Source organism: Chionomys nivalis, chromosome 2, assembly GCF_950005125.1.
Source record: "Chionomys nivalis chromosome 2, mChiNiv1.1, whole genome shotgun sequence".
Classification (NCBI taxonomy): domain Eukaryota; kingdom Metazoa; phylum Chordata; class Mammalia; order Rodentia; family Cricetidae; genus Chionomys; species Chionomys nivalis.
Window position 1 is genome coordinate 68,277,075 of NC_080087.1, and position 116,173 is coordinate 68,393,247.

The 116,173-nt window shown below is 47.7% G+C and overlaps 4 protein-coding genes and 1 pseudogene across 7 annotated transcripts; 4 read left to right on the top strand and 1 right to left on the bottom strand.

Moving 5' to 3' along the window:
* The first annotated feature begins 31 nt into the window (after window positions 1-31).
* Window positions 32-366, top strand: LOC130870316 (COP9 signalosome complex subunit 9-like). The gene has a single exon (XM_057762986.1). The coding sequence runs from the start codon at window positions 35-37 to the stop codon at window positions 206-208; it is 174 nt and encodes a 57-aa protein (XP_057618969.1). The 5' UTR covers window positions 32-34; the 3' UTR covers window positions 209-366.
* Window positions 367-3,195: 2,829 nt separating this feature from the next.
* On the bottom strand, window positions 3,196-3,295 carry LOC130870565 (U6 spliceosomal RNA; annotated as a pseudogene).
* Window positions 3,296-23,846: 20,551 nt separating this feature from the next.
* On the top strand, window positions 23,847-35,178 carry Myadm (myeloid associated differentiation marker). 3 transcript variants are annotated; one of them, XM_057763355.1, is made up of 4 exons: window positions 23,847-23,865; window positions 23,980-24,197; window positions 28,134-28,221; window positions 32,660-35,178. In XM_057763355.1, the coding sequence occupies exon 4, from the start codon at window positions 32,662-32,664 to the stop codon at window positions 33,613-33,615; it is 954 nt and encodes a 317-aa protein (XP_057619338.1). In that variant the 5' UTR covers window positions 23,847-23,865; window positions 23,980-24,197; window positions 28,134-28,221; window positions 32,660-32,661; the 3' UTR covers window positions 33,616-35,178. The 3 variants fall into 3 exon arrangements, with proteins under 3 accessions (XP_057619338.1, XP_057619339.1, XP_057619341.1); XM_057763356.1 differs by lacking the exons at window positions 23,847-23,865; window positions 23,980-24,197 and adding an exon at window positions 25,405-25,542; XM_057763358.1 differs by lacking the exons at window positions 23,847-23,865; window positions 23,980-24,197 and adding an exon at window positions 27,839-28,019.
* Window positions 35,179-39,328: 4,150 nt separating this feature from the next.
* Prkcg (protein kinase C gamma) lies at window positions 39,329-64,928 on the top strand. The gene is made up of 18 exons (XM_057762372.1): window positions 39,329-39,770; window positions 40,129-40,160; window positions 41,115-41,197; window positions 46,372-46,483; window positions 46,644-46,775; window positions 48,128-48,284; window positions 49,417-49,551; window positions 49,864-49,951; window positions 50,246-50,275; window positions 53,988-54,140; window positions 54,857-55,045; window positions 58,534-58,625; window positions 58,712-58,774; window positions 59,747-59,885; window positions 61,894-61,974; window positions 62,833-62,940; window positions 63,688-63,828; window positions 63,994-64,928. Exons 1-18 carry the CDS (start codon window positions 39,601-39,603, stop codon window positions 64,180-64,182), a joined length of 2,094 nt encoding a protein of 697 aa, XP_057618355.1. The 5' UTR covers window positions 39,329-39,600; the 3' UTR covers window positions 64,183-64,928.
* Window positions 64,929-66,607: 1,679 nt separating this feature from the next.
* On the top strand, window positions 66,608-98,147 carry Cacng7 (calcium voltage-gated channel auxiliary subunit gamma 7). Of its 2 annotated transcripts, none has more exons than XM_057756388.1 (6): window positions 66,608-66,767; window positions 70,090-70,314; window positions 71,819-71,905; window positions 72,266-72,406; window positions 96,028-96,173; window positions 96,925-98,147. In XM_057756388.1, the coding sequence occupies exons 2-6, from the start codon at window positions 70,119-70,121 to the stop codon at window positions 97,180-97,182; spliced, it is 828 nt and encodes a 275-aa protein (XP_057612371.1). In that variant the 5' UTR covers window positions 66,608-66,767; window positions 70,090-70,118; the 3' UTR covers window positions 97,183-98,147. The 2 variants fall into 2 exon arrangements, with proteins under 2 accessions (XP_057612371.1, XP_057612378.1); XM_057756395.1 differs by lacking the exons at window positions 96,028-96,173; window positions 96,925-98,147 and adding exons at window positions 90,205-90,299; window positions 90,726-91,102.
* Window positions 98,148-116,173: the final 18,026 nt, after the last annotated feature.

Genomic DNA, 116,173 nt, shown 5'->3' on the forward strand with positions numbered 1-116,173 from the left:
ACTCTATAAAAAAGTTAATTTTTAGAGCACGGAGATGAAGCCAGCCGTGAATGAGATGTTTCCAGAGGGCGCGGGGCCCTACGTGGACCTGGACGAGGCTGGAGGGAGCCCCGGGCTCTTGATGGACTTGGCAGCCAATGAAAAGGTAGTTCATGCGGACTTTTTAAATGATTTTGAAGACCTCTTTGATGATGATGATGTCCAGTGAGGCTGTCCAGTTGTATTTGCTCCACATCTGTGACGTGTCTTGAATTTCTCCGGACAGGATCAGATGGTTAAGGAGACCTTGCAGAGATCACTAGAAGTCAGGACTTGGTCAGTCACAGGAGGGGGACTGTCTGAACCAACTGGGCGCTGTGGTCTCTGAGAATACTAGCCCCTTGTCCTTTTTTAAATTAAAAACAGCAACATTACATGCAGGGTAGCTTTAATTCCTGTGCTTTTGGATGAATATTGCAATCCCTCCTCCCCTTGTGCAAACACAGGAATAAACCGTGTCTATTCCCATAGCAAATAATAATAATAATAATAAAATAAAAAAGTTAATTTTTAAAGATTTGGGTTTTTTTTGCTTTTTTTGGTATTTTTGTTGCTGCTTTCTTTTTCTTTTTCTTTTTTTTTTTTTGTTTGTTTTCTTGAGACAGGGTTTCTCTGTATAGCCCTGGCTATCATAGAACTCACTCTGTGGACCAGGATGGACTCAAACCTGGGGATTAAAGGTGTGCACCACCACTGCCCAGCTTAAAACATTGTTTTTATTGTTTTAAGTTACATGGAGGTGTCTGTGTGTGCATGTGCATGTGTGCATGTGTGCACACAAGTGCAGGTTAGGGCAGGGCTCAGATTTCCTGGAACTAGAGTTACCTTATGACGTAGGTGCTAGGTTCCATTCCTGGTCCTCTGGAAGAGCAGCCAGTGCTCTTAACCACTGAGCCATCGCTCCAGCCCTGCCTCCAATTTCTTTTTGAGACAGGATCTCTCTTGGCCTGAAATTCACGAAGGAGGCAAGGCTGGCTGGCCAATGAGCCCCAGGAATATGCCTGTCTCTGCTTCCCAGGACTGGGATTACAAGTGGCTACCTAGAACCACACCTGGCTTTTGACAAGAGCTCTGGGGATTGATTGCAGGTCCTTGGACAAGCACTATACCTGCGGTCTCAAATAAGCTTCATATTCAGATTCAGAGCCTAGTAAAGAAAGGTATTCAACTGGCATTTCCAAGGTTAGTAATAATCGAAAGTGAACTAATTTCTTTTCTTTGATTATTTATTTTATGTGCACTGATGTTTTGTCTGCATGTATATCTGTGTGAGGCTGTCAGATCTCCTGGAACTGCAGTTACAGACAGTTGTGAGCTGCAAATGTGGGTGTTTGGATTTGGACCCAGGTCCTCTGGAAGAGCAGCCAGTGCTCAATCACTGAGTGGTCTCCCCAATCCATTAACTATGTTTTCTTCCTTCTTCCTTCCTTCCTTTCCTCCCTCCTTCCTTCTTTTCCATCTTTTTCCCCTTTCTCTTTCTTTCTTTCTTTCTTTCTTTCTTTCTTTCTTTCTTTCTTTCTTTCTTCCTTTCTTCCTTCCTTCCTGTCTTTCTTTCTTTCTTTCTTTCTTCCTTTCTTCCTTCCTTCCTTCCTTCCTGTCTTTCTTTCTTTCTTTCTTTCTTTCTTTCTTTCTTTCTTTCTTTCTTTCTTTCTTTCTTTCTTTCTTTCTTTCTTTCTTTCTTTCTTTCTTTTTTGGTTTTTCAAGACAGAGTTTCTCAGTAGCTATGGAGCCAGTCCTGAAATTCGCTCTGCAGACCAGGCTGGCCTTGAACTCACAGAGATCCACCTGCCTCTGCCTCTGCCTCCTGAATGCTGGGATTAAAGGTGTGCATCACCACAGCCTAGCGTGAACTGTTTTTTTAGGGGATGTAGAAGTGCACTCCTTTCTGAGTCCTTATTTGCAATTCTGCATAATTTCTGAGATGCTGGGATCAAACCCTGGCTTCAGCCACACTCTGCTAAGGGAGCCACATCCCAGGCCTCTTTCTGGACTTTTTAGACGTCCTCTGGCCTCTCTGGAGGGCCAAATGTAGTGGGCCTCAGACTTGCAGAGGACGTTTGGAGCGCAGTAGGGGGCGATGGAGCGGAGCAAGTGTAAACAGAGAACAAGCCTTGAAAGAGTCTTAAAGCATCCCATAAACCACGACGTGACTCACTCATTCCTGGGCGCAGTTAGTTAAGTAAGATAATAGAAATCGTAAGGAGCAAAAGCTTTAGCTGCAGAGGTGTGTGAAGACCTTAGCAAGAGGAGTGTGGAGACCTTAATAAAACATGGTCAAGTGCAAATTCAAGGTCATTGCTTTGTGAGGGGGAAAAAGGGGTCTTAATTACCTCAAGTCAGGCGTCAGTTGCGGAGAGTAAACCCGGTTCACAAGGTCAGTCAGCAGCTGAGGAGACTAACAGCTCATGCATTAGTACTTAGAAACGTAAATTCATAAGGGCTCACGCAACGATCCTTTGCCACACAGACGGATAAAGAAACACCAGCTCTATGGGAGCTGGGGCCAAAGGTCACTCTGGGCCACACGGGGAGACCCCATTTTTTTTTTCAAGAAAAGAAACAACAACAACAAAACTTTTTAAAACCACAACCTAATAAATTCTACTGACTGTTTACTTAGAAAATATTTGTGAGGTCGTTGCACCATGGACCCAAACATCTGAGATATCCAATGCTGCCAGAGGATACAGGAACTTACAGACATTCAACGTTTTTAGTTAAGGAGAGAGGGAAGGATAGGAAAGATTGAGAGGAGGAGAGGAGAAAGGAGGGCATGCAAGGATTGAACTCAGATCGTCAAATTTGGCTGCAAATATTTTCACCCACCTGGTCATTTTATTGAGCCCTGTTTTTTGGTTTTACATTTTTTCTTTTATTAAAAAATGACATTGACTGTTTTATATAGACATTTCCTTCGTTCTTGATGTTTCTGAAGATCCAGCCTGCTTTCATCTTTAAAAAAAAAAAAAAAAAGATTTATTACGTAGACAGTGTTCTGCCTGCATCTATGCTTGCATGCCAGTAAGAGGGCACCAGATGGCTGTGAGCCACCATGTGGTTGCTGGAAACTGAACTCAGGACCTCTGCAAGAGCAGTCTCTCCAGCTTCTTCTTCTTCTTCTTTTTTTTAAATAACTTTTTTTTTCATTTATTTTACATAAAAATGGAATGCTTCATGAATTTGCATGTTGTCCTTGTGCAGGGGCGATGCTAATCTCTGTATCATTTTAATTTTAGTATATGTGCTGCCAAAGCAAGAACAACCTCTTAAAAAAAACATTCATTTGTTTATATTTTTTTTAGATTTATTTTGCTCATTAGAGTGTTTTGCCTACACTTATGTCTGTGCACCACGTTGCATGCCTGAGGGAGTGGTGAGCCTCCACGTGCATGCTGGGAATCGAACCTGAGTTCCTCACAAGAACAGCAAGTTCTCTTAACCACCGAGCCAGTTCTCCAGCCGCTGCTTATTTATAGTTTTTTAAGTTCGTATGTGTATGGGAGGAGCTGCTCCAGAGGCCAGAAGAGGGCATTGGATCCATCCCCTGTTCCCAGAAGCTGTGAGCCGCCACCATATGTGGATCCTGGGTGTTAAACTCAGTCGTCTAGAAGATCAGCACTCACAGTCCTCATGACTGAGCTATCTATTTACGCAACTCTTTTTAGATGGGGTCTCCTGTCTTCAGGACTGGCCTCAAACTCATCACAGCCAAGGAAGACCTTGAACTTCCTGCCCCACCTCCCTCATGCTGGGATTCTGGAGAGAAACCAGCACAGTCCGTTCACCTGGTGTTGGAAACGCTCTGCTCTAATCCGTCTGGGAGGAGGAGCGATTGAGTCAGCGGTTACACGGGCTGGAGACTGTCTCCAAGGCAGGGCCTGAGTGCATCCAGCTGGTGATTTCACCGTGGCTCAAACAAGAAGCTGAAGGAAAGTCTACTGAATTAGGAAACTATGCAATAAATCGGCTGGGGAAAATTAATGCTGTCAGTTTTGTTCTTGGCATGTTGACCCAGCCTGGGCGATTCTTGGTTGTTAGAGCTGGCTGGATGTTTAGTGAGATCATCTGGACCTCTTCTTAGAAACTATCAGTACTGTTCCCTGACCCCAACCAAAACTGTCTGCAGCCACTGCAGTTGTTCCCCAGAGGCAATGCGACATATTAAGCTTTTTTCCTCCTCCTCCTCTTTCTCTTCCTCCTCCTTCCTGAAACAGCCCAGGCTGTCCTGGAACTCACTCTCTAGATTAGGCTGGCTTCGAACTCAGAGATCTTCTTGCCTCTGCTTCTTAAGTGCTGACTACCACCCAGCAGCTTTTCTTTTTTTTCATTATTTTTTTTTTGATTTTTGTAGATGTCACAAGATAACTTTATTCAGAACGAGCAACAGTGAAGATTTTAGAGGGCCGCATGGCTCAGGGTGACAGCTGGCCAAAGCGAAAATATCCCACGACATAGTCTTTTTCTTTCTTTCTTTTTTGGAAAGGTTTATTTATTATGTATTTGGCATTCTGCATGTACGCCTGCAGGCCAGAAGAGGGCACCAGATATCATTACAGATGGTTGTGAGCCACCATGTGGTTGCTGAAGTTGAACTCAGGACCTCTGAGAGAGCAGTCAGTAATCTTACTGGCCAAGCCAGCCATCTCTCCAGCCCCAAGAACCCACTCTTGGTACTTGTTTGTTTGAGACAGGGTTTATTTGTGCAGCCCTGACTGTCCTGGCATTTGTTCTTGTAGACCAGGCTAGCTCAAACTAAGAGAACCACCTCCTGAGTAATGGGATTAAAGGCTTGCACCACCACCGCCTGGCTTATTCTTGTTTTAAATAATTATTATTGTTTTGTCTATGTAGCCTAGACTAGCCTTAATTTCACTATTCTCCTGTTTTGGTCCCCTGAGTGCTGGGATTACAGGATTGTACCAGTTCCCCTGGCTTGTTCTGATTCTCAGCTCATCCATCTTCTTCAGTTCAGGGAATTTAACCTAAAGCATTCAAAATGCTAGGCAAGAGATTTACCATTGAGCTGTAGGGAAAAATGCAGAACTGAGTTAGTTAGATGGCTCAATGGGTAAGGCACCTGCTGCCAAGCCTGAGGACCCAAGAAATCCATAGGCTTTGGACTTCTGATCTTCCTACCACCTTCTCCCAAACTGGCTCATCACTTTTTCCCCGGGGTGGGGGAGAGGGGAGTGAAGTTTGAGACAGGGTTTCTCTGTTATGTGGTTCTGTCTGTCCTGGAACTCACTGTGTAGATAACATTGGCCTCAAACTCACAGAGATCTGCCTGCCCCTGCTTCCCGAGTGCTGGGATTAAAGCTATGCACCACCACGCCTGGCCTGACTCTTTACTGCTGTATTTTTGACACTTGAGGTTCTTGCCTCTGCCCCTCCCAGAGCTAAGAAATTTCTATGTGTGGCAAACAGTTTGGCCTATAAACCCAGTGATACCGGCTCTACCAGGCTCTCTTGCCCAGGTTTGCTGTGACCCCAGGGCAGGTCCCAGGAAAACCACTATGCTCCGGGGCTCTCTGAAGTAATTCAAACCAGCTGATCCTCTTGCCTCCACCTCACAACGTTCCCTCTGCCTCTTTTTTTAATTTCTTGTGCATCGGTGTATTGCCTGAATGTTTAACCGTGTGAGGATGTTGGATCCCCTGGGATTGGAGTTACAGATACTTGTGGAAGAGTAGCCAGTATTCTTAACTGCAGAGCCATCTCTCCACCCCCTCCCTTTGCTTAACTCTAACTTAGTCTGGGTTACTATTGCTATGATGAAACACCACTACCAACAGGATGTTGAGGAGGAAAGGGTTTATTTGCCTCGAGCTTCTGCATCATAGTGCATCACTGAAGGAAGTCAGGACAGGAACTGAAACAGAGCAGGGATCTGGAGCAGGAGCAGAGGCAGAGGTCATGGAGAGGTGCTGCTTACTGGATTTGCTCTCTGTGGTTTGCTCAGCCTGCTTTTTGTAGAACCTAGGAAAATCAGCCCAAGGAGGGCTCCTCTCCCATCAGCCACTAATTAAAAAAAAAAATGCTTGAAGGCTTGCCTACAGCTTTACGTTATAGAGATTTTTTTATTGAAAAAAAAAATTTCCGCCTCCTCCCCGCCTCCCATTTCCCTCCCCTCCTCCCGCCCCTCTCCCCCTCCCCCTACTCCTCTTCTCCTCCCTCTCCAGTCCCAAGAGCAGTCAGGGTTCCCTGCCCTGTGGAAAGTCCAAGGTCCTCCCCCCTCCATCCAGGTCTAGAGACATTTTCTTAATTGGGATCCCCTCCTCTCAGATGACTCTAGCCTATGTCAAGCAGACATAAAATTAGTCAGTGTGAGCACACCTTCCCCCACAGAAAGGAAGGAAGCTGCCAGGCATGATGGTATATGCCTTTAATCCCAGTCCTGGGGAGGCACAGGCACGTGGATCTCTGTGAATCTGAGGCTAACCTGGCCTACATAGTAAGTTCCTGGAGAGCCAGGGCTATATGGAAAATCCTATCTCAAATAAATAAACAAATATATACATAAATAAAGATGATGGTGGTGGTGATGATGACAATGATAATAATAATAATACATAGAAAAGTGGAAGCTTGCTTCTCTAGAGGCAGGCAAGCTTGTGCATACTTGTAACCTCACCTCGAGGGACATGAGTTCCAGACCCTCAGAACAGCTTGGGCGGCACCGTCAGATAGCAGGAAGATCTCTTCTTCCTGCCTCTTCTCTTCCTCTTTTCTTTGAAACATGGTCTTATTACATTGTTCAGATTGTTCTCACACTCACTATGTAGCTAGGTATGGTGGTGCACACCAGCGCTCTGCGCTGTGTGGAGCCAGATGTGGTGGTGCACACCAATGCTCTGCACTGTGTGGGGCCAGATGTGGTGGTGCACACCAATGCTCTGCACTGTGTGGGGCCAGATGTGGTGGTGCACACCAATGCTCTGCACTGTGTGGGGCCAGATGTGGTGGTGCACACCAATGCTCTGCGCTGTGTGGGGCCAGATGTGGTGGTGTACACCAATGCTCTGCGCTGTGTGGGGCCAGGCGTGGTGGTGCACATCAATGCTCTGGGCTGTGTGGGGCCAGATGTGGTGGTGCACACCAAATGCTCTGCACTGTGTAAGGCCAGGCATGGTGGTGCACACCAATGCTCTGGGCTGTGTGGGGCCAGATGTGGTGGTGCACACCAATGCTCTGGGCTGTGTGGGGCCAGGCATGATGGTGCACAGCAATGCTCTGAGCTGTGTGGGGCCAGGTGTGGTGGTGCACACCAAATGCTCTGCACTGTGTAAGGCCAGATGTGGTAGTGCACTCATTTAATCCAAGCACTTAGGAAGCAGAGGCAGGTGATCTCTGATTTCCAGTCCAGCCCATTCTACATAGCAGTTTCCAGGCTAGCCACTGGTGGGGGTTCAGGGAGATGTATTATTTACTTGTGGGGCTTAAACTCCTCATGATCCTGCTACTACAGCCTCCAGAGTGCTTTGATTACAGGCATGAACAATGCCCAACTTCGTTATTCACTAAAACGTGGATTTGTTTCTGTTTCATATGTATGAGTGTTTTGCCTGCAGGTATGTCTGTGTACCACATGTGTGCAATGCCCCGGGAGTGCAGAAGAGGGCAAAAGATCCACTGGAACTGGAGTTAAAGGTTGTTAGGAACCCTCCAGTGTGGGTGCTGGGAATGGAACCCCCAGTTCTCTGCAGGAGCAGCCAGTGCTCCTAAGGCTGAGCCATCTCACCAGTCCTTATTACACTTTCTTATTTCCCCAGATTTAATGAGTCTTGAGGCAGAGCTCTGGCACGAGTCTAGCCTTGCCTGGCAGGTCGGGCTAATGGTTTATATGCTTTATCTTCATTAAATCCTTCAGTCACTGAACAGACCCATAACGTGTACTTATATGATAAATCACAATGAAAAACAATAGAGGGAGTGAGACAAAACAAGGTTTCATTTCATCCATGGCCTCCCCACATTACATCCATTCCCATCTTTGTAGCCAATCCCATTTTGTCTTCACATCCGATTTCACACGTGGGGAACACATGGGAGGAGGATGTGGCCAGCTTCCATAACACACAGAGACTAAATTCCACAAGAATTCTCACAGTCTGTCAGTCTGTATGAGGAAGAATAATACCACACCTCTCTCTCTCTCTCTCTCTCTCTCTCTCTCTCTCTCTCTCTCGTTTGTGTGTGTGTGCGCAGGCCCTTCCCTGATGGATGCTAGGCAAGAGGATCTACCCCCGAGCCATGCCTTTGGCCCCACTATGGTGGATTATAGTCAAGAGATCTACCACTAAGCTACATTCTCAGTCCTTTGCTGGTGATATTAGGTCAGCAATAGAACACTGAGCCATGCCCCAGCCCCTCTGGTGGATTTTAGGACAGTTGCTATGCTGAGCCATGTCTTCAGCCCCTCACTTGTGGATTGCGAGCAAGTGAGTCATGCCCACAGATCCTCACTGGTGAATTCTAGGCAGATCCTTTACCTCAACACATCCACCTGCCTCTGCCTCCCCAGTGCTGGGGTTAAAGGTGCACACATCTCTACCCCTGCTCCTACTGGTGGGTTTTAAGCTAATTGCTCTACTTCTGAGCCACACCCACAGCTGCCCACTGAGGGATTCTAGGCAGGGAGTCCACCACTGAACCCTTTTTTAACTTCTTTACTTTGAGACAGGACTCACTCTGTCATCCAGGCTTGCCTGGAACTCAAGATTCTTCTTCCTCAACCTCCTAATGTTGGTATTAGAGATGTGCACTGCCATGCCTGGTTCTCTGCTTGTAACTTATTTTCTGTCCCCAACTAGTAAGTTAAACCTCCGATTTTCTAAAAAGAGCTTCTCATAGAATTGTTTCTCAGAGCTGGTGCTTTGTGTAGCATGAAAACTACATGGTCAAGACAGACAGAGTTGTGTATGCCTGTAATTGCAGCACTTGGAAGTCTAAGGCAGGATTATCCTCTAGGCTTGTGAGTACTCAACCAGAAAAGGCTACATCCTGTCTCAAAGACAAACAAACAAACAAACAAATAACTAAGAAAAAAAAACTGAGAGAGATGGGCTGGCAAGATGGCAAATGGGTAAAGGAGCCTGTCATCAGGACAGGTGATGATGTGAGTTTCGGATGTCCCCGGAACCCACATGGTAGGAGAAGAGAACCAACCCCTCTAAAGCTGTCCTTTGACCTCTACATGTGTGCATGCATGCCCACACGACACACACACACACACACACCAATAATGTCATTTTTCAAACTTAGAGAAAATCAAACAACAAGGGTTGGGCCTGTAGTTCGGTTGGTAGGTGTTTGTCCAGCATGCAGGAGGCTCTCACTGCCACCCTCGACACTGCATAAGCCTGGCCTGGTGGCAAGCTAGCACTCAGCTAGCGGAAGCGGGAGAATGAGAAGTGCAAGCCGGGCGATGGTGGCGCACGCCTTTAATCCCAGCACTCGGGAGGCAGAGGCAGGCGGATCTCTGTGAGTTCGAGACCAGCCTGGTCTACAAGAGCTAGTTCCAGGACAGGCTCCAAAGCCACAGAGAAACCCTGTCTCGAAAAACCAAAAAAAAAAAAAAAAAAAAAAAAAAGAAGAAGGCAATAAGGAGGGAGGGGGAGGGGAGGAGGGAGAGGGAGGGGGAGGGAAGGAGGGAGAGGGAGGGGGGAGGGGAGGAGGGAGAGGGAGGGGGGAGGAGGAAAAGGCTTAGCCTCATAGCACTGAGCCATCTGTCTTCCATTGTGTCCTCCAGGACAGGGACTTCGTTTTCTTCATCGCTTCATCAGTGCTTACAATGAGGCAGACATCCCTATATAAATACTTGTAGATAAAAAAAATCTCCTTACAGCTTACAGAGCCAGGCTGCCCATGGGATGCCTCCAGCAATGGTCCCAAGTATCCCAGCATATCAGTTCTCCTCCCTTCCATCTTTCAACTCACTTTTTGCTACAGCAAGATTCATTCAATTGAGTAGTGATGGTGCACACCTTTAATCTCAACACTTGGGCTGGGTGGTGGTGGCACATGCCTCTAATCCTAGCATTCAGGAGGCAGAGGCAGGTGGATCTCTGTGAGTTCGAGGCCAACCTGGTCTACAGAGAGAGTTTCAGGACAGGCTCCAAAGCTACACAGAGAAACCCTGTCTCAAAAAACAAAAACAAACAAACACAAATCAACACTTAGGTGGCAGAGGCAGGTGGATCACTGTGAGTTCGAGGCCAGTCTGGTCTACAGAGAGAGTTCCAGGACAGTCAGAGCTACACAGAGAAATCCTGTTTCAAAAAACCTTAAAAAGAAAAGAAAAAAAAAATCCAACCCAGGTTCTTTCAAAACCAGAAATGGAATTGTGTCATTTCCTGCCTCTGGTTGCTTCCCTTTATATTTGAACAAAAGCTAGATGCTTTATCATGTCCTGGCCTGCTTTCTATTCAGCTTCCCCATCTCATCATAGCTCCCTGTCAACTTTCTGTTACACTGACCCCTGGGCTACTGGGCTCTTCATTCTGGATTCCACGCTCTGGACCCTTAGGTCTACTCTGCCCTTAGTTTGGAATGCCCCGCCTTTCCTGAGATCTTCCAAATAAATGGCTTTTCTTTATCTTTCAGTTCTTGACTTAAATGTTATCATTTCAGAATCCTTAAGAAATTAAAAATAGAACCTCCATCTGATGAGGCAATCCAGCTTCTGGGTATACATCCAAAGGAAATGAAACCAGTGTAGGAAGAGATATCTGCATCCTGTGCTTGTGTGGACCGTCATCTCAGCAGCCAAGGGAAGCAGCCTGTTAGCCATCACTAGATGAATGGATAACAGCAATGAGATATATAATGGACTATTATTCAGCCTTAAAAAAAGTTGGGCTGGGGATATATTCCAGCGGTTAGAGTACTTGGTTAGAGTGTGTGAGGTTTTGGTGACCATCCTCAGTACAGAGAGAAAGAAATAAAACAAGGAAAGAAGGGTCAAAGGAAGGAAGAGGAGGATTCCTCTCCTGTTTTTAGGGGTTTGTTTGTTGTTTGCTTGTTTGAGACAGGGACTCTTCATGTAGCCCTGACTGGTCCTGCGGCTCAGTATGTAGATCAAGTTGGCCTTACATTCAGAGATTCTCCTGCTTCTTTCTCACAAAGGCTGGGCTTAAAGGCATGATCCACTGCATCTGGCTACGGGTTCCTGCCCTTTGTCACAAGATGAATGAACCGAACCTGCAAGACTTTACGGTAACTAAAATAAATCTGACATAGAACAAACCACTCACATGTGGAGAAGAAAAACAGTTCAACTCACGAAAGCTAGGAGTGAAAGAACCGCACCAGGGTCAGCAGCGGGGAGGGCTGAAACACTGTTGTTTAAAGGACACAAAGTTTCAGCGAGACAGATGAGAAGAAAAAGGCCACGGGAGTAACAGAGTAAAACTGAAGCTAATAGCAATGATTCGGTGTTGTTGAAATTCGCTAAGTAGTGTGGTGGATGCCTTTGCTCCCTGATGTGGGATTCCCCTCTGTATGCTGTGATTACCATTGGTTAATAAAGAATCTGTTTGGGGCCTGGCAGGGCAAAAGAGAGGTAGGTGGGGAAAACCAAAATGAATGCTGGGAGAAAGAAGGCAGAGTCAGGAGAAGCCATGTAGCCCTGTCAGAGACAGATGCCGGATGGAAACTTGCCGGTAAGCCACAGCCAAGTGGTGATACACAGATTGATAGAAATGGGTTAAATTAAGATGTAAGAGCTAGCCAATAAGAAGCTAGAACTAATAGGCCAAACAATAATTTAATTAATATAGTTTCTGTGTGGTTATTTTGGGGTTGAGCAGCCAGGAACAAACAAGCAGCCTCCTATAACAGATCTCAGCACTTAGAAGGCAGAGGCAGGAGGTTCTCTGAGTTCAAGGCCAGCCTGGTCTATGAAGCAAGTTCTGGGACAGCCAGGGTCACATAGAAAAACCCTGTCTCAAAAAACGAACAACATGGGGCTGGAGAGATGGCTCAGTGGTTAAGAGCACTGACTGCTTTTCCAGAGGACCCAGGTTCAATTCCCAGCACTCACTTGACAGTTCACAACTGTCTGAAGATCCAGTTGCAGGGGATCTGACACCTTCATACCAATGCACATAAAATAAAGTTAAATAAACCATAAAAAATATTTTTTAAAAAAGAACAGCAACAACCAAAAAAAAAAAAAAAAGGAAAAGGAAAGAAAGAAAAAGAAAAGGAACTCACTACATAGACTAAGTTGGAGCTTTTCTTTGGTTGCGATCAATCTCCCTGTATGCCCCAGGCTGATCTGCCACTGTCCACCCTCCTCCTGTTTCAGCTTTCCCAGTGCTGGGACTGCAGGCCTGCACTGCCATGCCCACTGGCTAAGAAGATTGTAAGTGTTCTGATCACATGGAAAAAATAATAATACCTGCCAGGTGTGTGCCTTTAATCCCAGCATGTGGGAGGCAGAGGCCGGCAAGTCTGTGTGACTTTGAGGCCAGACTGGTTTACATACAGAGTTCCATGCCAGCCAGAATTGCATAGTGAGACCCTGTCTCCAATGATATGTGAGGTTATGTATACATGAGGTAGCTTATCATTCCCCAGGATATATGTACGTCGAAACATGTTGTGTACTATGGATTTATACAATCCAGGGCTAAGTATCAAGACTCTGTCTCAAATTTTTAAAAAGTCAAACTTTGGGGCTGGCAAATGACTTAGCAAGTAAAAGTGCTTGCTGCCACTACAAGTGGTAAGAAGGTTTTAAAATGTCGAACTTTGAACTCAACAAGGATAAATAATAGCCGTAATTCCAGGTCTCAGGATTCTGAGTCAGTTGAATCACTGAGAGCTCAAGGCCTGCTTGGTCTTTACAGCAAGCTCCAGGCCAGCCAGGATCACATGGTCAGACCCTATCTCCACCTCCCCCAACAATAAGTTTGTGTGTTAAAGTGCAGAACGGAACTTTTAGGACTTGGGGTTTTTTGTTTTGAGTGTGACTTTTTCTACTAGACTTTCTTTCTTTCTCTCTCTCTCCCTCCCCCCTCCCTCCCTCCCCACCCTCTATTATTTTTCTTTCAGGTTTTAGAAAAGTTCTGTCTAGAAGACAGGATTCCCTGGCTGTCCTGAAACTCCCTTTGTAGACCAGACTGGCCTCTGACTCATAGAGACCCACCGGCCTCTGCCTCCTGAGTGCCTCAGTTAAAGGTGTGTGTTCTATCACGCTTGGCTAGCTTCCAGATTCTTGGGTTTTTACTTTCAATTTTTGTTTTGTTTTTGGGACAGGGTCTCATGTGGCTCAGACTGACCTTCACTGTCTTCAAAGGTAAGACTGACGGTGAACGACTGATCCTACTGCCTGAGTCTCCTGAGCACCGGAATTACAGAGCTGCGCTACCATGGTCCTTCTGGTCACACAGCAGTCCTCTCAGGGGAACTGAGCAGAGGCCCACAAGAACTACATTAATGGTTTCTGAAGACAGCGTCCCAGGTGACTGATCTCTTAAAAGTCCAGCACCTCTCAACTCTGCCACACTCAGGCCTAACACACCTCATTTAGTGCACGACTCCGGGAGGGACACACTCAAACTGCAATCCAAACCTCACCAGTTAGAGAAGAAAGATACAAAGAAGTCTGGTGCAGGGTGTAGTGGTGCACGCCTTTAATCTCAGCACTCAGAGGCAAAAGCAGGTAGATTTTTGTGAGTTTGTAGCCAGCCTGGTCTACAGAGTGAGTTCCAGGACAGCCAAGGCTACACTGAGAAACTCTGTCTCAAAAACAAAACAAAAAAGAAACAAACAAAAGAAGTCTGGAAAGGTTGGCGAGCCGCAGCCGGGTGAATGTATGATCAGTCAGTGTCACGGGGCGTGGTGAACAGTTAGCTGCTCCTGAGCGGCAACCTCACAAGCCAGCTCTGGGTGCAACGTGACTTAGAAAGCATTTCTCAGGCTGTCTACACTCGGCTTTCTGACAAATTCCTGGGCCTGCTTCTCGTCTTCCCGTGGCGTCCCATAATTTACTCAGCATCCTCAGAAACAATTCTCCTTTCCTGGTTTGCAAATTCCTAATTTGCAAAGAGCCAGGATGGGCACAAGTTCCGGTGGCTGTTTTGCCCCATGAGACCCTGGGAAATTCCTCCGTGGTGGAGTGGGAGAGGGGCTTTCACATGGTGAAGTGAATTTCTTTTCTTCCTGATGCAGATTGGATTAACAGATGGCAGCTTTGTCATCCTTAGACCGAAGAGGATGAAGTCGTCTGTTTTGAAGGCGTGGGCTGCATTGGGGGACAGGGCAGGAAGGAAATCTACTTGATTTCTAAAGTTGCTAAATGCATTTATCACGTTGGAAATGAGTCAAGCCTCCATGTTAAGTGAACTGGGTTCACAATGAAAAGTTAGATAATGTAACTGGCTGTTGAGACAGCTCAGCGAGCAAAGGTCTTTGCAGCCAAATCTGGATATCTCAGAATCTAAATGGTGAAAGAGAATTAACATTCCCACAAAAGGCCCTATGACCAGCAAGTACAACCACACACACACACTTAAAAATGTGAGCCCTTGAGATGGTTCATTGGATAAAGGTGCTTGCTGCCAAGTTGACTGCCTGAGTTAAATTCCCAAGATCCAAACAGATGAAGAGAGAACTGACTCCCACAGATTTTCCTCTGACTTCCAAACACTTGTGTCCTCCACCCTGAACACAAATAAACGTAATAAAATATTTTTCTTTCTTTTATTTTTTTTTCTCTCTGTAGCCCTAGCTGTCCTAGAACTCTCTCTATAGACCAGGCTGGTCTAACACACAGAGATCTGGCTGCTTCTACCTCCTTAGTGCTGGGATTAAAGAAATGCGCCACCACCTCCTGGTTTGTAGTAAAATATTTTTAATGTAATAAAAATTATTAAGGGTGGTGAGATGGCGCAGGGATTAAGAGCACTGGCTGCTCTGCAGAAGATCCAGGTTCAGTTTCCAGCACCCACATGGTAACTTACAACCTGATGGAAGAGGGTCATCTTTCTATCTGTTGCTTTCATTGATTAATTAATAAAAAAAAACTGCTTGGCCTCTGATAGGGTAAAATTAAGATAAGCGGAGTAAACAGAACAGAATGCTGGGAGAAAGAAGCCGAGTCAGTGAGTCGCCATGATTCTCCCCACTGGACACAGACGCAGGTTAAGATCCTCCCTGGTAAGCCACCAGCTCGTGGTGCTACACAAAATATTAGAAATGGGTTAGATCAATATGTAAGAGCTAGCCAATAAGAGGCTGGAACTAATGGGTCAAGCAGTGTTTAAAAGAATACAATTTGTGTGTTGTTATTTCGGGTAAAGCTAGCCGTGTGGGAGCTGGGTGGCGGGAAGCGGCCAGCGGCTCCTATTACTACAGCAACCACACAGTTCCATGGTATCTGATGCTCTCTTGAGGCCTCTAGGGTACTAGGTACATTCATGGTGTACCTACATACATGTAGGCAAACAGTCATACACACACAAAAATTAAGATAAATAAATATTTTAAAGTTTTTAAAGGGGGTGGTGGCAAACGTCTTTAATACAGCACTGAGGAGGCAGAGGCAGGTGGGTCTGTGAGTTCGAGGCCAGCCTGATCTACAGAGTGAGTTCCAGGACAGGCAGAACTTCAGAAAGAAATCCAGTCTCAAAAAAAAAAAAAAAAGTTAAGATAATGGAATAATGTACACATCTTATTTTTCTTTCTTTCTCTGGTACACAGTGATGACCAGAACCTCAAAAGCATAAGAATCCTGCTGCAGCCGCCTGAGTGCTGAGAGTGTGGGCGTGACTGCGCACCGCAACACCAGGCAATGCGCATGGCTTAAAAATAGAATCGGGAGCCGGGCGGTGGTGGCGCATGCCTTTAATCCCAGCACTTGGGAGGCAGAGGCAAGCGGATCTCTGTGATTTCGAGACCAATCTGGTCTACAAGAGCTAGTTCCAGGACAGGCTCTAAAACTACAGAGAAACCCTGTCTCGAAAAACCAAAAAAAAAAAAAAAAAAAAAAAAAAAAAAATAGAATCAGGAAATTATGTTTACATAAATGAAAAAATTTCAGTACAGAGTCTTGAGTTAAAAAGTCCTGGTGTAGAATGGGGTATGAAGACACAATTATTACCTGTGAGAAAACTGAGAATGTTTGGGCCATTGAGGGAACACAGCTGGTAAAGGCGATGGATGCCAAGAAAGACAGCCTGAGGGTGATCCTCAGGGCCCTGAGGAATCGGAGGAAGAATAGAAACAACTCTGATAAGTTATCCTCTGATCTCCACAGATGTGCTGTTTGTATACCTCTCCCCAACAATGTGAGCAAAGAAATGTCGTTTAAAAAAGAATTTATTTACTTATTTTATGTGTATGGGTTTGCCTGGATATATCTGTGCGTATACACATAGTGCCCTTGTAGGCCAGATGGGAAGCTGGATTTCCTGGAACTGGACAACAGATGGTTGTGAGTGCCGGAAATTGAACCTGGAGCCTCTGCAAAAGTAAGTGCTCTTAAACGAGCAAGCCAGTAAGCAGCACTTTTCCATGGCCTCTGCATCAGTTCCTCCCTCCAGGTTCTTTCTCTGCCCTCACTGGTTGTGGTGATGAACTGTTACATTTAAGTGTGAATGAAATAAAAACTCTATTTCTTGCCCTGCCGTGGTGGCACACGCCTTTAATCCCAGCACTTGAGAGGCAGAGACAGGCGGGTCTCTGTGAGTTCAAGGCCAGCCTGGTTTATAAGAGGTGGTTCCAGGACAGGTTCCAAGGTACAGAGAAACCCTGCCTCAAAAAAACAAAAACAGAAAAACCCAAAAAACCCAAAACTTTCTTTTCCAAATTGCATTTGGTCACAGTGGCTCATGATAGCAATAGTAACCCTAACTACATTTCCTAATCCTTCCCAAACAGCTCTACCCACTTGGAACAAACACTGCAAATGCCTGACATCATGAGAGACATTTCTCAATCAAGCTGTCACAGATATTCAACAGTATCTTACCTCAGGATATTCTGACATGGGCACCTACACTCCCTGAATACATGTGGATAGATATTTCTGGAAACACAAATAATGGATATTATGCAATGGATATTTCTGGAAAGTTAGAAAATAGACCAGTAAAGACAAAAAGGGAGAGGCACTGGGCATTTGGAAAGGTATTTCCTTAAATAGATTACCTCTGCTTACCTCTGCCTCCGGAGTGCTGGCTGGGGTTAAAGACATGCTCCACCACATCCAGCTCTTGCCTTTTGTTTTTGTTTGAGACAGAGTCTGACGATTTAGCTTGACTCTCCTGGGATTCCTTATTAGACCAGATTGGCCTTGAACTCACTCTGGGTTCACTTGAGATCTCACACTCACTGGAAATCTGTTTGCCTCTGTCTCCTGAGTGTTGGGACTAAAGGCGAATACCAACATGACTGGCCCTGCATGTCACACATTGTAAGTATGAAACCAGAGTATAATTTGAAGGAGCCATTTTGGTTCTCTTCTTCCTCCATGTGGGTCCCACTAGCCTTGGAGGCAAGCATCTTTATCCGATGAGCTGTCTCATATACCTCTACTTTTGGTTTGTTGTGGAATAATCTTTTAGTACACTTTAGACTGAGGCTGCTACACCACTGCAGGTCCAGTTGATACACTGTCACCATTCCCACTGCACCGCTGTCTCATTCCAAAAGGTTTGTGCACCGAGCCGCCAGCCACACATGCCCTCACTCCCATGGCTCACTGAAAGCTGGCCAGCACCCAGGAGAGCATGCTTTGCTCCACCCTGCCTCTTATTCGGGTAGTTAGGTCACAAAGCCTCCAATAAAACTCCACCCCTTGGGCCCAACTGCTTCTTACAATTGGCTAATCGAACTGATGGCAGAATTCTTGCAACATTGGCTGTCCTGGAACTCGCCCTATAGACCAGGCTGGCCTCAAATTCACAGAGATCTGCCTGCTTCTGACTCCTGAGTATAAGTCCCAAGTCCTGGTCCATCTTTGGAGGCCCCGTTTATGTGCCCGCCAAGTCTTGGCCCCTCCCTGGAGGAGGATCAAGACAGCCTGCCAAAATCTTGACCACTCCACCAGTCTATTTAAACAGCTTCCTGGAAAGTTCTGGTGTGTTCCGTGTCCCGCCCTCCATCTCCCGCCATTGTCATCGTTGTACCCCCCCATCACATTTGCAGCTTCCCAGTTCCCCCTCAGGCCCACCCGAGAGTGCAGGAATCCCATTAAACCTGGATATATTTTAATTTGGCTTGATTGGGATTTTTGCATTGGCAGAGAGCTCACATTAAGAAAATTCCTGACACTGAGCTCATACATCCCCACTTTTGAGACAGAGCTTCATGTTGTTGACAGAGGTTTCTGTCCAACCAGGTTCTACAGCCGTTTAGTACCAAATAAACACACAGAGGTCTACATTAATCATAAACGGATTGGCCTATTAGCTCAGGCTTCTTATTAACTCTTATAACTTATATTACCCCATAATTCTTATCTGTGTTAGCTACATGGCTTGGTACTTTTCCATCATCTGGGTGCTGGCTGCAGACTGAAACTTCCCTCTTCCCACAATTCTAGTGCCCTGCCTCTACTTCCTGCCTGACTACTGGCCAATCAGTGTTTTATTAAAATACTATCGACAGGGTACAGACCATTGTCCCACAGCATCATGTGGCATGGCAGGCCTTGAACTCACTATGTAGCCATGTATGAATTTGAACTGTTGGTTCTTCTTTCTCCACTACCTTTCAAATGCTGGGATTACAGGTATGCACCAGAATACCTGGTTTATTTAGTGTTAGGAATTAACTCTAGGATGCTACATTCCCAGTACACTTGAGCTGTCTTGGTGATCAGACAGATCACCATGGTATCACAGCACTGTGTTCAAGCAAACTTTATTTTTTTAACAGTGGTCCCAAACCACAAGAGTAGTGCTGTTGGCTCTGTTTGTTACTTTGTGCTCCCATGGTCACTATTCCTGAAAGAACATGAAGAAAGGTTTGTTTTGGTTCATGCTTTCAGGGGGTTCCATCCACTGCAGCAGAGAAGGCATGCTGAGGCTGTTTGTGTCAAGGTGATGAGGAAATGGAAAGAGACGAGGGGCCTGGATACTTGATATAATCTCCAAAGATGGTCCTCACTGACCTATTTCCTCCAGCTCTTCCCGCCTCCCAAAGTTTCCAGAGAATCTCCAAAATAGTGCCAGAAGGGTATCAAGCCTTCTATACATGTAACTTTGTGGGACATTTAAGATCTATACCATAGAACTGGGCACAGTGGCCCAAACCTCTAATCCCAACACTTGAGAAATAGAGGTAAGAAATGGCTGTGAGTTCCTAGGCTATGTTCCTTCCTAGTTTCTGTCTAGATTGGTCTTCAGAGTAAGATCCTGTCTCAAAACACCAAAAACATCCAGGGAGAGTGAAACTCACAATTCCAGCACTCAGGATGTGGAAACAAGAGGATCAGGAATTGAAGACCAACTTAGACAATGTAGGGATTTCATGACTAGCCTGGGCTACATGAAAACCTACCTCAAAAGCACCAACTGGGCCATGGAGATGGTTTGTCTAGTAAGGACATTTACCTGCAAGTCTCGTGACTTGATTGTGAACCATCAAATATGGATGCTAGGAACTGAACCCAGGTCTTCCACAAGTAGTAAGTGCTATTAACCACAGAATGGTCTCCAGCCCCATGGAAGCTTCTTCCCTCCTTAAATAAGATCTCAGTGGTGATCGTGTGCACCTCTAAACCCAGCACTTAGGAGGCAGAGGAAGGTGGATTTCTGAGAGTTCAAGGCCAGCCTGATCTACAGAATGAGTTCCAGGACAGTTAACACAGAGAAACCCTGTCTGGAGGGGGCGGTATCTCACTATGTTTCTGTCTAACTTTTAAATTTTGTTATGTGTGTGTGTGCGTGTGTGTACACATATGTGTGCATGTGCATGTCTAGATGTGAGCATGGAGGTCAGAAGACAATTCTTTTCTTCCACCATGGATTCCAGAGATTGAATTTACATGTGTTGAGCAAGCACTTTTGCTCACTGAGCCACCTTACCCAGGAAGACAGCTGTTTGCTGTTGTATTCAGTGTTGTCATTAGTCTTGGATTTGATGCTCAGAACACCACAAACTGGTCTAGGTGATACACACTTGTAATATCAACTCTAGGGAGTTAGAAACAGGTGGATAAAGAGTTCAAGGTCACCCTTGTCTACCCAGCAAGTTCAAGGCCATCATGGGAATAACAAAATCTTTGCTCTTCCAGATAATCCGAGTTAAGGTCCTAGTACCTACACAGTGGCTCACAACCATCCATTAACACGAAGGGTATCTAACTACCTTTTCTGGCCTCTGAGGGATGCTTGTGGTGCACATAAATTCACGTAAGCACACATACATTAGAATAAAAAAATTCTCTTAATTGAATTGTAAGATAGAAAAAGATTTGATAAAACTTATATAATAGCTGAAAAGTTTCTGCACCTTAATAAGCCTCTCTGCCAATGCAGCAATCCAAACTAGACCAAATCAAACAGATTAAAAAAAAACCAGGTTTAGGGCTGGGCAGTGGTGGCATATGCCTTTAACCCCAGCACTCAGGAGGCAAGGGCAGGAGGAGCTCTATGAGTTCGAGGCCAGCCTGGTCTACAGAGTGAGTTCCAAGACAGTCAAAGATACACAGAGAAACCCTGTCTTGAAAAACAAAAACAAAACAAAACAAAAGGCTGGGTAATGGTGGGAGGCAGAGGCAGAGGCAGGCGGATCTCTGTGAGTTCGAGGCCAGTCTGGTTTATAATGCGAGTTCCAGGACAGGCTCCAAAGCTACACAGGTAAATCCTGTCTTAAGAAAAACAAACAAACAAACAAACAAAACAAAAATTAAAAAGCCCAGGTTTAATGGATAAAAGGTTTTCAGACGACTTTCTAGCACCCCCCACCCCTCACCCTCACCCATAGGAGACAGGAAAGGAAGACAAGAAAACCACACTTCTGTTTTCTGGGGGGCAGTTTAAGTACACTGTGGGAGTGGTCTTGAGCATCTCTGGGGAGGGGTCATTGTTTGGTGGACCCTCTGAGATGAAGCAGGGTTTGGAGAGTGCTAGGAGAGGCGGCTTTGGGTGGAGCTTCAGGCTGAACATTCCAGGCTCTTTGGGTTTATGAATGCCAGGGCCTTGGGGTGAAGCTTCCAGGAGAACAGTAGATGTAGAAGTTGTGAGAATGAAAACTACCTCATAGTTTCTATCTCATGAACTCTCCCATAACCACCTCTACTGGAGGGAATTTTATTATGTCACGTGGTAGACCAGATGGTTGCTTGGTGTCTCTTGGTCAGCTCTTGTAGGGCCCATGGGTCTACCCCTCCTCTTGGGGTTCATCTTGAGGACAGTTTCTGGCTAGACATCTTGTTGGTCTTTCTGGCTAAACATCCTGTTTGTTTCTGTGCTCCCTCTGCGGCCCATCCCCACCTCCCCAATCCCCCCTCCCCCGTGGTGGTTAGCTATGGCCATTTTGGGCTTGGTAATTTCCCACCTGCCTGGGGGGAATTCCACTGTGCAGCAGTTAGGTATATAAGGGATTTCCTAAGCTTGAATAAGTGGCATTTAGCATTATCTCCTCATGAATGACCCATGTCTCTTGTGTGTTCTTTTAATCTCCAGGCCCTTGCCCGGCTCGTGAATGGTACAGTAGCGTGAACTGTACCGTAGAAAGTAACACAGGCATTGTTACAAGCTCTTCTCTGGATATTTCAGCTCCTAAGCAAAAATGGCCATGGAAGACAATAATAGATTCAACTCACCAACCTTAGCCTGTCACATCATCAACAGCAACACTTGCTGAGCCCCCAAGGAAGCACAGTGTACTATGGAGGCCAGGCAAATACCCAGTCTTCTGAGGACTACATTGGGCCTCTCCTATTATGGGTTGGGCAATATGTTTTTTCTCCATGGAATAAGGAACTCTGTTCTTGTTATTTGCTTTTCTTGCCCTTTTCACTTCTGCCAAAAGCGCCTGTGTGTGCACGATGAATGGCCCTATTCACCATTCCCCATCGTGTAAAGCACACAGCACTGCTTCTGATCAAGGGACTGTTTATTTAGAAGTTGGTTTGAGTTTGGAGCGGGGTTGTTCGTGTACAACAACACTCCCAAAGCAGTCAGCCTCCTAGAACACAGGCACAGCCTACTGGAAAGGAGGTAAGAGTGACAGACTGGGGACATTTGGGTGGGGGTTCTGGCTTAAAAGATGGGGGACAGACACTGAACCAGCAGCACATACCTGATCCCGGTACACAGGCCTGGGAACCCCAGAGTAACATTTCTCCAAAATCACACCCTGTGACTCACTCTTCAAATGTTTGCAAACTGGGTTGGGGAAAGGTCTCAGGGGTACAGAACTCACCTAGCATGTTTGAGGCTGGGGGTTCAATCTTCAGCATCACACATATGTGCACCCCAGATTGTTCTTGTATCTTGTTCATGTTATCCTGAACACTGAGATGTTTTGTTTGTTGTTTGTTTTACATCTGTGTGTGTGTGTGTATGCATGTGTTGGAATGCACGCCATAGTGGACATGTGTCAGCCAGAAGAAAACTTTTGGGAATCAGTTCTCTCCTTCTACCACATGGGTTCTGGAATTCAGGTCATTAGGCTTGACATGACCCACTGAATCATTGTAGGGCCCATGGGTCTACCCCTGCTTCCGGGGGCGGGGGGTTCATTTTGAGGGCAGTCTCTGACCAGCCAGCATTAGCATTTCCTGTTTGTTCCTGTGCTCCCTCTACCCCAGCTGGTGATTAGCTATAGGGCTTTGTTGACTCCACCTTGGGCCTGGTCATTTCCCACCTGTCTGAGGGGTATTCCAATTGTGCAGCAGCTAGGTATTTAAGGTTTTCCCAAAGTTTGAATAAACGGCATTCAGCTGATCTTTCGAATGACTCAGGTCTCTTGTGTGTTCTTTCAATCTTCAGGTCCTTGCCAGCTCCGGTATGGTGCAGTGGCGTGCAAACTGTACTGAGAGGGTAACATAGACGCAGGTGTTACAAACCATCTCTGTACAGGAAATAGTTCACAGGATATGGCATGGTAGGTTGTGTAAACCAAGACCTCTGTAGACCACTTGAGATGCCTCCAACTTCGTGGTTGTGTGACTTACTTAGTAGAAGGGGGAGAGAGATGTTACTAAGCCTGAACCCCAGTGCTAATGAGGCTTGTAAATAGAATCTATGGAAAACCCAACCCGTTATTTATAGACTATATAGGTTTATGCTCCGAGCATGTGTGTGTGTGAGAGAGCACACGCGTGTGTGCGTACACACGCAAGTGTGCAAATGTCTGATGCTGGACCTATTAAAAACCCTGGCTCAGCAGTTAAGAGCACTTATCTTGTAGAAAGAAGAGGGTTCAATCACACGCAAAGGTGGCTCACAACCATGTTACTTCAGTTCTAGGAGATCTGATTCCCTCTTCTGACCTCTGAAGAGACCAGGTTTGCACGTGGTGCACATACATACATGAAGGCAAAACACTCAGACACATTAAAAACGAATAAATCTAAAAAAAAAAAAAGCAAACAAAAAACAAAATCCTGTCTTCCACAGACCAACAAGATACCTCAAGTGGATAGAGGCGCTTGTTAATCAGACTGATGACCTGAGCTGGATCCTCAGATCCTACATGGCGGAAGGAGAAAACTGGCCTCACAAGTTGTCCTCCGACTTCCATATTTGCACTCTAACACATAAAATAAGTAAACGTGTGTGTGTTTAAACTAAACTAAAACCCTCCCTTATGCAGGCCAGAGGATGACGAAGAGGGTCTGTTTGTGTCTCTTCGCGGGAATGCAAAGTGAGTATGCAGCTCTTCACCTACCCATTCCCTATACCTCGGTCCCCACCCCCACTTCAGCAAATCCCCAAGCAAGCGCCCAGGTCCCCCCTACAGCTCCTCCCTCCTCCGTAGGGCACGTTGCTGCGGTTCTGAGCTCCTGGACCCCTTCCGACCCTTCCCTTCGCAAACGTTCCTGGCTCCCACTATAGGGCTGCGCCTCTAAACCTCCTTAGACCTCCTGGAAGACGACCAGAAGCAGCCGGCGGGTAGAGCCTAGCGTCTGCAGCCGCCACTAGGCCCCGCCCAGCAGCAGCGGAGCAGGGCCGCGCCCGGGACCGCTGCAGAGCGGGGTGAGTGAGAGCGACTAGGAGGGAGGGAGCCAGGTATCCCGGGTCCCCGCCCTGCCCAAGGGGCCGGCGTCGCGACCTTCAGCTCCCTCGGCAGCACGACCTTCATCTCCCTTTCCCATTTGGCTCAGTCCAGTCCTTTCAGGTCCTCAAATCCGACCGAGAAAAAAAAAAAAAAAAAAAAAAACCCAATCCTAAAGCCCTTCCCTGTTTTGCCCCCCCCTTCTCGGGGCACCACGGGGTCCACCGTATCCCTCCTATATGGTAGAACCCAGAATCCAGAACTCCAGGCTCCAGGCCCATCCTCGTAAAGATTCTGAGTCCCTCCCTGTTTCCTGAAGGCAGGAATGCTAGCCAAAAATAGCTCGCCCTTCTAGACTCAGGAGGCTCAGAGACAACTAGCCACATATATTCTGAAAACCGTCTGATCGCTCAGACACCCCCTCCCGCAGATTTCCAGTAATTTAGCTACTGTTCATTCACCCCTTCGCCTCTCTTGACTGTGATCTTCTGAGGCGTGGCCCAGTCCTCTTGCCGCAGTTACAGTGCATGGCCACTCCGGCCCACTCCCGTCTAGGAAGACCCCCCCCCCCCAACACAGAAATATAGTCTTTGTTTTTGGGGGGTGGAGCCTCGCTACTCAAGGTTGCTTGCTCAGAACTCCTAAAAGCTCTAGTCCTGGCACCCTAAATTCCTTTCTTTTTCAGGTAGACAAGACCCTAGCCCATAGATTCCGTTAGACTGTGAGATCTGGCCCTAAATACGCTGAGACCTGGATATGGTTTTTTTCTTTTCTTTTCTTCAGTCAGCGTTGGGGATCAGATAGACAAGGAGAGGAGCAGAGAGAGGGAGAATTGAATGAGGGGTAAGACTAGGCGTGGGTACCCAAGCTGAGGGGGAGCGCGGGGAAGGGGACTCCATCTAAAAACAAACCGTAAACATGCAGGTTTCTACGGCAACGGCATTCTCGGGCCTACCCTGGAGAGTTCATTCTAGAGCTATGTCAAGGAGGATAGCCCCTGGGAGCCCCCGCGCCGCCAGCTGCTGTGTCTTCCTGTTTTGTCTCCACGGCAACGGTGACCTCAGCCCTCCCTGGTTGGGCTAGAAATAGGCGATGTTCTAGTCTTTAGAGGGGGCGTGGTGTGACATTAGCCCCGCCTTGGGGGCCGACCAGGGATAGCTCAAGCGGAGGGAAAGTACCCCCTTCACCGCCCAAATCAGGTCCAAACCCCGCCCTCAGCCCCGCCCTCGCACGCTTCTCAGATGGTCAACTCCACCCAGCCCAAGACCCTTCTGGTCTGCAGCTGTTGTTGCTCTGTTTCTGCTGCAGACGCCACTGACTGGAGAGGTGAGGCTGCAGAGACCCCGAAGGGAAGGAGTGGGAGCCCAAGATCCTGGGTCTAGAGAGAGAAGTGAGTAGGGATTCAGATGTCTGGGTCCCTAGAAACACTCCATTTGAGCCAGAACCCTGAGCTCATTCAGGTCTAACATGGTAACGAGAAGGGATTAGAGAGTGGGCGCCTGGGTCTGAGGTAGGACGGTGGGGGTTGAGCCCTTGAGGCTGACAGAGGTGAGATGGGGTCTGGAATACTAGGTAAGACCGAACAGGCCTGGGATCCGGATTTAGATGGGTCTTGGGGCACGGAGGGCTGGATTTTGGGCTTAATCCGGAGGAGGGCGGGGGGGGGGGGTCTGAATTTGATCTGAGGGAGGAAGGACTGGGCTCTGAACTTGGACTGAAGGAGGCGGGTGCGACTGGGATCCGGACTCTAGGGTTTGAGGACCTGGAGAGATGGAGTATAGATCCCTGAATCTCAGGGGAGATGGGACTCTTGGATATGAGGTTTGCATCTGGTGTCCAGAGGTGCTCAGGATGGGGAGAATTCCGTGGTCTGAACCTCCTTTCAGAGGCCCTGTATGGGCAGTTGGAGTGTGGGGGGAGTTGTGGGATTAAGGCTGTGCCCATTGATGGTGTGGGGCGTGGCCGGGAGTCTGATCAGGGCTGTGCCCAAGTCTATGGAGTGATGGATGACCTCAGGAGTGTAGCTGGGGGGATGGTAGCAGGGGTGCTGGGTGTGGCCCAGGAGAGTGGAACTAGATCTAGGAGGAAGCTCAAGGGGCGTTTCCTTGCCCTGCTTAGGTCTTTGAGCATTCCTGAGCTCTGATTTCAAACAGTACTGGAGGCCCTGTTGAGGGAGAAGGGCGTGTCACTCTTGCGTCTCACGTCTCCCTTTCTCTTCTTCCTCCTTTCCTAAACAACCTTCCTCCAGACCAAAGGATTTTTGTTCTTCCCTCCTCCAATGTTTATGGCGGGACAGTAGCCTACTTTTTTTTTTTTTGAAAGACAGGGTCTCTCCATGTATAACCTTGGTTGTCCTGGACCTTGCTCTGTAGACCTTGTTGGCCCTGAGCTTGCAGAGATCCGCCTGTCTCTGCCTCCTGGGATTAAAGGCGATCAGTAGCCCACTTTTTACAGTGCTGGGTATGGGACTAATCCTGGCTTCCCATTGGCCGTTCCAGGCGGAACTGAGGTTCTCCCTTCCTGTGGCATCTACCAGGTGAACTAGCACTGACCTGGGAACCTACATTTATCGTGTGTACCTAATTCTAATTTAGCGTTAGTTTTACAGCCTGGACCTGGGAAAGCGATGCGTCCTCTAGTTTAGCAAGGCGAATTCGGAGCATTTTAAAGGAGTTCAGGTCTGGTGGGTACTCAAGAGTTTTATTTCCCTAACCACATCCCCACTGGTTGTTGGGGGTTGAACCCAGTACCTCCACCTACTTCACCACTACCAATATCCCTCTCCCCCCCCCTTTTTTTTTGTTTTTTGTTTTGTGTTTTGGTTTGTCTTGAAGTCTACGGCTACCGGAAGGCCTTGAATTTTCAATTTGGCCTTTGCCAGGGTTCTGGGAATACAGTCCCGCGCTACCAGGTCAGACTCATCTCCAATCCATTCTTGGAGGGAAAAAAAAAAAAAAAAAAAAAAAAAAAAAAAAAAAAAAAAAAAAAAAACAAGATAAAATAAAAATTCCCAGTACTTGGGAGACAGAGGCATACGTATCTCTGTGAGCTCCAGGCCAGCACATAGTAAGCGCCAGGCGAGCGAGGGTTACAGAGCAAGAGCTTGTCTCAAAATAGATTTTTAAAATGTACTTGCTTTGCATGGGATTGGGGACGCACGTACCACAAGGCATGTGTGGAGGTCATAGGACTTGTGGGAGTCAGTCTGTCTGGCTCCCAACTCACTTGTCAAGGAACCACACACCCTCCCGCCTCCTCCTAGAACCCAGGATTCTTCCCCATCCCCCTACCCCCCCACACAGTCAGTTCTGCCTGGTTCTCCCTACTCACTTTTCAAGGAACCACAAATCAGACCCTCCTGCTTCTTTGGAAACGCGCGCGCGTGCACACACACACACACACACACACACACTCTACACACACGTACACATACAACCAGTATCTAGCTAGGGTGTCCTGGAGGGGTGGGCAGCCTCCGAGTGGGTCTCCTGGATTTTGGCACCACCTCCTGGTCCCTGCCACATAGCCCAGACTGAGGCGACTTAAAGCCCTTATAAGGCGCGGAGACGCTGGGCGAGGCTGGGCTTCCCACTCCCAGAACCTCCGCCCGGGGATCTCACTCCAGCCGACTGCAAGGCTGGGCTAAACGGTTAACAGCACTCACGCCCCTAGCGGTCCCGAGGGCCGGCCCTTTGTCCACTTTTGCTTCCACCTCGCCCACGCGACTAATCCTAGGGGAGGATCGAGAGGGCGGTGCTTCCTCCGGTTACCCTCTGAGACCTCACCCCGGGGCAGGCCGCCAAGTATGCGTCCCCACCGGAAGATTTGTCCCTGCTGTAGCTTCTAGGGCTCGGGGTCAGGGTGCTTGCAAGGGAGGACCGTCTGAGTACCGTCCTGACTGCCTTTCTCCTTCGCAGGGCTTCTGTTCAGCCTTTTCCAGGTGCTCAACCGTTTCCGCCTTCGCAGCGTGATCTTCCTCCTTCCAGTCTCCAGTTAAGACAGCAGGTGAGTGTGGTAGTGGCTCCATTTCCTAGTTCTTGAGAGTGGAACAGTTGTGGTCTGGACTGTAATTACAGTTCTTGAAGGTGAAGGGCAGAGGTAGGAAGAGCTCCGAGTTTAAAGGAAAAGGCTGAGGGGTTCTGGATCTAAGAGAGGTGTATCTAGGGTGCTTTTCTTTTGAGTCTTTGGAGGAGGGCCTGGAGCCTGGACCCCTGAGCCTAAGAGCGAAGTGCTTGGAACCTGAACTTCTGAGTCTATGATAGGAGGGCTGGTGATTTCCTGGGTCTTACTAAGGGAAGTTGACCAGGAATACTGAACTGGATCTGCAGGATCTAGGGCCCCATTTCTGGGCATCTCTGGGTATGAGGGAGGAGGGGAATGGTGCCTCAATTCCTAGATTCCCCGATAGAGGAGGAGCCTGGTAAGGTTCCAGATGATATAATCAGAGTTATCCATGTGCCTAAGAAGTTGTATCCAGGAGCTGGCTCCTGTGTACTTTTGGGAGCTCTTCTGGGACGGTGTGAGCTTCCAGAGGTTAAAGCCTGCCCTTTTGTCTTTCCACGGGCCTGACCTTAGCATGACTTTTCCTGAGGGAAAGTTAGGAATAGCTTATGCTTGTCTCAGAGCATAAGATGATGTACCGCTGGGGGGTGGTGGGAAACACTTTTAATTCCAGCACAAGGGAGGCAAGGACAGGCGGAAGTCTGTGAGTTCGAGGCCAGCCTGGTCTACAGAGTGAGTTCCAGGACATCCAGGGCTACACAGAGAAACCCTGTCTCAAAAACAAAAAAGGATGATGGACCAAAAAAGAATGATAATCTGTTAAGCCAGGTACAGCCTGTTGAGCCAGTGAGTTGATTGGGATACTTACAGGGAGGGGCATGGGCATCACTGAAAAACCCACCCCAGCATGGGTGGTGAAAGATACATTCCTGGGTCACAGGTTGGTGGGTCTCGTACCTTTTACGCATGCGCAGCCATAGATCCCTAATTTAGGTCAAAAATGCGTTCAGAGTCACGTGTAAAAGCGACCCCGGACAGGAATAAGGGTGAGGTGTCTGGCCTGGACCATCCCAGCAACCCAGGAGTTGGTGTGGGTGTTTGTATGAAACTTCAAATTGAAATATATTTTCAGTATATGGCTCATGTAACCCAGGTTGGCTTTGAACTCCCTGAGTAGCTGAGGATAGTCTTGAACTTCTGATCCTCCAGTCTCTCTCCACCTTCTGTGTGCTTACAGTCATGTACCACCACACCTGGTCCATCCTGTGTTGAGGATCAAACCCTCTACCAACAGAGCTGTAAAGTCATACCTTCCTCGGTTTGTTTTTAAAACGCAGCCACGTTGAAATACCTCATTCAGGGTAACTTGAATGAATTCCTGTTCATGACCTGTTTGACTCAGAATAAACTATCATGCCTTTTTTAAAAGAAAAAAAAAGAAAGAAAGAAAGAAAGAAAGAAAGAAAGAAAGAAAGAAAGAAAGAAACATTTCTGGAGCATACTTGTATGTAGCTGGGCAGAAGGTTTTTTGAGACAGGGTTTCTCTGTGTAGATCTGCCCATCTGCAACTCTTGTAGACCATGCTGGCCTAATACTCAGAGATCCACCAGCCTTTGCCTCCCAAGGACTGGGGATTAAAGACATTCACCACCACTGCCCAACTAAATAAAATATCCACCCCCCACACTCCCCCCAATCCAATGAAATATCCACCACCCACCTGCATCCCATCTTAATTGCTCAATGCTTCCCTCCGACACACAGGATTTCTCTGTAGCTTGGAGCATGTCCTGGAACTCGTTCTGTAGATCAGGCTGGCCTCGAACTCTGCCTCGTGAGTGCTGGGATTGAAGGCATGTGCCACCATTGCCTGGCTGATGCTCATATATTCTTGTGGTGGGGCTTCAGTTTTGGTAAGGGACCTCATACCGTAACCTTGCAACTTTCTAAGTGTGTTTCCTGAACATTGAAAGTTCCTATGATCATTTTTCTTTCTAACATGTAATTATTTCGTGTGTGTGTGTGTGTATTTTCTTTTGTGGTTTTTTTCTTTGTTTGTTTTGTTTTTGTTTTCCGAGACAGGATTTCACTGTAGTTTTAGAGCCTGTCCTGGAACTAACTCTTGTAGGCCAGGCTGGCCTTGAACTCACAGAGATCCGCCTGCCTCTGCCTCCCGAGTGCTGGGATTAAAGGTGTGTGCATACCTGCATATATGGAGGTCAGAGGACAATTTGCAGAATTCAGTTCTATGTACCACGTGGGTCTTGCGAGTTTAATTCAGGACTGCCATGCTCTGTTGCAAGTTCCTTTACCTGCTGAGCATCTAATTTGACCCGGGTCTTCTTAGCTTTTGAGTCATTTGAGCCTCTCCCCTCCCTCCAGCAGCTGATGTTAGGTCAGAGGAAATAACTGTAGAATGATACTAGCAATAAGGAAGTTTTATTTTCCAGGGTCTGGGAACCACCTCCCCAGCATCAGCTGAGAGGTCAGACAGTCATGCTGAGGAGGGCTCTGGCATCTGGTCCCTGTTCTGAGTCTCCAGGACAAGGAAATAGAAGCTGTGGTTTGTCACTGGAAAAAAAGATGGTAGTCCTTCTACCCCCATCCTATGTCTGGGTCACTTGGGACGTCAGAAGAGTGAGAGGCCTGTCCTGAGGTCCAACCCTGCAGGACTGATCCTGAAAAGTAGAAATTTCAGTGGATGTAACTGGGCCACTAAACCGTGGGAGTGGAGGGAGTTGAATTTTCTTGAAGTTGAGGAACCTGTTGACTGAGTCCCTATAGGAAGTGATAGGCTTACTGATAGGAAAGAGGAAACTGAGCTGTCTTTTTGACATGTTTCCACGTCTGAAGTAGGATTAGGGGGAGGACGGGTGAAACTTAGGGGAGAAAGAAAACTTGATGTTCTGGATCAGAGGTCTCTGGGAGGGCAGTGAGAAGGATGGAGGTCCAGCGCTCTGGTTAGATGTGGGAGCTGGAACTGAAGTTGGAATATTGGATGTGTAGGGGCTGCTAATGTCTAGGTTGCTTTTACATAAAAGAAATCTTTTTGCGGGGCAGTGGTGGCACATGCCCTTTAATCCTAGCATTCAGGAGGCAGAGACAGGTAAATCTCAGTGAGTTCCAGGCCAACCTGTGGTCTACAAAGAGAGTTTCAGGACAGCTGGGGCATTTTATACAGAGAAACCCTATATCATACTGAAAAAAGAAAAAAAAGTCTACTCACAGGGCCTAAAGTATGAGGAAGTTTGAGTCTTGGCTGTGGAGAAACTACAGATGCGGGGTCAAAGGAGGAACTCTGTTCATAGGGCCTGGGGTATAAAGCCCCAGGTCATGTAGAGGAGGAAATGACACAGGCAGGATCTTAGACCGTAATGCTTTTTTTTTTTTTTTTTTTTTTTTTTTTGCTGGTGAACCTCACTGAAGGTTGAATGATATATGATATATATATTTAAAGGTAGAATCTTTCATTTTGTAGCCCAAGCAGGCCTAGATTAACTCAGGCTGGCTTCTATCTCACGGTAACCCTACCTCAACCTCTGAAATGCTAGGTTCACAGTCTGCACTTCTGTACTTGGTCTATGCAGTGCAGGGGTTGGAGCCAGGCCTTCCTGAATGGTAGGCAAGCATGTTATCAACTGAGCCACATCCTCAAGACCACATCTTAGGTGCGCGTTTGCGGTGGGTTCTGTGTGTGCACATGTGGAGATCAGTGGCAACTCGGGGGAGTTGGTGCTCTCCTTCTGTCCACCAGGTGTCTCCCAGGGATCCAGTTCGGTTTGTCCAGTATGGCAACAAGTTCCTTTGTCCACTGTCTCCCTGGCCCACAATACTTCAGCAGTCGAGGGGTTCCTGAGTCCCTGGGGAAGGAGAGCAAGAAGTGCTGCTTTGGGTTTCTGGATTCTGATTTCTCTCACAGGTAGATTTGGGATGAGCCTAGAACCTAGATGACCAATTCATTTTTTTTTTGTTTGTTTGTTTTTTTGTTTTTAAAGACAGGGTTTCTCTATGTAGCTTTGAAGCCTGTTCTGGAACTCACTGTGTAGACCAGGCTGGCCTCAAACTCACAGAGATCCATTTGCTTCTGCCTCCTGAGTGCTGGGATTAAAGGCGTGTGCCACCACCACCCGGCTGACCAATTAATTCATTCTTATAGTTAATCAACAAGTTCCATTTCCCCCCCTTCATTTGACAGGGATTCTCTGTGTGGCCTTGGCTGTCCTGGAACTTGCTCTGAAGACCAGGCTGGCCTCGAACTCACTGAGTTCCTTCTGAATGCTGATGTTAAAGGTGTTCACCACCACTTCCTGAGTAACAAGCTCCATATTTTGAGACATACCCTTTTCAGAGTTCAGAGTAATTGTTCCAAGACAGATGAGGGGCTGGGTGCCTGGATTCCTTGGTATGAGACCTTATCCAAATGCTTTTGTTTTTTTCTCAGCCATGCCGGTAACAGTAACCCGCACCACCATCACGACTACGACGACATCATCCTCCACTATTGTGGGGTCCCCTCGGGCACTGACGCAGCCCCTGGGCCTCCTCCGTCTCCTGCAGCTAATATCCACTTGTGTGGCTTTCTCGCTGGTAGCCAGTGTGGCTGCTTGGACTGGGCCCATGGGTAACTGGGCCATGTTCACCTGGTGTTTCTGCTTTGCTGTGACCCTCATCATCCTGATCGTGGAATTAGGCGGACTCCAGACCCGCTTCCCCCTGTCATGGCGAAACTTCCCCATCACCTACGCCTGCTATGCAGCTCTCTTCTGCCTGTCATCTTCCATCATCTATCCCACCACTTATGTGCAGTTCCTGGCTCACGGACGTACCCGGGACCACGCCATCGCCGCCACCACCTTCTCCTGTGTCGCCTGTTTGGCCTATGCCACTGAAGTGGCTTGGACTCGTGCGAGGCCTGGTGAGATCACTGGCTACATGGCTACAGTGCCAGGGCTGCTCAAAGTCTTTGAGACCTTTGTAGCCTGTATCATCTTTGCCTTCATCAGCGAACCGTTTCTGTACCAGCAAAAGCCGGCCCTGGAGTGGTGTGTGGCAGTCTATGCGATCTGCTTCATACTAGCTGGGGTGACCATCCTTCTCAACCTGGGGGATTGTACTAACATGTTGCCCATCCCCTTTCCCACCTTCCTGTCAGGCCTGGCCTTACTGTCTGTCCTCTTGTATGCCACTGCCATTGTCCTTTGGCCCCTCTACCAATTTGATCAGAGGTATAATGGCTACCCCCGGCGTTCCTTGGATACCAGCTGCACTTCTACACACCCGTACTCGGTGTGTTACTGGGACCGCCGACTGGCGGTGGCCATCCTGACGGGTATCAACCTGCTGGCATATGTGTCTGATCTGGTATACTCCACTCGTCTGGTGTTTGTCAAGGTCTAAGGTTAACCAAGGGCTCCCCTCCCCATCCCTTCTTGCGGCCTCTTCATCTGATTACCCAAGCTTTTGGTATCATGCTGTTTCCTCTTCCTACTTCCCTCCCCTTTGCTCGTCCTCCTATGTATTCTTCCTGACTTACTGTTCACTTTCCTTGTTTCTTTTTCTTCCCTTTCCTCTACCTGTTTGCTTGCCCATATCCTGTTTTGCCCCTGAGCTGTCTCCACAGCGAACTCTGCCTTACCTCTTTCGTATTCTTGTTTCTCTTGTTTTTTGGTTGGTTTTGTCACCTGCCTGTTTTCCTGGGAGCCCTCAGAATTCTTGCTTTCTCTCCCTCACCCCTCAAAGGTGCTGGCCCCACACATCCCATACTCCTTTGCAGTTCTTCACCCATGGGCCTCTTTCAGGGCCTCATTGCCAAAGCATGTCTGCCTGCCTGCCTGTCTGCCTTAGCTGTGCCTTAGTATGTGTGTGTGTTTAAGTGGTTAAGCTCAAAACCCTGGAGGTCAGTGATTCACGGTAGCCAGGAGTCATTAAGCAGAGTCTATCTCTACCTGTCACTCAGTTTTCTTTAAATTGGCTCTTGAATTTTTACCAGATTTCCTGAAAACCTGTCTATCCTAGATGAATCAAAGGATGGATACCTTTTGCTGACTTATTCTCTGTGCTATTCCAAAAAACAAGCATAAAAAGCAACAAACAGAAATCCACCAAAATAGCCACGTGGTTTTCAAGATAACTCTGAAACATTTCTGAGGGGCAGTCACGGTACCCTCCTATCTCAGTGTTAAAAATACCATGACCCGCTTTAGCATGGAGGAGAAAAGCGGCCTCTGCCGGCCTTAAAGGCACTATTAGCCTCTTTGATTTTTTTTTTTCCTGAATATGAAGGCAAAAACAAAACATCTAAGAAGCTCTTTTGGGTTTTGTTTTTGGTTTTTGTTTTTTTGAGACAGGATTTCTCTGTAGCCTTGGAGCCTGTCCTGGAACTAGCTCTTGTAGACCAGGCTGGCCTCGAACTCGGAGATCCACCTGCCTCTGCCGAGTGCTGGGATTAAAGGCGTGCACCATCACCCACCGCCCGGCTTTTTGTTTATTTTTTTTAAAGGTTTTTGAGACAGGGTCTCATATAGCTCAGGCTGGTTTCAAAGCTGTGTAGCTGAGGCTGCCCTTGAATCCTTGGACTTCCCATCTCCACCTCCCGGTGCTGAGATTACAGGTTTACTACCACACCCCAATTGTGTAGCCTCATTCAGGAGAGAAGTTCTCTAACTCTTAACAATCTTTTCTTTGGGGGGCGGGGGGGGGCGTCAGGGTTGGAATGCCTTGTGTGTGCTGCACACACACCCAGGTCTGTGTGTGTTAGTTGCTTCTTGCTGCTGCTTTTCTGCTTCTCTGGGACTCACATGCATTACTTGGTATACATATATATATATAAAATAAGTGTATAAATATATATTTTATTTTTTTTTAATTTTCTGGAGCTTTGGGTTCCTCTAGCTCCTACTGTCAGTCATCCCTTCCCACCCCCCACATCCATAATGTTCTTTTTTAGAATCTCAATATAAAGATAACAGAAGACTCATGCTTTATTTATCACGGCTGGGGGGAGTCTGGGAAGGTGGGTGGGGAAGGCTCGAAGAGAGGGTTGAGACCCAGATTCTTCAGTTTGATGGCAGAGGGGTGTTGTGACTAAGAACCTTGGGCTTCATCAGAAAACAGTGGCAGTGTCTGGAATTTTTTTCCCTTAAGACCATTTCATGTAGCCTAGGCTGATCTCAAAATCACTATGTAGCCGAGGATGAACTCAAGGCCTGCCTCCGCCTCCAGTGCTGGGATTGCAGGCATCAGCCACCACACCCCGTTTATGTAGGGCTAAGGACTAAACCCAGAGCTCGGCACTTCACCAACTGAGCTATGTACCATAGCCTCTTTGTTTTCCAAATTATTCTGTAAAACCATGAGAGCTCGGAGCTTCAGCATCTGACTTTGAATCCCGGTACCCATGGAAAAAGCTGAGCATCCCTCAAAGGCATGCAACACTCCTGCCATGGATGGGGGAGGGTGGACAGACAGGAGAATCACTGGGGCTTGCTGGCTTCCTGCCTCAGAGTGCAGGAAAGTGACGTGCAGGAAAGTGACTAGATAACTCTTTTCTGGCCTCTGTGCCCACATTCACACAGACAGACACAGACATTTATTATCTCTTGTGGGCTAAGAACAGCATGAACATGATTTCTTCCCCAAAGAGTCGCATGAGTACGTAAGAAATACAAAGCACCATGACTTGGCAAGTGGCTCGCTTAGCATGTACAAGGCCCTGGCAGTCCTCTCCCTAAGACCATACACAGAGATTCAGGAGGAAAATCTCAGAAATGCAGTGTCCTGGGGCTAGAGGGGGTGACCTTGCAGTTAAAAATGTTTGACTTCAGCCCATAGCACCCACATCAGCAGCTCACAACAGTTTCAGGAGACTGATAGCTCAGAGATTAAAACTGCTGACACCCTCTGGTCTCCACCACTTACACAGACTTATACAGATAAGCCTTAAAAAAAAAAAAAAAATCCAGCGTCCAAACTGAGCATGGTTGCCCCTTGCCTTTAATGTTAGCACTCGGGAGGGAGAGGCAGGCAGATCTCTGGGTTCAGGGCTAGCCTGGTCTACAGAGCTAGCTGCAGAACAGCCACTTAGACCCAGGGAGCCCTGCCTCAAAAAAAAATAAATAAATAAAAATAAAAAACAAACATATATATTCCAATTTGAGTGCAAAAGCTTTCTCCAAAATGCACTCCTTCCCCATGTTTCTCAGCATAGACTCTTGGTTCATGGACACCATTCTTTCTCCTGAGTTCCACTCAGATCTGCCTCCTCCTTGACTACCCTCTGTCCAACTTACCCTTTCCCCAGAGGGGCCCACTCCATCCAGTTCTGATCCTGCCCGTCCCTGCTGAAATACACCTGAATAAGGTATCACATACGGAAAACACACACATAGAACACGTAGAGATTCCAGGATCGGGTTGGAGAGATGGCTCAGGGTTTAAAAGCACTGGCTTCTCTTCCAGGGGACCCGAGTTCAACTCCCAGCACCCACATGGTAGCTCACAACGGCTTATAACTCCAGTTCCAGGTGTCTGGCACCTTCACAAGCAAAACACCAATGCATATAAAAATAAATCATTGAAAAAAAATCCAGGATTAGCTGGGCGGTGGAGTATGCCTTTAATCCCAGCATTTGGCAGCCTGGTCAATAAAGCGAGCTCTACTGTTACACGGGGAAACCCTGTCTCGAAAAACCAAAAAGAAAAATTTCAGGATCACAGGATCCTTTTTTTTTCCCCACCTGTAACTTGGAAAACGAAGGACATGACTGCTCTTAGATATGGTGGAGGAGGTTTATTGTATAGAAAAGGGAGAGCATGGCCAGAGAAAGACATCTGGGAGAGTCCAGAGTGAACAGGATCGAGCTGGGCCCCGTGAGGGGAGCGGGGAGAGCATAGCCAGAGAAGGACATCTGGGAGAGTCCAGAGTACACAGAAGAACTGTGTAACCAAGCTAGCTATGCTCTACACGGAAGGACAACTGGGGGAAGGGCAGCTCAACCTCGGCTGGAGAAATTCAGGTAGGGATTGGGGTATACTAGCCATACTCTACTAACAGGTAGGGACTGAGGCATGCAGGGAGAACCTGGCTGCCAGGTCTGCTTTGATATGTTAAATAGGAACGTCAGCCTTTTGACCCGGGCTTAAGATTCAACAGGAAGTACGTAGGAGAAGGGCCAGTTAGGACACGCACTCAAGGCAAAAGAAAAGTCTTTTATTTTTTTATTTTTCAGTGGTTACCAAGACCTATGTGCTTGAATCCCTCTTTTTAGGAGGGCATCACACCCACTCCTTCCCCTACCCGGTTCAGAATACCTTCTAGAAGATACCAGAAAGAACAGCTAGAGGGTTGTCTTGATGGATCAGTCGGTACAAGGTCCTCGGTTTAATCCTCAGCACCTGAGCACTCAGGCTGTGATAAGCCACGTACACCTAGAGGTGGCTTGCAGGGTGGGCAGGGAAGTCTGCGTTCAGCGAAGGGTGCTTAAGGGTTGACTCGAATTCCTCCACCTCCCCTACACCTTCTGGAATCCAGACGCCACCGCGAGCTAAGCAAAACCGCAAAGAAGGCGTGGTGCTATACAGACAACCGCGCCAATGCAGGCGTCCAGCCCGACGAGCAGGGCACGCTGGGAGGAGTAGTTCTCTTTTTCTTCCCAAGAATTGCCCGTACTAAGTCCCAACTATAAGTCCCAGAGTGCACTGAGCTTCACAGTCTGGCGGGCCAGGGTTCCCCAAGACCTATGAGCCGCTTCCTGCCAGAATGGACAGGTTGGAATGCCAGAACTACGGGAAAGGCGCACCATGGGGCGTGGCTTGGGGGAAGAACGCAGGGGAGTAAACCTGGGTGGGGGTGCCTGGGAAATCCCAGGGAGACACAGAGTCGGGAGAAGCCCCCATCCAGATAGTCACAGGGAGACACGAGAGACCCCCGAGACAGAGTCATAGAGAGATCCACAAAACCCTCACAACCAGATATAGTCATAGGGAGACACCGAGGAGGCAGGCCCTCAGAGATGGAGAGTACAGGGAGACACGGAGTGGGGAGGAACCTCCAGAGACGGAGAGCTGTAAGGAGAGACACAGTGGGGAGAAGCCTATGAGACTCACGGGGAGATAGAGGAGGGAGAAACTCCAGAGAGGGAGCGGTCACAGGGAGACACCGAGGAGGGTGGGACTCCCAGAGACAGGGGAATGCGGAGGGCGAAGAGACCACTAGAGACAGAGTCACAAGGAGTGGGGAGGGATCACCAAAGACAAAGAGGGTCACAGAGCCTAAAAGAAAAATCCTGAATGGGTCCGAGAGAAGGGGACAGAAGGAAAGAGGCATAGGAAAGGAGGGACAGGCAAATATTCAGGGAGAGCATCCCCTAGCGACAGAAGGGGAGAAATACAAAAGCAGGGAGTGACGGACATCGGAAAACGCTGAATTTAACGGGCGGAGAGGTGAAGCAGGGAACATACTTTAGTGGAGAAAAGACCGGGAAAGGCAGGAAGGTGGAGATGAAAACACTTCCAGTGCACCATGTGGGGCATGAGGAGAGATGTGAGCAAGAAAAGGAAAGAGGCAGATTGGGGAAATGGAGAGAAAACACAGAGGAGAGAAGAAAGGGAAGAAGAGACAAGAAACGGGAGAGAAAGGAGGGACACACCCAGAGGGAGGCGAAGCTGTAAATTCAGAGACCAGAGAGCAATAAAGAGCCTACAGCATCATGGGGAGTGAGACGCTAGCTTCTCGGTTCATTCGGAAGTCCTCAGCACTGAACACAAAAGTTTCTTGATCAAGGATTAATATGACCAGAGACCCACAGATCTAGCCCAGATTCACGAGCCTGACAGACCGACCCATGCAACTGAGTAGGGAGGAAAGTGGAGTGTGGGGGACCAGGATGACAGAATGGGTTGGATTTGGGGGAAGGGGATGGACAAGTCTAAGAGGACGTACCCTACCTGCATACAGCCTGAGGAATGGGTGTGTGCACGTGGAGAGGAGGGAGGGACATCTGTCCGGGATCCTGAGTGGGGGGGGGGGGTCTCGTTGCTCCTTTAAGCTGAAACCCCGCCCCTTGGTCGTCATGGCAACGCCTCTCCCACCCCCCCACCCCCCACCCCCAGCTTCTGCATTTCAGCAGGTGCCGGGAGTCGGAGCTCCCGCCGCCGCCCGTGCCTGCGGCTCTTCGGTGCCCCTGCCTTCTGCTCTGACCCCACCCTCCTGCTCCCCCTTCGGTGCAGCCGGTGCCGGGGTGCTGCTTCCTACCCTGCTCCGTTCACCGTTAGGTGCCTCGCCCCTGTCCTTCCCATCTCTGAGTCTGCGGAGTCCCCCTTTCCCGTCCACCTGTTTCCTCAGAAAAAAGGGCCAGATCGTGATCCCTGCTGCGTTCTTGGGCCATGGCGGGTCTGGGCCCCGGCGGAGGCGACTCAGAAGGGGGACCCCGGCCCCTGTTTTGCAGAAAGGGGGCGCTGAGGCAGAAGGTGGTCCACGAGGTGAAGAGCCACAAGTTCACCGCTCGTTTCTTCAAGCAGCCAACCTTCTGCAGTCACTGTACCGACTTCATCTGGTGAGGGAAGCGGACTAGCGGAGAGGGCTGGAGAAAGAGGGGACTTGAGGGTCGGTCATGTCACACCGGTCCCCAAGCGATTGAGCAGAAAGGGACTGTAGCACCCATTTTTGGGCTCAAGGGTGGGGGTGGGGGCGAAGCCTAGGTTCCTGGGTCTGAGGGAGGAGAGGCTGGAAGCTGGATTCCAGGGTCCAAGGGAAAAGGAGCTGGGACTAGAATTTCTTGGTTCTAGTAGAAAGAGATTGAGACTCACACAGACACCTGGGTGAGGATGGGAAGCCGCAAACCTATGTCTTGCAAAGGTGGGAGGGCCCTGGTACCCTTCTTTGCACTGACCTTAGGTCCTTGATTCTTCCAGGGGCATTGGAAAGCAGGGCCTGCAATGTCAAGGTAAGAGCTGAGACCTGGACTCCTGGGACCCCCGAGGGTGGAGGCTGGGGCCTCACAGCTGAGGCGGCTGACACACGTGTTCTGTGGTCCCCAGAGAGGCGCGGGGGAGCCCTGGGCGGGGGGTGTGGCAGAAACACAGCCTGTGGTGGGGAGGAAACTCTAATGGCAGGGCCATGGCGGAGGTGGTGCTGGGGGCCCCTCCCTCGGCCGGCTCCAGGTGGGGACAGATATTTGGAGAATCTGTTTCCATGGGAACAGAGAGATTTGGAAAAGGGGAGATGAAGAGGGGGAAGGGGCTCGGAGATGCAAAGTCAGACCCCCCCCCAGACTACCGTTGTCATGACAACACCATCCATCCCTAAAGCAGGGGCAGACCGGGTGGGGTCACTAATGGGCGGGTGGGGGCCGGGCGAGGGGGGCGAGTCCTAAAACACCAGCTGCCACTTGGCTGAGAACAGAGTGACTCAAGGTGGGGGGCGGGCCGAAGCAGCGCCCCCAGACTCACTTCTGTTCAAGTTGCTGCTCTCTGCTATGTCTAAGGATTTCTGTTGTTTCTCTTCAAAACCCGTCTCTCTCTTTCCTTGCTTTCTTCTCTCTCTCTCTCTCTCTCTCTCTCTCTCTCTCTCTCTCTCTCTCTCTCTCTCTCTCTCTGTGTGTGTGTGTGTTTGTGTGTATGTGCACGTGTGCGCATGGGAGTTGTGTCACTGTGTTTCTCTGTCTCTTTTTGCCTTCCTTCAAGTCTATCTCTTGGGGTTCTGCGTCCTGCTTTCTGTGTCTGTGTCTGTCTGTCTCCATGTGGTCCTTGGTCTGAGTCTCTCCTGATTTTTCTCTCTATTGGACTCTATGTGGGAATTCCTCTTTTTGTGGTCTTCTGTGGGCTGGAATGCCTGGCTCTAAATTTGTGTCTATGGGGGTCTCTCCCTGCCTCTGTCTCTCTTGCATTCCCATCTCCAGTCTGCAGCTTTGTGGTTCACCGCCGATGCCACGAATTTGTGACCTTCGAGTGTCCAGGAGCTGGAAAGGGCCCCCAGACGGACGTGAGTGCCCAGACACCTGGTTCCTCCTCCTCAGGCCATGTCCCCGCCCTCACCCCCTCGGCGTCCGTCCCAATTTCTCTTTCTATTTTTAAGGCTGTGAGGGGAGGGGGGCTGGAGAGATAGGGGGAGCTAGTCTGGCCCAGATTCCTTGCCCTTGGCCTGAAAAGGGGGACTGAGAAGGGGGCCTGGAAGAGGCTGGGGACACAGGTGAGGGCATAAAAAGGAAGCAGGGCTTGAAGGGACCAAAAGTCATTGAAAGGATGAAGTTGCGATGGGCACACGTGCACACAGACACACACACACACACACAGAGAGAGAGAGAGAGAGAGAGAGAGAGAGTTATTAATGCCAAAACCGAAATAGTAAAATAGGCAGAGAGAATCTCAGAAGATGGACAGAGATGCAGGAAAAGAGAAATTTGAAGTCGGGTGTCATGGCACAAGCCAGGTATCCTGGCACTTAAGAGGTGGAGGCAGAAGGATATGGAATTGAAGGCCAACTTTGTCTCCTTAGTAAATTCCAGGCAAGCCTGAGCTACATAGGACTTTTCTAAAGGGTGTGTGTGAAATAGGAAGTGGTAGAGACGTTTAGATGTTTAGGGAGACTCAGAAAGACCCCACAGTGCACAGAAACCTTGCAGATCCACAACCATCTCGCCCTGTTCCTCTGCACAGCAGGGTTGATAAGCACAGTCAACTCTGGGCACTGATTTCTTTCCTCTTCTTCACTTTCTCATCAAGCCAATAGTTCTTCCCCTGTTAAATGGAGCTGTGACCTAGCAGTGACCAGTGCAGCTGCCTGTGGTAATGGAGATGTTTTCTTTCTATGCTTGCCATCAGCAGCATGCAGCTGGCATGAAACAGGGATGCTGTGAGGAAAAGAAACCTAAACTCCGTTTTGCTCAGATCGATTTAAATTTGAACAGCTACATGGTTGAACGGGGTAGCGTCAATCTAGACATTTCCAATCTTATGTTAGCGGTTCAACAGAGGTTGTTTCTTCCCAGAGTTTGGTACAAGGCAAGAGATAGTCATATGATTCATAGACAAGGAAGATTGCAATTGGGAAATTGAGGCAGGAGGATCATGTGTTCGAGGGCAGACTGCACTAAATAGCAAGACAAAGACAGGGAGGAAAGATCCACGGAGGCTCACGAGGTGCCTGCCTGCTTGTCAAGAAAACAAATTTGCATAAAGAATGTGACTACATAGAGCACGTATTGAGCACCACTGTGTACCAAAGCCAGGGCGTGTTGTTGCCTGCCTGTGCACCTGCTTGCCTCCAACGCTAGCTGTGTCTTATGAGGTCCTGATTACATACATACTCATAACTATTTTACACCCAGTGTAGGCTTGAATCCGTATAATTGCTCATAAGATTAGATTAGTTGCTTCTTCATCTGTTCCCATCTGAGCAGAGACTCTTGAACTAGAACACATGATCTGAATGCCAGTCCCTCTATGAATGAGGAATTATCTCTTACAGCCTTTCTTAAAAAAAATTTAAATACATTTTAAAGTCTTTTCTGTTTCTTTGGGGGAGACCAAAAGTCCTTTTTGCTTCTTTTGGAGGTCTTGTTTTTGTTGTTTTGTTTGAAACAGCATCTCACTATATAGCCCTAGATGGCCAGGAACTTGCTGTGTAGACCAGGCTGACCACATAAGATCCATCTGCCTCTGCTGCTTGAGTGCTGGGGATAAAAGTATGCACCACCATGTCCCAAGTTTTTCTCTGTTTTTTTGTTTTGTTTTGTTTTGGTTTGGTTTTAGATAGGATCTCTCTATGTAGTCCAGGCTGCCTTTAAAACCCTAGTTTACTGAGGACTCAGCTCCCCAAATGCTGAGATGACAGGTGTGTGTTGAAACAGCTGGCTTAATTACTTACAGTACATCTTAAGTTCCTGGGCTATAAAGTGAGGTGAGAATTGGGTCTAATTACGGGGTCATTTCCCAGTATCAATTGAGTTAAACAGAGTAAGAAAAATATCGGATCATCAAGATGGCTCAGCTGCCAAGGCTGGCAACCTGAATTTCATCCCTAGGACCCACACAGTAGAAGATGAGGATGGAATTCCTGCAAGTTGTCCTCTGAACCCCACACGTGTGCCTACACATGCACGCACACACACACATGTACATGCACACTCACATGTGTGCGCACAAGTTCAAAACAGAAAACTAGGGACTGGAGAGGTGACTCAGTGGTTAAGAGCAATTGTTGCTCTTGTAAAGGACACAGGTTCAATTCCATGCGTCCAATGGTGGCTCACAACCATCTAGTTCCAGGGGATCAAATGCCCTCTTCTGATATCTGTGGACACCAGGCACATACATGTGCAGCATATATACATACATGCATGTATGCATACATACAGGTAAATCACTCATTCACATAAAATCATAAACCTAAAAGGTAAAGATAGCAATCTCACTAAAATAAATGAAAGCCTGAGAATATCTTCACTTTCCTCCCTTTAGGATAATCTTTCCAATGCTTGCTCAGAGAAAGGTAAACCTGAGGCTGGGGCTGTAGCTCAGAAGCCAGAGCTCCCGCCTAGAAGCCCTGGGTTCCATCCCTGACACTGTGTAAACTGTTCATGGCAAGGGATGCCTGCATCACAGTGGTAGAGGCGGGAGGATCAGGACTGCAAAACATCCTGAGCTACACAATAAGTTCCAAACAAGCCTGTAAAAAGGATGGAAAGGAAAATCAGAGAGAGGGATGGTGAAAGGGAAGGAGGTGGGAAGAAAGAAGGAAGGGTGGAAGGGAGCAGGGAAAAGTGAAATAATTTTCTAAGAACCAGACATTACCCTGAGGGTGGAATGTGGGTGGGGAAGGTAGTGGCTGATGTCCTAAATTCCTGAATAATTGGACCCTGGGCATTTAATGTCTCTTTAAGATTAGAAAGAATGTTTATTTATATTTGACAGAGAAGGATGCTGGGACTCACAACTGGGAAATGAATTTGCTCTCTCTCCCTTCCAAAAAATCATTCATCTGGGAAGTGACCTAGCTGTTATTTGAACTCAGAGCTCTTCAGGGCCAGCAATAAAACCACTCCTAATAACCACAGCACCACAATAACTGCTGTCAGACTAGCAGCAGTGGGCATGTCCACATACTAAGTTCTGCTGTGAGTCTCCCATTAATCTAGTCAGGCCCTCTGGTGCCTGCTGTAACTGATTCTTGTATCACATGGTGCCCGGTGAAGGCAGCCTGGAGGGAGGCAGCAAGCAGAGGACCTGGGGCTAAGGGTGGCTCACTCGTCCTCGGAGAGCAAGTTGGGGGAGAGGTGGACTCTGGGAGCTCTCATGCCACTTTGTGGATAAGACCTTCCCTGAACACTCCTTTTTGAGTCTCCAACGTCAGATTTTGCATCTCCTTATCTTCCTCCTTTTCTTTTTCCCCCCTTTTCTTCCTCCCACTCTTCTCTCTCCTTCCTTTTTTTCTTCATCCTGTTCCTTGGTTCTCTCCTCCTCTTCTTCTTTCTCATTTTCCTTCTTTCCTTCCTCTCCCTTCTCTATCTCTTTCTCTCCCTCCTCCTCATTCTTACCCCCCTCCTCATTCTCACCCTCCTGGTCCTCCTTCTCTTTCCTCCTCCTCTCTTTCCTCCTCATTCTCACCCTCCTTTTTCTCTTTCCTTCTCCTCTCTGTCCTCCTCCTCTTCCTCCTCTTCATTCTCGCCCTCCTCCTTTTCCTCCTCTTTCCTCCTCCCTCCTCCCCACTCTCACCCTCCTCCTCTGCCTCCTCCTCATTCTCACCCTCCTCCTCTTCCTCTTTCTCTTTCCTCCTCCTCTTTCCTCCTCCTCTCCCTCCTCCTCACTCTCACCCTCCTCCTCTGCCTCCTCATTCTCACGCTCCTCCTCCTCTTTCCTCCTCCTCTCCCTCCTCCTCATTCTCACTCTCTTCATCTCCTTCTTCCCATCCTCCTTCTCTCCCTCCTCCTCCCCTGCTGTCTCTTTCTTTCCAGCGCCCTCCCCCCCACCGCTTCTTTTTAAAATACTGGGATCAAACCCAGAGTCTCATGTATACCAGACAAGTGCTGTATCACCGGGCAACACTCCCAGCCCCTTTAAAATGTTAGACAGGGTATCACTAAATTACCCAAGCTGGCTTTGAATTCTCTGTGTAGCTCAGACTAGCCTTGAATTTCTGATCCACTTGTCTCACTTCGAGAATAGCTGGGATGACAGGCTTGTGCCACCAGGTCCCTACCGCTGCTTCATTTTCCTCCAAAATAGCCATGGACATTTGTCTTACAGTATTATTTATTTATTTATTATTTACTGCGCTTACTATTCCATCGCCCTCTATTAGAAGGAAAAATGTCAGGTGACAAGTGTATTCATTGTGCTTTTTTTTTTTTTTTTTTTTTTTTTTTTTTTTTTTTTTGGATAGGGTTTTGAAGCTGCTCTGCAGCTAAAGGATGATACCTTAAATTCTTGACCCTCTGGCATGAGCCACCACACCCAGTTTATGGGGTGCTGGGGAGCAGAGGATTCCATGAAGGCCAGACAGGCATTTCATAGCACTAAATCTCCAGTCCCTCCACGTGACAGATTTCTAATTGCATATATTCAGTGCTGGGCTTGATACACAGCAGGATCTCGGTGAATTCGTGTAGACTGAAAGGAGAGACGTGGAGCAGAAAGCTGACGGATAGCGAGGCCAAAGGAAGAAAACCGAGAGGATGTTTTTCTGACTGGGGACACTTCTTTGTTGGTAGTTCTATCCAAGCATGGTGGTCCATGCCTACTACTATCTCAGTTGGAGACTGGAGGATCAGGGGCTCAAGGTCAACCTCCACTACATCTTGTTTAGGGCTGGCCTGGACTACATGAAACCCCATCTCATGATCTAAAAATAAAAACAAGAAGTTCCAAGGCTGGAGAGATGGCAAAGCAGTTTAGAACACTTGCTGCTCTTGCCAAAGCATCTGAGTTCCGTTCCCATACTCACATTGGGAAGTTCACGCTTCATGTAACATCAGCTCCGGGGCATCTGACGCCCTCTTCTTGCCTCCACCTGCACTTGCATTCACGTGCAGACGTGTAGGCAAACATAATAAACTGTGTTTTTTTTTTTTTGTTTGTTTGTTTTTAAATCACCTCTCTTAAGATTTTAGGACCCTTCCCCAACCCTATTTCCCTAAATGGCTCTTCTCTGACCCCCAGGATCCTCGCAACAAGCACAAGTTCCGCCTGCACAGCTACAGCAGCCCCACCTTCTGCGACCACTGTGGTTCCCTCCTCTACGGGCTGGTGCACCAGGGCATGAAATGTTCCTGTGAGTGTGCCAACCAGGATGTCTGTTGCCATAGCCCAGATCGGGGACTAGAGGGCGCTCCTTCTTCAGCCACAATGCAATGTCTGGGTGGAGGGGAGATTTAAGGGGGAAACGGTGAGCGCCTGTGCCTGAAATACCAACTCCAGTTTTGTCCCTCCAGGTTGCGAGATGAACGTGCACCGACGCTGTGTGCGCAGCGTCCCCTCCCTGTGCGGCGTGGACCACACCGAGCGCCGTGGACGTCTGCAACTGGAAATCCGGGCTCCCACGTCAGATGAGATCCACATCACTGGTGAGGACTTGCTTCCTCAGTAGTCACGCCCTCAACCTAGAGAGAGCTGAGGCTGGCTGAACTCACCTGGGGAGTTCTCTGTGGGGAACCAGCATATCACACCCCCCACAGACACCGCCCACATCTCTGACACCATCCCCACTGGGCTCCATCTATCCAGTCCCTTTCTAGCAGAAGACCTGTCTTCAGCCTTAGTCTTACCGCTGTGATCTCATGCAGCCTAGGCTCATGTCTGTTTGAGAACTAGATATGTAGCAGATATACAGGAGAGGCAGGTCTCTAACCTGTGGCCTACATGGCTCTACTTCCCTAATGCTAGGTTTACAGATATGCAATACCATGCCAGGCTGTGTGTGTGTGTGTGTGTGTGTGCGCTAGTACTGGGGATTGAATCTAGGAATTCATCGTGCTTATCAAGCACTCTGTCATTAAGCTATATGCCCCACTCTCATCCCAGATTTCCAATTAGTGGCCATTGAGAAGGTGAGATGAGAGGCAAGATCTGACTTATCAAGCAGAGTCCGACTCCAGACTCCTGAGTTCTAGTGGAAGAAATACGCTGATTTCTGGGCACATGCTCCAGACAACAGGCCTTACGTCCTGGATATAGGTGGTAGAAAGATAAGTCCTAGAGAAAGGAAACTGACCTTAAATTCTGTTTTTAAGAATATTGTTTACAGATGTATTTATTTTCGGTGTGTGAGTGTTTTGCCAGAAGGTATGTATGAGCACCATGTGAGTACCTGGTGTCCATAGAGGCCAAAAGAGGGTGTCAGATCCCCTGGAACTGGAGCTATAGTGGCCGACCACCATGTAGGTGCTGGGAACCAAACTCAGGTGTTCTGCAAAGCAAGTACTTTTAATGACTGAGCCATTTCTCCAGACTCTATTACTTTATTCTTTATTTTTTGAAGATTTATTTATTATGTATACAATATTCTGCTGTCATGTATGTTACAGAAGAAGGCACCAGATCTCATTACAGATGGCTGTGAGTCACCATGTGGGTGCTGGGAATTGAACTCAGGACCTCTGGAAGAGCAGTCAGTGCTCTTAACCTCTGAGAAGAAATCTCTCCAGCTCTCTCTTTTAAACATTCATTTATATATCAGGTATATGTGTACATGTATGCATTGTGTGTTACAGCGAATGTATGCAGGTCAGAAGACAATGGGAGGACGTCATTCTTTTCTGCCATGTCAGATGATCAGGATTGGTGGCCGGCACCTTTACCATTTAGCCAGCTTGCTGGATGTGATCCTGCATTCCTAATCACTGGCTGTGGGAGGGCTGGGAGCTATTTCTTGGATCTCTAACTCAAGAAGTCATCCTTCCTTGCCTTCTTCCTTCAGTTGGCGAGGCCCGGAACCTCATTCCTATGGACCCCAATGGTCTGTCTGATCCCTATGTGAAACTGAAGCTCATCCCAGACCCTCGGAACCTGACAAAACAGAAGACAAGGACTGTGAAAGCCACGCTGAATCCTGTGTGGAACGAGACCTTCGTGTTGTGAGCTCTGGGGCTGTGATGACAGAGGAGGATCTGAGAGTCCCAGTAACCCACACAACCCAGAGCCTTGGGGGCAGGGTTTTAGGGTAGAGGAAGTCTCTAATAAGAGACAGGAGAAGGTGGGAGACAGGAATGGAATGATCAAGGAAGACAGGGATTGAGGAGCTGAGAGACAGGTCTCTGGATATTTACTCCCCCTCAGTGCCCTACATGGCAGAGTGAGGAGGACAGGACTCTCAGAGAGGTGGCTCAGTAGTGAAGTGTGAGTACTACTCTTGGTGAGGAACTGGGACCTCAGCACCTGCATGGCACAGCCACTTGCAATTCCAGTTCCAAGGGACCTGGTGGTATCTTCTGGCCTGTACAGACACCAGACACACACGTGGTGTATAGGCACATGCAGACAAAATGTTCATGCACATTCAAAATATTTAAATTGTTAAGGAAGCAGAGAGAATGAGCAGACAGGATGATGGATACACAAGTGCTCAGACAGGTGGTCAGAATATGTGAGAACAGAAAGAGAGAGAGAGAGAGAGAGAGAGAGAGAGAGAGAGAGAGAGGGGTCCAGAGAAGAGTTCAGAAGTAGGGTGGCACAGGAAGAGAAGGACAGAGGGACAGACAGACAGAAACAACTAGGAAGGTCAAGAGTCAAGAGGCTGGGCATAGTTGTGCATGCCTGTAATGTAACTCAACTTGGGAGTTGAGGCAAGTTCAAAGCTAGCTAGAATGACATAGAGAGGCTTGTTTCAAACAAATAAACAAAAAAAAAAAGAAAAAGAAAAAAGAAAAAAGAAAAAGAAAAGGAGTGAGGGAGAGAGGAAGGAAAGAAACAAAGAGGAGAGGAGGAGGGAGTAATAAGGACAGAAAGGGAAGCCAGGACATGAGGACAGAGACCCTGTGAGGTGGAGCACAGAGAGTCAGAGTAAAGAGAGAAAAGACCAGAGAACTGATGGGAAGGGACCAAGAATTGGAGAGGAATGGAGAGAGCTTGTGATAGCTATGTTTATAAACGGTGACAGTGGGGGGGGCTCTCTGAGGGTCAGAGTTGGGGAAACCTCCAGTGTCTGGGGTAAAAGGAAGTGGGGAGCCATGGCTTTGGCTCCTCACTCTGCTTCCACCCTTCCCACAGCAACCTGAAGCCAGGGGATGTAGAACGCCGGCTCAGTGTGGAGGTGTGGGATTGGGATAGAACATCCCGAAATGATTTCATGGGTGCAATGTCCTTTGGCGTCTCAGAGCTCCTCAAGGCCCCTGTGGATGGATGGTGAGGAGCAGGGCTGGGCTGGTGGTGGACCTGGGTGTCACCTTCTCTTTCCATATGTGGTCTCTCTTTTAGGCCACCATCTTTTCCCCCTTTATCTTCCAACATAGCTCCTCCACTTTCTTCTCTTCCTCTTCCTCTTCTTCTTCTCTCCCCTCCTGCCTCTCCCCTCTCTCCGTATCTCACTCTTTCTCTCTCTCCATCTCTGTGTCCGTCTTTCTGTGTCACTTACCTCCCTTTGGATGTCTTTGCCTCTCCCATGGGTGCCCTGCTTCCCCCATCCCTGCCCGGCCCTGGTCTCCGTCTGTATGTCAGGTACAAGTTACTGAACCAGGAGGAGGGCGAGTATTACAATGTACCGGTGGCCGATGCTGACAACTGCAGCCTCCTCCAGAAGTTTGAGGTACCCTGACCGACTGACTGGCTTCCCCCAGGGGAGCCCAGCCCAACCTCCCCATCTTCAGAGCTGACTTTGCCCTCTATCCCTGGTAGATCACTGGGACTGGGACTACAATTCCCAGAAGACTCCAGAGCTCCTTCCTTAACTTTTCTTAGGGGTCTAGGCCACAGGGTCTCATGGGAATTGTAGTTCTCCATCCCCATGGCTTTGGGGTATTAGGTGCCTCTGTGGGCCTTTGCTCTAGGGCAATTACCTATCTCTCAAGGGGTTCTGACTGTGACTTTTCTTCTTCTCCAGGCCTGTAATTACCCCTTGGAATTGTATGAGGTGAGTATCACTCATTATCTTCCTGATTCCTGTCTTCAATTCTGCACACATAAGTTGAGCACCTACTTTGTGTTTGTTGAATAATGTCAGTGACTACAAGAGGTAGGGCCACCATCATAGGTATTTGAGTTCAATTACAGGTCCTGAAGTCTTAGTCTACCCCAAACAGTGAGCGGTCAGTGAGGCTTCTCCTTGAATTGGCCCTTGAGTTTGTGTCTCTGTAGTGAGGACACTGTTATTTTCATTCACTCATTTGGTCATTGAACACTATTTCCTGAAGCATGGTGCCAGCAAAGAATCAGGCCATTCCCTAGGGCTCCTCTCTAACGAAGGAGGCAGCCTGAGACATCAGATCGAGGATGTGTTTGATGGTGGAAATAGCTTCAGGCACCAGGGAACTGGCATAGTCTGAGAGTCAGGACAACTTCCTGGAGAGTGCTGATGGATGGGAGGAGGGAAGAGCATAGGGAAGGAGGCAGTGTGACTCTTCCCCTCCTTTGCTCTTTCAAACAAACAAACAAACAAACAAAGCACATTTCTGCATACAAGGCAAGGGTCTAGTCCCTGGGGATCCGTAGGCAGCCAACAAAACAGTCCTTCCTTCCTCCATCCAACTCACCCATGATGTAAGACATGATTCTGGCCTGGTGGTGCCCGCCAGCCATCTCAGCTACTTCAAAGGCTGAGGCAGGAAGATCACAAGTTCATGGCTTGCCATCTACAGAATGAGTAGACAGCCTGAGCTATGGAGTGAGTTCAAAGACAGCAGGGCAAATTAGTGAGGCCCTGTCTCAAAATGGAAAGTAAAAAAAAAAGGGGGGGGGGATGAAATTATAGCTTAGCAATTGAATTCTTTTCTGGAATCCACCAATGAGGGACTGAGGTGTGACTCAGTGGTAGAGCCCCTGCCTAGAATCCCCCAGTGAGGGACTGGGGTGTGACTCAGTGGTAGAGCCCCTGCCTAGAATCCCCCAGTGAGGGGCTGGAGGTGTGGCTCAGTGGTAGAGCCCCTGCCTAGAATCCCCCAGTGAGGGCTGGGGTGTGGCTCAGTGGTAGAGCCCCTGCCTAGAACCCGTAAAACTCCAGAGTCAGTTCTCTTACTATTAAAAGCTAAAAGTGCATGACAGTATGTTAGGAAGTCATAAGCAATAAGGAGCACAATGAGCACTGAGCAGCATTGGGAATTCTGTTGGTAATACTGCAATCTTCTTCGAGAAGCACTGGGAATTCTGCTGATAATAATGTGAGCTTGCAGTAAGAAGATTGCCTGAGAAAGGGACTGTTGGGCAAAGATCTAAATGAAGCAAGACAAAGAGTGAGGATCCCCAGAGAAGGGCCTTGCAACAGAGGGAGGGGCATGTGTGAGCCCCTGAGGTAGGAGCCAGGTAGGAGGGCTGGGAGCAACAAGGACAGTGAAGTTTGGTCAAAGGGTGTGGGGGAAGGAAAGGAGATGGCATCAGAGAGAATGCTGTGTCATCCCTCACGAGGATGTCTGATTTTAAGCCAAGCAAGGATGGAGGTTTCTGGGAGGAACTGTGTTGTATCCTGAGATAATTTAAATATTAAACTGGGCGTGGTGGCACATGCCTTTAATCCCATCATCCTGGAGACAGACAGAGATAGGTAGATTTTTGTGAATTTGAGGACTGCCTGGTCTACACAGAAAGTTCCACACCAGCCAAGGCTACACAGTGAGACTATCTGAAGAAAAGGTGGTGGATGGGCAAGAGGACTCAGATAACCCAAGATAGCCTCAAAGTCACTATGGAGCTAAGACTGTTCTTAAATCTCTGATCTTTCTGCCTCCCTCTCCCTACTGCTGGGGTCACAGGCATGTGTCACCATACCCAGTGTGGACTAACGCTTAGTCCATGAGTACCAATGATTAGGTGTGACTGTGTGGTGTTTTCCACAGCTGTCTCCACAGCCAGTAAGCGCACATTAGTGTCACCAGTGCAGACCTACTATGTGACAGACCAGGGCTGCACAAAGAAACTCTGTCTCGAAAAACAAAAAAAGTCCCCGAGAGGCCTGGAGATAGAGGTCATTGCCTAGCTTGCTCAGGCCCAGTGCTGGGTAAAAAGGGGCATGCTGAGTACTGTTCTAAGTGATTTGCAGATGTTAATCACCAACTCTTGTTAACTCTATTGGAAATTACACCTATTACACTCACATTATAGATAAGGTTATGAAGCGATGCCCTTGGTGATTGGGCCCCAAATTCAGAAGTTCAGACTGCACCTCTGACTAAGAACACATCCTGTAGGAACTGCTTCTTGAAGCCAGGTTAGATGACTTGTATCTGTAATCTTAGCACTTGGGAAGCAGAAGCAGGCAAACCGAAGACCTCAAGGTGCATGGCAAGTTTGAGGCTGGTCTGGGCTACATGAGATCTTGTCACACAAAAATGCAAATACTCCTACTTTCTGTCTCTTTCTGTCTTTGTCCGTCCGTCCGTCCATCCATCCGTCTCTATATCTCATATGTGTGTCTGTACATGTACAGACACATGTACAGTTTTTCTTGAACCTGGCTCTGTTCCAGGCTCTGTGTCTTGGAGAACAGACTGGCCTGTAGGATCTCCCAGGGAGTAAGGCGACAGTCGTACTGATGGGGAGATGTTAATTACTCCGAGCCACGCAGGAGCTGTCCATGGTAGTCAGGGGCCTCAAGAGAGGTGTCTGACCCTGCTAAAGCCATCAGGAGACACCTGCGAAGGAGACACTTGATTCTGGTCAAAAGGAGGAGCGGATTGCAGGAGATGGGACAGGACAGCCTTTAAGAAGACTCGGTGCCACCTCCTGAGGCCTTGAGGGGAGATAGAGGACTAGGCGAATGAGGCCAGGGTTTATATCATGGAAAGAAAGGGAGGGGCAGAGAGAAGAAGGACACTCAGGACCGATCAGAGCCTGGTTTTGAAGCTGCAGGGAATAAAATCTTAATACACGGAAGCCGTTAGAGGCTTAGAAGGCAAAGGGAAGAAATGACCTGATTTATTTATTTTTAAATTGGTCCTTCTGCCTGCAGAGCAGAGAACGTATCAGAAAGGATGGCAGTGAATATAGAGGGACCCATGTGGCAGCTGTTGTAGCTCAGTCATGGGACCCCCAACTCTGCTCCCCCCTCGAGAGGTGGAGGCACGAAAGGATGAGAACATTCCATCATCAAAAGTCAGTGTTGTCCTCAGACCAATGTCCTCAGGCTGTGTCCCCTTGGATCTTGTTTCAAGTCCAAGTTCTCAGGCCCTATTTCCAGAAAACCTGGAAATGAGACTCAGGAGTTCTGGTTTAGAGGCTAACAGGTGCAAATCTATAAATGTGAATTCTTTGAATCTGACTAGGTGTTAGTTAAATAATATGTCTACCAGCTATGGAGAATCCTGCCTTCTCTCGCTCCCTCACTCCCTCCTTCCCTTCCTTTCTCTCCTTCCCTCCCCTCTACCCCCTCTCTCTTCTCTCTCTTATCTTCTGAGACAAGATCTTGTGGCATCCCGGACTGGTCTTATGCTCTCCATTCTCCTTCCTCGGGTTCTCTAGTGCTGGGATTACAGGCGAGCATAGCCAGAGAACGTTCTTAACCTAACACAGAATGAGGACAATACCGTTTTCTCTCCATTCTGTCTCTCTTGGTCCTTTTCATTTGGGGGTGCTGTGTCCCTTGGGGACTTCTCTAGGTTCTGACTGTCTCTGAATCTCTCTCTTCTTTCTCACAGAGAGTGCGGATGGGCCCTTCTTCCTCCCCCATTCCTTCCCCATCCCCCAGTCCCACGGACTCCAAGCGATGTTTCTTCAGTGCCAGCCCAGGACGCCTGCATATCTCTGACTTCAGCTTCCTCATGGTTCTAGGGAAAGGCAGTTTTGGGAAGGTTAGATTCCTGGGATTCTGGAGGGAGGGGAGGAGGCCTGCAGACAGGTTGGATTTCTATTCTTTAGGGAGGAAGTTTGGGTCGGGGAGGGGGGGGACGTACTAGGCTCCTGAGTCCCTAAATGGAGTTAGGTTAAGGTTAGATATCTAGGGCCTGGAGAGATGGCTCAGTGGTTAAGAGCACTGGCTGCTCTTCCATAGGACCCGGGTTCAATACCCAGTACTCACACGGTACTGGCTCACAGCTCTCTATAACTCTATTTCCAGGGGATCCAAGACCCTCACAAGGACATGCAGGCAAACCACCAATGCATATTTAAAAAAAGAAAGATTGGCTATCTGAATATTTCTGCTACATACTGGGCTGTTAAGATGGCTCAGCAGGTGAGGGCATTTGCCACCAAAATAGCAAGGCAGATAAAGGCGCTGGCCACCAAGCCAGACTACCTGAGTGCAATTCTCAGGATCCATTTGGCAGGATAGAGCTGACTCCCCCAAGTTGTCCCTGACTTCCACACACTCACTGACACTCACGTCCCTCCCCATAGCAAACGTGCCAGCACTCTTCTGAAGGGGAGTAGACGCAACTGCAGAATATCTGGTCCTCTGGGAGAGTAGGAAGGGGCTCTCATCCTGTCTTCTGTATGAAGAGTGGTGCATGGCCCTGTAGCCTTGAGTTTCTCAAATGGACTGGTCCTTTCGGACATCTGTTTGTAGGTGATGCTAGCAGAACGCAGAGGTTCTGATGAACTCTATGCCATCAAGATCCTGAAAAAGGATGTCATAGTCCAGGATGATGACGTGGACTGCACCCTAGTGGAGAAGCGTGTGCTGGCACTGGGAGGCCGAGGTCCCGGAGGCCGGCCTCACTTTCTCACGCAGCTTCATTCTACCTTTCAGACACCGGTGAGGAAGGAGGGATGGGGGTCATGGTTCAGAAGGCTGAGTTCAGGGAAAGGCAAAAAGAACCTTGTGTTCTGAGAGGATGTTGTCAGTGCTGAGAGATGGCTCGCTGGGTAGAGCGCTGGCTTCATGAGTGTGAGGGCCAAGTTTGAATCCTAGTCCTCACTTAAGAGGTCAGATATGGCTGCGCAGTGGTGGTGCACACCTTTAATCCTAGCACTTGGGAGGCAGAGACGGGTGGATCTCTGTGAGTTCGAGGCCAGCCTGATCTACAGAGAGAATTCCAGGACAGGCTTCAACGCTACATGGAGTAACCTTGCTTTGAAAACAAAACAAAACAATCAACCAATAACAACAACAACAACAAAAATGAGGATACAGCTGTGTATTCTGTGGCCTCAGCATTGCGCGGGGGGGGGGGCATGCGGGATGGGGGGTGATCAGAGACAATAGGTCCCAAGATAGCCAGGCTTGTCACTTTGGTGAGCTTCCAGTTCAGAAAATGACCCTGTCTCAAAGCAATAAGAGAGCTAAGAGACACCATTACTGCCACATGGGACACATGGGTTCACATGCCCTCACACTCACATGCATGTAACCACACTTATATATCACATATAACTACGAATAAATCGTTAAAATGAACGAATAAGTCTGGAGGTGATGGTGCATGTCTTAAATCCCAGCACTCAGGAGGCAGAGGCAGGTGGCTTTCTGAGTTGGAGGCCAACCTGGTCTTCAGAGCGAGTTTCAGGACAGCCAGAGTTGCAATGTGAGACACCATCTCAATAAAATAAAATAAAAATAAAGAAATGAGTGAGTGATCTGGAAGGATGGCCCAGCAGTGAAGGGGATGGGTTGCTCTTGCAGAGCTCCTAAGTTTGGTTCCCATGTGTACCAGGTGCACAGTGGCTCATAACCGCTTGTAGCTCCAGCTCCAGGGGTGCTGATGCTTCTGGTCTCTGGGGACCCCTGTGCTCATATGCACATACCTTCTCCAATACCTAATTTAAAATCATTTTAAAAATTAATTTTATTTATTTTTAATAAAAAAATTTTTTTTGATGTTTTTGAGACAAGGTTACTCTGTGTGGGTGGCACTGTCTGTTCTGGAGCTCCCTCTGTAGACCAGGCTGGCCTGGAACTCCCTCTGTAGACCAGGCTGGCCTGGAACTCCCTCTGTAGACCAGGCTGGCCTGGAATTCAGAGATCCATCTGCCTCTGCCTCCTGAGTGCTGGGATTAAAGGCGTGTGCCACCGCCTCCCATAAAAATCAATTTTAAAAATGAATGAATGTGGTCCTACAAGAGGGATCCAGTGGGGTGGGGTTGCTGATGCCATGCAGGGCATGGTCAGAGGACGGAATCTGAGTGGGTGTGGTCCAAAGCTCTGTGGTTCCTGAGAACTCAATTTCCAATGCTTGTAGCCAGTGTTCTATGGCTTTGAGCCAAGAATAAGTTAGATGGGAATTTTTTTTCCCTTGAGATAGGGTCTCTTGTATTCTAGGTTTGTCTTGAACTTGCTATTTATAGAGGATGAGCCTGTTTATGCCATGCTGGGGATCAAACCAGGGCTTTGTGAATGCTAGGCAAGCATTCTACCAAACGAATGGTATCCCCAGTCCCTAGTGATGTCTTCTCATTGGACATGCCCAGAATAGTTGGGCTTCCAGGGTGAGCTCATTACTTTTGGATTCTGACTGAAGTATGAGTCATAAAGGGAGTTTCCCTGAGACTGAGGGATTGAACAAGAAGTTAGAATCCTCAGGGCTTGGGGAGGGTATGACTTCACTTTCCCTGGTCTCTGACCAAGCGAAAATTAATTGCAGGCAACTGAGTGTAGTGGCCTGCATTTGTCATCCTGGCCCTTGGGAGGCTGAGGCAGGAGGATTGCCATGAGCTTGAACTTAACCTGGGCCTCAGAGTGGAGATCCTATAAATAATAATAGGGGCTATGGCCGGGCAGTGATGGCATATACCTTTAATACCGATACTTGGGAGGCAGAGGCAGGGTCTCTGTGAGTTCAAGGCCAGCCTGATCTACAGAGTGAGTTCCAGGATAGGTTCCAAAACTACATAGAGAAACCCTGTCTCGAAAAGAAAACAAGCAAACAAAAACAATAGGAGGTAGAGAGATGGCTTAGTGGGTAGGAACGCCTGCTGTGCACACGTGCGAACCTAAGTTTGAGTTCCCATCACCCATGTAAAAAGCCAGCTGTGGCTTCATGAGTACTGTACCAGTACTGTGGGGGTGGGGATGGAAACAGTGTCACAGGGTCTTTACTGGGCGCCACCTTAGCTCTGGGTTCACTAACAGACCCTGTCTCAGGGAATAAGGCAGAGAGTGATTGAGGTGGGCATCCTATTTTTTCTGACCACATACATGCACACATACACATATGTGCACACACATCTACAGTTTCCCCCTAGAGAAATAAAAACTGAGAGCTGCAGAGAAAGCTGGCCACCTTTGGTCCCAGACAGCCAGAGCTACACATGCGTGTGGCTGAAGCATGAGATTCAGTGCTCCTGGATTTCAGTCCAGTCCTGTGGGTCTCTTAGAAAATCAAGTAATCAGAGACAGGGCTGCGGAGATTCTGAGGTGGCAGGGTTAGAATCTCGGAGCTTGCCTCTGTGTTTGTCCAGTTCCTCTGGATTACTGGCGGAGTGAATTTGGAGGTCCCCATGTCTGTCCCAGGTGGGCAGGAGGAAAGAGCTGTTCTTAGTCGGCTGTGTTAGATCCCTGTATTCCCAGCACTTGGAAATCAGAGGCAGAAGGATTATGAGTTCAGGATTATCCTCAGTTACACAGTGAGTTCAAGGCCAGCTTGGGCTACAGGAGACCATCCTTGTCTTTTTATTTGTATGTTTGTGATACCGGATTTCTTTGTTTTAGCCCTAGTCATCCTGAGACTTGCTCTGTAGACCAGGCTGATTTCAAACTTAGAGATTTGTCTGACTCTGCCTCCCAAGTTCTAGGATCAAAAGCAGGCACTACCACTGACCTTGTCTTTAAACAAACAAACAAACAAACAAAAAATAGTTTGGAGCTAGGGAGATGACTCAGCAGTTAGAGACACCGCTCTTGCAGAGGACCCAGGTTCAGTTCCCAGCATCCACATGGTGGAATCTCCAGGTCCTTGGCATCGACTGATTGTCCTCTTCTGACACTCAAAGATACCAGGTACAAATGTGGAAACATATATACATGTAGGCAAAACACTCAAAAAAAATAAAAACAAAACAAAACAAACAAACAAACAAAAAACGGTTGTGGTCCAGCCCTTTAATCCCAACTCTTGGGAGGCAGAGGCCGGCAGATCTCTGTGACTTTGGGGCCAGCCTGGTCTACATAGAAAGTTCCTGGACAGCCAGAGCTACACAGAAAAACCCTGTCTCAAAAATCCAAAACCAAACCAAATCAAAACAATAAAACTTTTCTGTCCAGGTGTGGTGTGTCCCTGACACTAAGCCACACCTACTGTTCCTTAGGACCGCCTGTATTTCGTGATGGAGTACGTCACAGGAGGTGATTTAATGTACCACATTCAACAACTGGGCAAGTTTAAGGAGCCCCATGCAGCGTAAGTCTCAGCAACAGTGAAGGGAATGGGAGATGGGAGGGGGTGGTCTTGTCACTGACCTTCCCACTTCCCATGTGCTCCTCCAGATTCTATGCTGCGGAAATTGCAATAGGCCTCTTCTTCCTTCACAACCAGGGCATCATCTACAGGTCAGTAGCCCCAGCACTTTCCTTGGAGCGAAAATATGGATGCCATTCCAACACATAGCTCTGGATTGCTGAATGCTAGTTGCTTTGGGTTTTGCATCCCATTGCTGTTCTAAATTGCACCACAAGGGGGTTGGAAAGATTGTTCAGCAGAAGACAGAAGTCAACTGCCTGTAACTCCAGCTCCAGGAGATATGACATCATCTTTTTGTTTGTTTGTTTGTTTTATTTTTCAAGACAGAGTTTCTCTGTGTAGCCATGGCTGTTCTGGAACTCACTTTGTAGACCAGGCTGGTCTTGAACTCACAGAGTTCCACCCACCTCTGCTTCCTGGTACTGGGATTAAAGGCGTGCGGTACCACCACTCGGCCATGACATCCTCTTTTGCATACTTCCCCAGGCACCTGGACACACACACACACACACACACACACAATTTTTGAACCTCACAAAAGCAACCTAGGGACACTGGGCAGGAGTAATGCACACCTTTAATCCACCACTCGGGAGGAAGAGGCAGATGGATCTCTGTGAGTTTGAGGCCAGCCTGGTCTACAGAGTGAGTTGCAGGACTGGCTCCAAAGCTACACAGAGAAACCTTGTCTCAAAAAACCAAAACAAAAACCAAAACAAAACCAAAAACAAGGAGGGGAAAAGTTTGGTTTGGCTCACAGTTTCCATCATTGAGGAAAAGTCAAGGCTATTCACACCCACAGGTAAAAGTAGAGAGCAATGAATTAATTCACGAAGCTAGTGTCCTGCCTAGAGTGGTTCCACTCACAGTAGACTAGGTCTGCCCGTCTAAATTAAAGTAACCAAGGAAGTCTTCGCAAATATGTCCACTGGCCAACCGGCTCTAGACAATTCCCTCACTGAGAGTCTCTTTCTGGAGATAGTGCATTGTATCAAGTTGACACGGAACACTGCCCATCACACTACTCTTTTGCAATTCTCCCTTGCACTCTCACCTTCCAGGGACCTCAAGTTGGATAATGTGATGCTGGATGCTGAAGGACACATCAAGATCACAGACTTTGGCATGTGTAAAGAGAATGTCTTCCCTGGGTCCACAACCCGAACCTTCTGTGGGACCCCAGACTACATAGCACCTGAGGTAACCCTGAGCCTGCTGCTCTGTGAACATCTCTCAGTGGGTGCAATTGTCTAGTAGTCATAGGAGACAAGGCTTGTTCTTGTTTGTAGGCATCTTACCAGTCCCCATCTATGGTCGTCTCCACCACTGCCTTGAGTGGAGAGACACATATGCCGAGCACTTTAAGTCACGGAGCTGGTCACTTTCATGCTAAGAGCAGAAAGCAATGTGTTCACACATGTGCTCAGTGCTCAGCCCATACAACTAGTACCATTCCTACACTTCAGGCTTTCCTGCCGAGGGAATGGTACCACTCACAGTGGTCTAGCTCTCCCTTCTTCAAGCAGGTAAAGCCAGCGGAACTAGAGGATGAGTAGTGTACAGGAGTAGGATCGGCTTGTAGGAGCGTGAGTAGAACATGCACTATTTCCAAGTGGAGAAGGTGGAGACTATTTCTAGTATATTCTGAGTGCAAAGGCCTGAGAACACTATGCCTGCTGTGAGGCTTTGTCTCTTCTGGGTGCTGGCTGGGTGGGGCTTACCCTTTGGTACAGAATTGAATGGCAGCTCATTGATAGTACATGTAGCTTTGCCATTGAATTTTAAGGAAGTCTTTCCATTTTTCTAGTGTGTGTTTGTATAGTGACATGTATATGCATGTTTGCATGTGTGTGGGTGCCATTTCTGCAGGCATGCAGAGGCCCAGGGTTATATTAGGAACCCTCTACCACTCTTCTGTTTTATTCATTGAAGCAAATTTTCTCAGTCAAACCCAGAGTTTTCTGATATAGCTAGTCTCCCTAGCCAGCTTGTACTAAGGGTCCTTTGCCTCCACCTTCCAAAGCTGGAGTCACAGATGGGTCACTACACTCACCTGGCATCTATGTGGGTTCTGGGGATTCAAACTCTTGTCCTCACACTGATGTGGCAAGCAGTTTTAACCACTGAGTCATCCCTACAGCTCACTACCTTTGTTTTTTGCTTCCTCCTTCCTTCTTTCCTTTCTTCTTTTTTTTTTTTTGAGACAAACTTTTTCTGTGGTTTTGTTGTTGTTGTTTTTTTTTTTTTTTTTTTTTTTTTTTTTTTTTTTTGGTTTTTCGAGACAGGGTTTCTCTGTGGCTTTGGAGCCTGTCCTGGAACTAGCTCTTGTAGACCAGGCTGGTCTCGAACTCACAGAGATCCGCCTACCTCTGCCTCCCAAGTGCTGGGATTAAAGGCGTGCGCCACCACCGCCCGGCTTGTTTTGTTGTTTTTTCAAGACAGGGTTTCTCTGTGTAGTCCTGGCTGTTCTGGTTCTTGCTTTGTAAATCAGGTTGGCCTCGAACTCCCATAGATCTGCCTGCTTCTGGCTCCCAAGTTCTAGGACTAAAGGTGTATGCCACTGTGACTGGCCTTTAAAATATTAAGTTTATTATTACTTTGGGTATGCATGGGTATACATGTCACAGCATGTTTGTGGGGGTTATAAGAAAACTTTACAGGGCCTGTTCTCACCACTTAAAAAAAGTATTGCATTTACGAGTGTGTGTGTGTGTGATAGGTAACATATGGAGGTCAAAGAACAACTTCAGGGACCTAATTTTCTCATCCGACTGTGTGAGTTCTGGGGATCCAATTCTACCCATCAGGCTTTGTGTGGCAAGGGCCTTTTTTTTCTGCTGTTATCTTGCCAGCCCATAGGTAGCCTTTATATCTGACCGCAAAGGAACCTTGCAAGTATATAAACATCATTTCCTGGATTTTCCAAAGGGTGGAGCTCTTGCTAAAATATTCAGAGTGGAAAATATTTGTGTCAAAAACACTTGAAATAGGTCAGGATCCAGAGAGAGAGAGGCCAGAGGAGTTCTGCACATCTTAAAGTAGCCACAGCCAGGCACAGTGCCACATATCTGAATTCCTAACACGCAGGAGGTGGAGGCAGGAGAATAAAGAGTTTAAGATCACCCTTCAATACATAGTTAATTCAAAACTAGCCTGAACTGCGGGAGACCCTGTCTCAAAAAATGTCACTCTTTACTTTCTCTTTTAGATCATTGCCTATCAGCCGTATGGGAAGTCTGTGGACTGGTGGTCCTTTGGGGTCCTGCTGTATGAGATGTTGGCAGGACAGGTAAGAGGAAGTGCGGATGTGTTGACTTGATTACATTGAGTGGATGTTCCTTTTTGTACGGCATTGTTCTTGAAGGAAGCAGAGTCCAGTCTAAGAAAACTTGCTAGTAGTGCTAAACCGCAGGAAGCGGGCAGGACAGCGCTGTCCACGGTCCTGAAACATTGGCTTAGCCCTGTCAGTTTGGCTTTTGTTTCATCTTTTTCCTGTGGACCTCTTTAGTGGTCTGATGAACCATATCACCACTCCCCAGAACAAAGTGATATCCGTGGTATGAACATGGGAAGGATGTCTTTAAATTCAAAAGATTACTGTGTGTGTTATGATATGCCTATAACTTCAACACTTGGGAGGTGGACATAAGGGGATTAGGAGTTCAGAGTCATCGTTAGCTACCTAGCCTGGCTAAATGAGACCCTGTCTCAAGACAAACAGATAAACAAGCAAACCTTTACTTCATATTGTGTTTCCTAACCATGGAAGACTGAACACTTTCAGTGAGGGTAATTGTTTCCAGTCTTCCCTGCAGCCTCTCCTTCTGTGACTCTCTGTCCCTCTCTGTGTGTATCTTTCTCCTTCCCTACCTCTCTCATTAGATGACATATTTTCTAACTAACACTCCATTGATTTGCATAGCAGAAAAATACAGGCATACAGTAGAGAGATACACAGAATTGGAGCATGTGTGAGAGGCGATTGGAGATGAAGGTGGGATGGTTTTCTAGGTTTTTCCCAGGGCAGTTGCCCACAGGGGTGGAGGTGCATTATCAGAATGCTTTTGTTTGAAGTGAATAATAAAGAGATGCAGCCTCGGGAAAGGCAGACTGTCAAGCCCTGACATTATTCTCCCTACTTTTGTAGCCGCCCTTTGATGGGGAAGATGAGGAGGAGCTGTTTCAAGCCATCATGGAACAAACTGTCACCTATCCCAAGTCACTTTCCCGGGAAGCGGTGGCCATCTGCAAGGGGGTGAGAGACCCAGCTCCCAGCTTCTTCAGATCCACAACCCATACACCCCAGTTGCCAACTCTTTTAGGAAAAGGTTCCTATCACTCAAACCTCTTTACGGCCATCTGCTGCAAAAGTTGGCCGAACAGTAGTTTGCCACCTTGCTGTCATTCCAGACCAACGTTGGCTTCTACTTCATCATCCTTTGTAGTACACACTTCCTGACACTCTATGGAGAATGCCGAAAGGGAAAGACCTGTCTTTCCAGAGCTGGATGGGTCAGATTACCTCCAATTCCTGTGACTTTTATTTTTTAGGGATCTTGATGAGTCGCCCAAACTGTGAGCCCGAAGCCCCAGTTTCTTCTTCCTTAGTTGGCACAGAAGATCCAGAGGAGATCTTCTATTTCCAGCTCTCTCTCTCTCTCTCTCTCTCTCTCTCTCTCTCTCTCTCTCTCTTTCCCTCCCTCCCTCCCTCCCTCTTCCTTTGGGAATTTTCTTATTTCTCTTTTGTTTTCTTTGATCCTTAGACCACCACACTTGATTTTTAAGGCATTTTAAATTGCATTTTTAATCTGTTGATTGTGTGTGTGTGAACACACACACGCATACCATAGCACATATGTGGAGTTCAGAGAACAATTTTAGGGAGTCATTTCTCCCTTCCATCATGCGAGTCCTAGGGATTGAACTCAGTCATCTATCAGGCTTGTGACAAATCTTTACTCAATGAGCTATCTGGCAGGCCCTCTCTGTGTGTCTTTCTCAGTTCTTGACCAAGCACCCGGGAAAGCGCCTGGGCTCAGGGCCAGATGGTGAACCTACCATCCGGGCACACGGCTTTTTCCGCTGGATCGACTGGGAGAGGTTGGAGAGACTGGAGATTGCACCTCCATTCAGACCACGTCCGGTCAGTTGCCCTCCCAACTTCGATCCCTGGGGGTTGGAGTTCCCGACCTTCAATACCTGTGTGTGGAGTTGTGGCAGAGATGCTCCCAAAGGGAGTATCAGAGACTACGGGGGTGTGCCTAGGTTCTGATTATCAGACCTTAATTTCCATCCGTTCATATCACAGTGTGGGCGCAGTGGCGAAAACTTTGACAAGTTCTTCACACGGGCGGCGCCAGCATTGACTCCGCCAGACCGCCTGGTCCTAGCCAGCATCGACCAATCGGATTTCCAGGGCTTTACCTATGTAAACCCGGACTTCGTGCACCCAGATGCCCGTAGCCCCACAAGCCCAGTGCCCGTGCCTGTCATGTAATCTCACCTGACACCACTAGGTGTCCCCAGTGCTCCCCCCCGCCACGCCGGCTGCAGCCCCTCCCTGCCTCTAGTCCAGATTCTAGGTCCCGCACCCCAGCCTCTGGCCTCTTTCCCGCACCCCAACGGGTTCTAGATGCTGTTCCCAAGCATTGCTGGCATTTTAAACGCCATACAGTCTCTAGAGCCTTTCTGTGCTCTAGATTCCGTTGTGCTGAGCCTTGTTTCCCCACCCCACCCCCAACATCTGGATGCTGTTCCCACTGTTCCCAGAAACCCCACTCCGTGAGGGGTTCTAGACTCCATCTTGGTAGTTTTATGCCTTCTCCCCCCTACGACACCCTGGGAGAAGTAGTCTCATGAGATTGCCTGCTCCAGACTAAGATTCCAGATCAGTCCGCCCGCATCCTTCAAGGCCCCTCCTACCTCCACTTCAGTTGTAGAGTTAAGTGGGAGGCTGGGCTCCCTGCTCCAGGCCACCTCCCTTCCACGCTCTGGGGATTCCTGGCATGCACGGAGGATTCTTTCCCGACTGTTGTCAGTCAGCTTTTGTTCTAGACTTGTTCCAGAACCCATCACCACTCACCTGCCCCGGTGCATGGCTCCAGCCTTGGTCGGAAGCACACCTCCCCATCCATGTCCTCGGCAGTGCCTGCCACTCTCTGGGACTTTTCTCTCCCCCACCCCGTTCCTTTAGCCTCTCCCACCCAGACACAGCTGCTGGAGAATAAATTTGGGATGCTGATGCTAAAATGTTTGGATGTTTTCTTGTAAGCTTGGGGAATGAAGGGGGTGCGGAGGTGGGCCGGCTGTACATAGAAACAAACATAGGGGGTGTGGAGAGAGATGGGGGAGAGACTGCACAGACCCGTAAAATAGAAGCGAAGACACCTTCTGCATGTGAGCGACATACAGAGACTGCTTTAAAGAAGTAGTCAAATACTTGATGAGAAAGAACACCACACACACACACACACGGATCCAGAGAAGTCCATGGGAAGGGAGATGAAAGGCTGGCCTCCTATGGAGAGACAGACATGATCAGAAGGATGGACCCCATGTTACAGAAGGCGAGACAATCAGAACCTGGGGGCTTAGAAACCAGTTAGCAAGGCAGAAAACAGGCAGAAGCGTTCTCCCGGCCTCTTTCTCTCTTGACCCACTTGCAAGTGTGTGTGGAGGGGAGCGATGAGTGTGTGGAGTGGAGCAATCAATTCAGACTACGTTTCCCAGAAGACACCGGAGAAGACCCTGACCCCCGCTCCAGGTGCTGGCCTCTGGCCGCCAGGGCTGATGGGGAATGTAGTCACTGGATCGGGCAGGCCAGCAGAATGGTGTGCCTGTCAGTGTGTTTGGAGGGGACAGAGCCTCAAAAGCTTAGCAGGTTCCTTTGAGGACCTGGCATCTCCCCTGGGTTTCCGAGTCCCACTTCAACTGGATGCTAAAACTATCCCTTTCTCCGGCACCACCAATCCTGTACCCCTATCCCCGCTCCTGAAGGCCCCAGCCCAAATTCCGACCCTCCGCAGGCGGCCTGCCCCTTTAAGAGTGGCCCCGCTGACATCACGGCGGGGGGGGGGGGGGGCTGGCCCCGCTCCCGGCTCCGCGGCGGCTGCAGGACCCGGCTCTGCTCTGCGCCTGCCCGCCTGCTGCTCTAGGGACCCTGGCCCGGGACGCCCCTTCCCGCCTTCTCCAGCTGCCCAGACCCCAGGCTCCGCCCCTTGCCTGACTACAGCCCCAGTCCTCACCAGGGGACCTCCCACTCCGGCTTGCCCCTGCTGTCTCTCCTCAGAGAGTATCTATCTGTCTGTCTATCTATCTATCTATCTATCTATCTATCTATCTATCTATCTATCATCAATCTCTATTTCTCTTTCTCCCCCACTCCATCTCCAAGCTCAAGATCCCTGGATTTCAGTTTTCCTTGACCCAAGGCCTCTGAGCTTTCTCCTGTCTGAATTCTGGGGCTCTCTGACCTCTCCACTTCCAGGGCCTTAGACTCTCTGAGCCTCTGTAGTGGTGGGGGTGGGGACACCTGAAACTATTCCGTCTCTCTCCTCTCTCTCCTTTTCTGTCTGTCTCCTCCAGACTCAGGACTCGTGAGTTCCAGTCTCTCTCTCTCTCTCTCTCTCTCTCTCTCTCTCTCTCTCTCTCTCTCTCTCTCTCTCTCTCTCTCTCTCTCTCTCTCTCTCTCTCTCTCTCTCTCTCTCTCTCCTCTCCCCCCTCAGGCTCTCTGCCTCTGTTTCTTTTCTCTCTCCCTCCCTGCCTCCCCCCACCATCCAGAAGGCTCATCTCATTCCGTCTCTGCATCCTTCCCCCTCCCTTCCCGCCCCTCCCCTCCTCCGCAGTAGCCAATGAGCGGCCGCCGGTCCCTGCTCCCGGCTGCGTCCGCCGAGTGAGGCCGCGGGCGCGGGGGGTGGGGGGTGGGAGGCCGGGAGGGGGCCGGGACGCCGGGCTCGGGGGCGGGGGCGGGGGGCGCGGGCACCGGAGACCCCGGTGGCGGCGGCAGCGGCCGGGGGAAACCGCGGGGCCGGTCATGCGGCTGCGGAGCCCGCGGCCCGGAGCGTCCGCCCAGCCCTGAGAGAGGTAAGTGAGGGGAGGGTCCGGCAAGGCGGGGGTCTCCACGCTAGACCACTCTCAGCGGGAGTTGGGGCTCAGGGAGGTTAGAGAGGGCTCCAAGAATGGGATACTGGGGGTTCCAGTGTCGGATTTGGGAAGGTTTGGGTGGATGGAGGAACATTTGGGCCTGGTGGATCCCAGAGGACCGGGATCCAAGGGTCCGGGAGTAAGAAAACAAACTCTGTGGTGTTTGAGTTCAGAGATCGTCGCCACTGGGCAGGGTCTAGGCAGGGTCTTTGAAAAAGGTGGTAACGGATAAAGGCGGAGGGGCCCAGTTTGGTAGAGCAAGCTGTTAGTCTGGGAAAGGGTCCCCAGAAAAGCGAAGAGTTACGGTCTGGGAGATGGAGTTTGGACTTGGGCTTTGAGGAATGGAACTTCAGCCATTCAATATCCAAATCGCGGAAACGCTGGGGTAAAAGACCAGAAGGAGATTTCAGGCCTGGTAGTGATGGCGGTGGGGGTGTCCCAGAGGAGGAATGGCTGCAGATAAAGAGCTCTGAGTGGGTCAGGTAGAAAGAAGATGAACTGGACGGGAGAAGGAGTGGAATTAGTATGAGAAGTGACGGGAGCTGGAAAGGTCCAGCTTCCCCAGTGTGGGTCCAGTCGGAGGAGCAGACCCGGAGGCTGAGGTCAGCTACCTGGACCGAGACAGTCCAGTGACTGGGTGACTGGGTGGATGATGCTTGTTTGAGCCGAGGACTGGAAGCTGAGCAGGCAGCTGGCGGTCAAGCTCCAGAGCCACTTGGAGGGGGATGGGAGGAAAATCTAGCCAGAGTTCTGACAGAATCTAGATCTTTGGGTCCTCCACGGGGCTGAGGTTGGAAGTCAGGAGGTCTGGAGGCTCAGAGTGCCGGGATGTCGGGGGTGACTCTGATTCTAGGGTCTTATTGGGAAGTAGATTCCCAATACTCACAGAATTATGAGGAAATGTGGAAAGTGGGGTCTCGGGTCGTCTTAACTGCTCTGTTGGGAAAATGTTTGGGGGAGGTGTCTCAAACTTTATAATGAAAAAGGTCAAGGGTGGGAGCTGGAGAGATGGTGGCACAGAGGTTAAGAACACTTGCTGCTCTTCCATAAGTCTGGAGTTTGGTCCCAGCACCCATATTAGATGATTCACAATTGTCTGTTACTCCGGTTCTGGAGTGTCCATCACCTCTGGCCTCTTTTCCAGGGGTCTATCAATTCTGGCCTCATTCTCCTGAACATACCCACATGCAGACTCACACACCTACAAATAATTTTTTAAAAGGGGAATGTGTGTCTTTGCTCATAGAGGACTCTGGATGAGGTAAATTGGGGACACCAAGATGAGTCCTGTGTGCACATGATGGCATTTTGTGGCAAGGTGGGATTTCTTGTGTGGTGAGTGGGGGTGTAAGTGTAGATAAAGAATTTGAGGACTGTTGAGATGGCTCAGATGGTAAAGGTCCTAGTGTCTGGCTTGTCTAGCTGATGACCTCAGCTGAATCCCTTAGACTCACATAGTGAGAAGAAAGAACCAGTTCTCGAAAGTTGTCCACTGACTTCTACATGAGTGCCATGATCACACACACACACACACACACACACAATGAATACATTACATAAAAAAGATTTGGAAGCCTTCAGGACACCCCCCCCATTAGCACTTCTGAGCTCCTAATTGGAATTTGGGAGGTCGAAGATGGTATTTCTTGCTTGAAGAGTGCAGGACTGAGACACTACTGAATGGAAAGTTCTAGTATGAAAAATTCAGGCCCGGAGTCTGGCAGAATTGAGGGAATGGGATGGAGTGTACTGGAATTCCTGATTGGACAGTCAGTTCAGAGTGCTGGTTTCTTGTTTGCAGGATGAAGGGCATTGGTTTTTACTGGAGATCTCTGGGAATGCTGGCTTGGAGGGCCCAGCTCAAGCTCTTGTTATTCTAGAGTCTCTAATCCAGCTGATGCTTCAGAGCTCTGGGTCCTAATGTCCTGGAACAAAGTCCAGCATCCCAGGTTTGGAGACATGCCTGGATTTGGAAAAGTAGGGTTAGGGTTGGAACTGATATTGTACAAATGATTTGACCCAAGCTAGGGAAATGACTCAAAGGGGGAAAGCATTAGCCACAGAAGTGTGAAGACCTGAGTTCAGAGTCCTAGAACCACGTAATGGTCATGGCAGCATGTGTCTGTGATGAAAGCATCCCTAGGATGAGATAGGAGACACAGACAGACGAGTCCCTGGTTCAGCTTTGTATGGCAGTTAGCTTGGCATATGCAGGGGCAAACAACTCAAACATGGTGTAAGGTGACAGACACCTGAGGTTGTCGTCTGACACCACACTTGTCTGCCAATGCACATACACATGAACACACACACACACACACATACATACACGCAGTGGGGGTGTGTGTGTTAAAAATTACAACTGAGTGTTGGGGTAAGGATAGGCATCCAAGAGTGTCAACTCAGGAGCAGGGCTGTGCTCAAAGTCTTAGATAGGCCTGAAGGCAAGTGTGGGTGTCCAGGGTATGGGGTTAGGGAACCCTGAGTGGTGACCTACTTTGAGGATTATCAAATGTGCTTCAGAGACAGGTTCTACAGAGAATATTCCAATATACAGGTCAGAGCATAGAGTTAAAGCTGGGCATCATGGGATAGAATTTCTGAATAAACCAAGTTGTCCGTAATTCAGTGTCTAAACCTAGTACCCCAGTTCTTAAAATGTGCTAGCTGGTCCTTTGTGGGGGCGTGTCTATTATGCAGAGTTGAGGGTTAATTAGGGCACACAGTCAAGAGTTGAGGTACCAGGTTCAAATTTGAAACTGTTGAATTAGGCTTGTTTCTGAGTCACTGGCTTACTTCAAAGGTTAAGGACTCTGCTAAGGTCTGGATTCTAAAATTGAGCTTGCAAGCCAACACAGGAAGTTGGATCTGTGGGACTCTGTCATGAGTTGAGAATTTGGAGTCTAGTCAGAATCCTGACTGATACTTTGGACCTCTGGTCTAGACATGGCTCAAGTCAAGACATGGCTCATCTCCCGGTCGAATTTAAAGACAGTGGCTGCAAGTCTTATCTCAAGTTGAGGATCTGCATTCCTAAGAACAGAGCACAATGAAGGGTCAGGGAAGTCCAGTGTGGAGGTTTGGAGTCAACAGCTGGTATCTCTATTCAGAGTTCAGGGCTGGGATGGTGGTTCACTGTACAGAAATCAAACCTAGAAGTTTGGTTTTGGGTTTCTGTGTCTCTGACCGGAGCTCATGTCCTAAATGGCTGCATGGGACTGGGAACTCTGGGCACTCTCTGTTATAGTTTCTGGTCCCTCAGGCCCCGCAGGGCGCCCCCCGCCGCTCAGGATGAGTCACTGCAGCAGCCGTGCCCTGACCCTGCTGAGCAGCGTGTTTGGTGCCTGCGGCCTGCTCCTCGTGGGCATCGCGGTCAGCACGGACTACTGGCTGTACATGGAGGAGGGGACCGTTTTGCCGCAGAACCAGACCACCGAGGTCAAGATGGCGCTGCACGCTGGCCTCTGGAGAGTCTGCTTCTTTGCAGGTGCCCCCCTGACCTGCCCTCTCTCACCCCAAAATCTTTATCTGTAGTCACATATTGTAGACTCCAAGAATCCAGAAGTTGATTTTATTTCTCTCCGGAAGTTAATTTCAGCACAGAATCCTCGTGCCTCCCCCTTTATCCCCTAGATAGTGAAGCTAAGATACTCAAAATCCATGTCTCAAACCTTCTCCTGGCTTTAACTCTTAGAAGTCAGCAGCCTAGGGCCAGGGAGGTGCTTCAGTGGACAGGGTGCTAAGCAGCATTTTGATGACATGAGTTTCATGCCCAGACCCACACACATGCTGGAAGGAGAGCGTCTATTACTGAATGTTGTTCTCTGACTTCCACACTTACACGCTGGCACACCCTGCACACTGGCACACTCACACCAGTCTCCCCCAAAATGAGTAATATACTTTTTAAAGTGACAAAAATAAGTCAGAATTCTAGGTCTAGAGCTATAGGTAGTACAATTGGGCGAATGGTCGTTTCGCACACAATAAGTCCTGGGACTGACCCCTGGAACTTCAAGAACTATGTGTAAGAGTACTTGTCTGTAATCACGGCCTGGGCTATCAGAGGCAAGAAGATCAAGGGTCAGCATCAGCTATGGAGGGAGTTCAAAGCCAGCCTGGAATACGTGAGTCTGTCTCAAAAACGAAAAGAAAGCCGGGTGGTGATGACACACGCCTTAAATCCCAGTACTTGGGTGGCAGAAACAGGTGGATCTTTGTGAGTTTGAGGCCAGCCAGAGTGAGTTCCAGGACAGCTAGGACTGTTACACAGAGAAACCCTGTCGGGAAAAACCAAAATAATAATAATGACGACGACAACAACAACAAAGAAACAAAACCTATCGACAGTTTAGATTCAGAACTTACTCCTTGAACAGTTTTCATGTTTCATGGGTAATGGGGAAGATTCCCTGCCTTCTAGCTGAACATTAAGATTATTTCCTTTCAGACACCCCAGCTCCCTGGACCTTAGGAACCCAGGAGTCCTTGTCCACAGAGCCCTCCTCATTTCGAATGTTAAAATCCAGCCCTGCCCTCTACCTCCTTCCAATATTCAGAGCAACTAAGATCTTCCAACACTCTAATGGCCCGCCATTCTATGAATTTCTTCATTTTTCAGTACTTGGGAAGGAACCCAAGGCCTCATGCATCCTTGGCAAGTGCTATATCCCTAGCTTTTTCTTTACTTCCTATTTTGAGACAGGGCTTTATTAAATTGCCCAGGCTGGATTTAATCTCATTTATGTAGCCCAGCTGGCCTTGAACTTACAGTCCTCCTGCTTCGGACTCCCCAGTAGATATGGTTGCACTCCTGTACCCCCAGGCTCAGCTGGCTCAACCCTTTCTCTCCAGCCCCAAGAGTAGTGCAGATTATAAATGTTGGGTGAAATTTCCCGTCTCCATCCTGGGTCCTGTTCTGCCCCTGACAGCCTCCCTTGAACCCCAGAGCCTCTCCTCCACCCATGCTTTCTTATCTTCCTCCCCACCAGGTCGGGAGAAGGGGCGTTGTGTGGCTTCCGAGTACTTTCTTGAACCAGAGATCAACTTGGTGACGGAAAACACGGAGAATATTTTGAGTGAGGGGGATCAGGGAAGGGGCACAGGCAACAAGAGGGTTTTGGGAGAAAGGGCAGGATTAGGTAGGGAAGGGGTGGGTTCACACAGAGGGCAGGGGGTTGAAAGAAGAAAGAGTAGTGGGGGAGAAGAAGTCAAATAGAAATGTCTTGGCTGGGATGGGGAGGTATCTGCAGGAGATGGGTGGGGTCGATCCAAGGGTGTGCTTTGGTTGAGAGTGGAGTCAGCAGAGGTCAAAGCTCACAGAAGGATGGAGTAGGTGAGAAGGGGGAAGCTAAAGGGAAGAATAGTGAAGGGCATGGGGAAGTAGCTCACTGGAGACTTGGTCCTCACCCCTGCTTCTTCTTGTCCACCTCCCCCAGAGACGGTACGCACGGCTACTCCCTTCCCTATGGTTAGTCTCTTCCTTGTGTTCACCGCCTTTGTCATCAGCAACATCGGCCACATCCGACCTCAGAGGACCATTCTGGCCTTCGTGTCTGGCATCTTCTTCATTTTATCTGGTGAGTCCAAGGAATTGTGAGTGGGCTGGGGCAGGTGTGAGGAGGGTAAGAGACTTTCAACTTCGGAGCTAGAAAGGGACCTTCTTTCACTGAGAGGTTTCTTTGCTGTGTGGCCTGGGAGGCATGTAGAATCTCTGTGTGAAGTAGAGATGGCGTAGTGTCCATGCACTGTGCTGTTTAGTGGGCTAAACCACAGCTATGTTCTTGATCAGGTGTCAGACTCTGCTCTGATAGAAGCCCATGAGGTGAGGACTATAAATAGCCCCCATTTTATAGACATGGAAGGAGCCACTCAAAGGGAGGAAGTCAATTGCTTGGGGCCGAAAGAGAGTGAGGGGTAGAGCTGGGAATCAAACTCACGTCACTCGCCTCCAGAAGTTGTATTTTTAACCAGCACTGTTATTTTAGAAATTAACAGTTTATAGAGCTCTTTATTTTGGGTGCAATGTTTTATTATTTTAATTTTTTCCACAAACAAACAGACAAGAGTTTCATAGTGAGCCACACGGGCCCATCGATTCCAGTCAGTCGATGACCTGTTCCTGGGTTTACATTTCCTTTTATCATTTCCTGTCTCTGTTTTCCTTCCTTCTCATCGTATCTCCTTCCATTTTCTTCCCTTGTCTCTCCTCTTTTCTCTGTCTCTTCCCTTTCCTTATTTTTCCTTTTTCTTCCTTTTCTGTTCTTGGAATCAAGGTCTCAAATAGCTCAGGCTACCTTCCAGTTCACTACGTAGCTAAGGTTGACCTTGAACTTCTGAGCCACCTGCCTCCACCTTCGGAGTACTGGACATACAGGCACAGTTTATATGGTGCTGGGAATCAAACCCAGACTCTCATGTGCCTAGGCATGCCGTGTACCATCTGAGCTATAGCCAACCCTTTATCTAAGCTTCTAACTATCTATCATTTATCTCAGTTTTTGATTTTTTTTAAGCATTTCAAGGTGTATTTCTGGTGTCCTTCACCACCACCACTTCACAGTGCATGTCATTAGCTAGAGTGCAGATTTCATCGTCTTCTGAGGTGTGAGGCTCTTTATCTTTAGCATGTGTGAGCTCGCACTCCATCCTCTAAGAACTCTGTGGGGAGCTGTTAGCCGTCACCTGATGAAGTAAGGGCTCTAAGATCCACACACACAAGGCACCAGCACAGACCACTTCCAGATGATGCCAGCGTCCAGAGATCCAAACGCCGCTCTCTGGGGTGTCTTACCTTTCCAGCTTTGTCCAATCCAGTTCTATTCAGATCAGCTTACTGATGGGATGAAATATATTTCACCCCCTCAATCCTGTCCAACTAATCCCGATTCATTCTGACTTATTTCTCCAATTCAATCCAAATTAGTTTACCATTACATAACTTAACTCAAACCAGGTCCTTCCAATTGATTGCTATTTTAATATGTGTGCAGTGTGTGTGGTGTGATGTACATGTGAGGTACATGAATCCTTGCACCTGTGCATGTACATGCAGAGACCAGAGCGGGATGCTGGGTGTCCTTTGGTCGGTCACCCTCTGCCTATGGCCTTGGTAAAGGGTGTGCTCCTGCCTGGGAAGCTCACCTTTTCAGTCAGACTGGCTCCAGTGAGGTCAGAGGATCTGCTTGTCTCTGCCCCCACTCCCCAATGCTAGGGTTACAGACATGGTAACCATGTCCCTTTTTGTACATGGGTGCTGGAAATTCGAACTTAGGTACACATGCTTGAACACTCTTCTACACTGAGCCATCTCTCTAGCCCCTTGAGCCGATACTTTCTATATACATACATATGATATATTATATTAACCTATCGTGTGTTTGCTCTTCATTCTGCCTAAGTGTGGGTCCATCTTTACAGCTCACTGTGTTACAGAAGGATATCCCTGCTCCTCCCCCAGCTCTCTTGAGGCCAAATCTTCCCTAAGCCTTCACCCTAACCCGAGGAGACCTTTTCCAGGGAAAGCAGGGTGCAGCCTCCGTGCAGACTCAAATCTCAGCATTCGAGCCAGACACCGAGCTAAAATAAGACATGTTGGATATCACGATCCCAGAGTGTCAGAGCAGAAAGGGCTCATCATTTTTGAGATGGAAAAATAGTAGCCTAGAGAGAGAAAGTGGGGCAAGAGTGGATCCCATGGGGACTTTTATTCAGTCTTCCCAGTATGTTGGATATAAAGTCCCACTGTTTGCAGATCACAGGAATGGAACCGGTCGATTCAGCCAGTCAATGGCAGAGCTGGGCTTTGAACCAAGAGTATTCTGCGTCCAAAAGCCACCCTTCAAGCTCTGAACCAGTAACTGTCTGCTGGGCCAAGGTCAAACTGCAGATTAATGATGCCTTTGGGGCTGGAAGTCTGACGGGTGTGTGTGTGTGTGTGTGTGTGTGTGTCTGTGTGTGTGTCTCTGTGTGTGTCTGTGTGTGTGGGGGGTGTGTGTGTGTGTGGGGTGGTGTGTGTGTGTGTCTGTGTGTGTGTGTGGGGTGTATGTGTGTGTGTCTGTGTGTGTGGTGTGTGTGTGGTGTGTGTGTATGTGTGTGTGTGGTGTGTGTGTGGTGTGTGTGTATGTGTGTGTCTGTGTGTGTGTGGTGTTCTACTTTGATTTCTCTCACTGTGATAAAACACCCAGGTGAAATATCCAGGGCATACATAGGGAGGGGCTTAGGTAAACTTTCCATATATAGATCTGATTAGCCTAAAACTCATGACAATCTACCCTACCTCATGTTCCCTAGTGCTGGGGTGATAGGTGTATACCACCATGTCTTGACTGAATCTCTTTCTTGAATTCATGTAATAGATTTTGATCTGTTTACCCTATTCCAGGGTATTTGCTCGTGTGTTTTCAAGTTTGCGGGTTGCAGTAGCTGAGCCACATGTTGTAAACCTAGAGAGATGTGGGTTCAGACCCCTTACTGCCTGAATGAGCTCACTCCAAGAGACGAGAGAAGAGTTTCCAGGATGAAAATATTGCTTTAGATCATGGTTTCACAGATTTCATTTTGTGGGTTGTCTGGCTCCGTTGATGTGAGCCTGTGGTGAGGCAGAATGTCATAGAAGTAAAAGTGTGTGGTTTGGGCTAAAGGGATGGCTCATTGGTAAAGTGCCTACCTTGCAAGAGTGAGGACCTCAATTTGGATCCATAACACCATGTTAAAAACAAAAACAGCAACAACAAAAAGGCAGTATGGCAATGCACACCTCAAACCCTATCACTGGGAAGGTGGACACAGGCGGCCCCTCGAGCTTATTGACTTAGTTGAATAATGCGCTTCAGGTTCAGTGAGAGACTCTGCCTCAAGGGATAGGGTGGAAAGTCTTGGGGAATTATGCCAGAGCTCCCACCCCCACCTTGTTCTCGCTCAGTCCTTTTAAATTTTATTTTATTTTTCTGTATATATGTGTGTCGGTGTGTGGGTATGGGAACTCATGTACTCGTGGAGCTGGAGTTACAGGTGCTTGTGAGCTGCCTGATATGGGTGTTGGGACTGAACCTGTGTCCTCTGCAAGAGTAGTACACAGTGCTAACTGAGCCATCTCTCCATCCCCTCTGTGTACCTCAGACCACACACATCCTCGCCACCATCATAAACAAGTGTTGAGTTGAACAAAGTTGCTAGAGAGCAGAGACAGTGAGTAAGGACCAGGCAAGGACAAAATCTATATCCAAATCATCTTTTAGCTAAGTCTCACTTCCTAAAGAACCTTCTAAAATTACAGCCCCAGCTGGGGAACAAGCTTTCCACATATGAGCCTGTTGGGGTACATTTCGTATTCAAATCATAAAGTGTCGTGGAATATTTCTCTCTCTCTCTCTCTCTCTCTCTCTTTCTTTTTGTTTTGCTTTTCTATCAGGAAGTTAAAAATGTAAAGCCCATCATTAGCTTGCAAACCAAACAAAACCAGGCACAAACCAGCTGGTGGTGGCACACACCTTTAATCCCCAAGCACTCTGGTGGCAGATCTCTGTGAGTTGGAGGTCAGCCTGGTCTATAGAGTTAGTTCTAGGACAGCCAAGGCTGCACAAAGAAATCCTGCCAAAAAAAAACAAACAAAGAAACAAGCAAATGCCATGCAGAAGAAGAATTGCAATTGTCTGAACCCTGATCTCAGTGGTGGACATCATGTTTTTGGACTGTAACAATACACAATATATGTTCAACTGTATGTAGAAAATATGTAGAAAAGACAAATAAGCAGAGGCTGTAGTAGTAGCTCATTGGTAGAGTGTTTGTCTAGCATGCACAAAGCCCTGGGCTCCGTCCTCAGCATCACATGAACAAAGTGTGGTGGTCCATGCCTACAATACCAGCCCCTAGAAGGTGGAGGCAGGAGGATCACGAGTTTAAGGCCATTTATATCTACAAAATGAATTAAAGGCAAGCTTGGGCTACATGAATCCCTGTCAAAAAAAAAAAAAAAAAAGAAAGAAAGAAAGAGAACAAAGCAGAAAAGATTGATAAATAAATAAATGTGCAGGTGTTGGTGGTGTCCCTGCTGGCTTGGTGGCGTGTTTGGGTCTGGGCAGCTCTGTTTTATGTGAATTTCATTATTTCATTTCCTTGACTATTAATAGCTCCATTAAAAATTTATTATTGCCATTATCATCATTATTACTGTGTGTGTGTGTGTGCATGCACACATGCGCACACATATGTCCATGATGTCTCTGTGGTTGTGAGTGCAAAGGTGGACATGTGGTGGTCAGAGGGAAGCCTTGGGAAGTCAGTTCTTGCCTTCCACCTTGGTGTGGGTTTTAGTAATCGAAATCCTGCTTGCTCAACAGGTGCCTTTACCCTGGGCCACCGCGCCAGTCCCAATATCTTCGTTTACCCCTGTGAAAGCAGAAGCAGTAGGAGGTGAAGTTGTTCAAAATGAGACCAGGGTTCCAGACCAGACACTTTCAACACAGCCCTGCACCACCCACTAAAATCACAGCTTCTAAAACTCTACGAGGCATGTGTCTGTAAGCTCAGCTCTCAGGAGGCCGAGGCAGGGAGACTGAGAGTTTGAGAACAATCTGGCCTACATGGCAAGACCATTTAAAAGGAACAATAATAACACTGGGCATGGCGGTATGCGACTTTAATCTCAGCACTCAGGAGGCAAAGACAGGCAGATCTCTACAAGTCTGAGGCCGGGGACTCATCTATGTAGAGAGCTCCAGTCAGCCAGGGCTGTAGTGAGATCTTTTCTTATGCCAACCATACACACTGGGTGTGGTGGTACACACAGGTTATCCCAGTACTCAGGAGGTGGTGGAAGCAGGAAGATCAGATATTCAGAGTCATCCTAGACTATATAGTGAGTTCAAGACCAGCCTAGGCTACATGAGACCTTTTCTCAAAACCAAACCAAACAGGAACTCCATGTGTAACATCAATTCCTTAGACCTTAGACTAGAATCATATGGTCTAACTTCCTGTTCCCAGTGAAGACTTGAAGGCTCGGAGACAGGAGTCACTTCTGAGTTTATCACTGCTACATCAGCACTCAAAACTGGAGAAAGTGATACTGGAGGTTGGTGCAGAAGAAAGGAAGGGATGCATCTGGTTGTCAAACATCCCCCAAGGACCTGTTGGGAAAGAGCTGGGGGGCAAGAGACTTGACTGGTTAATTTTTTTCTTTTTCATTGTTGAGACAAAAGACCTAAAAGAACCAACTCAAGGATGTAAGAGGTTATTAAAACTCATGGTTCAAGGGTGCAGTCCCCCCTGCTGGGAGGAGCAGGAGGCAACCAGTCACATTCATCAGCAGTCAGAAACAGAGAGCCATAAATGCTGACCTCAAATGACCACCCCTGTTTAGGGTGAGTCTTCCCACCCCAGTTAGCTCCATCTAGAAATTTCCTTACATGTATGCCTGAAAGTTTGTCGCTTAGATAATTGTAGACTTGGTCAAGTTGACATTCAATTTTATCCATCACAAGACTGAGAATGGACAGTGTCTGCAGTGGTTCAGGCAGCAGCAGATGATGTCTATGCTGGGTATCACACGGCTGTGAGAGAGAGGGCTGTTGACAGGAGAATCAATAGACCCTATGACTGACTGCAGAGGGGAGCTGGGAGAAAGCCAAGGTGCCATAGATTGCCTTTTCTTTCTTTTGTATTTTTTTTTTTTTGGCAGGACTTCTCTGTCTAGCCCTGGCTGTTATGGAACTTGCTCTGTAGACCAGGCTGACCTCGAACCGAGAAATCTATCTGCCTGCCTGTGCCTCCTCCTTAGTGCTCAGATTAAAGACACGCACCACCATGGCCCAGTTTGCATAGATTTTCTTGTAGATCATGACAGACATCCATACACCCCATACTCATTCCAGCTCTCAAGCTCAGTCTGTACATTTAATCCAAGCAAACAAACAAACACGTACCCTAGAACGGCCTTGAGCACGTGGTGTAGCTGAGAATGACCTTGACATTCTGATCTTCCTGCCTTTCCCCTTCCTGCCTCCCCCAGCACAGGGACCACAGCCCACGGCATCACAGCTGCTGAATGCACTACTGAGGACTGAATCTAGGCTCGTGCACACTAGGCAAGCATGCCACCAACCAAGCAACATCTCCAGCCCCTCATCTGCCTTAACATTCATCCATCAGCTATCCAGTGGAGCAGGTCTCACGTGGCTAAATCTAGGCGAATGTCCCACCCAACAGATGCAGGAGAGCCTCATTTCCATGTTATTCCTAGCTAGTCACAGTTTCCTGGATCTCTCCTGTGCATTTTTAATGCGTCAAAAGGCATTCAGGTTGTTCACTCAGCCAACATGGTCTTTTAGGGTCTAGCTGGTGTCCAGGTCCGCGACCTCATCTCTGACCCACTAACGCTCCACAACACCTCTGACTTTAGGCTGTCCCAGCCTCATTCATTCAATTGCTGGAGCATGCAGATCCCAGCCTCCCTGCAGGACCTCTGCACTTCATTATTCCTCTCTGCAGGGGTCTCTTCCTGACCCTCAGGGCCTCTTCAAAAATTGCCTCTTCTGGCTGGGTTTGCTGGTCTAAGCCTGAAATCCCAGCAATTAGGAAGTAGAAGAATTGTTTTGAGTTTGAGACCAGCCTGGGTTATGCAGTCAGTTTAAGGGCAGCGGGATACATGGTGAAACCCTGTCACACACACACACACACACAAAAAGTCTCCGAGGTGGCTTAGTGGGTAAAAGTGCTTGTCACAAGACTGAAAGCCTGCGTTCTAGTCTCAGGATCCACATGGTAAAACGAAAGAACCAATAAATCTAGATGCTGTCCTCTGACCTCTGCACGAGCACATTACATGAATAAGTTAAACAAAGAGACAGTGAAGAAGTCAGGCAGGCAGGCAACAAAGGGAATCCCCTAGAATGGAAACTATTTCTAATGTCGTAATACATCATATCTCCCCCCCAACGTGTGTGTGCTACATTCACATGTGGGTGCACACATGTAGAGGCCAGAGCAGAATGTGGAGTGGCTTTCATTGTTACTTTCTGTGTTTTTATCTTTTTTATTAAAAAAAAAGTTTTATTTTTTGATTTTCTTTCTTGACAGCATTTTTCTATGTAACCTTAGCTGTCCTGGAACTCTCTGTAGACCAGGCTGGACACAAACTCGGAATATGCCTACTTCTGTCTTCTGAGTGATGGGACTAGAGTCCTGCACCACCACGCTCAGCTCTGTGCTGTTATCTTGAGGCAGGCTCTCTGACTGACCTAGAGATTTGTCTTTTGGGTGTCACTGGATGGCCAGTGTGCTCGCAGGATGGAGACTTTTTGTATAGATTCAGGGGATTTGAACTTAGGTCTTCATGTTTGCAGGGCAGGTCCTCTTATCCATTGAGCCATGTCTCCAACCTCCCCGTTTTCTAGCCCAGACTGACCTAGAATTTACTATGTAACCAAAGATGATATTGAATTCCTGACTCTTATGCCTCAGCATCCTCAGTGCTGGATCACAGCCATGGGCCATCATGTCTGCTCTATACGGCACTAGGAATCGAACCAGGACTTTGTCCCTTGAGTTCAGCAGTCTACCAACTGAGCCACGCCCCCTGCCATACATAGTTTTCATATCCCTTATCCTTAGACTCATTATTTCTTTTTCTTTTTTCTCTTTCTTCCTTTCTTTCTCCTTTCTTTCCTTCTTCCTTCCTTCCTTCCTTCCTTCCTTCCTTCCTTCCTTTCTTTCTTTCTTTCTTTCTTTCTTTCTTTCTTTCTTTCTTTCTTTCTTTCTTTCTTTCTTTTGAGATAAGGTTTCCTGTGTAGCCCTGGAACTAGCTTTGTAGACCAGACTGACCTTGAACTCACAGAGATCCACCCACCTCTGCCCTTGGGATTAAAGGTGTGCACCATCACTACCAGGCTTATTTTATTATTTTTCTACCTGCTTTCAAAATATAAACTCTAAAACACGTGCACCTTTTCTTTAATCCTCCCCCTTTCCTCTTCTATGTGTCTGTGTGTATGTGTGTGTGTGCCTGTGGCTGAGGTGAATGTTCATGTGTGTTCATGCATGTTGAGTCCCTGAGCTGAGGTTGGGAATAATTCTCTCTATGATTTTCATTGAAGCGGGGTCTCTTAGTCAAATTCAGAGGTCACTGATGTGGCTCATGTCACTAGAGAGCTTATTCTGGGATCTGTTCCACTTCAGTGGCTGGAATCACAGGCAGACCCCCACATCCACCAGGCATTTTCTTGAGTTCTGGGCTTCTAAACTCCAGTCCCCCCATTTGCATGGCAAGCAGTTTAACTGCAGAGCCACCCTCCTAGCCCAACAGGGAACTTTTCAAATGTACCCTCATTTGTGTGTCTGAAGAGTCCATATGAATTTCCGGTAGAGAGGAGGTATTTGGAGAGTGGTGTGAGTGACAGATCTGGTATTCCCAGAAAGGAGAATATGCGTTGACCTGGCACAGTGTGATGTGGGGAGCAACAGGATGGCTTCCATAGGCGGCCCATTAAAGTGGACTGCACAGAGGGAGAGATAGACAAAGCAAGACAGGTGCCTTGAAATGAATTAAAATGTACAGCACTGGCCGGAGGCCATCAGACCAGAGCTGCTACGACTGCAGTTGTCCATGGTCCTGAAGAATCTCTGCTAATGTCAGGGTGATTGTGTTCGCTGGGGATGTGATGTCTACCGTTAGCTTAGATTTGTGCACAGATGAACTTGAGGGGACACAGAGAAAATGAGAGAGAGATGCACTGAAGATGTAGAAATAGAGAGAGAGAGAGAGAGAGAGAGAGAGAGAGAGAGAGAGAGAGAGAGAGAGAGAGAGAGAGCAAGCCATTTTCAGAGGTGCTGCCAAATGGCCAGGAAGGGAAAGGTCTTATTGTGCAGGCCTGTCTTTTCAGCTACTGGGGCAGCTCAGGTCAAAGATGGCCTGGGCTACAGAGTAAGTTTAAAGGAGACTTTATCAATTTAGCAAGACTGCCTCAAAACAAACCAAAAAGTAAGAGGATTGAGAGGGTGGGAGAGGGGCAAGAGACCATGTTGCTCTCCCAGAGGACCAGAGTTTGATTCCAAACACCCATGTCTGATGGCTCACAGTAGCCTGTAACTCTATCTCCAGGGGGTCTGATGACCTCTTCTGGCTCGTAACCACATGCACATGTGTGCACATACATTCACACAGACACATACACAGAAATAATAAAGGACATTTTAAAATAATTTTTAAAATTTATGTGCATTGGTGTTTTGCCTACACATAGGTCTGTGTGAGGGTGCTGGATCTTCTGGAACCAGAGTTATAGACAGTTGTGAGCTGCCATTTGGCTGCTGGGAATTGAACCCAGGTCCTTTGAAGAGAAGCCAATGCTCTTAACCTCAGCTATCTCGCTAACCCTTGTACATACAAATATAACATACATATATAACTATGTATATATATAGTTAAGGCTAGGGATATAGCTCAGCTGTAGAGTGCTTTTTTTTTTTTGGTTTTTTTTTTTTTTTGGTTTTTTTTTTTCGAGACAGGGTTTCTCTGTGGCTTTGGAACCTGTCCTGGAACTAGCTCTGTAGACCAGGCTGGTCTCGAACTCACAGAGATCCGCCTGCCTCTGCCTCCCGAGTGCTGGGATTAAAGGCGTTGTAGAGTGCTTCTTGTCTAGAACATCCCGGCGAAGGATCAGAGGCATGACTTAGTAGTAGAGCACATCCTAGATTCCCCTAATGAGAGATGGGGATGGGGGTTAGTGATAGGCCACCTACCTAGAACTCACCATTGAGGAGCTGGAGGCATAGCTAAATTGTAGAGCACCTGCCTAGAATTCCCCAGTGAGGGGCTGGGAGTGTGGCTCAGTGGTAGGGCGGAGCCCCATAGATTCAATCTCCATCACTACTGGGTACTGGGGAGGCTAGTTTAGTTAATGAAATTCTCCAGAAGTTCCATTCTACTTGCCTTAGTTAGGCTTACTTTTGCTACGACAAAACACAATGATCAAAAAGCAAGTTGAGGAGGAAAGGGTTTATTTGATTTACACTTCAACATTGCCATTCATCACTGAAAGAAGTCAGGAGAAGAACTCCAACAGGGCAGGATCCTGGAGGCATGAGCAATGCAGGGTCCATGCAGGGGTACAGCTTACTGGCTTGCTTCATGTGTGTGCCTTGCTCAGCCTGCTTTTTTATAGAACCCAGGACCAACAGCCCAAATATGGCCCCACCCACCATGGACTGGGGCTGGGCCCTCCCTCATTGATCACTAATTGAGAAAATAAATGCCTTACAGTTAGACCTCATGGAGGTGTTTCTGCAACTGATGCTCCTTGGTCTCTGATGACTCTAGCTTGTGTCAAGTTGACACGCAAAACCAGCCAGGACACGACTGTCTTACATGTTCTGAATGCTGTGTTGGAGCCTTTAGAAATGCAGTAGAAAAGACAATGGACTCATTCCCAGCACCATGGAGCTTATAGAACTTTCTAATGAGGTGGGGACAATGTACAACAAAACAGCAACAGAGGATACAGTTTAGGTAGTGATGGGTGCTACAGTGAAGACAATCCAGGGGCCAGTAAGATGAAGTGAGGATGCTTGCTGCCAGCCTGCCAGCCTGGGCTCTATCTTTGGGACACACATGGTGGAAGGAGAACCAACTCCTTCACGTTCTTCCCTGACCCTCACATACTCCATGGTGTGCCTCCACCCCCTCCTCACAAAATTAACGAATAAATAAGATAGGCTGGGGGAAAATGAGAGATAAGGAATGATTTTATCCACCTATCCAAACCATCCAGATATTTCTCCATTCTCTCCTTCCTCTTTCTCTTTTCCCTTATTCTTCCTCCTTATGCGCCTGCGCATATGCACATAAGGGTGCAGTGCCAACAGAGACCAGAAGAGGGCGTAAAATCCCTTGAAGCTGGAGTTACAGGTGGCCTCGAGCTGGCTGACATAGGTATTGGGAACTGAACTTGAGTCCTCTGGAAGAGCAGCAAGTGTCCTCCACCACTGAGCCATCTCTCCAGCTTCCCTCCTTCCCTTCCACACAAAATGTACCTTCTGCCCCTCAAAACACTGGGGAGTGAACCAGGATCTCCCACGTGCCAAGCAAATGCTCTACCACTGGGCTACATCTTGGTCGTTTTATATTTATTGTTGTGATGGGGTCCTTGCATGAACTCTCTCTGTAGCTCAGGCAAACCTTACATTTGGCATCCTCCTGCCTCTGTCTGCTGAGTAGCTGTGATTACCAATTACATTTTTTCGTTACCATATGAAGATAAGTTTTAGAGCCAGGTATAGTAGGTAGTACACATCTGTAATATTAGCATTCGAGAGTTTGAGGTAGAGTTGGCATTGTGGTGCATACTTGGGAGGTAGAGGCAAGTGGATCTCTGTGAGTTCAAGTCCAGCCTGGTCTACAGAGTGAGTTCCAGTACACCCAGGGGTATATACAGAAACTTTTTCCCCTCCACTCCTAAAAAAGAAAGACTAAGACAACGAAGATTGCAAATTCATGGCTATCTTGGGGTATAGACTGGGGCTGTCTCAAAAAAGCAGGGGACGGTGGTTGCAGAGAGAGGGAGAGAGAGAGAAAGTAAATTGTAGATACTGTGTCATTTTCCTGCTTTTAAGTTAGGGGACTGGGGAGATGACTCAGTGGGTGAAGTGTTTGCCACCCAAGCACGCACACCCGAGTTTAATCCCCAGCACCCACATAAAAGTTTCATTTGGGGCACACATCTGACATCTGAACCCCTAGAGCTGGGGGAGGGGAGACAGGAGGATCTAGTCTAATTAGTGATCTCTAATTTCAGTGAGAAGCCCTGTCTTGAAAAACACAAAAACAAACAAGCAAAAAAAAACTAATGTGGAGCTGGGCGGTGGTGGGGCACGGCTTTAATTCCAGCACTCAGGAGGCAGAGGCAGGAGGATCTCTGTGAGTGCGAGGTCAGCCTGGTCTACAGAGCGAGTTCCAGGACAGTCAGGACTACACAGAGAAACCCTGTCTCAAAATAACCAAAGCAAACCAAATCAAACAACAGATTGCGGAAGATGTTTGGTGTTGACCTCTGGTACTTGCATGCGCGCGCGCGCGCGCGCGCGCACACACACACACACACACATGTCTGAGCATAGAGAAACATGAACATGTACACATACTTATCACACAGTTTTAATGATTTTACAACACATTCTTTGCATGAATACAGTGCCAATATATATCACACCTAAAATTTGACAACATGTGTCTAATGTAATTTAATTTATTTTCTTTTGTTTTTTAAAAAAATTGCATATATTTATACAATATGTGCATGCACATGTGCGCATGCATGCACATGTGTGACTTGGCACATGCATGAATGTCAGAGGGTAACTTCTGGGAGTCCGTTTTTCCCTTCCACGCTGTGGGACTCAGGGATCAAACTCAGGTTTTCAGGCTTAGCAACAAACACTTTTATCCACTGAGCCATCTTACTGGCCCAATTTAATCCATTTTTGTACCGTCCCGTTTGTTTCAAAAATATCTTTTCTGGGGTTGGTGGGGTAGTTCAGGGATTGTGAGCATGCGTACTTGAGGCTCTGGGTTCAACAGCATTGAAAAAAAAAGAAAAAAAATACTTTTTTTCAGGTTTCTCTTCAGAACCAGGACTCCATCTAGCCTCTTGCATTTTATTTTGTTAATAAGTCTTTTTTGGTATATACTGGCTCTGCCACTCTTTTTGTGCCCCACCCCCAACAGTGAGTTTTAAAATATGGAAAAAAATAGTATAAGGAAATCCCATGCACCCTTCATTCAGTTCCAACAATTGCCAGCATATGGCGGATCTTTTTTTAGTCAACCACTGCCATGTCCCCCTCCGTGCTTTGCTGCCTTATTTTAAAGCTAGCCTCAGACACCAGCAACTCATTTTGTCCTCACGTATTTTAGTATGTCTCCGAGTAAGAAGTACTCTTTTATTTACGCCAGCCACACTAGCCACGGTACCGCGACAGAGCCTGAACAAAACAAACCAAAGAGAGTAAGTTAATGCCATCTCATACCTCCTTACTGTTCATTTCCCACACACTGGTCTCGGAAATGCCTTTTAACTGTGAGCGGGTGGCAAATCAGCATGTAAATTACAACGGGCATTTAACTGATGGCTCTCTGATGCCTCCTTTAAGCTCAGACAGTCTCTCTTTTTCCTTGTAAAAAATAAACATTTATTTATCTGTGGCTGTGGATGTGCACATGCGTAGGGGATCAGGGGACAGCCCGTGGGAGTCAGTTCTCTCCTCCCATGTGTGTCCTAGGGATTGAACTCAGGCCATCCAGTTTGGTAGAAGGGACATGGCAGTTTGTGGTATAGAAACCTCACGTTCTGTGTTCTTTTTTTGCTTTAATTTTTTTTTTCTTTTTTTTTTTTTTCTTTTTTGAGACAGGGTTTCTCTGTAGCTTTGGAGGTCTGTTCTGGAACTTGTTTCATAGACCAGGCTGACCTCGAACTCACAGAGTCCCACCTATTTCTGCCTACTGAGTGCTGGGATTAAAGGTGTGGGCTACCGCCACCAGACTTTGTGTTCTTCTAAAGGCTTTCCATGCTGTGGTTGAATGCATGCATCCGTCTTTGTAAACTAGGATTTTGAAGAAGCTTGGGAAAGCCTGGTTTAATTTCTTATTGTTTTGTCAAGAGCACTTCCTAAAGTTGAGAATGCTGGGCACACATCTGTAATCCTACCATTGAGCAGATAAAGACAGGAGGATCGGGAACTCAGGGTTGTCCTTGGCTTCAAAGACAGTTGAAGGTCAGGCTGGATTATAAAATAGATGGGGCTATTAAAGTTCTATTAGGAAATGCAATGTTCTCTCTCTCCTCCCCCCCTCCCCCTCTCTCTCCCCTCCTCCTCCCTCTCTCCCTCCCCCCCTCTGCTGCAAGGATCATCCCTGATCCATTCACCACCCTTAGAATGCTGCAGGGCAGGGTTTCTGTAGAATATCCTCCCTTGCAGTTTTTGGTTTTTATGTTTGGTTTTAAATAATTAATTCATTTACTTTTATTTCATTTGCATTTGTATTTTGCCTCCATGTATGTGTGTGTGAAGGTGTCAGATCTTGACATTAGAGACAGTTGTGAACTGCCATGTGAGTGCTGGGAATTGAACCCAAGTCCTCTGGAAGAGCAGTCAGGGCCTTTAACCGCTGAGCTATCTCTCCAGTTCCACTGTTTTGTGTTTTTTGAAATAAGATTTTTCTGTGTAATCCTGGCTGTCCAGGCAGTTACTTTATAGACCAGGATGGCCTTGAACTCACAGAGATCCACCTGCCTCTGCCTCCTGAGTGCTGGGATCAAAGGCACGTGCCATCACCGGCCGGATCTCACTCTGTTTCCTTGCTTAGCTTATTTCTCTTTCCTGTCTGTGCTGTAATCTGAAAGCTATGCCTGGATTTGAGGCTCAAATTGCATTTGGGTTAAACATAATTGGCAAAAAGAAAACAAAGTGCTGTTATGAGCTTTGCGATCTTCTCTTCGGGTACCAGTTGCATCTCTCCCCATAACGTTTGCACTCACTTCTCCTGGGCAGATGGTAAACCAATGTTTATTCTCTCAAAGTAGGGCACCAGTGAAGGACCAGAGTAACGCACCAAATTCTAGCTTGGTGAACTTGTGCGTTTACTGGGCTTACTTACGGGAGGATGGGTGACGGGTTACAGGAGTTACCTATAAAAATATGGGTGGCTGTGCAGTGGTGGTGACGCCTTTAATCCCAGCATTTGGGAGGCAGAAGCAGGTGATCTCAGTGAGTTTGAGGCCAGCCTGGTCTACAGAATGAGTGCCAGGACAGCCAGGACTGTTACACGGAGAAACCCTGTCTCGAAAAACCAAAACAAACAAAGCAGCTGTACTGAAAAGCCTCACCCTGGCATGGATGACAACCTCCCCATAGCTGCACAAATGAAGCTTCAGCCAGCTTCTCACCTCTGTAATCTGCCTACCATCATCTTCTAAAACCATATACAACTGGAGCAGAATTACATACAGCTCTCAGGGAGGGAGGGAGCGGCCTAAACCTCGAGGAGGTTAGAGGACAGCTTGCTCGAGTCTGTCTTTTGCTTCCACTATGCGAGTTCTGAGGATCGAACTCAAGTCATCAGGCTGGGCTACAGTCCTGCTGAGCCATCTCAGCAACCCACCGTTAATTTTATTTTGAAGTTTTTAGAGTTTTAAGAGTCTCATTTTGTTGCCCAAGATGGCATCCAAGTCACAGCATTGCTCCTGCTTCAGCCTTCCAAGTGCTGGGGTTAGAGGCGTGAGTTACCATGACCTGGTTCTTCTCCTGTTTGTTGCTCTTTCTTGTATCAGACCAGCCCACAGCTTGCCATGGACAACGTTCTTCCCATACTTTGCCTTTAGCTCAGCAGCCTTCATGTGTAGCTGCCAATCATTTACAGCATGCCTGATCCATGGCTTTCCTGGTCACTTTGCAACACCACTGTGGCCAGGCTCAGCTGTTCTTGGGATTGAGGGCAAAACTCAGAACAGAAAAGAAGGTCAAGGGAGACCTCTTGGATGAATATGGATCCTTAATTTTGAACATTTTTTTGTTTGTCTTTGAATCAGGATGTCCCGTCACCTAGGCTGACCTCACACTCATTATACAGCCAAGGATAACATCGAACTTCTGATCTGCCAGTCACGTTTTTTGTTTTGTTTTTGTTTTTCTTAGATATTAGACACAGGGTTTCTCTGTGGAAACAGTCCTGGCTGTTCTGAACTTGCTCTGTAGATCAGGCTCCACCTGCCTCTGCCTGCTGAGTGCTGGGATTAAAGGTGTGTGCCTCTACCGCCTGGCCACTACCCCAGTTTTATGCAGGACTGGACACTGAACCCAGGGCATCATGCAATCATGCATGCTAGGCTAGCTAAGCTGCATCCCCAGATAAACGTTAATCAACTTTCTCCTCTTCTTCCTCCTCGTCTTCTTTCCTTAGGAGGAGGGATCCAGTTTTGTTGTTGTGTATGCATGTATACACATACATACATACAGGACATGTGTGCCTAGTGCCTGTGGGGTTTAAAAGTGGGCAACGAAGCCAGGCAGTGGTGGTGCATGACTTTAATCTTAGCACTCAGGAGGCAGAGGCAGGAGGATCTCTGCCTTTGAAGCCAGGCTGGACAACAGAGTGAGTTCCAGGACAGGTAGGATTATACAGAGAAAAGCAAACAACAACAAAAATAGGCAACGAATCCCCTGGAACTGGACTCTGCTGGGAGTGGAATCAGGGTCCCCTTCCGGAGTGACAAGTACTCTAAACTGCTGAGCCATCTCTCCAGCCCTGAGGTTTCTTCTTTTATCCACATGTATCACTTACACATAGTAATGAGTTTCATTATCACTTTTTTCTTTCTGGCTGCCCTGGACCTCACCGAGCTACACTTGCCTCTGCCTCCTGAGTGCTGGGATTAAAGGTGTGCGCTGCCCCACCAGCCCGTTGTCGCACTTTCACGCATGTGTATTATGCATTTTGATCACAGTCCCTCCCATTACCACCTCTTGTTTCCTTCTCCTGCCTTCTGATATCTTTCTTACTAGCTAAATACCTTTCTATTTTCATGTTTACTTTTATTCTTCATTTTTTATAAAAACTGGACATGGTGGTACATATTTTTAATTTCAGCATTCAGGAAGCAGAGGCTTTCTATTTTTATGTTTAACTCCTTTTTTTTTTCAATAGCATGGTGCCAAGGCACATACATGGAGGTCAGAGGACAACTCCCAGCAGCCAGTTCTTTCCTTCAGTTTTGTGGGACCTAGGACTCAAACTCCAATTTGAGCTTGATGGCAAAGCTCTTCACTGTGAGCCGTCCTGCCGGTCCATGTTTTCTTGTTTTATTCTATCTGTCCATCTTTCTTTCTTTCTTTTTCTTTCTTTCTTTCTTTCTTTCTTTCTTTCTTTCTTTCTTTCTTTCTTTCTTTCTTTCTTTCTTTCTTTCCTTCCTTCCTTCCTTCCTTCCTTCCTTCCTTCCTTCCCTCCCTCCCTCCCTCCCTCCCTCCCTCCCTCCCTCTCTCTCTCTCTCTCTCTCTCTCTCTCTCTCTCTCTCTCTCTCTCTCTCTTTCTCTCTTTCTTTCTGTGGTGACCCAATGTATTTTATCAGGGTTTCTTACAATATTGTTCTTGAAGGATTATTTATTGGGGAGTGAGCTCTCTACCAGTGATTATATCACTGAAGAAAATGTCTGTCTGTCTGTTTATCCCTGTCCTAGCAACTCTTATTTGCCTGTGAGTCCTCAGGGTGGACAGGTTCTCACATCCATCATGGCAGGCCCCTATTTCCGTTTTTCTCTCCTAACCAGACTGCCCACATATGCTGTGCCTTCAGACCTTCTCTTTAGCAGAGCAGCCTTGTCTTTACAGGACCATTGTTTAGAAACACGGAGCAGACCAAAGGATCTGAGCACCTCCTGCGCCCCCGGGAAACCTGCTCAAAGAATGCACATGCGGACACGCTGGTCTGATTCTTTTTCTTTTTTTGTGTTTTCGTGCAGCATAAATGTTTATGGGGGTGGGCACATCAGTCCTTGGCCGTAGCCTTCCTCATGGTTGCCAACACGTTGCTTAGCTCCCCCTGCTTCTTCTTGGCACGAACGTATGTGCCCACCTTTTCTTGATGAACTTGTGTGAGCTCTTGTCCTTGAACACCATGAGATGCTCCATGGCCCTCCGCTTGTAGGGCGCACACTCCCACATCAAGTACCGCCGGACCTGATGTGCTTGGTGAGGTGCCCACGGCTTGCTGGGGGCGGGAGAGCTAGCGCACATCATGGCTGCTGTTCTCCCTTAGCGGCCGCCGCGACAGGAAAAATAGCACCACGCAGAACCTGGGATATCCTGCCTCTGATTCTTAGAGCCTGATTCGCTGTTTCATAATCTTCCAGAGTGCCCCAGCGCCCGGCATACCCCGACTGCATCTCTGTGGAGCTCTGAGTACTCCAGTGGCGTTCTCTTTATCCTTTATAAAGTTCTGTCACTTTCCTTTACTCTTTCATGTTGACATTTTTATTGCAAAGGGCAGCCCCACGGTGTTCTTCTCAATGGATTCAGGTCGCACAGCTTCAACGGGTACAGCATAGGAAGGAAGGAATAACTTACAGACTGGGGCTGGAGAGACGGCTCAGAGGTTAAGAGACCTGACTGCTGTTCCAGAGGTCTTGAGTTCAATTCCCAGCAACCACATGATGGCTCACACCCATCTATAATGAGATCTGGTGCCCAGAACACTATTACATAATAAATAAATTTAAAAAAAAAATAACTTACAGACTTTGTAACACTTGGTGTTTGGAGTATGTCTGCCCTTTATCAGTGATACTAGCTTGCTCAACGTGATACCTGCTGGGTCAAGAAATCACAATAAATGATACTTTTTTTTTCTTGGCTTGTTTTGAGACAGGGTCTAATGTATTAGCCTAGGCTGGGCTCAAATTCACTATGTAGTTAAGGATGATCTTGAACGCCTGATCCTCCTGCCTCTACCTCCCTCATGCTAGGCTGACAGACTTGCACCACCATGCCTGGTTAATATGGTGCTGGGGGAAGAATCAAAGGTTTTGTGTACGCCAGCAAGCACTGTACCAGCTGAACTACATCCCGAGCTGAGAAAGATGCTTTTAATCCCTTGGTAACGAGCCGGTATTCAATGAGGAGATTCTGCTACCCTTTGATTTAGTATCTGTTGATGATTTATTTTTAATCACGTGGATCTCTGAGTGCACAGGAATGTAAGTGACCTCAGAAGCTACAGGTGTTAGAACCCCTTAAATCTGCAGTTACCGATGTGAGCTGCCATAGGGGTGCTGGGAATCAAGCTAGGGTCCTCTGAAAGAACAACCAGTGCCCTTGCTCCAATCCTTTGAGCAATCTCTCCAGCCCCTGTTGGTGATTCCTGCTTGGTGACTGCTGTTATAACTGACATTGTTAAGTGTGTGTTGTCTTGTGACTACCATTCCATGTACACATGTAGATGGGTATGCTACCATAACAAACCTTTTGGCGTATTCATTTATTAACTTCATTTATTCATTGTCCTCATTCTTATTATTGGGTGTGTGTTTGCATGCATGCATGCATGCATGATTGTGCCACTGTTTGTGGAGGTCAGAGAATGACTTTCAGAAGTCAGGCCTCTCTCTGCCTCATAGGTTCTGGGGATTAGGCTCAGGCCATTAGACTTGTGTGACCCTTTGAACCATTTTATTTGCCCAGTTTAAAAAAAAAATGAAATGAAAAGGAAAAAGGAGAAAAAAGAAAAAGAAAGCAAAACCCATAGCTGACAATGTGGCTTAGTTTGTAGAGTGCTTGCCTAGCATGAATGAGTTTTGGTTTCTCTCCCCAGCAATGCAAAAGCCAGGCATGGTGGTACAGACTTGGCACCTCAGGACTCAGGATGTGGAAGCAGGAGGATCAGGGAGTTTACGATCATATTTAGCTACATAGCAAGTTTCACCAAGTCCTGGCAAGATAAGACCATGTTTCCAATAAGAAAAAAAAATATGTATAGAATTTGGGTTACATGAGGAGATCATATGTCAAACAAGCAATCATTGTATATTATAAATGCACTCACACACAGACACACACACAAATTTGGGATCAAACTCACAGCCACACATATACTAGACAAGCCCTCGGCCAACATGAGCCGTATCTCCAGCTCACTTCATCTCTCTCTATCTCAGTGGATTATAAACCTTCAGTTTAATGACTCATTTTGTTGCTCAAATTGTCTTCAGTTTGACTCAGGAAACTCTTTAAGCTAGTTGCCGTGCCCCCTTTTGACCTGCTCCCATCATTTTTGAGCATGTTCTTTTTAAAGGCATCTTTATTTTAACTTTGTGTGTATGAGAGTTTGTCAGCATGCATGTGTCTGTGTGCAGTGTCCACAGACGCCGGAAGAGGGTGTTAGATCTCCTCAAGCAGAAGTTACAGATGGTTGTGAGCTGCCATGTGGGTCCTGAGAACTAAACGCTAGTCCTCTGGAAGAGCAGGCAGTGCTCTTAACTGCTGAGCTCTCTCTCAAACCCCTTGAGCTCTTTCTTATTGCAGGGCAAAGCTACACTTTTACTTGGACTCTCCTTGACTTTCGAGATGTTTCTTCAGGGAGTCCTGTTTCCTTTCAATGGGGGATGGGTTCAAAAGCAAAGAGCTGGCATGCCTATAAGATCTAACAGTTTTAAGCCAGTCTGGGCTGCATAGCAAGAGAGGTTCTACCCTTTAAAAAGATAGATGGGGTGGAGAGGGAAGGAGGGAGGAGGGAGAAAGGAATGCTAGAGAATGAAGTTACTGGTACCGTTCTCCACTCTTTTATTTTTATTTATTTTTTGGTTGTTGTTTGCCTTGCTTTTGAGACAGAGTTTTGTTGTGTAGCTCAGACTAGTCTCCAACTCTGTCCCTCTCTCTTCAGCAAGCTGCCATCACACCTGGCTTTGATTTTATCCCTTGAATGTATAAAATATTAACATAACTCTGAAGATCAAAATCATGCAGAATTGTGTGCTTTTCCTCATCTCCTTGTGCTACCTACTCCGTGATGCAATCAGCCTCACTTGTTGTCAGTTCTCCTTATGCTTATTTGTGCAAAAATAAGCAGATGCGCATGTATTCTCTCTCTCATTTCAACACCGAGGATTGAATTTAGGGCCTCATACGTGCTGGACAAGGCTCCTCTCCTTCCACATTCCCAGCCTGGGGATTCTAGACTGGTGCTTATCACTGAGCCATGCCCTCCAGCCCCTCATAGTGCAGGGGAGGATTCTAGGCAGAGGCTCTACCACTGAACCACATTCCCAGCCCCTCACTGGAAGGTTCTAGGGCAGAGGCTCTACCTCTGAGTCATTTCTCCAATCCCTTTCTGTAGGATTCTAGGTCAATGTTCTAGGTCAATGTTCTAGCACTGAGCCATATTCTCACACCTCTCTTTTTTTTTTTTTTTTTTTTGTCTTCATTATTTTGACATGGTCTCACTAGGTTGCTCAGGCTGGCTTTGAACTCACAATGATCCAGGCTAGCTATGAACTTTCAGATGTGGGTCCTCTGAAAGAGCACCAAGTACTCTTAAATTCTGAGTCATCTCTTGAGTCCTCCTATTGTACTTTTTTTTAAAAGTATTTTTATATGTATGTGTGTGCATGGTGCCCACAGAAGCCAGAAGAGATGTCAGATCCCTAGGAGTATAATTATAGACACTGTGGGTTGCCATTGTGGTACAGAGAATTGAACCCAGGTCCTCTGGAAGAGCAGCCAGTGCTCTTAACTGTTAAGCCATCTCTCCAGTCCTTGTAGTCTGTTCTTGAGGCAATCTGGATTTGATCCCTAGAAAGCACATAGAAGTGGAAGGAAAGAATAGACTGCACATAGCTGTTTTTTGAATTCCATGTGTGTGCTGTGTTAGGTACAGCTCCCCTCTCCAAACACACTGTCCACTCACATACAGTAACAAATACCTCTTAAAATGATCCCTTCTCTTATGCTTAAGGGTACATTCTAAGCCAGGCATGGTGGTGAACCCCTGTAATCCCAGCACTTGAGAGGCAGATGCAGGAAGATCTCTGTAAGTCTAAGGCGATCCTGGTCTACATAATAGCTCTCCGTCCTTGGAGAGACTGGGTATTGTCGGAACTGGGTTAAAAGATGAAACCACTTGTAGTTTTTATTTTGTTTTTTAAGAGTATGAGTGTTGGTCTGCATGTATGTCTGTGCACCATGTGTGTGCAGTATCCGCTGAGGTCAGAAGAGGGCATCGGATACCTTGAAACTGGAGTTACAGTTATGAGCCACTGTATGGATGCTGGGAATTGAACTTGGGTTCTCTGCAAGAGCAACAAGTGATCTTAATGGATACGTTATCTTTCTAGATTCTAATGAGCGTATTAAGTATTTTTTCATTTGTTAATTACTGAGGGGTACTTGCAAGTGCCATCGGGCTCATTTAGAGTTCAGAGGACAACTCATCTTTCCACCATGTCTATCTTGTGGATTGAACTCAGGTCTTCAGTGTTGTCAGCAAGCACCTTTACCCACTGAGTCATCTCATAGGTATGAAAGTCATAAGCTTTAAACATTTGAGGTATAACTCACATAAGACATAACTCATATATAACTTTTAGTAGAGCCAAAACTGCATAGTTATCCCCTTAGCTGGTTTTAACAGATCTCTAGGACTGGGTATAGAGAGTTGTGAGCTGCCATTATGATGCCCAGAATTGATCCCAGGTCCTCTGGAAGAGCAGCCAGTGTTTTTAACCACTGAGCCACCTCTCCAGGCCTCCTAAGATACTTACACTTGTGTGAGTGTGAGTTTGTGCACATGCACATGCACACACAGGCTGGAGGCTGACACATGGTATTACTTTTCATCTTATTTTGGTTTTAACCTTTCCTGGATCTCATCCTCTAGGATGTGAAGAAAGACGTATTTCTTTGATCCCTTTGGTCTTATCACAGATGGATTTGTGCCTAATGTGGACTCCATGCTACTCAGTGAGACAAGCTTTGTAGCACACGTTACCCTGCACAGAATGGGTGCCCACTATCCGGTCTTTCACCTCTTTCAGTTGCACTGAGGTCTCAGATGTGGGGTGGGGTGAGGGCAACTGGTGGATTCATCTCTGGGTTCTCTGTACCCAACGGAGGCCAGGAACAGGTGGTCCTTCAAAACACAGAAGTGAAGTCCAACCTGGAGACACACACAGGCTTGTCATGACAGCTACTTGGAAGGCTGAGACAGGAGGATCAAAAGTTCAAGCCTGTCACGGCAAGTTTCTGAGATTCTTTCTCAAAAAGTAAAAAGAAGGGGAGAGAGCTCCGTGATAGAGCTACAGCCTAGAATATGAGAATTAGCTGTGGAGTACCTGCCTAGATAGAATTCAGCAGGGAGGGGCAGAGGTTATGGCCCAGTGATAGAACTTACGTAGATTCCCCGGTGTGGAAGCATGGCTCAGCAGTAGAGTGCTTGCCTAGAACCTCCATTGTGAGGCTGGTGGTATGGCTTATAGAGCAGGAGCACCTGCCTAGAGTCCCCTAGTTGTATGGGGGGCCATTGCTCAGAAGTAAAGACTTGCATAGCATGCTGGGAATATTGCATAAGGTTAGTTGTAGATACCGGACAGAGCTGGAAGGGGAACAGTGATCTGGAGTTGGTGGTGCTCCCTTCTCATGTTCCTGGCACCCTTCTCCCCTTAGGTCTCTCCTTGGTGGTGGGCTTGGTTCTGTACATCTCCAGCATCAATGATGAGGTCATGAACAGGCCCAGCAGCTCTGAGCAGTACTTTCATTATCGATACGGGTGGTCGTTTGCCTTCGCTGCTTCCTCTTTCCTTCTCAAAGAGGTGATGTGTTGGGCCCAGTTTGAAGAAGGAGGTGGGAGTTTCAGGGTGTTCTGGCTCCTGGGGGTCTGGATGCCTTCTGGGTATGGGGCGGGGAGAGAGAGAGAGAGAGAGAGAGAGAGAGAGAGAGAGAGAGAGAGAGAGAGAGAGAGAGAAACCCTGAGGTTTGACGACCTTCTGAGGCCTTATAGGTGGGAGTCCTGGGTTCTCGGGGAGGAGCAGCCCAGGGATGGGACTCCCTGAACAGCCCAGGAGGAAAAGAATTCTGTGGGTTATGAGGAAGGTGGATGGACTGTGGATCTAATCTATGGGTCCCAGAGAGGAAAAAGTCTAGAGATTCTAGCTCCTGGGGGTCTTGGGAAGGCAGAAGCTGAAGGAAAGCCTGTGGGTTGGACCCTTGAAACTTTGGAGGAGGATGAGGAAGTCCTTGGTCCTGGGAAAGAACAGAGCTGGGGGACCAATCTCTCTACTTTGCAGTGGGAGGGTCTAGCAGTCTGATTACAGGAGGAAGAAGAGGCTGGGGGTGTGCCTGTATTATGAGGGAGGTGGGTTAGAGTGGATCCAACCCCTAGTTCCTGGAGAGGAAGTGGTCTGGGTGTTCCAATTCTTGGAGTCCTGGAGGAGATGAAAGGTGAGACCTCTTGGGTTTTGCAGAAGGAAGTCTTGGGGGGTGATATGCAGCGGTGACTCCCGGGTTTTGGGAGAGGAAGCAGCAGGAGGGTGCCTCTGGGATTCTGACGGTGCCTTGCCACAGGGGGCCGGAGTCATGTCCGTGTACTTATTCACCAAGCGCTATGCGGAGGAGGAGATGTATCGCCCGCACCCGGCCTTCTACCGCCCGCGTCTCAGCGACTGCTCTGACTACTCTGGCCAGTTTCTGCAGCCCGAGGCATGGCGTCGAGGTCGCAGTCCTTCCGACATCTCCAGCGACGTCTCCATCCAGATGACGCAAAATTACCCTCCAGCCATCAAGTACCCCGACCACCTCCACATCTCCACTTCACCGTGCTGAGGCTGGGCTCCCTCCCTCCCTCTCCTCTTCCTCCTCCCTCCCCTCCCCTGCCCCTCCCCCACGCGGCCCCAATCTCTTAAGGGACTCTTGGCTGGGGGATGCTGTGCCACCTCCTGGCCCCAACCCATCATCCTCATTTCGATGGCTCCCTCTTTCCAACCTCTCCTCATTAGTCCATTATACTTCCAAATGATTCCCTCCCTTCACCTGCCTAACCCCGGGTAAACCCGTCCCCTCTCCTGGTCCCTCTCCAACTCGGTTAACTATCCTCTGGTGGTATCTTGCACCTAGCTCCCCCAAATCCTTCAGGCTCCCGCTTCCCTACAGGGGTGCTGGGCTGGAGAGTGGGTGTGACAGCCACTGGGAATGCCCTTGAACTCCCTTCTTTCCTAGCACAACACCACGTGCACTGCAGGTCCCTGGTGACGGCGGGTGGGAAGAAGCTTGCTCTGTCCACATCTGCTGGTTGGGTCAGGGGCTGCAGGGTTACGACTGTGGCTTACCTTGACTTTTCCTTTTCTGTCGCCTCTGGGAGACACTATTTCCTCTCTTTCTGTTGTCCTCTGGAAGGTGACCTTCCTTCCAATAGATCCTTCTTCTTTCTTCTTCCTTCTCCTCCTCCTCCACCCCCCTCTTCTCACTTCTCTCTTTTTCTTCTTCCACCTGCTCATCCGAAGTCCCTAGGTGCATCTGGTCTCTCACGCCAAACAAGGATGGGACCCCAGGGTGGAGGGAGGTTCCCTCATGCTATCTCCACGCCTGTGCCCGCCTCTCCCCCCTCGAGGTCCCGTCGGGGGAGGGAGGGGCAGTAGCGGGGGTTAACGCCCCCCAAAACCTCTGTCTTCCATTTTCTGGTACTCCCTCTCATCCATGTCCCTCTTCCCATCTCAGTTTCCCTAACTCCGACCTTTTTCAAGGGCCCGTCCGCCCCCTTGGACAGTTTGGCGGGGGGGGGGGGGGGGGGAGGTTGCCAGAAAACCGCCCATTCCACTCCCTTTATTAGGGGAGGAGGGGCGAGGTAGCACAGTGTTAACACACGGAACCAGAACGGCCCCGGGGTGGGGGGAGGGGACGGGAGGGGGGACCAGGGGCTTTTAGTTTGCATCTTAGGTGGGAGGGGGGAGGGAGAACCGCAGCAGTTATAACCTGTCTTTACGCAGCGATTTTTAATGAGGCTGGGGGAGGGGGGAGGGAAGCAATAAGGGTGGGGAAACGGTGGGGTGGGGGGCCTGGTTCTGTTATTTACCGTGTATCATATGTAAATACTGACAGAAACTTCAATAAACTTTATTTCAAACACGTCTCTGCCTAACCAAAGGGAAGGGGTTGAAAACAACAGGCCTATATACTTGTATTGGTTTCTCCTGAGGGTAAAGCACTATTATACTGACTAGATATTGCCAGGTGTGGTGGCGCACACCTTCTGTCCTAGCACTCAGGAGGCAGAGGCAGACAGATCTCTGTGAGTTCCAGGACAGCCAGGACTACACAGCGATACTTTGTCTTCAAAAATAGAACACCACAAGACCAGGTTTGTAATTCTGGACTTGGGAGACAAGAGACAGGAGGACTGCTGCAAGTTCTAGGCAAACTTTCAAGGCTTTCTCAAAAAATAAAACAAATGCCACCAAGATGGCTCAACTGGTTATCTGAGCTTGGCGCCTAGAGCCCATTCTTGCAAGTTGTCATCTGACCATACACATGAACACACACACACACACACACACACAGAGTGGCATGGAGTGCTTGAGGCCCCTTCCTCCCCACATTAATAATAAAATTAAAAATAAGTCAGGCAGTGGTGGCACATGCCTCTAATCCCAGCACTTAGAAGGCAGAGGCAGGCGGATCTCTGAGTTTGAGGCCAGCCTGGTTTACAGAGTGAGTTCCAGGACAGCCAGGACTATAAAACAAACAAATAAACAAACAAAAAACCAAGTAAGCTAAGGAAGGACTTGGGATGTAGCTCAGCTTGTAGAGTGATTGCCTAGCACATCTGAGGCCTGAGTCTCATTCTCTGCTAGGCATGATGGCACTCAGGAAACGGAAGCAGGAGGAACAGGAGTTCAAGGTCATCGCTGGCTGTGAAGAAAGTTTCAGGGCTCAGAGGGGGGGGGGGAGAGGAGAGAGAGAGGAGAGAAGAGAGAAAGTGTTGAAAAATTAAGTTATTTAGGTTATTTAATTTAAGCATCACCTCATAATTCAGTTCTTGTATGAGGACAATAAATGACGACAGGGTTAAGGTCAATACAAAATCAAAAGCAAAACCAAGAAAATGCCCATCTCTTGCTGCCTACTGCACTGTCCCCGCCGCTCACACTGCTCTATGTGACTTTCTTCTGAGGCCCCTGTTGAATTTCCTGGCCTCTTTGTGCTGGTTCAGCCGACAAGGCCAATGACTCCGGTGAGAGCACTCCTACAAACTGACAGCCTTTGACTGGCACCAAGTCAGTCTGGCTCCCAGAGCCAAGCTTCCTTCCCGGGTACAGGCGACAGTGGGCTTCCCGTGCGGGCCCTTTTGCTAGGCTGAGAAGCAACTGCAGCTATTTATCGTACATCCACCATGAGGCAGGTGCTTCCCATCTGAGCACAATCCCATTAGCCATTCGCAGCAGTGGGTGTGTAGGAATTCCCACTGTTTGTATAGGTGAGGGAGCGAGGCTCAAAATTGGATTCTAAGAGCTGTGCTTCCCCTAGACTGAGAGACTGAGAACAGCCAAAATATAAAATATCTGATAAATTTATAGCTGAGATTCACCCCCTCCACGACTGAATCCTGGAAACCAAGCTAGAATTTTGTCACTGAGCCACACCCCCGTCCCTCTATGGGGGTCTGGACAGGTGCTCTACTGCTGGCAAAAGCTCCCCTCCCCCACCCCGTGGTCCCAATAAACTCAATCTTGAAAGCTATTGGAAAGAAGTATGATGTCTGCCTCGGGTTCTGTCTCATCTGTGCAGTGATGATGGCCTTGCAGCCATGACACGTGATCACAACCACGGCCGTCATTGGTTTTCTCCACCGTCCTGTGAACTCAGCATTAGTCTCACCGTACAAGTGAGGGAACTGAGGCTCAGGGAGATGAGGTCACTCAGCTATTAACGTGTGCGCTAGTCCTGTGTCCAGGCTTTCCTTGGTTCACAGTTAATTAATTCTTACATTAAAAGAAAATACGGGAGGAGGTGACTGAGGGGCGTGGTGCGCACGTGGAGGTCAGAGGACACTTTCAGGAGTCCGTTCTTTCCATCTACCACGTGGGAACTCGGTGTCGGCCGGGCAGCAAGCTCCTGTCCCCTGCTGAGCCCACTTGCCACCTCCAGCTGCCACATTTTACCCCAGAGATTTTATGCAAACTCATGCTGTGACCTTGAGGGAGCCTTTTTAATTTCCGAGGCTTTGCTTTCCTTTTCTATCTAAAAAGAAAAACGAGGGGGATGGTTTAGAATGATCCCAAATCCCTCTGGACCAGGGAGGATGATTTGGGGAGGTTCTCAGGAAAGAACTCAGATCCTGCAGGGTCACACTCCCGGAGGGAAATACATTCTGAGTCATTTCCCATGATTCCAGGAATTTCTGAAGGTCAGGCTTGAGATTCGCAATGGCAAACACAGTTCAGCTTCTTTGCTGAGACTAATTGATTCCTAGCGGTGACTTGGAACACAGTATTAGAAGAATTCTGAACATGGATTTGCTCAGGAGGAGAGAATGTCCCCATCTACTGGTGCTGTCTGCCATGCTGATAGATTGATGCTGTCTGTCGTGCCGGTAGCAGGGGCGGCGATGGTACAAGTGCTAGCGATTGCTATTTGTACAGAACGTAGCAACCTCAAATCCGGAAGCTGATGCCCTCTTTTAAAAATCAGAAGCCACAGGAGACCGCTCGGTGGGCAGGCGCCTTTGCTATCTAGGGTATGAGGACTTGAATTTAAATTTCAGTCACTCATAGAAAAAAAGCTGGGCGTGGCCACACGGGCGTGTAACTCCAGCGCTGTGAGGGGCAGAGAGGAGGGTTGCTAGCTTTGGCTTCTGGCTTAGTGAGGGACTGAGAGGGTCCGTTTCAAAAGGAATATGGCAGAAACACCTGCGAACTCCTCTGGCCTCTCCTTGTGCACACGCGGTTTCCTTCGTAGACCTGGATGCCCTGGAACCCTGGAACTTACTCTGTAGACCAGGCTGGTCTTGAACTCACAGAGGTCCACTTTCCTTTGCCTCCTGAGTGCTGGGATAAAAGCCCTGCGCCACTACCGCCCAACAGGTTTCTGCCCTCTTACTGAGTCAAAATGATTGGTTCTTCCTAAAGTTTCTTTTTGTCAGGTGTTTGTTCACAACCAGAGGAACAATAACATTCATCTTGCTTTATTTTTTGCTACATTTTGAAGATGGAAAGGAATTCCAGAGTGGAATTTTTTGGTTTTATTTTGTATTTTTTTGTTTGTTTGTTTGTTTGCTTTTGTGTTTTTGAGACAGAGTTTCTCTGTGTAGTTCTGGCTGTCCTGGAACTCACTCTGTAGACCAGGCTGGCCTCGCACCCACAGAGATCTGCTTGCCTCTGCCTCTCTAGTGCTGGGATTAAAGGTATGCACCACCACTTCCTAGCAAAAAATTTGAATGAAAAAAAAATATTTCTTTAGTATATGTGTGTGCATATGGAGGTCAGAGAACAATGCTGTCCTGGACCTGGGGAGAATCGAACTCAGTTCATCAGGCTACACAGCAAACCAACAAGGTATCTCCCTCACTGTCTTAGTCAGGGTTACTATTGCTGTGATGAAACACCGTTGACCAAAGCAACTTGGGGAGGAAAGGGCAGTTCACCATCAAAAAGCAGCGAGGGCAGGAACCTGGAGCAGGAGCTGATGCAGAGGCCATGGAAGGATGCTGCTTACTGGCTTGCTCAGCCTGCTTTCTTATAGAACCCAGGACCAACAGCCCAGGGATGCCACCACCCACAATAGACTGGGCCCTCCTGCATCAAACACCAATTAAGAAAATTCCCTATAGGCCTACCTACAGTCAGATCTTACGGGAACATTTTCTTAGTTGGGGTTCCCTCCTCTTAGATGACTCTGGCTTTTGTCAAACATAAAAACAGCCACCGTCAGCAAGAACCTTTGCCAAGGTACTCTCACAGTTCTGTTTGTTGATGGGTGGGTTGTTTTTTGTTTGTTTGTATTTTGTTTTTTGCTTTTTTTTTTTTTTTACAGTCTCATGTATTCTAGGCTAGCCTCTAACTCATTAAGTAGGCAAGGCTGTCCCATGTACCATCATCTCTGCCTTTTATGATGTTGGGTGATTGAAATCAGGTTTGTGTGTGCTGTGTATGCACTCTACAAACCGAGTTGTCTCTCCAGCAGGTAACGTGACCTTTGAGCCAATCTCTTGAGAAACACTCTGTGAGTTTGCTTGTACAGGTGTCTGTTTAAATGCACACACAGGTGGGCAGGAAGCACGTATGTGTGCATTTTACATAACAGTCATCACAGAAGGCTCAGAGTTCTCCACCTTCCAACTACACATGTGGAATGGAGCCAATTTCATATCAGTTATATAACCCTTCTTGACTATTTTCCAAGGCCACTTAATAACAATAGTTTGCATAAATCAGTTGCATAATTTAGCAAGTGCTTCCTGTTACTGGCCACTTTGCTTTAAGTCGTTTACATCCGGTAACCCGTGGAGGTTTGACAGTTATTATCATCTCATTTTCTAAATGAGATCCTAGGGCATGGAGAGGTTAATTAACTTTCTGCTCATCACACGGCTTGAAAATCACCAAGCTAAAATTGAATCCTGGGAGTCCCGGAGCCTGTACTACTCACCCATGAAAGGGTATGCCTTTATGTACGGGGAAGCCACACTCCTCTCAGTGACCGGTTTTCACAGTGTCCTGCGTCTTATGTTATTTACAGAAAAGTGTCACACATTAGTGGAGCTCAAATTGTGACCCAGAAGCCCTGGGGATCCCTGGGATGTATTTAAAAAGCTAGAAGATTCAGAATCTGGAAATAGGATTTATGAATCCGAAGTTCTACCATGGAGCTAGGTGTAGCACACACCCATAACGCCAGCACTCAGGAGGTAGACTCGGGAGGGTCAGGAGCCCAAGGCAGAGCTATACATGGAGTTTGAGGATAGTTTGAGATGGAGATTCTGTCCAAACAAACCACACACACACACACATTAAAAATTTTTAAAAATATTTAAGGAAGCAAGAAATAAATAAAACGGGATCTAAATAAACTTCTTTTACCCTTATATTATTATTTCCTTATGAAATATAGAGTATAGCAACATTAGGACCAGTATGTTTGTTTGCTTGTTTGTTTTCCAAGACCGGATTTTGTAACAGCTCTGGCTGTCTTGGAACTTATTATGTAGACCAGACTGACCTCAAAGTCACAGAGATTCACACACCTCTGCCTCCCGAGTGCTGAGATTAAAGGCGTGGCCACCACCGCCCAGCTGTTGGGACCAGTGTGAAGATGATAGAATAGACAAAGAAATGGGCTTTCACTTGGACCCAAATCTCACACATACTAGGCAAGGGCTCTACACCCAGACTATATCTTTAGTCGGTTTTTGTTTGTTTGTTTTTATGTTTTTTGAGACAGGGTTTCTCTGTAGCTTTGGAGCCTGTACTGGAACTCGCTCTGTAGTCCAGGATGGTCTTGAACTCACAGAGATCCACCTGCCTCTGTCTCCCGAGTGCTGGGATTAAAAGCACGCATCACCACTGCCCAGTTATTCCTTTTTAAATTTTTATTTTGAGACACAGTCTCACTAATTTGCCCAGACTTGTGTTGAATTCACTCGGTAGCCCAGGTCGGCCTCCCATTTACTCTCCTCCTGCCTAATCTTACAAGTAGCTGGGCTGAGGTCCCAGCATGGCTACGTGAACTGCTCCTCCTTCTATTAGGACATGGGTTGCATAGATTTTCTAAAGCATCTGCATATGCTTCTTTTGTTTTGGAACTCTCTAGAGTTTTCACGAAAGCAAGTTGCTTATGTAAGCATGCTGTGGTCTAACTATTTATTAAGGTAGTCTCTCACTGTGGAGTCTAGGCTGCACAGAACCTTGATGAATAGCCAGGGCTATCTTCAAACTTGAAATCCTGAGGCTGGAGGGAGGTCAGCAGTTAAGAGTATACATTGCTCTTTTAAAGACCAAGAAAGACCAAGGTTTGTTTCCTAGCACTTACACGGTAGATCATAAACATCTGTAACTCCAGTTCTAGAGCATCTGACACCTTCTTCTAACTTCTGAGAGCACCAGGCATGCACATGGTATATGTACATACATGTAGGCAAAGCACTCAAACACATAAAATAACTATATCTAAAAAGTAAAAATAGGTGGACAGTGCCTGAGGGAGGACACCTGAGATTGTCCTCTGACCTCTGTGTACACACACACACACACACACACACACACACAGAGCGAGAGAGAGAGAGAGAGAGAGAGAGAGAGAGAGAGAGAGAGTGAGTCCTGGGGCTAGAGAAATGGCCCTGTGATTGAGAATGCACCTCGCTCAGTCATGAGGACCAGGGTTCAATTCTCAGCATGTTGGCTGAACTACTTACAATCTCTCCAAGGTATTTGACATCGTCTTCTGGTCTCCATGGGCACTGGCACATACATTAAATAAAATATGAATATACACTCATACAGGTACATTAAATAAAAATATTTAAAATGCTTCTAAAAAGAAAAGAAGTTTTCAGGGCTGGAAAGCTCAGTGGTTAAGAGCGTACATTGCTTTTTCAGACCATTGAGTTGGGTTCCCAGCACCCACCGTTGGGTGACTCACAACTGCCTGTAATCTCAACTCCAGGGGATCTGGTACCCTCTTCTGGTCTCTGTGGGGAGTGCACTTAAACTAAGACGACACAGGCATTCACCTAGGAAATATTTTTTGAGGCAGGGTTTCAGGAGCAGAGAAGGCTACAAAGAGAATAGTTGGGTTAGAGTCTTGGCTCAGAGGTGGAGTGCCGGTGAGAGATGTCCTGACGGCATGGATTAGAGGGTAGAGCACCTGGTGTGCATCAGCGAGGGGCTGGAGATAGTGGCTCAGTGGTAGAACAACTGCCCAGCCTGCACGGGGTTCTGGGTCCGACCTCTGGCATCAGAAATAAAGGAAATAAAATAAGAGTAGGAAAGAAAGAGAAACAAGGTGACTTTCCAATTTGTATTCTTTTTAGTTTCGGCCTCATTCCTAGGTGATGTGACCGTTAGCAGTTTCTTCTTTTAGGTCAATGACTCTCACCTGGAATGGTTTTGCCTCCAGGGTAAAACAAGTGATTTCTGTACATGTTACAATGGCAGACTGGCATCTGTAGGGATTCTGCAAATGTGTTGGTAGGCATTGGCCACCATCTGCAGCAAAGATTCTTCCGGTCTAAGATGTGATTGTAGTGAAGTTCCAAATACTGGCTCTAGGCGCTACCCATTCCCCTATATTCCTTCTTCCCTTGCCATTCTTTCCTATTGCCGTAGCTCATCTACTCTTCTATGCACTGTCTCTCTTTCTTGTTGTAGAACATTGTTTTAAGATTATTTATGCTGTGGAACATTTGTTTAATGTTGCCAAGATGTGTTGTATTCTTTTATGCTGCATTAGTTTAATTCTTCTGATGCTGTGTTACTTTGCCTGTCTAAAACACCTGATTGGTCTAATGAAGAGCTGAACAGCCAATAGTGAGGCAAGAGAAAGGGTAGGTGGGGCTGGCAGGCAGACAGAATGAACAGAAAGAGAAATCTGGGAAGAAAAGATCAAGAAGCAAGAAAAGGAGAAGGAAGAAAGGAAAATGCCAGGGGCCAGTCACCCAATCACACAGCCAGCCAGGGAGTAAAGGTGAAAGCAAGATACACAGAAGTAAGAAAAGGAAAAAGCCCAGAGGCAAAAGGTGGATGAGATAATTAGAGTTAAGAAAAGCTGGCTAGAAACAAGTCAAGCGAAGGTTGAGCATTCATAAGTAAGAATAAGTCTCTGTGTTTGATTTATTTGGGAGCTGGGTGGTGCCCCCCAAAGAGGCAAAGTACCAAAAGAATAAAAGAACAAATAACATCACTAACACTTTCCCTCTGTCTCCATTTCTCTCCCTATCTGTCTATGTATCTACCTCCTATCAGCTATCTATCTATCTATCTATCTATCTATCTATCTATCTACCTCCTATCTATCTATCTATCTATCTATCTATCTATCTATCTATCTATTTTTTTTAAAAAACAGGCCTCACATAGCCTAACCTCACTTCACATTGGGAAGGTGACCTTGAACTTCTAACACTTTTGCTTTTACTCAGCAAGTACTAGTATTATGGGGGAAGGGGTATCTCTATGCCTGGTTTATGCTGTGCTGGGGATTCAAGTCAGGGTTTCACCCATACTAGACAGTCACTCTCTACCCGCTGAGCCACACTCCAGCCTCTGCCTTTTTAAAAAAATTAATACAGACATTAGAGATCCCTTTGAGAATCAGATAAAAGCTACAAACCTCCAATGCATTGTGGGAATACACATACTCACAAATTCTGTATAAATTTCAGGAGCACCATGGACATTGTCACAGCTCTTCCAAGACTCTCTGGGTGTTCTGTTTTGAATGTCTGTTGTAAAATGTCCCCTCCAGAGGGGGCTCGCTTGGGCAACCTTTCCCTTGTGCAGATTAAGAGACCAGTGGGTAGAGGGTGAGGCACTGGCTCTGGATGCCTTGGGGGAGACCGGAAAAAACAGCATGTGAAACACAGACCACCTGACTCCCCAGCGCTGGGACATTTCCACTTCACCCTGAATGAGGACATTCTAGAAGCGCTGATTATCATCCTTCCCCCGATGCGATGGGAAGGAGAGCCGAGCAGCCACTCTCTGTTCCTCTCCAGAAACACAAAGGCCCCAGCTGTGGCTGATGACAAACACCTGGGGAGAGGATGCAAGGGACCGGAGGCTTCGGGTGATGGGAGGATAGAGCTGACGCTTCAGGGTAGGGAGTGCAGAGAACAGATCCACTCATTCCCAGACTCCATTCATTCCTTCACTGAGCCACCCTTTCCGTATCCCTGGACAGAGACCTCCTATCTACTGGCTGTGGGAGTGGGGCGGAAGCAAGTCAGACCTGTTCCTGTTTTGGTCAGCTCCCGCGCTGACAGGCAAGATAGATTCCACACACCAACCACTAGGTGGGGTACCTGGGTGCTGGTGGAGGTAGCACAGGGCAAATTGGAAACATAGCAAGGATACAGACTGCAGCAATCAGGGAAGGCTTCCCGGAAGAATGAAAATTGAAGGTGAACATTTTTATATTAAAAGATATATTTATTTATTCATAAGTTTTTTTAGGGGGGTGCACGTGCCACAGCATGCCTGTGGAGGTCAGAGGACAATTTGTGAAAGTCAGTTCTCTGCTTCCTCTGTGTGCCTCCTTAGGGAATAAACCTAGGTTCTCAGGCTTGACCGTAAGAACAGTCTCTTGCTAAGTATCTCACTGGACCTTATTTTGTTCTTAAGACAAGGACTCATGTAGCCCAGGCTGGTCTTGAACTCATTTGTTGTCAAGAAGGACATTGAATTCTTGAACCCTCCTGATTGTCTCCAGACTGCTGGGATTTCAGGCAGTCAGGACCACACCTTGTTTGATGCAGCGTTGGTGAATGAACCCAGGGCTTCATCCATGCTAGACAAGTACCCGGATCAACTGAGCTCCACCTTCAGTCCTGTTATTTTGTTTGCTTGTTCTGTTTTTCGAGACAGGGTTTCTGTGTAGCCCTGGGTGTCCTGAAACTCACTCTGTAGATCAGGCTGCCTTGAACTCACAGAAATCCACCTGTCTCTGCCACCCAAGTGCTAGGGTTAAAGGCGTGCACCACCACTGCCCAGTGCAGTAAGTGCTCTTAACCTCTGAGAAATTTGGCCAACTCCTGCTTGTTTTTGAGACACCTGGTCTATATGGTCCAGACTGACTTGAAATTTGCTATGCAACTAATGTTAACTTTAAATTCCTCAGCCACATACATGCCTCAACCCCCAAATTTTGGGGATTAAAGGTGTGTACCATCACAGCAAGGATAAGGGTGAATCTTTTTTTTTTTTCATTTGTTTGCTTGTTTGGTTTTTTTCCGAGACAGAGTTTCTCTGTGAAGCCACGATTGTCCCAGAACTAGTTCTGTAGACCAGATTGGCCTTGAACTCAGAGATTCACTTGCCTCTGCCTACTGAGTGTTGGGATTAAAGGCATGTGCCACCATGTCCGGTTGAGGCTGAATCTTTTAAGAGTAGATGGAAGAGGCTAGAGAGAGAGTTCAGTGGTTAAGAGCACTTTTGCTCGTCCTGAGTTTGGTTCAAGATTCCCTTTAACTCCAACTCCAGGAGATGCCAGGCCATCTTCTGGCTTCTGCAGGGAACCACACTTAGAGGAAACAGCAAATACCCCGCCTCCATACACACCTCAATATAACTTTAAAAGAATGATTTTAAAAAGTGATGGAAGGCCAATGGAGAAGCCTTAGTGTGTTGAGTTACTGACTTATCACCAATACTGACGATCTGAGTTTGCTCCTTGGAAACCACATAGTGGAGAACCCTGACTCCTGGAAGTAGTCCTCTGACCTCCACACTTGCAACATGACATGTGCACACAATGCACGCCATTAATTAATTAACCACTATTTGAAAATCAAACAACATCAAAAAGAGTGAGCAGACACATCTGTGGGCTGAGCTGGGCAGGAGAGCGACTGTATCATAAGGATGCACAGGGAGCCATGGAGGAGTCTAGGAGGAAGAAGGACAGGGCCAGCTATGATGCTGCACAGTCAGGATCACGTAAGAAGACATCGAGAGGCTAGTGGCGTGGGCTGGGGGCAGAGCCTATGGTAGAGCAGGGCAGGGAGAAGGGAACCGAGAGGGAAGGGTACCTACACAGGAGACCAGATAGGACATACACAAGGCCTGATTGTTGGAACAGAATGTTTCATGTCTGTGCTAAAGCCAGAGTGGCTGAGCAGCGTGTGTGACCTTCACAGTGTGATGCTTTATGGGACATATTCGTCATCTGTCAAAACAGCAGAAGGCCTATAGCTTCAAGCGACACATACCAGTCATCCTGAAGCTTCTGCAGATCAAGGTCAAGCAAGATATATGATGCTGTGACCAGGGTCTTTCAAACCTGAAACCATGGACTGGCTTGTTCTTATCTGGAACTTGGGCTGGGAGAGATGGCCAAACTCATGAAGCTGGACAGAATTCACTGCCCTGTAGTCAGAAGAAGTTCTTTGTTCTCTTGCTGCCAATCAAAATTCTCTGTACCATGGCTCTGTCTATAGTAGGCTGTGTGTGTGTGTGTGTGTGCGCGCGCGCGCGCGAGCATACAGATACACATGTACCACAGCGTGCAAGTGGAGGTTAGGAGGTGAAAGAACACATTTTTGAGAGTCGGTTTCCTCCTATTTTTTCCCTATAAATGTATTAGTCTTTTTGTGAATGTGTCTGAATGTGGGTGTGCATATGGGGGTCAGAGGGTGGCTCTGAACTGTCTCTTTCCCTCTACTGTGGGTCCTGGGACTTGAACGCAGTTTGTCAGACTTGTGCAGCAAAAGCATTTACAAACTGAGCCATTTCGATGGTCCATCCACCTTGTGGTTAAGACAGGATCTCCTTTGTTGTGTATTCCAGCTGGTCTATGAACTTCTGAGTAATTCTCCTGTTTTACCGTGGGAGTGATGGGATTACAGATGTGAGCCATGTGCCACATCCGACTTTTTATATGGGTTCTGGGGGTTGAACTGAGGTAATCAGGATTTCATGGCAAATGTGTCTGTCTGGTAACGCATCTCTCTGGCCCTGATAGCGTGCTTTTTAAAGGACACTATAGGGACTGGGATGTGGCTCAGTAGGGAGAGTGTTTGCATAATGTATGCACAAAATCATGACTTCAATCCACAGGCAGCACTGTATAAATTATGTATGGTAGTGCACACCTGTAATCAATACTTGAGAGGTGGAGGCAGGAGAATCACAAGTTCAAGGCTATCCTTGCCTACAGAGAATGTTCAAGGGAAACCTAGGCCATGTGAAACCATTTTTAAAAAACAAACCAAAACAAACAAAACCAGCTTCTGAAAACACATAAATAAATTAAAACAAATAAATAAATAAATATGTGCTCTTTTTGGTCCCCAGAACAGTAAATGTCCTAATTATGTATCATTTAACATATAGAAAACAACTAGCAATGTAAAAAAATTTATATCTGAAGGAAGGGAGAAAAAAGTGAGTAAAACCATTATCTATCAGAGAAACAAACAAACAAAAAAAAGCAATGCAAAGGTAATCATTACTTAGAAATGTTAAGGAAAGTCAGAGAAGAAATACCTTTCTTTCCCCTTTAAGAAAGGGTCTTACTATGTACCCTTGGCTGGCCTCACACAGATCCTTCTGCTTCCTGAGCTCTGGGATGAAAGGTGAGTGCTACCACACCAGGACCCAAGAGAATACATAATTTAAAACACTTACAAAGTCAGAGAGTTGGCTCTGTATGTAAGAGTGCTCGCCACACATTCATGACCATCATAGTTCAAGTCCCAGCTCCTACTCCACAAATTGGGTGTTTGCAAACTTCTATAACTTCAACTCCAAAATGGGCTGAAACTTGGAGGGGGCAGTCCTCTAAAGCTTGCTTGTTTGCTTCCAGAGTAAAGCCCCTGCCTCAAAGGAATAGTCCACACTTGTACTAGCGTATGTCGCATGAGTATGTGCTCATGCACACACACACACACACACACACTCACACACACGATGGAAACAGAGAGATGGCTCAGTGGTTTGGAGTGTTTGTTGCTCCTATAGAGAATTCAGGTTCAATTCCCCGCACACACATGGTGACTCAACCATCTGTACCTCCAATTCCAAGAGGTCAGACTCCCTCTTCTGACCTTTCCTGTACCAGGCACACATGTGGTGTAATACATAGATGCAAGCCAGAAATTTATATGTATAAAATAAAATATAGAACTCTAAAGCAATGACGACAACAACAATAAAGCCCTACTAACAGCCCTTTCCCAGAAAATACGGAATTTGAGACACAATTGGCTGAACTGTTTTTCTTAAAAATCCCTCACGTACCATTTGGTTCTTTTCTGTAAAAAGTAGTTACTAGGAATATTGATTTGTTTAGGAAATTTATTTTAATTTAAAATAAAAATAAAGTTGGCAATTAGCTCCCAGTGGCTAATTATTTTATGTGAGCATGTCTCAGCTGTGGATGATTTTTGTCTCTCAAGGCTCTTGGGACGGTTCTGAAGACTTTGGTTGTCACAACTAGAGAGAGGGTACTGATCCTAGCTTTTAGTGGGTGCCAGCAAGGGTTACTGCTCAACCTCCCACAATGTAAAATCCACCAGGCAACGAAGCAGTGCCTCATCTGGCTATCATTCATGCCAAGGCCAGGAACTTTGGCTTTATTCATTATCTGATATCCAACTTTGATGTCAGCTGACATTTTACACCCAAGCTATGGGATGCTTCTCTTTCTTACCTTCAGTTTTTACTTCTATAAAATGGGAGCTAAGCTAGATGCATACCTTTAATCCCAGCACTTGAGAGACCGAGCAAGGAAGGCTGATGTAAGTTTAAAGCCTGTCTGGTCTACATAATAAGATCTTTTCTCAATGTATATATGGACTGACTGTGTGGCTCATCAGGCAGCAGATGCTCGCCGTCAGGCTTGATGATCTGAGTTCAATTGCTGGGATTTACTGGTGGAGAGAACCAATGCCCATTGGCTGTCATCTGGTGTGCACATAAATACTCTATCATGCATATTCCTCTCACCACCCAAAATCGCACAGAAAATAAAATGTAATGAATTGAGCAATTAAAAACTAGGTATACTGTTGCATACCCCAAATCTCAAAGTTCAGGAGCTAGAGACAAGAAATTCAAGGTCATCTTTGGCTGCAGAGTGAATTTCTGGCCAGTCTGGGACATACGAGAACTTGTCTTAAAAAAAAAAATAAAACAAAACACATAAATAACTAGAAACTGTAGGGGTGGCTCAGCCAGGGAAAAGCTTGCAGCAAAAGCATGATGACCGGAGTTCAGAATCCTAGCACCTACGTAAACCTCCAAGTGTGGCAAAGTATGCCTATAATTTCAGTTCTAGAGGGGAGGAGACAGGAAGATGCCTGGGGTCTGCTGCCCAGCCAGTCTAACAGAACCCTCAAGCTCCAGGCCTGTGAGAGACCCCGTCTCAAAGAATATGATGGGATGAGAGGAGCAATTGAGGAAGGTATCTAACAGTGACCTCTGTTCTACACACACACACACACACGCACACACACATGCATAAGCACACACATGTAAAAATGAATGCATGCACATACATATACACAACAAAAAACAATAAAAAAAAACAGAATGGGGGCTAACCTCTGAATTGTTTCTCGAAAGGATTGAGCCAATGCCTGTAAGGTACTGAGTCTGCAAATTAAACGTTCAATTTATATAGGTTGTCATTGTTTTGTCTCTCCCTGGCAAAAGATGATGAAAAAATATACCCAGAACTGACAAGTGGATCCCAGGTCCCTTCCTTCCCTTAGGGGTTATTTTTATTTGCTTCTAAACCAGAGGCTTTAGGATGTTTTTCCAAACTCAAGTCCCTCAGGGGGCATGGTGGGGATGAAATGAACTGAGATAAAGCATTACCAAGGAAAGTTGGTGTCCTGATGCTTACTTGTCAAAACCGAGACAGGAGGATTGTCTTGAGTTTGAGCCCAGTCTGAGCTATAGGATGAGTCCCAGGCCAGCCTGACCTACAAACTGAGACATTGTCTCAAAAAAACTGAAGAGAAGCAACAAAACAGAAACAGGAGAATGAAGAGAAAGGAAAACTAGTGGAATTTTTTGAGAAACTGGGTACCCAGAGATACAAAATCAGGTAAATGATGGAGAGAGGAACATAGGTGTCCTCCCTGAGTCTCCAAGATGGAGAAATGCCCTGGCAAAGGTATGTTTAAATACTGAGTCAGCGAGATGGCTCGGCCCATCTAAGCATCTGCCATGCAAACCTGACCACCTTAGTTACACCTCCAGGACCCCTGCCGTATCAGGGGAGGGTCAACCTTGCGTGCTGTCCCCTGACCTTCACACACATGCCACGGCACACACCCTTCCTCACTCACACACATACCACACACACTAAAAACAAAAGTTTCTGAAACTTACCCGTTGCTGGTCTCTCTCCACAAAGAGTCTTCTTCAGAGTCTTCTTCAGCCCAGCTCTGCCTGCAACCCCTGGGTGATTTTGAATGAATGGCCTCACATCTCAGAGTCTCAACTTGCCAACTTTAGCAATGATTTTATAAGAATTTCAGGAGATAAAGTCATCCATAAGCTGCCTAGCCTAAGACAGAGACAACCCTTGGCTAGTTCTTAAGATTTTTGTGGTTCACCCCCACCATGTAGCTCAGGCTGACCACAAACTCCTTGTGTTGCAAAGGACCACCTTGAATTCCTGATCCTTCTGTCTCTACCTCCCTGGGACCCCAGATGTGACCACCACATCTGGCTCAATTTGCACTGTTCTTAAAAAAAAATGTGTAAAGTGACTTTTCAAGTTGTTCTCATTTTATCTGAAGATAACTTTGGTCCCTAGAATGGCTACGTTTAGGACAGGAAATGTTTGGTCCAAGGTCACCCAAAAGCAAAGAGCCATCTCTGAAATTCAGACCAAGACCAAAGTTATAATCATCAATTTTCTGCCTCAAATTGGCCCAACCCATACTCACTGGTTAGTTCTAGAAGTGACAGCTATGTTCACAACTGTTGCCTAGCTCTCCAGCCCGGTCCTGGATACCTTTATTTCTCCTCTTTGCTCCTCAACCTGATTCTGGTCTCGATGGGAACCAAACGGCATCCTCCTTTTCCATCAGGGTTAAACTACGGTAGGAGCAGAGGGTACCAAAAGAAAATTGTTGGTAAAACTCAAAATGCTTGCTATGCTTGTAAATGAATTATGGTTCATTTAGAAGAAATCTGTGGCCCCGTTACTTGGGGAAAGAGAAAAAAAGGACCCTGAGAAGTTGAGCTTTCCCTTGATTTTTTTTAGGAGAAAGAGGGGAGAGCATTCCTGGGGTCTTTTTAAAAAGGCCCTCCCCTCATTTCCGGCCGCCGCTGCCAACCTTGGCTGAGCGCCTGGATCCTGTTGCTATGACAACAGGAAGAGGCGGTGGCGGCGGCAAGCCATGCTGAAGAGATGGAGGCTAGTGGGGGTGGGGGTGATGGCTTTGAAATGGGGGTGGGGGTAGGGATCAGGGGGATGGGGGTGCGAGTGGGAGAGGGCAGAGGTGCCCTCTATTTCGGCCTTCCTGAGTGCATCTGAGCTGGTCCCCTTTCCCATAATCAGTCTCTCTGTCTCTCTGTCTCTCTCTGTCTCGCTGTCTCTCTCGCGCGCGGTCTCTCTCTGTGTCTCTCCCTCACTCTCTTCCTTGCCCCCTTCCCCAATTTCTTTCTCACCCCTTCCTCAATTTATTTTCCTTCCCATCCTCTCAGTCTCTCTCTTCCCACCGTCTCTCCTCCCTCTTCTCTGGATGGACTATCTCTTACTCCTATTCCCTTCTGTTGCCCAGACCCCCGACCCCCTCTTCTTCGCTCTCCCCCACACCCTCCCCCAGCCTCCCCCTACCCTTCTATTTCTCCCTCATCTCTTGCTGTTCTCTCTTTGCATCTCTTCCTGCTTCTGTCCCCTTCTCTCTCTGGATATTTCTCTCTGTGTGTGTCTCCTCAACTTCCTTCTGCTACCAGTCACTGCCTCCCCCAAATTCTTCCCTCCCCCACCTCTGTTCTCAGTCTCTGGGTCTCTCTCTTTTTCCGATTCTCCTTCTCTCTCTCTGTCTCCCTCCCTCTCTGAATCTATCTCTCTTCTTCCTCAGCTTCCTCCTGCCATTCAGACCCCGCTCCCCAACCATTTCCCTTCCCCCCAATCCCTCTCCTCTCGGAGGCTCCCCCATCCTTCAGCAGCTCCCCTCCCCCTCCCTCCCTCCTCCCTCCTTCTCTCTTCCAGCTCCGCACTTTACCCAGCGACACGAGAACCAAATTGTCTCCTCACCTTTTTTTTTAAAAAGCCCGACCCTCTCATCCTGACGGCCCAAGCTCCAAGCTACCCCCAGCTCCCCTCCCCCTCACTCTACACCCCCATTCTTCATACGCCTCCTCATCTCCATCCCCTCAACCAGGTCGGACGCCTGGGTCCCTTGCTGCTGGGGGAGGGGGAAGCAGCGAGAATTGGGAGTCCAGAGGTGTTTCTGGGGGTGTGCTGGCAGCAGGGGCTAGACGTCCCTCCCCAGTGCATCGGAGAGTTGATCTACCGTTAACTGAGGTGAGAGATCTTTTTATTAATCGGAGGTGGGTGGGAGTAGATTTAAGGTTCCGTGAATCCCCCTAATTCTGGGAGGAAAAACACTTAGTCTCTCAAACGAAGGACTGTGACCCCCCTCTTTTATCCAGAATCTTTATAAATGGGGGTCCCCTATTCCTTTCTCCGTTGCAGATAGACTCAATGAAGAGTCCCCAAAGCCAGACAGATTGTCTCTCAAATTGACAAAAATGAAAAGCTCTTAAAATCTTTATGGATGGAGAAAGTCTCTCCTAGTCCCCTTTCCCCCTATCCTGGTTGTAGGGCCCATGAGGCTTGGGAATAAGGTACATGTTGGGGTTAGAGCTCATGTCCGTGGAAGCAGCAATTTGTTAAGACAGTGGAGGAGGCTGCTGTGGTAGTGGTGAGGGGCACAGGCATGTCCAGAGGTAGGAAGAGGGAAACTCTGTCTGGGTCAGGGACCAACCTGGAAAAAACGGGAAAGCTGGGAATGGGCCCAGGAAGGGGCCGTGTGTGATGTTGTGTGTGTGTGTGTGTGTGTGTGTGTGTAGGCAGGAACACACGTGTGGGGCACTAGGCCCGTTGCCATGGAGACACCCCCCATAGACAACCTTTCTCTACA

Coding starts and splice junctions, on each gene's coding strand:
- LOC130870316 (XM_057762986.1), top strand. CDS start 35: ATGAAGCCAGCCGTGAATGAGATGTTTCCAGAGGGCGCGGGGCCCTAC.
- Myadm (XM_057763355.1), top strand. CDS start 32,662: ATGCCGGTAACAGTAACCCGCACCACCATCACGACTACGACGACATCA.
- Prkcg (XM_057762372.1), top strand. CDS start 39,601: ATGGCGGGTCTGGGCCCCGGCGGAGGCGACTCAGAAGGGGGACCCCGG. Junction 39,771..40,128: donor CACTGTACCGACTTCATCTG/GTGAGGGAAGCG, acceptor TGATTCTTCCAG/GGGCATTGGAAAGCAGGGCC. Junction 46,484..46,643: donor CCAGGGCATGAAATGTTCCT/GTGAGTGTGCCA, acceptor TTGTCCCTCCAG/GTTGCGAGATGAACGTGCAC.
- Cacng7 (XM_057756388.1), top strand. CDS start 70,119: ATGAGTCACTGCAGCAGCCGTGCCCTGACCCTGCTGAGCAGCGTGTTT. Junction 71,906..72,265: donor AAACACGGAGAATATTTTGA/GTGAGGGGGATC, acceptor CACCTCCCCCAG/AGACGGTACGCACGGCTACT. Junction 72,407..96,027: donor CATCTTCTTCATTTTATCTG/GTGAGTCCAAGG, acceptor TTCTCCCCTTAG/GTCTCTCCTTGGTGGTGGGC.